Source organism: Amblyomma maculatum, chromosome 5 (genome assembly GCF_055883805.1).
Source record: "Amblyomma maculatum isolate TAMU_Amacu chromosome 5, ASM5588380v1, whole genome shotgun sequence".
Taxonomy (NCBI): Eukaryota; Metazoa; Arthropoda; class Arachnida; order Ixodida; family Ixodidae; genus Amblyomma; species Amblyomma maculatum.
In genome coordinates, this window is record NC_139348.1 from 134,266,390 (window position 1) to 134,410,238 (window position 143,849).

The 143,849-nt window shown below is 45.5% G+C and overlaps 6 protein-coding genes and 1 non-coding gene across 17 annotated transcripts in view; 4 read left to right on the forward strand and 3 right to left on the reverse strand.

The window, feature by feature from the left end:
* LOC146189617 (RNA binding protein fox-1 homolog 2-like) overlaps window positions 1-10,023 on the forward strand; it is a 384,063-nt gene extending 374,040 nt beyond the window's left edge. For all 6 annotated transcript variants that reach the window (XM_084604382.1, XM_084604383.1, XM_084604384.1 and 3 more), the window contains 5 exons: window positions 808-949; window positions 1,454-1,508; window positions 2,916-3,022; window positions 5,090-5,174; window positions 8,673-10,023. In XM_084604382.1, the coding sequence (XP_084460508.1) occupies window positions 808-949; window positions 1,454-1,508; window positions 2,916-3,022; window positions 5,090-5,174; window positions 8,673-8,717 (434 nt within the window). In that variant the 3' untranslated portion in view covers window positions 8,718-10,023. The remainder of the gene's footprint in view (window positions 1-807; window positions 950-1,453; window positions 1,509-2,915; window positions 3,023-5,089; window positions 5,175-8,672) is intronic.
* Window positions 10,024-15,183: 5,160 nt separating this feature from the next.
* On the reverse strand, window positions 15,184-27,591 carry LOC146189619 (uncharacterized). Its single transcript, XM_084605307.1, has 7 exons — window positions 27,426-27,591; window positions 26,411-26,491; window positions 24,608-24,669; window positions 21,572-21,691; window positions 20,214-20,328; window positions 16,062-16,195; window positions 15,184-15,234 (listed from the first exon to the last, which is right to left on the reverse strand). Exons 1-7 carry the CDS (start codon window positions 27,589-27,591, stop codon window positions 15,184-15,186), a joined length of 729 nt encoding a protein of 242 aa, XP_084461433.1.
* A 7,530-nt stretch (window positions 27,592-35,121) lies between these two features.
* LOC146189620 (nudC domain-containing protein 3) lies at window positions 35,122-45,240 on the forward strand. The gene is made up of 8 exons (XM_084604386.1): window positions 35,122-35,277; window positions 36,348-36,429; window positions 37,011-37,095; window positions 37,603-37,852; window positions 40,362-40,464; window positions 40,931-41,110; window positions 41,347-41,535; window positions 43,216-45,240. The coding sequence occupies exons 1-8, from the start codon at window positions 35,168-35,170 to the stop codon at window positions 43,324-43,326; spliced, it is 1,110 nt and encodes a 369-aa protein (XP_084460512.1). The 5' UTR covers window positions 35,122-35,167; the 3' UTR covers window positions 43,327-45,240.
* A 3,192-nt stretch (window positions 45,241-48,432) lies between these two features.
* Window positions 48,433-87,266, reverse strand: LOC146189621 (uncharacterized). 6 transcript variants are annotated; one of them, XM_084604388.1, is made up of 7 exons: window positions 87,128-87,148; window positions 61,913-61,998; window positions 58,992-59,367; window positions 58,051-58,124; window positions 53,175-53,289; window positions 51,547-51,599; window positions 48,433-51,174 (listed from the first exon to the last, which is right to left on the reverse strand). In XM_084604388.1, exons 2-7 carry the CDS (start codon window positions 61,968-61,970, stop codon window positions 50,921-50,923), a joined length of 930 nt encoding a protein of 309 aa, XP_084460514.1. In that variant the 5' UTR covers window positions 61,971-61,998; window positions 87,128-87,148; the 3' UTR covers window positions 48,433-50,920. The 6 variants fall into 6 exon arrangements, with proteins under 6 accessions (XP_084460514.1, XP_084460517.1, XP_084460513.1 ...); XM_084604391.1 differs by lacking the exon at window positions 87,128-87,148 and adding an exon at window positions 71,541-71,738 and having other exon boundaries at window positions 48,433-51,108; XM_084604387.1 differs by lacking the exon at window positions 87,128-87,148 and adding an exon at window positions 71,541-71,738.
* A 5,953-nt stretch (window positions 87,267-93,219) lies between these two features.
* TRNAM-CAU (transfer RNA methionine (anticodon CAU)) lies at window positions 93,220-93,292 on the forward strand. The gene has a single exon. It is a non-coding gene; the product is annotated as a tRNA-Met (tRNA).
* Window positions 93,293-94,489: 1,197 nt separating this feature from the next.
* LOC146189623 (uncharacterized) lies at window positions 94,490-101,815 on the forward strand. Its single transcript, XM_084603300.1, has 5 exons — window positions 94,490-94,662; window positions 95,390-95,425; window positions 96,359-96,499; window positions 100,275-100,417; window positions 101,424-101,815. The coding sequence occupies exons 1-5, from the start codon at window positions 94,527-94,529 to the stop codon at window positions 101,532-101,534; spliced, it is 567 nt and encodes a 188-aa protein (XP_084459426.1). The 5' UTR covers window positions 94,490-94,526; the 3' UTR covers window positions 101,535-101,815.
* Window positions 101,816-109,440: 7,625 nt separating this feature from the next.
* Ggamma30A (guanine nucleotide-binding protein subunit gamma-e) lies at window positions 109,441-118,618 on the reverse strand. Its single transcript, XM_084604393.1, has 2 exons — window positions 118,137-118,618; window positions 109,441-112,486 (listed from the first exon to the last, which is right to left on the reverse strand). The coding sequence occupies exons 1-2, from the start codon at window positions 118,223-118,225 to the stop codon at window positions 112,381-112,383; spliced, it is 195 nt and encodes a 64-aa protein (XP_084460519.1). The 5' UTR covers window positions 118,226-118,618; the 3' UTR covers window positions 109,441-112,380.
* Window positions 118,619-143,849: the final 25,231 nt, after the last annotated feature.

Genomic DNA, 143,849 nt, shown 5'->3' on the forward strand with positions numbered 1-143,849 from the left:
TTAGCTAGAGTTCTACCACTGATAACACCATTTTGGTCTACATTTGAGGTCTCTTGATTGGAGAGGTAGTTAGTGCATTGACTCTATCCTTTTTCAAAATGTCATCTAGCTTCCTGGAGGATAGTTAATGGCTGTTGTTTTCCAGTATAAAACTGACCTTTCTTGTTTATAATGAACTCTGAGCAATACCTGGAGGAAGTGCCAGCTGCTTGCATGTTATATTGTCACTTTCAGGAATTTTGGCATTTTAGTTTGTTACTGCCATCATTTTTGGCCAGTCCTCCTGTGTCTCTTTGCAAAATGCAGAGTCTTTGCACAGCATTTGCGGGCATGTGGCAACATTTACTAACAGCACAAGTGCCAACATTCTTGTATGGAATGTTGTCTGTCAAGTAGTCAGTCTTTCCACTAATTAAAGTCTAGCCTCTGACTCGCAGATTTCACACGCCGAACACCTGTAGAGAGGTGTGATACAGGTGGAAAAATAGCCCACAGTGTCATTGGAGTGGTGCCCTCAAAACAAGGGTTGTAGTCATCAGGGCGAGCGGTGTGAGCCACGTGTTTGTAGCTGCAAGTTAAAAAAAAAAAAAAAGAAAGAAAGAAAAAAAAATCTTCCTTGTTCGATGTGAGCTTTTAGCCTGTTTCTTGGGGGTCGGTAGTATTGAAACTACGGCAAATAACACTGTGGGAATAATTGTGGGAATCCTATTGACCAGTGCGACTGGGCAGTTGTGAAGGGAGGCTGGCTTTTCTTTGTGTGCGTCCCTCGCTTCCCCTTAATCTGTGTGCATGTACGCGTGTGTGCAGTGGCCGCTCTGCGGGGCGTAGCGATCCAGCGGGGCCGAGCGCGAGGCGCGGCCGCGGCCCCCTTCGCCGCCGCCTTTGCCCGCCACCCGTCTCCACTCACAGCAGCCGCTGCGGCTGCCTCGGCACTGCATGGGTACACCCCGTAAGTAGTCCTTCCCCGTGGCGTCTTGTTATTCGCTCTGCCCTAGGCTTGCTGGACGTTTTCATGGTGGCGCACTCCTGTGTTCTTCCATTGTCATGTCATCAGACCAGGTGCATCCACTGCAAAATAACGGCCTCTCATAATATTTGTCCAGTTAAGAGGGAACGTGGCAGTAATTTTCTAGGATTAGAAATTGTCAATTGCATCTTAATCACGATGTGCCAAGCTTGAAAACGTATATGTTCCAACTTCTTTGGGACAGCAGATATTCGTAAAATGAAGATGAGCTTCTTCGTGAACAGCTTGCTGATCTGGTTACAGACAGCATAAACTCCCCATAATCCATGCCGTAGACAGTGGGCACAAATTTTATTTGTTCAGCGAAGTAACAAAAAAGCCTAGCACATCGCACCAGTTGACAGACAATGAAATTGGAGGTGGGAAGTTTTTACTTTTCATGCAGGCGCTTTGTTGTAACTGGGGCTCCCCTCTCCTTCTTTTCAGAGTGTACCAGGATCCCTTCCTTGCGTATGCAGGCGCCGAGAGGTACCAGCTTCCGGTAAGCAATGGAATTTGCATAAAGGCGTTGAGACATTGCAGTGGCGTCCGGTTTCAGTTTATGGACCATTTAGGCAGAGGTCTCTTTCTGCTTCCCTCTTTAGCAAGGGCAGACCGCTGAGCATTACTGCCCGACACCAAGAGTGGCTGCACTCAATTTTCGCTCTCAATTGAAATCTTGTCCATTCTGGCTGTAGCGACGTTTCCTTGGCAGGAGAAGGCTCATTTATTGCTCAGCGAATCGAACTTCTCTTGCGCTCAATTCACACGTGGGGCGCCAAGGCCGAAAACGAATCACCATCAGTAAGTTCATTGCAATGCAGCCACGTCGGCGGAAATCCGCCTGCAAAAACCTCGTTGCAAACCACAGTACTTGTACTCCTGACCTCTTCTAGCTTAACGAAATGTTTATTTTCAATGTAACCGCTCTCGTTGCCACCAGAAAGCAGCAGCCTTATTCTTAATGCAGATCGATTTCAATCTTTCTTCAGCTGTCTGTCTCTCGGATCCAAACTGTGTATGGATCTCGGAAGGTAGCAGAGTGGCACTGCGTCAGTCGCTGCCGTCGGGCTGCTGCAGCCCGCTATAGGAAATTGATCTGAGCACTAGTGTGGTGGGTCGTGATTGCTGAAGCGGTCAGTTTGGGCCGAAAGAACTCGCAGGCAACTGCCATGTTTGTCGCTTGCTCATTGCTGCCTGTTAAAACCGAACAGATTGAAATGGATCAATCAACCCAGTGCTGCTGGACAGGCAAGTGTGCGCGTTTTAGAGGCCAGACATGCATACGCATCCACATTTCCAATAGCGGCAATGTCTTGTCTTATCAAGCTGTGTCATGTCTGTTTCCTGCTTACTCGAGACGTTTGTTGTGATGTGCTGTCTGCTGTCGAATTTTGATGGGCTGTTTATTCAAGGGACAGATCATTGACCGAAATATATAATTCGATTGTGGCGGAAATAAAAAGGCAGGTCTTTCCTCGTGAAGTAAGATTAAGCGCTACAGTATCCGAGCGACGGCGATTTATAATCTTGATTTGGCACTGAAAATCGCATAAAAATGAGCGAGGCGCAGCTAAAGTGGACGCCACTCTGTATTAAAAAGTGTCTTAATTACTGTCTGGCAGGTGATATATATATATTAGGGTTTGGTACATCACTTTTGTCAACGCAATTGTCATCGCGGTCGCTGCCCACGGTTTCCAACATTGGACTACAGAAAAACGGGTGCATGCACTGATCGAAATATTCTCGGTAAGACATTTCTGCAGCATTTTTGACCAAACCGGTACGGAGCTGACAACTCTCGACAGGAAGCTTTCCATTGCGTAGAAAAGAAAGTGCACTGTTCTGTCCTTTTGACATTGCATGCCTCAGATGAAACCCTTAATGCTGTCATTTGAAAACGCAGGCCACGTATGCAGCGAGCGCAGCCTACACAGCAGCGGCAGCACGAAGTTATGCGGCCGCAGCCGCAGCTGCACAGCCGGCCGTGGCTTCCTACACTGCTGTGGCTGGGTAAGCTAAATTGACCCACCTTCGAGGGCTGTCTGCTTCATCGGGAGTAAGTGAATGTGTCTGGCACTTGTTTATTTGAGCCCAGGAGGTCGGGTTTGTCACTGTGCCACGATATTTGGGCTTTTACACAAACTGCACAAGCAAGTCAAGCCAGACGACATACCACGAAGTAGGGATGGGAGGGAATGTTAGAGTTGTCCATTGACATCGGGAATTACAGCAAATGTGAACTTTGTGCTGGTAAGAAGTTTCAAGAAAACAGCTTTCTTAAAAGCAAACCTTCTAGAGACAAAGCAAATCTTTGTGCATGCTTAGTTCAGGCATGTGCTTCAGTGAGTTTATTCGGAGGCTGACTGTGATGGTGCATTGTTAAAATAAGTTAAATTGGCTTCTAATTATTATTGTTATAAATTATCTGCAACCTATGCATGCAAAGAGAGCATGGTAAGAGTACACCTTTCATCAAGGCTAACCTTCAGTTGGTGTTTGCAGTGTCTTTGGCAGAAAGGCGAGCGAAGCAAGTCTAATGAGAGCTGCTCATAGCCATCATTCAGCTAGGATAGCTCTAACCATAGTGGCCTATCGCCACTGTGTAGACCACAACTGGTTTTCACTGCATTGTCAAACTGTCAGGATTGCAGCCACCCACTTTTGGCTGGCGGTCGTGCATGCAACTGTCATGCTTGTTATGTGTGCTTGTTTGCTGACCGGTGCACGCGGTGCATATTTTTAAGCCCTCCAATAACAGGTCTAGTTGGCATAAATCCTGCACAGTGTAGTCAAGTCCTTGCGTCTTTTGACACCTGTGCACTTCATAATGTACCACAGAACGCTCTTAGCGTGTGGAGCCATGCCGGTATTTTACGTAGTTTGGCAACCAGGGGTGCGTAATGCTCTGTGAGGTGTCAGCTTTAGTCAAAACTGACGTTCAGAATCTTGCGCTTAACATTTTTTTTTTTTTTTTTCGTCTGCCGGGATGATTGCCGATAACCACCAGTGGACATGAATCGACCGTGGTGCTTGCCCAGTCTCTGCGTGCAGTTGTATCATCTGGCTGCTCTTGACACGGCATGGTCCACCCACTAGATTGCGCCGTTTGCTTAATTTTTTTGTAATTGCGAGCACAGTGTCTTGTTTTTGTGCCCAGTGGTACAGCCCCCACCCACTTCTAGCTATAACAAGGTCCCTGCTTTCAAATCGTAATTGCGTCCGACCCAGCTGCGCAATAGCGCTAAGTGGCAGGATATGTGAAGCAGCACGTCCAGCTCCCTCTGTGCTTGCATTGTTTTGCATCGATATGCATCTGCGTGCGACGCAAGGTTGCTTTGAAAGCAGTGACCCTCTTATAGCTAGAAATGGATGACCCTGTACAGTACTGGCGTATGTGCAAACAATGCACTTCCAAGCGCTCAGCAGGCATTTGGCAACAAGTAGCAGAACTGTTGTTGAATGAATAAGAGCTCAATTAAAGCCCGCCGTTCCCATCGCTTCTGTGGCGCAGTGGATAAACGCTACATATTTGAGCTTCTGAACACCAGTTTAAATCTTTGTATGCCTTTTTTTTTTCCTTTGTTCTCTCTTTTTGCAATTTGCAAAAACTAAATAAATTACATATTCCCTGGGATGTTCCTCTTTACGCTGCACTATGTATATTTTTTTTTTAATCTAAATAGTCGTACAACCCACTGTGAACGCAGCGGTGGCGACCTCAAATGTTGGGGTGTGGCAACGCTCACCATTACCTTCACCTTAATCATTTCCCACGTGTGTTACCTTTAGGTTGCGTTCAGAGACATTCCTGAGCCCCAATCGCAGTTTAACTCTGTGACAGACAAGTTGTGGGACCCTGCTGTTGAGAGATTAGAATTACGCATCTTAGTGGATTAGAATGCAAAGCAGTGAGGTTGTATATGGTGCTTGCAGTTTTGCTAGCTTTGGCATGCATTGCACATCCTCAGTGGTAATAATAATAATAATAATAATAGCTGCATCAGCAGTAATGCCTGCATGAGTGTGCTGTGCGTGTCCCAACCGTGTGGCTTTTGTTTGCTCACCATGCGCGTACAGCTCTCCGTCACTCTACTACAGCTACGGGCGGGAGTATGCTGACCCCTACCTGGGCCACAGCATAGGACCCGTGGCCGGCTACGGGGTGAGTACCGCTTCTTCTGGGAAACTGGCGTTCGTTTGCCTCAAGGGTAAATGCTAATAACACTTATTGGCCACGTGACAGCGATATTGCTTGCTAAATGAGTGTGATACCAAAGTCTGCCTCTCAGATGCCCTGTGTGTTCATGTTGTGGCACGGTTTTACTGTACGCAGTTTTAACCGGGTATACGAAAAAGGATTGCAGAAATTTTGTTAAAAGTGGAGTTTCCAGGGAGACGGTGTGTCAACCAATCCAGTTCAACCTCAATATAATAAAATCTTTTTAAAAGGAAGTCCTCACATTTTTGTTACATGCCATGACAGCGGACACATCACTTCGCGCTGCCGGAACACTTTGCCATCCTCACTCTTCGTAAACATTAGCTGCTAGCTTCTAAATGATATGTGCTGCGCACATTCCAAGGCAAAACACAACTAAAATTAGGTGTTTGTACTCCTTTCATTTCGGCGAGCCACTCTGTTTATAGTTTACTGGAAACAGGATGATGGGATGGGGATAGTTTCGAAGCAGCGTTCACATCAGTTCTAATGCGAAGCAGTTTAACCCTGGCACATTGCTGCAAGAATTTCATCACAAGAGTGGTTTACCGATAAACTTACTTTTTCCCCTTTTTAATATCGCATTGTCACTATATCGACTATTAATAGGCGCATATGGGTTCGATCTCAGTTGCATGAGTCCTGTGTGGGTGGAGGTGAAACGCAAGACACCTGTGTGATGTGCAATGCAAGTGCACAGTGAAGAACTGCAGGTGGTCAGAAGTATCCTCCGCGATGACGTCCCTCATGGTCTCTGTGATCCAATCCCGTGATCAACTCGTGATCCCGCTTGAGTTTGATATACAGTGAAATCTCGTTACTGCGAACACCACATTAACGGATTTTGCAAATTAACGAATTTTTTCACGAATCCCCATCAAATTTTTTTGTTTTCAATGTAAAACTATTTCAGAATTACAAATTTCAAAATAATGTATTTTTCAGGATAACGTAAGTATTTAATTTTTTTCTTCTATAATCTAGGAACATCAGTATTACGAATTCGGCTAAAATTAATAGTGCCACAGCTCTCAACTCCTGCGTGAAGTAGAGATATCGGCGTTTCTGTGTGTATGGTCCGTGGACTGTAGTGGTCATCATCGGCGTATCTCGTATCAGCTCCTAGCGCCACCACAACGCTGTCGTTCGTTACGCAGTAGCCAGCAGGCCTAGTCTCCTGCCTTTTCTTTTTTGTGTTGTGTTGGTTGTATGCCGTTCGCAGATTGGTCGTTCGTGCCATTCGCACATGCAAACGTTTTTTTTTTGTGTGTGTGTGTGTGTGTGTGTTTTTTTTTTTTCGAAGTTCGTGCAGGTTTTGCGCAAAGTGGAAGGTGTATGTGCTGTAGTAGTGTAGTTAATGTAGCGAGGTCGTGTTCGCTGCACGCGGCAGAAGGAAATAAATCAGCTTTGGAGTTAGTGCAACATTTATATTTGAGATTTTGCTTGTCAACACACATGCCTACTGCCAGGGTACGTCATTTTCGTACCTAGGTTTGACCACTGGCTTATAATTGCAGATTTTTCATTACATCAATATTTCAAAATAACAAATATTTTTGCGGTCCTGCAGGATTCGTTATATCGAGATTTGACTGTAGCTGGTTATGGCTGTATATTGAATACCCATATGAACACAATATGAGTAAGCGCAAACACTACTGTTTTACTTTGAATTTTCAAGGAAATGTTCAGTTTGATGGATGTGCACAATAAATTTATGTGCCTGAGTTCAACATATCTGGTATCCCCTGTATGCCAGAACGAGACCTTTTTCCTTCTTGCTGCTTAATCTTCGAGGGCCGTGGCTGCTCTGGGTAGCTGGAGCTTGAATTTCCACCATAATTGCGAGCGAGACTAGCCTTGGTGAAAGGCACCGGCAGCCTTCATTCGGCTAGGTCAGATTCATCGCCTGGCCTGCTGTGTGAAAAATTCTGGCTTGCCCACGCAACAGCAGTGCCACCAGGGAAATGGAACCACCGCACTGTAGGCTGCTGCCAATCACATTCCTCACAGCGCACAATTTTGTGACACCTTCAGCTGGCTAACACTGCCGGTAGGTTCCCAAGGTCGTGCCCTATAGTGTTCAGTGAGCAAAAATGACCACAAACTCACCATTAGGAGCAATGCCACTTGTCGGGCCGCGTCAAGCCATTTGATGTATCATGTTTCGAGGGGATCCTTTAGCTGTTCAGTATAGGCAGTAATTTGGTATAGCTTGGATCTGCCGTACTGTACAGTGTTGGCGTGCTTCCCAGCTCTCAAAATTCTGCCATGCCTAATTCACTACATCCAGAAGAGATCCATAATCTCCAGTGCGCAGCGCACTTGCATACCTGCCATCTCTTCCTATTCGCCAGGAGGCTCCCAATTTTTTTACTGAACTTTCCGATTGTATGACCACTGCTGTGAATTCCCCGATAAGCTGCCTCTTCCCTCACAGTCGTGCTGCATCTCACACGCAAGCAGCACCTTCGGCATCATCTGCTAAGTACCCAATCAAAGCTAAATCAAGCAATAGTTGCTGTGGCTCGTTTCATTTCATGTTTGCTGTTGCAGTTGCTTGTGTGTATTTTTAGGGTTAGAATTGTCCTTCCTCGCGTTTTTGCTTTCTCCATACCCCTCCCATCCCCCCCCATCCCCTCTCTGTTGTCAAAAACTTGTAAATGCATAATTTTTTCAAACGTGCGCAGCAATGCACTTTTGTCAGTGAAAGGACAGTAACTTAGGCGCGTTTTGCAAAGGAGTGGGGAGGCCTTTATTGGCGTTCTAGCTCCAGTTAGAAGGTGCTCGCGGCAATTCTATAGGCTGGGGAAACCGAGCGCTCCAGTTTAGGTTGCCATTCCTGCACGGCCCCAATGTTGTATAACAACGATGGGTCAAAACGTCAGCTAGTGTGGTTTCCCCACATTACAGCTTTGTAGCGTGGAAAAATGGCATGTTTTAGAGTGAAATTCAGCACCGTTTCAGTCACCTGGATGACAGCTGACACGACAAGATCAGCGTACTTAGTTTGCGAAAATATGATAGTTACTTTTTCTGGTAATTTATAATGCAGTTTACATTTTCAATGAACTTCCCTGCTGCGATATTTTTGCAAAAGTAAATCTTACCTTTAAAGTGGGCAAAACATTCTGGCTCAGACTTGTAAAGACCAGTTTGCTTGTGTGGAATAGTGTATACACTGCGTAACGTGAAGGATGTGGGCTCTGTGACCAGCGTACCAACTTCCTTGTGTCAAAACATTTTTTTGCTAAAAGTTAAATCTCATTAGACTTCAGAAGGGATTAAAAGGTAGTTCTACTATTCCTTATGGTGGTTGCATTTGTATATGTTTTGGGAATAAGAAATTTAATTGCATTCCTGAAGTATTTTTGCAACATGCCAATGTTTGTGCGCTGGGCCTCTGCTGACGGCCGTGATTGGTTTGTTCGATCTGTGCAGACGGCGGTCTACAGGAGTGGCTACAATCGCTTCACTCCCTACTGAAGGTGTCGCCCCAAGGAGCAGCTACGTCGGGTGGGGAGAGAGACGACTGCGAGAGAAAGGAGGGGGCAAGAGGAGGAGAAGGAATGGCCTCATCGTTGCCGGCGACGACCAGCGTGATGTCGAGCTCCGCCGCCACCTTCGTCACTCCTCCCCCTGTCTCATTTTTCATTCGCTTTCTTTCTGTTCTCCCCTATGTTCGCGTCTTGTTCTTACTCGCTGCAAAGGGAAGAAAGCACGGATGAGGGAGGGGAGGGGAACTACGTGGGAACTCTCGTTTTTCACTGCCGTGCTTCTCAGTCAGATTTTCTTTTCTTTTCCTCTCTCTATTGAAGAAGAGAGAAGATTGAACTGGAATGGGCTTTTTCACTGGCCTTGGAACCGCATCTCTTCATTTTCATCTTCGGGGGACGTTTTTGGGACCTCTCTCTCTCACTGTCAGCTGCCTTTGTGAGCTCCCGTTACTCTTGGCATCGAGTTTTCTTCATGCTTAGCGTCAGCACTTTTCATGTGCAAGAGGAGGTTTCTCGTTTGTTTCCCACCAGTCTCCTTCACTGCTTTTTTTCTTTTTTCCTTAATTTTTCCCTTTTTTTGTATGTGCTTTGGCAGTCGCCACTAGGCGGCCTCCTAGTTGGTACGCGCAGATAGCATATTTGTTGGCCGTGCGTATCCTCTTGTTGGCATTTGTGGCTTGCGTGCATGTGCGCGCATACACCTCCCTTGCCCTCCCAACACTGTGTCACTCTCTTCCCTGCCAGCCTCAGCATCGTTAATGGACAGTCTCGGGTTATTTTTATTTTCCTGTCACACTTTGGTGTCTGGCTGCATGTTCTCACACGTGCATATTCTCATCACTGTTGAGCAGCAACTACAGCAGTGGTGTGTAATTTAAATTTTTCTTTCAAGCAAGCAAGAGTCAGCGTTTTCGTCATTTTTCTTTTTTTTTTAACAATTTGCATCGTCATTTGCATACTCTCTGTATGTATCTTGGTTAGATCCCCCTTTCTCTTAGCTGCGTCGGCCTTTCGTTTATCAACTTTTTTTTTTTTCCCTTTTATGTTTGCGTTGTTGCCAAGGGGCGTTTTTAGCATTTGTGTTTTGTGCAGTCTTTTTTTTTTTTTTCGCGTTGCAATTCAGGTCACCACCACTTCTGCGTGCAGCATCTTACGGCGCATTGCCGAAATGCAAAACGTGAAGAAGCGGATGCCCAGAATAGACTGTTTGTATGATTAGTTGCCCAGCATGTGCCCACTTGACCTTCTGTTCTTGCTGCACAATGTGCGCATATCTTCCTGTACGAGCCTCCCTCCTTTCACCTTGTAGAGGTGTCAAAGCAATCGTTAAACCCCACCAACCAACCTTTCACCTTGTTTGGAGCAAGTCGGTGCATCCTGTTTTGCTTCTGTGAAAGAAGTCGTTCTTTGCTGTCATTGTTTGTCTTTGGTCGCTTGACATGTAGAGTTGACGAAAACCTTTTTGTGTTCTTGAAAATTGTGCTCTAGGAAAGTGAGCACGCCACCAACGCTGTAGGGAGGGAGTACAAATAAAAACAGTGATGAAGAAAAAAGCGATGTTTGCCATCTAATGCATTATCTTGTTATGGATATTAAGCATTGTAAGCATTGCTTGTTCATCCTGAAAAATGCTGAAAGCTGTTTGTAGACTAGCTGAAATTCGTGATGGTACTGGTTCAGTGTTATTTGTTCTGGTATGAGAGCACAGATGGCTCTACTGAACTTGCGAGGCATTGATTTGACACGCGCAAACTACACGGGACAGAGCTCCAAACTGCTGCTGAACGATTGCAGGTAATCGTCTGTTTACATACCAGATCTCACTGCTTCTGTTGCCAACTGCACGGAAGTGACAGGAGCGTCGTCAGCTTTCTTTAAGCAGGTCTTGAATTGAGCCTTGGTAGTTATGTGGGGGAGGGTCGTCTTTGTGGCTTTGAAGAGTGTGCTGTCGCAAATAGTCTACAAAGCACAGCCTGTGAACGTACTCTGCAAACGGGGGGACTGCCTACTGAACTCTACCAAGTCGCACTTCCACTCGCTAATAGATAGTGCAAGTTTGTTTCCGAGATGGGTGCTTGGGGCAGTCAGTCATGTCGCCAAAGAAAAAAAAAAATACTCTAAGGTCGTCGCACGGCAACGGGCAGCCATAGGCTTTTTTTTTTTTTCTCCCTTGCTTTTCTTTTTTCTTTTTTGCCCTGTTGTACATATTTATTGTCCCGCACTGTCCTAGTGACTCGGCCAATCCTTTCTCTAATTCAGAAACCTGTTGAACCCTAACTCTGCAGTGGAGTGTATATGTGGGCTGATTGAATTAAAGTGCACACCTTTATACGACGTATGTAAATTTGCTTACATTTTCCTTGTTTCTGAAGGGGGAGTTCTAATGGGCGTCATTTGTCTATGGAGAAAGACTGGGTGTATTTGCTGCTTTTTTTTGGGGGGGGGGGGGGGGATCCTAACAGCATGCACAATGGAATTGCATATTAATTAGCTCTTTTCGGCTTCATGCTGAACTAGTTATATGAGCAGCAAACGTTTTTGTTTAATGCAGCATCAGTCGGCCGTGTCATGGCGTAAGTGGCCATGGCATTTCTTTGAGACGGCCCCCTTCTCTCTCAAATCGCACTCCACTCTCTCTCTCTCTCCCTGTCCAAGCTCTGCTTACCTGGAGCATCTATTATAACTCTGCGCATCACCTGTGTTTTTTGATAATGCCACTCTTTGAGAAAGGAGGTGGGATCAATCGTACTGGGTCCACCTGCCTGACACAATAGCGTTTGCTAGTTCTTCCTGTCCACCTCCCTTCAACCCGCTTCAGTCTGATGCTAGCCGTGCCTGCTCCCCCAGTTCGTGCATGCTCCTCGGCTTGTACATTCGCATTTTGACGACAGCTGTACGTGTCGTTACCGTTTCATTCCTACCGTTAACGCTGCTCTTCAGTCCCGGCTTTGTGCTGCGTGGCTTTCATCTGCTCTCCATTAAATGTTCATGCCGGAAGATTCTTCAAAGCAGCTGGTGGGGCGTGAAGTGTCGAGATTTTGTGGCCCCGTGAACATAATTTCGGCCTCTCTGGCATAGTGGGCACAAACTTTCCTTGGGAAACACATGACAACCTTTCTTCTGTAGCAATTTACCGGCTTTGTTTCTTTTATTTTCAAACTTTATAATGCCTCAAGCAGCATGGCTTGTAATGCTGAACATTTTCTTGCTAGCGTGCTTTTGGTGGACTCCCGTCACTCTCAAGTCTAGTAACTGCAAAATTTGTCTTGGTCGTGTGTTTTTGTGTACCTTAAAAAACAGTAGTGAAATGGACAGTTCTGTAATGCAGCTTTCACTTGCTGCAAATCTTTCATGCTTGCGTTGGCCATGTTTGTCTCACTTCGGGCTTCTCTTTTGCGCACCCCTGTTTACTGTGGAAGTGAACGGCAGCTGAATTTTTTTTCTTATGCCCTTTGCCGTAGTTGCATGTTTGTAGAAGAGTCTTCATGTTCAGCTTTCACGTGTTTCTTATTCGCATTTGTGTTCCTTCTCCTGTCGGCAAGGCCTAATGCCACGGCTTCTTGTTAGCCCTTGCAGCTGTTCTGTGTTTCCAAGAACACCAAGATTTCGGAAGTTAAGGAAAAGTGGTTTCAGGTTGAAAGTTTGGCTGTTCCCTCGCCACATTTCTGTTGAGCTTTTTGTTTTGTTCAAAAGCGTCCTAGTTTGTCTACCTCAAGAGTGTCTGTTGCAGTCTTTCTTCTATTAATTGAGATTATGCTAGAAAGTTCTCCCACTTGATTTTGTTTTTACATCGAGGGTTTGCATTTTTCATGGGCACAGCCTTTCTAATTATTCTCCTGTAATTTTAGTCATACTTTACACAGCTATTAGATTTTAGTTTCAGAAGTTTGCGTGTGCCTCTGCATTTAGTTAGAATACGGGCGGTAACAATGTGGTGTTTGGTGAAGTACAAAATTGCTTGTATTGCATTGCTTGCCTGTCGTGTAGTATTGCTCCCAAGTGCTTCATGTTTATTTTTTTTTTTAATAGATTGGTTGCGAGCATCTTGGTAACAAGAGCACTTGCTAGTTTTCCCTAATGTGAACTTCAGATCAGCAGAGATCTGACCAAAAGTATTAAGGTTCGGTGAGAATCTTGTGGAAAATATGAAACCTTTAGTTCTATTCGGCCGCAGGCTTCCGAAGCCCACCTGCTACCACCTTGCGAAGTGTGTGGAGCTGAAAAACCCTTGCCATCGCGAGTGGTGTGTGCGTGTTGAGCTTTGATTTAGCCTCTTTTAACTGTTTCCCCAGATGTCACGTGGACAATACACAATGAATCTCTTGTTACGAAACAGAAACAAGTGAAGCGAGATGTGGAGAAGCAGTCGTTTCTTTTTCTATCTTCTGTGTGTCCTCAACATATGTATACTGGTTGAATAAACGAAGCGGCCGATGTACACCAGTTCAAGCCTCGTTGCTTTTTCCCACAGCACGTAATGTGCTTGCTAGGGAGTCCAGAAAAATGGCTCCAAACAAATGTCCATTAGCAACACATGCATTTGGAGGAGTTTTTGCAGCAGCTTCCCCCTAGAAAAGGTACCTGGGCAGTAGCGAAAATCTAGGAAGAAAGTTTCTTGCAGTGGATTGGTTTGCAGTGCCAATGAAAGCTTGCTGCTTTCCCAGGTTTTGCTCCGGCAAGGAACTGCTAAAATGGCAGAAACAAGCAAGTTTATTACTGAAGCTGCATTAAGAGATGCATTGATATAGCAGGGGCTCAAAGCAATGGGCACAAACAGCGGCTATAATGGATGATGATGGATTGGGCACAGCATTTACCTCAAAGCTTTTATGAAGAATGAAAAGTAGCTAATAGTAAATTTGGTGTGCATCAATTGCTTTCTATGGGTCCCTAAAGCTGTTTTATCGCAAGTTAATTTCAAAATATTGGCCACAAGTGGAGAAGTTTTCAGCCTCCCAACATTCTTGGCGATGGCATAAAACGGTCAACATAGCCCGAAATTGAATCAGTATTTGCCAGGAACCAAGGTTGACTGGAGATGTTAATGTTGTTAGACACTAAATCTTGGTGGCAAACCGAAGGAGGGCCTGCTGGCAGCACTCCAGCAATGCGGCTGGCAGGCCGCATTGCTCAATTCTGACTTAGGCTGGCAGCACTCCATCACAACTTGAGCTAAGGATCAAGCGCCCTTTCACGAATGGTCTATTTCTCGGTTTCTTCCTCGTCCACCCTATTGTTTTACGGCACAGCTGTAAAAAATCGCGAAAGTTTACCATCACTAGTTAGGGGTAGTTTAATCTGGGTAGATGTAAATGAATGACTTCTGTCATCTCGTCACCGGCCAGTGGCATGCTTGTGAGGAGGGCTGTAATGTATGTGTCGAAAAGTTTCCAGGATTGAAAACAGTTGTAATGCCCCGTTTTAAAACCATACCGTACGAACATTGAGTGACCTATAGACAGTGTCTAGAGATCCGAGGGACCTGCAAGGCTGCACTCAATCACCCTCCCATATCTTAGTAGCGGAGCCCGCGGTAGTAGCATTCCGCCACCGTGACCCTCTACCGCTCGTGGGCGGGGCGCTCACGCTGATTGGTTCCGATGCGGCAGGTCTATGTGGCGCCATCTATCGGCGCCAAAGGGATCTGGGCATGCGCGTTGGCGGACCACGGTAGCGGATCGCGGATCACGGTGTGCTAAATCTCTCTAGTAATTGATTTAGCTTACCGTGACCCTCTACCGCGCGTGGGCGGGGCGCGCACAAGCTGATTAGTACCGACGCGGCAGGGCTATGTGGCGCCATCTGGTGGCATCAAGGAGATCTGGGCATGCGCAGTGGAACGCGTCTCTAGACCTCAGGCCATCCTGATAAATAAAGGTTTATGAATGAATGAACGCGTGGTGGCGTATCGCGGTAGGCTAAAACTCTTAGCTTTAGTTTACTGTGATCCGGCACCGCGCGGACACCCAATGATCATACTCAAAGAAGAAAATCGAAGAATAGAAGTCTGCTATTAGGATTCTTGCTCGCGTCAGGCTTTGATCCGCCGGGGCGTTGCAGGAGCGCGGTGCACTGGCACTGCGAACCCGCCCCGGGCGGAGCGAATCCAGATTGCATGAGCCCCTTGGCTGGCATAACGCCTGCTCCCCAAACAAAAACCTCCCCACCCCTGTGGTGCAGGGGGGCCTTACGGTGGGTTGCCGTAGGATGATGGTTGTTGGCTGAGGTCTGTACCCTCACAGGAGGGCTGCACGCAGTGCACCCTCCCCTCCATCTGACAAGGCAAAGCAGAGAAGTTGGATTGTTCAATTCGCCGAGGGACCTGCGAGTGAGCTGCAGTGTATTCGTACATACTACCAGTGTCAATGCACAGTGAGTGACGGAAAAAGTCATTCTGCCGAATTTTTAGTGCCACGGAGGATGTGTTGAACAGGATGCGCTTTGCAGGCACGTCATTAGGGCCTAAGATCTACTCCACCCAGGTGGGCCCCTTGAAGGTCACAAACCTGAAAAAGATAAAAGTTGTATTGTCGCTTCATTTCTGACCATTCATCTGAGCGCTCTTGAAAGCCAGTTCCTATATTCGGTTTCTCCAGCCAGTGAAGAACATTTCTACTTGTACAACCTTTGCTGTGGATTTGAGCCGGGCTAAATACCAGTTAAAGGAATGCTTGAGGTCAGGTTAGGTTTAAGATTTTCTCGCCTGATCATATTGGGGTCAAACGCTAAAAGAACGCGCGGATGCCTTTATAAAGGGAGCTATTGCATATATCGTAGAATACTAGTTACCATCCAGAACAAGAGTTCCGAGACAAAACATTAGATGAGAGGAAATAGCATACTACCGATACACTTGTAGGTTTAACTGTCGCACTGGCAAACTAATGTGTCAGCAAAAGGGATATATTTACCCAAGGACTGCGCGTTCCGGTGGAGGCGAAATCGAGTGGTGTCCGTGTGCTGTGCGATGTTGTACGATATACGTAAAAAACCCCAGGTAGTCGAATAATAATAATAATAATAATTGGTCCACAGAAAAGGAAAGGCGCTGTGTCTGTCACAATAATAATAATAATAATAACAATTGGTTCACAGGAAAGGAAAGGCGCAGTATCTGTCACACTTGTTCTGCGGACACCCGAACCGCGCCGGAAGTGAAGGAAGGTGGTAGTAAAAGCGGAAAAAAAGAATGAGGTGCCGTAGTGGAGGCCTTCGGAGTAATTTCAACCACCTGGAGATCTTTTACGTGCACTGACATATCATACAGCACGCGGACGTTAAACCTCATAAACTAAACTGCAGAATGAAGGAAAAGCAAATGAGCTTCACGCACCGTGATATCTGTGCCTCCGAGAGCTGCGCGGCGAAGGTCGCATCGCCTCAGACTTGCATTCTGGAGTTTCGCATCGCGTAGATTGACGCCATATAAGACGCTGTTGTCCAGCTTGGCTTCCTTAAGGTTCGCCCCTGCAGCGACCAATAACGACGTACATGTATGAGGAACAGGCAGCCTGGCTCACTTATTGAGATACTCTTGCTAGCGGCAATGCTCATTTGTTGGGCGTTTCGCATAGCATATGCCAAACAAGCGAATCGCAACTCCATTTGCGTCATTCTAAGGTATGTAATGAGTACACAGTGACGCACACTGAGAACACAGGGGTGTTAAGGACGCCAGGCGACAAAGCCCTAAATGTAGGCCAACCACAGTTTCTCACTTCCTCAGTTTTCGCAAGCATCTGAGCAACGCCACACTCTCCTATATACTGCTCATATTCAGTAAAACAATATTCTTACTGCTTAACTGCCTTTAATGGGGTCAAAACCTGCAGAGACATCCCGCAACCTTCCTCGTTCACCGGTTGCCTTACTTCAGTATGCCACCTTATTATAACTAAAAGACATATCCAAGTTTTCATGACAGTCCCCAAATAACAGAATCGCCGATAAGCACCCGGGCCGCTTAATGTGCCGACCAAGCAGCTATCTTGTTTAAAACACGTTAAGGCCTTGTTGAGGCTATGTAGTGGCCGGAGCTTTCCTCGCGGTGTTACTGGCTTGAAATGGCAACTGGCTTATCATAATTCTTTATAGACTAATGATGATAACTGACCATGAATATGTTGGGGTTACTGCAGCTATGCATGGCTTTCAAATATAAATGGTATATATCGGCGGGGTTGGTCTAATAGCCGTTTTCCTCAATGAAGAAAAAATGCTGTTTTTTTTTTTTTTTTGCCGGTACCACGTTTCCTTTTTACTCCATTTTGCAGTCACTCTAAGCAAGCTCATCACCATTATTATTAGCTATCTTGGGCTATCTGCGCGAATAAAGAACGTACTACAGTGATCTTCGATTATCCATGCGCAAGGTTCAGCCCATCTGCCACAATATTAAATGACCCTCGGCTGGCCTCTGCTACGCTTTCCTTCCCTTCCCATCCGCTCTGTGCAATGAGACCACCGATTGCAAGTTGATCCCCAAACCTCATATCTTCAACAGAACATATTTTCCATTTGATTTCGCAATCACGTCCACGATGTTTTCTCTTTCTCCCGTGATGATCCGCGGACCATGGCAGCGGAAGGGGAGGGGGAAGAGGCTGGTTCTTTTCGCCGTGCGAACACTTACTCCAATGTCCATCGATCGAGCGGGAAGCATACGTCGCTGTTGCACAGGCAGCATACTCGTCCGAGGAACTTGCCAGCAAAAAAAAAATGACGACGAAGCGAGAAAGGAGAACTAGTTCAGCCGTTTATAGAAAAGGCGGTTACGGGGATAATTTAACAAACCTTTTTGCTCAGAGGACTAAAAATTCTAAGGGGCACTTTGGACCACCAAAGTGCGATGCAGCGAAAGCTTGAAACACCGCTGATTCCTGCTTTACTGCGTCTGCTTCTGTTTGCTGTGTGGTGCAGCGTTCGAGGAAGCGCCAAATGAATGGCGCAGCACGGACGCCGGACGTGACGTCATGCATGATGACGTCACAACCGGCCATGGCGTCACATCCGGTCATGACCGATAACGTCATTCGATGGCGTCACTATCTCGCGGTGCCCCGCGGAATCTCGCGATGAATTGAACACTTCTCGCGGATGCATGCACGGACGGACACTGCGGACACGCTGTGGGATCATGAGCCATTAAAGGCTTTCGCCTTGATACGAGGGAATGATATGTGTCCCGGCAAAGATTAAGGCATGGAGGAAGGCAAGCTTAGGAGAGGCCCTGACGTCATTTTTTTGAAGCCGGCGCGGCCGCGCCGCGACCGGACGCTGCAACGTCTCTCCTCCTCCTTTACCCTTTCTCCGCAACGCTCACGTACCTAGGGCCCTTAGCAACGCTGTTGCTAGTGGCCCGAGTTTTCATAGCAACACGTCGCCGTTGCTAATGGCCCGACTTGGCTAACCCTAAATTTTGACGTCACTTCCGCCACACTTTCTCCAATGCATTGGGAATGGCAAGGGCCTCTCCCAAGTTGTTTCCTTCCTCCATGGATTAAGGGCAGCTTCGATGTTTTTTCAACCTCTTCGGATTTCACCGAAACTCTCACGGGACGTTCTCCTGAATTTTCTGGTCACTTGTACGAAACTTCGTAGCGCTGCAACGTTATGTTGTAGTGCAAATGAATGTTAAAATTTACAGTTCGGGGCATCAGTCGGGGAGATTTTTACGAGTAACCTTGGACGCGTGACGTAACTGGATGCACGTGACTGTCTATAATTTGCTGCAGGATTTGCCTTGCTTTCGGTATTTTCAGAAGAATACTGAGCCCAGCTTTCACTTACGATCGTCAGTTTGGCTAATTAAAGTGCGCATGGTTGTTTTTGCGGCCATACTAGTGACTTCATAGCTTTGTATGGCGCGACGTCAAAGGTTGGCCGAAACCTACTTTTCTCATCATTTTTTTCTCTTTTAAAGTACTTATACTTCGTACTGGAAAAACGGCTTTGGTACAGTAGGGAGGGTGATATAAAATATATATGTGATGGCATTACGAACGCACAATGGTAAAAAAAATCATAGCTGCCTTTTTTAAGACTATACTGATACTAGTTGAAGGGAAATAAATCGAACGGGGTAAGCAGGTGCCCGGGTGCAGTGACGACGACAATTCTGCAGGGACGTAGCACCAGAACCTTGCGCACCGATATTAATGTAATGAAATCGGCTGTGGATGAATGATAATAATTGGTTCGCAGGAAGAGAAAGGCGCAGTATCTATCACACGTACGTCTCTGTGGATACCTGAACCGCGCCGTAAGGGAAGGGAGGAAGACGGGGTTAAAGTAGCAAGAGGGAAAGGGGAGCCATAGTGGAGGTCTACGGAGTAATTCGACCACCTGGGGATCTTTAACGTGCGCTGACATTGAGCGAGGTGGTTAAATAAATTGGTTCACAGGAAGGGAAAGGCGCAGTAACTGTCACACTTGCTCTGTGGACACCCGAACCGCGCCGTAAGGGAAGGGAGGAGGGTGGGAATGAAAGTGGAAAGAGAGAAAGAGGAGCCGTAGTGGAGGGCTACGGAGTAATTTCGACCACCTGGGGATCTTTAACGTGCGCTGACATCGCACAACACACGGACGCCTCTTCGTTTCGCCTCCATCGAAACGCAGCCGCCGAGGTCGGGTTCGAACCCGGGAACTCCGGCACAGTAGTCGGGCGTCTTACCACTGCACCACCCCGGCGGGGCACGCGAGGTGGTGAAGGGTAAGAAAACGCACGGGCCTGCTACTGGCTCTGTAGCTGAGCCACCTCCGCTGCCTCGTGCGGACAGAAGAAAACATAGACAAGAAAGGAAAAAGAAGAGAGAGAGAGAGAGAGAGAAAGACGCTCGCCGCAACAGCCGTCGTCCACCACCGAAGCAGTGGCGGGTGCAATGACGGCCTACAAAAGATAAAATTCGGTGGCTGGCTAGCCCCCGCCGCAATCGGCGTTGACATACCGTCCCATCCCCGCGAGGTGGTGAAGGGTGGCAGTTTCTGGCCCTACGGGGATGGGACGGTATGTCAACGCCGATTGCGGCGGGGGCTAGCCAGCCACCGAATTTTATCTTTTGTAGGCCGTCATTGCACCCGCCACTGCTTCGGTGGTGGACGACGGCTGTTGCGGCGAGCGTCTTTCTCTCTCTCTCTCTTCTTTTTCCTTTCTTGTCTATGTTTTCTTCTGTCCGCACGAGGCAGCGGAGGTGGCTCAGCTACAGAGCCAGTAGCAGGCCCGTGCGTTTTCTTTTCCTTCTTCCTACAGCCACAACAACAACAGCGCTGACATCGCACAGCACACGGACGCCACTTCGTTTCACCTCCATCGAAACGCAGCCGCCGCGGTCGGGTTCGAACCCGGGATCTCCGACACAGTAGTCGGGCGTCTTACCCCTGCACCACCCCGGCGGGGCCGGCTGTGGATGACGATAAAAGATCTGGCAAATCTCGCGTCGAGTAAAGCAACTGCGAAGCTGTGCTATTCAATTGAGGATGGAGTCACCTCGGAGGTCGGCGCTGTCCTCGGCGGTGCCGTCTGGGTCTCCCATTCTGCACCAGCTGAGGTCGGCACCCTCAAGGTTGGCTCGCGCCATCTTTGCTCCAAGCAAACAAGCACCCTGGCGGTTAACGAAAGGGATTTCAATAAAGGACGTTCAATCAATCAATCAATCAATCATCTACTGCGTTGATTTTGTTGGTTGGTTTTCTTTTAAATTATTTTCATAGCACCGTCTATGTACTTTTCCATCCGTCGTGCGCGACAAAAAGCACTTCGCTCTCAAGCTCAATGTCGGACGTCTCATGTGCCCTTTGCTTCTTGCAATGACTAAGTAAAACACCTTTCATCCTTCTATATAAACTAGCAGCATTGCATTAAATATTTTTATAAAATGTTTAGACTAACCCGTCTTATAACCTCATTCTAATGCCATATTTTATCACTATCATTTCAATTGTTTTCCGCGACAGCAATCTGCCTAATGAGTAATCATTAATGTAGTCGATTTTTCATATAAATGCCGCCTCGTATATTTGTGCACCAGTAATGCTTATTGTTATGCTATCTTTCTGGCTTTGTTATCTTTATGTTCTTAGCGTATAGGCTGCTGTTTTAGACATATTCGTACGCTCCATGGCCATGAGCCTTCCTACTCAATAATGGACGTTCAATTCAGCAATCATCTACTGCGTTGATTTTGTTAGTTAGTTTCCTTTTAAATTATTTTCATAGCACCGTCTATGTACTTTTCCATCCGTCGTGCGCGACAAAAAGCACTTTCCTCTCAAGCTCAATGTCGGACGTCTCCTGTGCCCTTTGCTTCTTGTAATGACTAAGCAAAACACATTTCATCCTTCTATATTAAACTAGCAGCATTGCATTAAATATTTTTAGAAAATGTTTAGACACTGTTAAATACCAGCCCGTCTTATACCCTCATTCTAATGCCATATTTTATCACTATCATTTCAATTATTTTCGACAGCAATCTGTTCAATGAGTAATCAATCGATGTAGTCGATTTTTCATATGAATGCCGCCTCGTATATTTGTGCACCAGTAATGCTTATTGATGCTATCTTTCTGACTGTTATCTTTATGTTCTTAGCGTACGCTTACTGCATTGGCCGGCATGCTGATGTTGAGCTAGTTCATCTTGCTTCTCTCTATGTTTACTGCCAAACGCCATTCCAGTTAATATTTTAGTGGACTGACTGTACGTACAAAAAGCAAGCGTTAAATATAGCTGCCATAATGCAGATAAATGAGTGCGAGTGCCTTTGTCTTCATAAGCGCAGAGAGACAGCAGAGATCAGACATGCCAAATGGCCAGCTTCCCACCGCATGTATCCGGCGCTCACCTCGAGGTCAGCATGGGACAGATCGGAGAACTCGAAGCGGCAGTGGCGCAGGTCGGCCCGCTTGAAGTCGACACGCCGCAGGTTCAGTCGGGATAAGTCGACACCCACCAAGTATTCGCCCTAGGACAAAATCAGGCGCAGGTTTAGCATCTTTTTCCAGGCACTTCATTGGCATTAATAATTGATTTATTGACAGCGTTGAAAACTAAATTAGGGGGACACACAAGCTATGCCGTTAAGGCTATGACGCGATAGCGTTTCGCAGACATGGATGACGTTTTCTGATTTTTATTTTTATATAATATTTTGCAGCCTGCCGTGCAATGACGTCATCGATAAGCTCGAACGACACGTACGGACGATGTTTTTCATTAGCAAACAGCCTTTCCATTCTGAAAATTGACACCTTTTTATGCTCCTTTTCCCAATGTTTCATTTTTCAATTAGTTCAACTATATGATCAATTAAACACTACATTTCTTAATTAGCACTATCAAGCATCGCTCCTCATTCTGAGCCTTTTGTCAACTTTGAACCTCCTTTTCAATCTTTCTTTATTTCGATCAATTATTTCTTCAATTATTTTTTATTTGTTTCAGTTAGTTAGTTGATAAGTTATGCACTCTACGTTTTCTTAATTGGCATCAGGAATATTTCTTTTTATTGTGAGCATTCTCACACGTTTGAAACCTAATAATAATAAGAAATGGTTTGGTTTGGTTTGGTTTGGTTTGGTTTGGTTTGTGGGATTTAACGTCCCAAAGCGACTAAGGCTATGAGAGACGCCGCAGTGGAGGTCTCCGGAAATTTCGACCACCTGGGGTTCTTTAACGTGCACTGACATCGCACAGCACACGGCCGCCACTCCGTTTCGCCTCCATCGAAACGCAGCCGCCGAGGTCGGGTTCGAACCCGGGTACTCCGGCATAGTAAATTGGTTTAGAGGAAAGGAAAGGCGCAGTATATCCCTTTTTTTGTGCACACCTAAACAGCACCTTAAGGGAAGGGAGGCGTAGACTAAAGGGAGATTGCACCTCAAGGGAATAATAATTCCTATCCATGGCCATGAGCCTTCCCATTCAATAAAGGACATTCGATCAATCAATCAATTAATAATTGGTTCACATGAAGGGAAAGGCGCAGTATCTGTCACAATTGTTTCTGTGGACACCTGAACCGCGCCGTAAGGGAAGGGAGAAGGCAACACCATCTAGGTGGTGTTGGAGGAGGGTGGGAGTTAGAGTGGACAGAGAGAAAGAGCAGTCGTAGTGGAGGGCTACAGAGTAATTGGGGATTAACGTGCGCTGACGTCGCGGAGGTGGTGAAGGGTGGCAGTTCCTGGCCCTACGGGGCTGGGGCGGTAGGTCAACGCCGCTTGCGGCGGGGGCTAGCCAGCCACCGAATTTTATCTGTTGTAGGCCGTCATTGCACCCGCCACTGCTTCGGTGGCGGACGACGGCTGTTGTTGCGGCGCGCGTCTTTCCCTTTCTCTTCTTTTTCCTTTCGTTAATTAATAAGTTAATCAATTAATTATAGGGATTTTATAAACTCGTCATCGTCTACCACGCACCAATCAATCATAAATCACTAGAACCACAAATCCTCATGATACGACTTTTTACGCAGCCCCCGATTATCTCCAACACGCACTACAACTGCTACTATACTACGAAGCCGACGGCATTCGGTTCAACAGCCGAACGAAATCGCAAATTATATGACGCTTAGCTTGCCATTTAGTCGGCCGTTGTCCTCCGATCATTGTTGCCATAAGTATGCATATATATTATGGTGAGGCTACGAGGCAGCGGAGGTGGCTCAGCTACAGAGCCAGTAGCAGGCCCGTGCGTTTTCTTTTCCTTCTTCCTACAGCCACAACAACAACTACCAAATATATATATGTGAAATAATATGCCTCTGTCCATGCCACTAGGTATAACAGGCTGCCATAAGTATACATATATTATGGTGAGGCTACCAAAAAAAAAAATATATAAAATAATATGCCTCTGCCCGTGCCACTAGATACAACTCAAGTCAGCAGTAACTGCCACACACAATTCCTCTAATAAGAGAGTAATTACTCATTGACATCCACCCGACCGCAGCCATACGGCTACAAAGGAAAGCTGTACAGCTTTCTCAGAAACTTCGTAGTTGAAGAAAAATTCGTCCTGATCCGGGATCGAACCTGGCACCATCGCCTTTCCGGGGCAGTGGCTCTACCGACTCCCCTACATATTTGAGCAACATAATTCCTTTGTGGCAGGAAGCAGTCCGCTGTTTACGGTTTTCTGGTTGCCTAAATAAAACGCTAACCATCATAAAAAAAATCTGATTCTGGTTACTGTTCTACGGAGTATCACACATGCCGCGTACCACTGTCCATAGTTAGCAACTGCTGTTTTTTTTTTAACTTATTTCTATTATGGCGCCGACGCATAGTTTCGGTATGAAAGAGCTATATTGCCCCCATTTAGTAAATAACTACTCCGTAAGCGCGAATGAAGAGACGCTTTTTCCTTTGTTCTAAACAGCTTTTCTCTTGACTAGATATCTATGTCTACAATACATTTTCACCATTAGTAATAACACAGCCAGTTCGTTATTGCGCGCCGACGGCTCTTCCCCTTCATACTGGAGCTAGCACATGCACAAGAAGCCGTTATATACTGAGTGAACAAAGCACGAAGCCCTGCCACGCCGAGTGCTGACGGCGTAAATGAAATGAGCCACAGTCGGCAGTTCAGCCAACTGACATGCACATGTACGGGAATTTCTGTAACCGAATCTGTGCTGTCACACTTTTGTGTTATTTATTATGTCATATTTGCTCGAACTTACTTCCGGTTTCCTATACTTTAGGCTGCCTTATAGTTGTTTGTCTCGCTATTCTGAAGAGCTACTTCCGTAACACACACGCACGCACGCACGCACAAGTGTGCGCTAGTCAAGTCATCATCCGCACGCAGTAACGTACACTTTAGGAATACGATTAACTGACAGAAAAACAAATGTACGATGCCTTGGGCGTACCTGAAAGCAGATCTCAGACACTTGCGTCTTGATCAAGACTCGGACAATGTCCTGTCGGGTCAGATGGACACGGCCCCTTACACCAAGCTTTTCTTGCTGTTGGAGACATAGATTGCAACAATTCAGTGGAAGGCACCCTGTAGAGTATCGCAATTGTTTTTTATATATACTATTGCAGAGTGCATTCTGAAAGAGATCTTGGGTGAGAACTGCTGCTAAAGTGCCCTTCTACGTTGTTGTCGGAGGAGACAAACCCAATTTCCTGGTATCTTTTCGGGCTTGTACCTCACAAAAAAAAATAATAATAATAAAAATTATATAAACCCGTACGCTCTTTCCGCGCTATATTTTGTCTCGTTACACTCGCGGTTCAGTGCACCCACCTTTATTTTTGTGACTGCAAACGAGTGCGATTTCATTAGTCTGTACAACTCACGTACACACGAGGTGCTGCGGAAGTTTTACCGGTTTACAGCAGCGTATTCAAAATGAGTTGACGTCGCCTGTCGCATGTTAAGATTCTCAGTGTGCATGTATGCATATAGGGTAAGGAGAACCTTTGCCCTCACTTTTCAAGGCCTTATTTTGTTATGAGGGTTTCACGACAAGCGAAACCTGATGCTTTGTTACTTTTGGCAAAGTCGGCACATTCAAACTACTGAAGACAACGGCGAAACATGCAAACATATATGCAGAACACACATTTTGTTGCTGTGAACACTCTTATGATAGGGAATCTTTTTTCCCTGTTCTTGTTCACTCTCTGCGCTCAGACGTTCATCATCCGACCTCGTAATAAGTTGACTGGAGGCCATGGAGGAAGGAAAGAACTTAGGAGAGGCCCTGACGTCATGGTTTTTTTTTTTTTTTTTGAAGCTGGCGAGGCCGCCCCGCGACCGGGCGCTGCAACGTCTCTCCTCCTCCATCACCCTCCGCATTTTCTCTCTCCGCGACGCTCACGTACCTAGGGCCCTTAGCAACGCTGTTGCTAGTGGCTCGAGTTTTCATAGCAACAGCGTCGCCGTTGCTAATGGCCCGATTTGGCTAACCCTAAATTTTGACGTCACTTCCGCCACACTTTCTCCAATGCATTGGGAATGGCAAGGGCCTCTCCTAAGTTGTTTCCTACCTCCATGCCGGAGGCAGTCTTGGGGTAGGCGGCCGTTGTGATCGCTGTGGTAGCCGAAGCACTCTAGGCAATGCGGGAGTTAATTTTCCCACTCGTTGAACGACCCGTCTTCGGTAGAACTGATGCTTGGGCGAGTTGGTATGCCATTTTCAAGGAGGAGACGTGACTTAGACAAGGACCGTGAAGGAAGAAACACAAACACAGGTGCGGACTTACGAGGACAGCGCAACTTACGGACAGGTCCTGATTTACGTAATTTACGTAAATCAGGGCCTGTCCGTGTGTGTCTTAATCCGTCCTTGTCTATAAGTTGCGTTGTTCTTCTGAAAACACGAGGCGAACTAATGTGCCGGTATAAATTTTTTACCAAACCTCATCACACTCCACCCACATTCTCACCACATCGCTACACACCACGACTCTCTTCTCCTCTCCCTCTTGATCGGCGCAGAGTAGCATTTTCAAGCCGACCTCTCTACCTTTCCGATCAGTAAACTCATCTGTCTAGTCGTTAGGAAAAGCCAGTATTGTGATGCAGCAGATTTTGCCAAGTCGAACGCGTTTTGCAGCAAAGAATGAGCACTTAAACCCTTTTTTATAACTCTATAATAACTTCATTCTCTATGACCTCGTGGCACCAGTGTGGTGCGTGGCGCATATATAGCTCTGATTTATTGTATGCCGTACCTTGCACATTTCTTCCAGTTCTGGTATCAGCCAGTCCGCACCAAAAAATTTTGCCTCCTGTAGAACGCCTGAAAAGTGGAGCAAAGTATTTCCCTTGAGCTCATACAGGGTAAGAACGAAACAACCGGAAGTAACATTCGACGTTCGTTTTACAGCGATTGTCATTGGTTTCTTGGAGTTTGTGTAACCGCTATTGCCGAGAACTCGTTACAAGACACGCTGACTGGGTCGAATGTATTGAGGTCACTCACGCTCGGTGACAATGCGGGATTCTGGGACACATCAGTTGTGAGGCAGGTGTAGGATATAATAAGATAAAAACATAGTGTTACGTGCATGTTGATCGGTATAGTGGAAAAGTTTGCTTCTAATATTTTTCCTGGCATCGCAGCAAGAATAGCGACTTGACGCATGACGTTATGCGGGGTGTTCTCATGCTTTGGGGTATGCGGTCGCTGAAATGACTACTGTGAGATTAAAAAAAAAAGAAAGTGACAAGAAAGTAAAAGTCGTATAGTTTTGCCCTTTTTTTATTATTTACACCAGAAGAAAAAATGAAGTGGTGCAATGCAATGAAGTCACCCGAGTGGGAGCTCCATTTACCCAGCGCCGACTACGTGACCATATATACTACAGTGGCTTAGCCACTGTAGTCTGACAACGCAGACAGAGCCTTATGATGTAGAGTCCTCTTAACCGCCCGTGTGACACCCGCGCTGTGACGTTACCTCGAACAGAAGACGATGAGGAGCAATCGAAAAAGCAAAATATATATCTAGCCCGAGTGAAGTTACTAATTACACGTATTTCTATCTGTTTAGTCTGTTCGCAGCTTATTGAACGACAAGGTGGCGTAGAGACTGAAACGTCTATTTCTCGCGCAGCAGCCCGATGACTGTCCAGACGATATCGTCTGGAAATATTTCTAGGGTGTCAACCTCCATCTGTTTCTTACGGTAAAAGCAACCTCAGAAGTAGGACTTCGAATAGACTGGTACTTGCCAAGCGGTGAAATACTTTCGTCGACTCGGAGCTCTCCACCGTGCAGGCATTCGAGGAGCGGCGCGAAGTACGTCGGACAGCGGTCGACCAGGTAGGCTCCGCAGGCATCTCTCTCCTTCAGGCACAGGCCCCCGTCCGCATTCTGACTGTACAGGCAGCCGAGCATCGAACGAGGCTGTTGGCGAAACAGAGCTCCCCTTTGCGGACAGAGAAAGAAAAAGAAATGCGGTGCAGATCTCCAAGATGGAAAACAAGAGTGAAGAGTCGAGTCAAGCTTTGAGAGCGCGAGGCCATGATGCTTGCAGAAGGAATTCATAGCAGCAACAACTTAGCAGACACAGTCGTACCCTCCTGTAGAAAACATCCAAGCCCTAATGGTCATTTCATTGCAGAGAAGAAGAAGAAGAAGAAGAAAAAAAGATCTGAGATAGTTTTTAAGGAAAGGTGACCGTAGCATGGGTTTAGCTAATTTTGATGTTTTCTGAATGTGCAAAGAGGATAAAACTAGGGATAACTACTCAGATGCATGCATGCATTGTGAAGTTAATTTGATTTTTTTTTTTTTTTTGCGGCATAGTCAGCTGTAAACTGAACAGTGAGGGAACCCAGTATGAACATGAAAAACAGTATACGCTGCATAGCACTCTCTCTGCTCCAGGGGATATAAACTGCAGTATGCCGAGAGCAAATTTCAAAATTTGGCACGCCAGTGTTAACGACTCCCTTCCGCGGCTCCTGTTGCGGACCTTTGTTCGCGTACATGTTATTTTTAAACTTTATTATCTCACAAATAATCACAAAACTGACCGTGCACGTGGACAGTTTGAGCCCTCAACTGCGCACGACACGCCATTAACGCTTTCTATTCATCGCTTATTGCGCATGTATATTCCTTGGCTGAAATGCGAAGTACAACTATTCTGCTGGATATCACGATGGTATTCGTCTAGCAATGGACATACAAGAGAACCGTGTCTTTTTTCAGTGTATAGTATAAATATATATAAGTGGATACATTGTGAATAGGGGTGTGCCTCGCCTAATTAAAAGAGTACACGGGGCGGAGGAAGCAACTGCGTCAAGTAACACAGGGAGTATGCACTTATGTCACAGCGACAGCCATTTTGTGGTGCGCGGAGCACGGCGAAAGGCCGCGGCATAACACGAACGCTCGAGCGCATATGGGAAAACATTATTTCCTCTCAGCTAATGCACTGTACCACAAAATGGCGCCCGTGGCGTCACTTCAATACCTCCTATAATGGACCAGCCATGCTTCTTGTCCTCAATAGGTGAGTCGAAGGGGAGTTAAATACTAAAACGAAACGGCCACAAAATTAGACAACCGATTCTTCATCATGAGGCAAACAGAGCGATAAATTGGACAGAGGTACTTATAGGAGACACGTGCAAACCAAACACAGCGATGGCTATTCCGGCTCATTTATTTAAAATGAGACCTTGTATGTATGTATGTATGTATGTATGTATGTATGTATGTATGTATGTATGTATGTATGTATGTATGTATGTATGTATGTATGTATGTATGTATGTATGTATGTATGTATGTATGTATGTATGTATGTATGTATGTATGTATGTATGTATGTATGTATGTATGTATGTATGTATGTATGTATGTATGCATGCATGCATGCATGCATGCATGCATGCATGCATGCATGTATAACTTTATTAGGGAGCCGGCAAACGACGGGTTAAAGCGTTGTGACAGCGTCTACCCGGGGTTAAGCCCTACTCTGCGCTACCTCATTTGGCCCGTTTCTGGTGGGTTGTGAGGCTTGTGCTTTTCGAGCGCACCCCGGGCCTGCTGGACGGCCCATAGTTGAATGTCCTTGTCTGTATGATTAACAAGAATGTTCGAGCGCACGGAAAAACATTATTTCCTCTCAGCACTTGCCGCTGCGTCCGAGACCATGGTGCGTGGTGTGTTTGGGGCCGGTGGTGATAGCGGGTGCTCTGTAGCCGCCGTACATGGTCTCGTACCCAGGCGCAAGCACTGAGAGGCACCAATTCCCGCCCAGGAGCTCCGACGTTCTTGAGCGTGCAGGGGATTGTACAAAATGTTCATCTTACAAATTTCAATAATTGTGCTAGTTGGGCAGCGTGTGCGCGCTGATGCCTCAGGTGAGTTACCCGGTACGATGGTGAGCAGTGCTTTCAGCATTTATCCACATCCGCATGTAAGATGCATCGGCAAAGAATACTTACTTTGTTGTTTCAAAACGCTGCCCGCCGACATTGATCAGAAGCGCATCCTTGTCTCCGGGGCACAGGGGCGGCCTCGACGGTGGAGCTGCGGTTTTGGAAATACTTATTGAAGCTACTCCGAGGACAAACTGAAACTGGTCTTTAACGATAGATTTCCGTAGACTAACGACAAGTGGGCTACTTTCTTTCAAAGTAAAACGTAAGAAAAAATTAACTGACAATTACGAATTCGGCAATGCGAAATTTGAGCCCATACAACTCTCCAGTTAATTTTGTCTTGCAATGAGGTTAGGTAAAAATTTTAGAGGCATGTTTCTATGTATGTACAGTTTGAGCGCACTGTATATATCAGCCCCGAAACCAGCCTTCATATGGGACTTAATCATCCACTAGCTCTTGCGCGTGTCGGCGCGGCCGCTGACGACTTCGCCTCGAGCGACGTGTGGGCGGCGCGGCGCGGCGCGTTAATCTTCAGGTCTGGTCTGGTCTGGTTTAGTTTATGGTGTTTAACATCCGAAAGCGATTAAGGCTATGAGAGACGCCGTAGTGGAGGACTCCGGAAATTTATACCACTTGGGGTTCTTTAACGTGCTCTGACATCGTACAGCACACTTGCATCCCTCGGCCACGGCGGGGCACAGCAGTCGAGCGCCCTATATAACTACTGCATGCCATCGCGACGGGATGCGTTACTCTTCTTCACAAACATATTTTAAAGCTGATATTTTGCGCGAGTCCTTGATCTCTGTCTATAATGATGCGACCGTGTTAATAACGCCCGTCAGCAGCTTCCCTTTCCGATTTACATTCTCGTTTGTGCACTCTGTTAATCGCTAAATCACTACGCTCTTAATTTGTGTCTCTTATATCGCACGTCATCTCAAGCACACATGTACCGTACAGTCGTAAGGTGCTACGTTATTTATGTGAAAGACACCATCCGACACAGTTATAAAGCTTTGTTTTACCAATCCTTCCGAACGTCCCTGCGTGGCAATAGAGGTTGCATTTCTAACTCGGGAATAAATGGTCCTGGGTTCGATTCCGATGCCACTTTCCCATTTGACAGCTGCACACTATCTATACGACAAACATGTCTGCAATCCACGTCCTGCAAACTTCCCCCATGCCAGTGACATGCTGGTGATTTTTCGCTCACAACGCCCATCGCTACCGCCTTCCGCCGCATTCCACTTTACACTTCCACCTTCCCCTTTTCCACCGCTATCCGCCTCACTCTCTAGGCGCCACATCAACACATCAATACAGTTCCCAATGCTTGCCATATATCTAGCAATGCTTACAACAGGGTGGACGCCCGGGGCATCCTATCGCGGGTATACACTTAAGCTTAGCGCTATAAGGAGTCCCACTGGCTGGTCAAGTTGTCCGTGTTCCAGATGACCATGGCAGTCCGCGGCAGGCCGAGAATATCATAGGTCGGCCTAGGGGGAAGTGCACCTTATATAGGTGACCACTGCCTGGTTACGGCGGCGCCGCTCAAGCCAGGAACAGAGCTGCGCTCTAAAGATGCAGCTATAGGTACCTCCACCACCAAATGTTTTCGCCATAGCACACTTCGGTGCGTCAACAAATTTTTTTTTTTTTGTACGGGAATTCGTGTAATAAATGGCACTGGCTTCGATAAACGTCACTGGTGCGCAATTTTATTCCGGGTGGACTGCACCAATTCCAAATGAACTTGGATAAATGCAGCGTGCCGTCTCGGGGCAGTTTTCAGTTAGCCATGACCGGGCTGGACTGGCGGCGGTGGGGCGCCCTTTCGAGCGCACTGACAGAACAGGCGGCGCAGCGGTACGACGGGGTGCTTTTCCAGTAGCCCCTGACAGCCTAACGACTGATGGCATGTACACGGAGACCAGCGAGGGTTGCCGCAATCGGTGATGGCCTGAGTTATTCTGACAAATAGGATAGCGAGATGCCAGATGTGAAGGAAAACGAAGGTTATGAACTTTGTGGAGGGTTTGGCGAGACACCCTACTACTGCTGCTACTGGCACCGATGTAGCTTCCACATTTATTTCTCCATCTACGAGAGGGGTTGATCACACCAGCACTTATTTCTGAAAGTTATTTCTGAAAGTATCCCTTATTTTGATGCATTAACATGGACGTGTGTGGATTTTTTTTTTTTTTTTTTTCTGCGCTGTAAATTTCGAAATACAGGCAGAAGGCGGCACTTTTTGAAATTCGCGCCCACATATGCCACCCGTGCACGTACGAAATGCAGCGCTCGCTACGGACACCAACGTAGAGCAGTTCGTCTTCGGCACTGCCCTGACATAGGCCTCGATTGCCACTCTTCTCACCGTTCTTGTCTGAGGGTATCCAGACAGTAAGTTTATCGAAAAGTGATGCATATAGTCTACATCCGTCGTCATTCCCTCAATTTTCTCTGCGATCGCGGATTCCTTTTTGGTGATGGCACGACAAGTTTGAATTGACTGTCGAGAAGACTTTATAATCCAATTTCTAGGCAATAAATACGTCTTCTACTCCCGTGGACAAACATTAGCGTGGCCAGAGAATACTTTTTTTTTTCTTCCTTTTACTGAGGACAGCAATAGGAGATATAACCGTGTATCGTCATACGTTTCTAGCTGTGAGCCGGTCCCCGCGACAAAGACGGTGAAAGGGATCGGGTCAGCGAAGCTACAGAGAAAACAAAAGCTGTCTTATAATTATTCCCGCTGACATATAGATACCGATTTCCCCAGTCTCGATAAATTCTGATACAGATGAAAACTTTGCCCACAACAGCCCAGCATCAACGGAGCGCAGCTCACCTCTGAAATGTTCGCCCGACGAAACCAGTAGCACGTCTTCATCCCTGCGAAGCACTTGAATGAAGACTGGTGGGAGTCTCAGCCTATAGAGTGACTCACTCGATCGTGTCTAGGCTGAAGATTTCGGTGCCCTCGTGAGTGAAAATCCTTGTTGCCACCATACTAAAGTCCTTGCCGATGTCCGCGAGGAGTTTGCCGAATGAACCTGGCACCACGAACACCTGATACACGGGGCATGCGCACGAATTAGTGTCAATTGTTTTTATGCTTGAATGTGAGAGTGATATATAGTTTACAGCGTCACCGCGTGTATGCAAACAGCTAAGTTAGCTCAAAGCGGTACAACAGACCCTTCAGCGCCCCTCGATCCGACAGTGAGTTCGACAAAGTAATAATAATAATAATAATAATAATAATAATAATAATAATAATAATAATAATAATAATAATAATAATAATAATAATAATAATCGCAGCGGCCGTTTTACGATGGAGGCAAAAAGCAAGGAGCCTGTGTGCTGTGCGATGTCAGTGCATTTTAAAGAACCTCAAGGGGTCGAAATTCCGGCAGCCTTCCCTTTGGTCGTCTTTTCTCTCATAACCTGCGTCGCTTTGGCACGTTAAAGCCCATAATATAAGAATACTTAAAAGACCATCTCTACAGATATGTTGGGTTAAAATATGGCCATGAATATCTTCTCAGGGTCCCTGTAGGTCCCTGTGGGCGCCTGACGACCTGGTCGCTGTATATAGCTGACGAATCTATTGAACAGCTGTAATACCGCTCCGAAATCCTATACCTACGCTAGCACACCGAGCTATTCCCGTCCTTATACGAACATGCCATGGTGGCGATGTCAGTGGACGCACCTTGCCATCCCGGTCTTCTCCATTCTTGAACACGACGACTCTGATGACGGTGCTGTCTGCTGCCGTCGACTTCCGCCGGCGCTTTGCGGGCCGCATGGTCCAAAGGGGCCACGCTTGACGCCCGACCCTGCAGAGACGACACGCCCTATACCTGTTTCCTATGATGGGGATGATGATGTCCTCAGCCATAATGACAGATACCCACGGCGGGGGATTGACCTGGGTACATTGTAGATACTAAAGATATGTGGACAGGGAGTGGAGCACACAATTATGAGTGTTAAACTAGAATTTGATCAAAAAATCAAAAGGGAAGAAAATATAATGAAGTCTCATCTAGCAAAGAAATCTCCCCGATGAATTAAGCTATATAATCTTGAACAGAATCGCACACTGGTTTCAATAAGGCATATCCCCTGGCCCCGAAGGAGAGGAGAACCGGAATAGTTATAGGAAACCCTAAACTAGCAAGGGGAGTCCAGTAATTTTTACACATAGAAACGAACAACTGGCAGAAGACGCACCAACAGGAGATCTGCGTCCACCGCCTCCTTTTCCTCTTCTTCCGCGCCCTTGTCTTCACCGTGCTCAAAAGGCGCCTTTGCGCTTTGCAACGTACGTTAGTGTATACGCCTTAAAAATTTCCAGGTTGATAATAATTATGGAGCTCTGATGTTTGGGTTCATCTCATCTTTCTACGCAATACTAAAGGTCTAGCCGAGAAGATCCTGACGTTATAGAGCGAAAAGTTCACCCGAAACATATCAAACACATCAAAACTCAGGAAGCGAAAACTGCACGTACAAAGTCGGATCGCAAGGCTTGGAATCCCAGAGAGAGAGAGAGAGAGAGAGAGAGAGAGAGAGAGAGAGAGAGAGAGAGAGAGAGAGAGCAGTTTTATCCCCAATATTCTACAATGTATGGTCAAAGGTAGCCATATATGGCTGCTGTAGAAACTGGATCAAATTGCCAAAGTGAAACATGCCTCTTTCGTGGATAATATAGCCGTATGGATTAATAAAGGACCGAAATGCTACATATAGAAGCAGCTACAGCAAGCCACTGCGGTAGTGCAGAAATGCGCAGAAGTATGTGGACTTAATGCTTGGCAAAAGAATCCAAACTTCTCATTGCGCAGAAAAATCTCTGCAGAAAACCCCAACAGGTGCCAATAAGACGGTCCCCAGGACTAGAATTCATTTTAGTGCGCAGGGGCAAGAGACATTTCTTGTGAGATAAGCGTCCAAGGCAAGCAAGACTGGCCTTTCCCGAAACTAGAGTGTACACTCTACCGAAATGCAACGCAAGGCGCGCAGGGTGCGCAGTTTTTTTTACGAATATTTTATTCGTATCGAACGTGAGCGCGGGTTCGACCCGACCGCCGGCGGCTGCGTTTAGATGGACGAGAAACGAAGATGTGTCTGTGTGCTATGCGATGTCGGGGCACGTTCAAGACCCCAGGTAGTCGAATTTATTAGGTAGCCCTCCACTTCGGCACCTCTTTCTCTCTCTGCACATTCACTCCCATCTTTCTCCCATCCCTTACGGTGCGGTTCAGGTACCCGCAAAAACAGCGTGACAGATACTGCGCCTTTCTTTTCCTATGAACCAACTGAACCAAGAAGCGTGCCATGAGAGCTCAGACAGTGCAAAATTTTTGTTCGGCTGCAATGAAGGTATCTGTCGAAGAAGTGAAATTACGAAAAAACCAAAACCGAAATACAATACGCGCCACTGTCGGAAATGCGGACAGTAGACTTAACACCCTATTTCCGGTCTTAATGGCGTTCGCTTGAAAGAAGCAGACGAGCTGGACGAGCGGCCGCCAGCGATGGATGCCTCAAACCGGGGTATTTACGACTCTGCCCTGATGGGCATTCTGACCAAAGAAGGTCAGGTATACCCGTTTCTGGATGCCATTTTCGATTTCCTGTACCGCCGGTAAGTATCGGCGCAATGACATGTCCGGGCTAGCGTGAATTTCATAACAGCGCGCGGTCAGGACCACCCACGATTCCGCGGCCCTGGCGAAAACTGGTGCTTTTCTTTAAGACGTTGGTTTTGAAGAATTATTTTCCGCCCTTCTAACGTACAAAACACTGAATGATGATTCATGCCACCTTCATCATTATTGCTATGAAGGTGCGCGGTACTATTTTGACCGTTATTAACGGCCCCTGCTGCAAGCCCTGTCTTTTCGGTGAACATTAGCACCATGGTTGTGCATCGCCTAAAACTCGGTATTAGCTCTGAGCAGCAGGACAAAAACTCGCGTTTTCGTGCTGCGAGTTGGGCTTATTTACAACGAATCATTAGTGGACTTGGCGATATGACAGATGCTTCCCGCGCTTTGAATTGTGTTTACTTTTAACGCACTGTATTGTCTAGTATTGTTTCGGTTGTGGACACGGTTTGAAACCTCATCATTTGCGCGTTAAGGCAACAAACGCAAATGTGTGCGCTCCTACTGACGTGCTAGATAGGCCTGTCGTGTCTATTACAGTGCAGACGGTTTTCACGCGATTGGCGCCAAGCTGCTCGCGCGGTCGAGCTCGTGCAACGTATATCGTATTTCGTTCATGAGTTCAAAATTTTGTCATGCGCTTCATTTGCGCCGAAGCAGATATTGAACCCAATGGGCGGTTTTGTGTACTGCTTTGTGGAATTTCAGAAAGGTGTGATTCTCGATGCAAAAAAAGGGCCGATTCGCCGTGTTTGTTGCAGGTTAACTGCAACTGAGCGGCAATATGCGGGCTGGGTGGAAATTTGGGAAGCAATTTTCGTTAATTTGCTAACATATATCTCAGTGCCTATGAACCTGATAAACTTAACTATATCAGCTTAAACTTCCATTTAAGATTCCTGCGTAGTGAAAATATCTATTTAAGGTATGCTGTGTACAGCGAAATAAATATGCAAGTTGTCATTCACGTGTAAGGGTTGGATGATATTTTGATTGTTCGACATTTTTAACATATTTTAAAATCTTGTCAACTGCTACTTATATACAGGACTGACTTTTACCGAATTAAGTCCTCGCCGTCTGACAAGCTCGGATTTCCCCCTGGAGTCGCTAGGCGTATAGTGAGAGCTGTGAGTACCTCACATTTGTGTGCATGCCTGGAAATGAAACGAACGTACACTTTCCTTTTGCCACCGCTATTACGCATTTAAGGATTGACCTTCCATACGTACGTCATTATTTGCTGACTACTGCTCCAACTAAACTCAGAATACCATATAACTCAATTTTGCTTTGGCTTCTTGATCTCAAGCATTTCATCCTTTCACATTCCCAGCAGCGGTGGCTTAGCCAAACTGCAATCTTGGCTCTATGACTGCACATACTCCCATGCTAACATAAAACAACTCGCCACAAATGATACATTGCCAGGAGTGTCATTAATGTGGGCTTGGAACCTAGGCTTAGCCAACTTTTAGCAGCGTGGCCTGGTTAGTTGCTCATACTGACTGTAACGACAGCTTAGCTGGACACTTATTATGATTTCTGAGATTTTAGCTCAAAACCATCAGAAACCATTTAGGAGCAGCCCTTCAATACTTTCTGCGTTAAACAAGGTAAACAATGCATGACAAACAGTCCACTTGTTTTAAGTGCATTGACGACTGTCGTGCTTCGTGGTAATGTTTCCGTGCTTCATTTATTGTTGCAGGCTTTTGAGACATACAACAACCTGTCCAATCCAAAGCCAGAGAATAAAGGAAGTGCAGCCAAACCACCAGTGATCCAACCTGAAGGTCTGTGGAGCCCTTCAGAAATTAGCTAGCATGTTTGCTTCAGGTGCAGCATCCACATTTGTGGACACCACCTGAATACCATCAAATCCCACCTATACAGAGCACAAAGCTTAAACAATTTCGTGAAGAAAAATATTTAGTCAGGCTTGTGAAATGAACACAAATTTGTTTTTCTTTTGATGGATGTTTAGCATTTTATAGTAGTTCTGGTAAGTGTTAGTTTTTGTTCACTTTTTTTGCAAGCGAGCATGAATGTCTGAAACTGCCCGAAGTGTGTTGATGTGTTTGCATAACTCATTCTACTTTCGTTACCTTTGGTGGGCACCTTTTCAGAGCTGCATTAACAATAACAATAAAAAATGGCCATATTTTCCAGCACTGCATAGCATAGTATGATAAACTAGCGCATACTAGATTTGCTGGTGCAAAGCATTGGTATTTTTACAATGACTACCATTTATATTCGTGGGCAACCAACATTTGTGCTTTCTTTTTTTTCTGATGCAGACTGTGTACCTGTCGCAACTGAGGTTGAAGTTGAGACCACCAGCTCGGATGACACTGTGGAGTCAACAACCACTGAAAGTATTGCCGCAGAGCCTGTGGAGGCAGTCAAAAGTGCAACCAAGTCAAAGTCCCAGTGCTCGCAGAAAGGAGATGCAGACACTGTCGAACCTGTCAATGACAGGAAAGCAGACACGGCAGGTGCGAGCGCAAACAAGGCGGGAGATGAGAATGATGACCCTGATTACGATCCGTAAGTTATCCTGGTGTGTACGGTGCAGGATTGTGTCTTAGAATTCATGGTAATGCAGAAAAATGGGAAAAAAAAAGTCTTCACAAAATTATGAATTTGAAATTGTGTTTATTAATGTGATCATACAAAGAAACATACTGATATCCTGATGCAGATAAGATATCCTGAAGTCGAACTTTTAATGGTGCCTCCTGTGCAAAGAATGACAGAATACAGTGCATTGTTGAGGCAACAGCTTAAGCAGTAGAAGGTAATTAGTCAAAAGTAACGAATACTACTTGATTATTACAGTTGGCATCATCATCATTGTTACAAAATGTACAAAGAATAGTAAAAGAAGATAACTCCCATGACAGTTATTATTAAAGAAAATGCATAGTCAGGAATAGAAGATAAATAAACACAGGTGAAGCAAATGCATTGTTAACAATTCAAGAAATTAGATATTAATAGTGAAAATAGGCACAATAGTGAAAGGGAGCACTAAGCTTTAACGATGTAATATCCAGTGCATATAGTGCCATTGCTTGAGGTTGTTTCTTTAGGTACAAGAAACAGTTGTGTACTTTCAAAACTCAGCCCCACTTTGCAAATACTCGTTGATTTTCAGTATTTTCTGACAAGTCACTCAGCTGTGAGCCTACAGCAAGTACAAAAAGGTTTTTGGGACGAAGAAAAAAGATTTGAAAATAATTCCTCCCGGCCACGAAGAATAAGGGAATTCAAGGCATGTACAGTGCTGTGTAAAAGTGGAGAGACCACTTGATCTGCTATGATTGCCGTTTTTCTGTAGTATAAAAATATACTCCTGACAAAGGTACTCGGGCAAGCAGGCAAGCATATCATGGAGGGTACCTGTATGCAGATTTTGAAAACAGCCGCCGTACTGTCAGGAAACACTGGCATGTAGCTATGTTATTTTATGTTATATTATGTTACGTTATGTTATGTTATGTGTGAGAACCTGCTTGTATTCAGGTCCTGGTGTCCTTCACACCCTGCACATTGCCAACAGAAAACCACCCGGGTGTTTGTGCTTGTTGTTCTGATGTGACTGAAATTACAACTGCAACGCAGCTCTTTCTTGTTTGATGCTTTTTTTTATTCCTTTCGGTTTTGTTTAGTATGGTTTAACATCCCAAAGCAGCGTTAATTATGATGAACACTGTAGTTGAGGGCTCTGCAAAATTCGACCACCTGGTTTGTTTTCTTTTCTTGCTACTGTATTTTTAACAACCAGTTGTCCTGATGGTGAACATGGCACATTAAGAGCTGTTTACTGTTAACAATATATAATATAAATTCACTTATTTTTTGTTATGTTAGTGATGTGGACATTCAGTGAAGGTGAGCACATTTTTAGCACAAGTGAGTAACATGAAAGCTGGCAAATATTTAGCATTGGTGTATTCAGCAGGCTTAATTAGTTGTCAATAAATTGGATGCACCTAAGTGGTGTTTGTGCTTAGTTGTGCCACTTTTATGTCTGTTTTTCTCTGAGACAACCTGTTTTCTTTTTCTTTATATAATGTCTCACATGGCAACAGACTGTTATGTTGGTATGTTGAGAGCTGTTTAACTTTAAAACAATAGTCATAGTGAAGTCAGTGCTGCTAATGAAGAACACTGAAACATCTATGTTTGTACATGATGGCTGTTATATCTCAATCACATGCACCTCTCCTAATGCAAATAAATGCATGAAGTTGGCAGTCTTAAATTAATGCTTAATTTACTGTGGGTTTTGCCAGAGGCCAAATTTAGAAGTTTTTTCACTCAAAACCTGTTATTTGTACTAGTTACAGTTCTTTGTGGGTGCAAGCGCATATTTGTAAAGATTAGATTTATTTACTGATATAATTCAATCTATTTGGAAGCAAGAATTCATTTCAAATTAAATGTGGTAGTTCTACTGAAGAAAATAGAGCTGGTGTCTTTTATCTCGTTGGCAAGAAGAAAGCCTACCTAAGCTCCGTGGAATGACTTTTCCAACTCGCGACAGCTCAAAATTTTTGCCCCTGTTTGTTTGCCACGAAAGGCAACAATAGGCAGAACCTGCCATTATGAGTAATTTATTTATGGGGCTAAGTTTGCCGCAGGGCATAAAAGGTGGTACTGAGGGTTCCATTATGAGTTACAGTGGGGTTTGACTCCAGGTTGACCCACCACAGTGGCTCAATGGTTAGCACGGTCAACTGCCAATCCCGAGGATGCAGGTTCAGTACTGCAATGACAGCTGCGTTTCAGTCGAAGCGACATGCAAGGAACCCGTATGCAGTGTGAAAGGATCAAGGTGGTAGAAATTCGCAGAGCCCTCCACGTTGGCATCCTCCTGATAGTTATGTCGCTCTGGGACGTTAAGCCCTATAAACTAAAGTAGACACAAGGTTGCCTATGCAGTGTATTTCTCCAGTGGTAACGTGCTCAGTTGCCTTTGATACACAGTTTATCACTGAACTGTATTGTCCAACCACTGTCTAGTAAGGCCGCTGTGATGCATCTGATTCAGCGTGCAGGCCAAGTTCCAGAGCCATCCCGAGAGCTACAATGGTGCGATGCGGGACAACTACTGCTGGAGCCAGAGTGTCCACGACCTCGACGTCCGAATCAAGGTGCATGGCCGACTGCGAAAAAAGTGCCCGTTTTAACTTGGGAGATGCATACGTGATGTGCAAGTAGCATAAGCTTTGTCCGATGTGGGCATATTTGAATGCTTAGGCTGTGCAATATAAGGCACAACTGAAGTGTTATGTATATGATGCATTATGTGCACATTATTATGCACCTGTGGAACACATAAGTGTTGCTGCATTCAAGGTTATGTTCACTGTGTATGCTGTTTCAGTATGAATGCATGTCTTGCAGCTTGGTTGAGCAAATAGAGGCAGTGTATGTGAGATCGTTTGCAGCTTCTGTCTGCTGTTGGAAATAAAACAGGGGCCCTTAAGAGGTTGGCATCAGATGTGGTACAGGCATTACAGCAATGCTAACATATTACTGCCTTATAAGTTCAGTCTCTCTCTGCGTTCATTCTGGCTGGTGTACTCAGAGTGTCATTTCCGTGACCTGCTACTGCAGGTGGGCCCCGATGTGTCAACGCGAAATCAGGTGCGAGTGAACATCACGTCGGGCCACCTCAAGGTGGAGCTGCTGGACGTCAAGACTAAGACATGGTCGGTGCCAATCGACGATGACCTGCACGCCCGCGTCAAGCTTGACGAGTCCATCTGGACCCTGGTGCCTGGAGACCATGTTCTGGTGAGAGTGTGCTAACCTTTTAGAACACCAGATTTAATTGTTATGATCAATAATTTGCGATGATAGCATTGTTGTGAGCGGTTTATTTTACCATAGAAAGCATGGTAAATGCGGTGGCGCTACGGTAGTCTATTGTTGTATATCTGACAGATTGCTTTTATCAGTATTGTTATAAGTCGGTTTTTCTGTAACTACACATGCTGTGTGTATGAGCTGAGCTTTCTCTTTCTACTCAGGTGAACCTTGAGAAGGCGCAGGAACTCTGGTGGGACCGGCTGCTTGTGAGCGAGCCGCAGATCAACATTCGTGCCATCGACCCCACCAAGCCCTTTGAGGAGCTGGACGAGGAAGCCCAGGCAAAGATCCAGCAGCTTACGTACAACAACCTACTCAAGCAGGCTGGAAAGAAAACACCTCAGGAAGAGGTCGGTGGTACCACAGTTCTCCCTTCTCAGCTCTTGTTTCGCTTCGAAACTTGGTCAGCATAACTTTGCTTTATTGCTGAGACAAAACGCTACAGTAGAAAGTTGTTGAGTAGACGTGGGACTGAACCTATGTGGATGTATCACGGAACACTCCTGTGGTGGCAAAACAGCACAGTGTCATAGCATTAGCCTGAGAGTGAAGAAATAGCACTTCACACGAACTGATCACTATGCCATCGTAACTGATGCTCTTGCATCCTGTGCAGATGGTCTTGTAGTCTACCGCATTCTTATGCTGTCTTGACAGAAACTGGCATTATGCTAGGATGAAACGTAGGGATGGTCGCTATAGGTCAAGGGTGGCCAACTGCAGCTCGCGAGTTGCATGCGGTCCATGTCCTTGTGGGTCCATGTCCTCGTGGGTCCGCATGCGGCTTGTGACTCTGGCAACTGCACCCCCTCCCCGATATTTCTGACCCTTGCGGACGGACATCCAATTGAGCTGCTCTGGACTGCTAACCACATCATTCGAGCCAAATTTGCTTGCTTTGTGAATGGGGCAGTATAATGTAGAGATACAATGACAAATCGCTTCGTAAATGGCATTCACTGTTGCCACAAGCTTTGTTGGACAAAAAATTACTTCGCCACTCCTGATTTTTACAGAGGTTTTTCAGTAAAAAGTTTTTTTTTTTAATGGCTCTTTGCATATGCCTGACCAGCAACCCCTGCTATAGGGCACGTTGTGTAGATATTAGGACCACTCACCCCTTTTAATTAACGAAACTGAACTAGAAACAAAGAAGGATATTGGCAGGATCTTAATTCATGAGCTGAAGTCTAATTCTCTAGATCAGCATGGCAGTGGCTACTTATTTACATTAACGACCCTGTCCACGTCACGCACTGGTAACAAAAATGTGCATATGTACTTTAGATACAAGAAGGGCTGTGCGATATAGGAAAAGAATGGTGTGCAGAAAAAGGGAATGCCATATTATACTGCAATGTGTGCTAACAACAGTAGGCTAATATATGCAGTTTTCTTCAGATGGCATTTGGGGGTGGCAAGAACAGGCCAAGGGATATTAAACTGAACAATAGCTGCTTGGTCTATTAGGTGAAGCACAGTTTGAAAGAAATGATGGATGGTAACAAGGAATGCAAGGTTGCGTTCCTCGTTCTCATGAGTCATTTCTCGCGCTGTGCACCTTTTAAAGGAACACTGAGCACAAATTAAAGCTGGCCTCTCTCCACAGGTTTCTGGTGGTTTTGTGTTAAAAAAGCGTGTCATTATTGAAAATGGAGCTTTCGCAAAATAGAAGAAATTTAAAAAGAAAACAAGGTTATTGCCACCACTGGCTGTTCCCGCAAGCAAACTGTGGTTATTTCGGGCTTGTTTATCGGTCCTTTTTACCCTTGAGTGGCTGGAAAATTTTAAAATCCATTGTTCTCTGCGGTAATTAGACATCTTCTGCTGCTGAAGCAAACATTGAAGGGCCGTAGAAAGCATCTTTGTATGCCAAGAAAGAAAATGTGGTGTTGTACAGTCATGCGCACGAGGAGAGAGACTATGTGAACCGTTACTATTACTGTCTTTATGCATAAAAAGGTGCATTGGTTCCCGTTTTGCACATCTCCCCTAATATCGATTTCTGGGGAAACTCCCGCGCATTGCAGAAGGTAGAGAACCTGCTTCGCGAGGCCTGGGACAAAGACGGGTCGCCCTTCAAGGGACAGCCATTCGACCCCAGCACCGTGAACATCAGTGGCTGCGACGGCAGTCTCTGAGACAACCCCCTCGCAATTCCTTGTTCGGTGGTTCTGTGCTTGCTGCCGTGCACCCATTGAGCCACCGACTAGAATGCGTGTTTGTGCGTGCGCTCTATGCTGGGACAGTAGTGCTCAATGTTGGAATGGAAGCTCACAGTGACAATGAGCGGTGAGTTTGCTAGGGCACACTCGCTTTAGGATTACATCCGCCATACATCTGGACGATATCTGGCATGCATCCGGACGATATACTGCCGGGCTCTCCAACGTTTGATGCCCCGTCGCAAGTGATTTCACTGTGCTTCAATAGACTATGACTCAGCAGATAGCAAGCAGTTTTAGAAGCGGCTCTGCTTAGCTGTCTGCTTTCAGGATACGTGGCTCGTAAGCTAAGAGCAATCCTGTCTCGCCTCTGCGGCTTATCCTATTGGCAAGTCACACATGCTCCGTGCAGCGTGAAAGTAAAATTGTCTGCAGCTTCTACTGGCTGTATTGAATGGGTATGCACCGTCTGGAACAGGTCGGTTCCTTTGAGAAGTGCTCATTTGGTACGTGTCTAATTATTCTAATACCTGAGGTCAGAGGTTCAGCAAGGGGGGATGTTTCGGTGTCAGAACACCCCCGAAATTTTCTGATTGCTGCATCTTTCCTCCGTTCATCCTTTTTTCGCCAATTGTTTTCGACCAGAGGCCTATAACACCCCCCAAAATATGTTTCTACAGACCAGGTGTAAGGGAATCCAACAGGTGTAGTCTGCAGTGCCTATCAGCGTCAGGCACTTGATTCGGTCAATGTGGTGTGCCAAGATGAATATTTCCAAACTGTCTATGGTACAGTGCACAGAGTCCACTGCGCCTAACGGTTATAATAGAATATATTTGCTGAAGAAGGTAAGTACAAAATTAATGCCGATAATTATGGTCTGGTATCGTTGCTTCTGTGGCACAATGGATTAGCATGCTGCTTTTGAAGACTTATGACTTCAGTTTCCATTAGAAACTAAATACTATGCATCTTAGGCCACTGACAAGAAAAATAAACATGTATGACCGATGTGTCGGGCTCAAAGGCAGTCCGTGCAACCACACCGCACATAGTGAAGCGCGCATGCTGGAGCACATGATGGCATGGTTTCACTTTCACTTTCACTTTCACGCCTTCACAGTTCACAACAAACATTTAGGTGGTTGACGCCCGGCGAAATTGATACATGGGGGCTGAGTGGGCTAGGTGTCATCGTTAGCACTGTGTTTCAGACAGCATTCCACAACCAGGTGCTTTGTTTGCAGCACTCCTTCAGTGAAGCCTGGGGTATCCCTCGTATAATGCTTCTGACAGCATTATTTAAACTCCCTTTTTCGTGAAAGCACCAAGTCATGAGATGTTTTCTCACTGATAGCATTGGTTATTAAATGACTGTAAACAAAGTTTTACTACGGGATTCCTGCTTTTTTATTTAATCCCTCATAGGCCTTAGATAAAATTTTTTTTTTGCTTTTCATTATTTTCAACTGTATCTGTACTAGTTTTCTAAATTACCGGAAAATATGCTATTTATGACCAATTTTAGTTATTCATATTTCCTCTGCACCCAAAACTTTGTTATTTACAAACCTCATAAATTTGCTTTTTTATGGTCTTGCTCTGCAGACTTCATCTGCAATTTAATTTTACAGAATTAAGAAAAATATATTCGATTCGTACTGCATTCAGTTTTTAATATTCAAATTCCATTTGAACCCCGAAATTTGTTCTTCGCACGCTTTTAGTAAGTTCCTTTTTTTTGGCCACAGTTTACAGAATATTGTCGCCGAACTTGGTAGTATTTGGAAAATATTCAATTTGATTGGCATGCTGTTTTTAATATCCAAATTCACATTGTTTGTAACAACTTGTTACACACACCTCTAATAAATTTGCTTTTTGTCTGGCCGTGGTTCGCAGAGATTTCATCTGTAATATAACTTAGTGTTAAAAAAATATTTGCAAAATTTGCACTTCAGTTTTAGTACTCAAATTCATTTCGCGCTCAAAGTTTTGCACCCCGCCGTGGTAGTGCAGTGGTTAGTGCACTCGACTGCTGTGCCCAAGGATGCGGAATCGAATCCTGCACGTGGCGGCCGGTTTTGCGATGGAGGCGGAAAGCTAGGCGCCCATCTGCTTTGCAATGTCAGTGCATGTTAAAGAACCCTATTTAGTCAAAATTTCTGGACCCGTTCACTACGCCGTCTCTCATACCCAGAGCTGCTTTAAGACGTTATACCCTGTAAGCCAAACCAAGCCAAATAAAAATTTTGCTGTTTGCACAGCTCTACTTACGACACTAGTTCAAAACCTATTTATGCCACACCAATCACGAAAACCTTTACATAGCTGTATGTGGCCTTTAACCTTTTAGGTTGTACCCTGAGATGGTTTTGAACTAAGATCATTGTTTAACCCCATCAATAAAATCAACTTGTCTCGCCCTCCTCTCTTTCTTGAGATTTATCACCGTGCAAATAGTTTGCTGTTTTCTCTTAGGATGTGCAGGACAAAAATTTTCACTTAAAAAATTTTCGGGTTGACTGGGAGACCAAACCAGAGGTTGATGTGCTATATTGACAAAATGGAAACACGCACACTAGGACTGCACAGGGTGCACATACTTATCAGGTTCTCCCTGACTTTTTATGTCATGATTTTCACATTAATAAGGGCGATTTGCAACAGTGTAGGGTTCATCCTACTTTAAAATCACCAAGTACTGGAGACGAAACACCAGACATACAAAAACTGCGATAAGTTCTCAAGAAAGGTTACAAAGAATCGAATTGTACTGCAGTTAGTGCTCAACTGGATTTTTTGTGCAGGCCGAGTGACAGATAATTTGCAGTCTTGATTTTTGCAGTACTAGTGGGTGCGTATTCGAAATATTAAATACGACTTATCGACCGAATACAGCCAACTGCAATACCTGGGCAAATTGGCCACAAATCGAGTGTGAAGTGTCAAGGAAAACGAGCATAAAGGCATACTCTTCTGTTCATTCACCATCATTTATTGCGTATACTAGCCACATTTAAATGTTGCCAGGCCTCGTGCAAAATTCCCCAAGTAGGTTTTCTCACCTACCACACTTGAAAACAAGATGACTGTCCTCCATTTAGATTAGTCAAAGCGGATTTTTTGCTTGGTGACCTTTTATAATGCAATACGTGCCTGATGTCTATACACCTGGCACTTATACTGTCAGCTTCGCAACTCCTCTGCCGTGAGCTCTACTATTTTGCTGTTGTCACCTATGGTATGCAGGAGAGCTCATTCGTCAAAGTTGTGTTCAATTTTAACCATGGAATGTTTAGTCAGTGTCCATCGGGTGCGATGTACGATTTTAATGAAGCCAAAGCAAACTTCTGAATCTAAAGCTCTATTTATATTTATCCTTCTTCTGCCATCGAAGTTGCATCAACAGCTAGGTTCTCACATGCTTTGTGCATAAGTTTGTGTGTGTGTGTGTGTGTGTGTGTGTGCGTGCGTGCGTGTGTGTGTGTCGGGCACGAATTGAAGCCAAGCCCATTTTAACGTTAATATATTTTTGGTTGGCATAACTTCCCTGTAGGCACTATGGTGTATGGTGTATTTGGATGCATGATACAAAAAAAAAGTATTTTTCTTTATAAAGATTTGAAGCAAGATGGCCTAATATAAAACTATTGCATAACCTCCATGAGTGAAACCATAAGCTTCAACCATAGCGAAACAAGGCCTAGCCATAGCAAAACGGCAAGCGTAACCATGCAGATGCTTTTGCAATCCTCCAGGTTTAACTAGGGCTAAACTGAAGCCAAATTTTTTCTGGTTCTACGGTAACACTATCTATTGCTTTCAGTCAGTTTTTATGTATGCAGTGCTGGTTTAGAAATTGCTAAACACTTGCTTTTGCCCTATAATAGGATACAACTTAGTGAAACAGCAGTTGCAAACTATGGGCAGCAGTGTGTGGTGTGCGTCACTTTGCTTAACAGGAAACAATGTTTTTGATATTTGGCTGCACCAAATAACCTTGACTCAAATTCTTGAGGTTACCTTTTAACTAATTACAAAAGGCCTAACTGCGGACTACTTTCTGTCGGGAAGAAATAGTGTGTTGCGGTTACTGCAGACGACTTGTATCTGACTGTAAATATTTTACCAGAAATCTTGTTTACAACTTTGGATAACTTTATCTTATGTAGAGAAGGATCCGACATTCTCTTCAATATTTTGGATAGTTGTTTTCTATATCTTTACTGCCAACCGAACTATGAGTTTTGTACAGTGTTTTAAAACTTGTACAAGGAGCCTTTGGATGTGGCCTCCTCTTAGACACCGTCTAAGGAGCAAATAAAGCAAAAAAAAATTAAAACATGACACCAGAAAAGGCCTGAAAAATATTTATGTACAAAGCGAGTTCATAAAGTCAGCGACATTGTAATTTCTCTAACAAAATAAAAACATGGCATTACAAACTAGCATTGTTATGCAACATGTTCAATGAGCAATGACTGCGATGCCATAAAAGCACAAATACAGCTCAAACAATGCAGCTAGTCACACCCCATGAAGTACGGGCTTCCAGTGACATGGCATTAAAATGTGAATTGTGTCAAAGTCCTGCATAAAACAGGTGCACAGTGTGGTTTCATAATGATGACAAGAAGCTTTCAACTTCACGACAGCTTAAATACGCCCAAATGACTATGACCGAGATGGGTATGCTACTGAGGAAGGCGACATTGTTCAGAAAACCTTGTTCTATGGCTAGGAAGAAGCGAAAGCAATTTGGGCATTGTTTAATATATGCTTAAAAAAGGTCTGAAATGGTAAACCAGATGAAATTTCATTACTAGTGTCCAAGAATTCACATCAACGATTAGATGTACCTTTGCTGTCCAAATGCTGTCTTTAATGAAGTGTAGAAGGCACACGTGCTGCTAACAAAACTGTGATGCTAGCATAAGTGCAGAATATAACACTGAGAGATAGGGACATAGCGAGTTAAACCAGGTTGAAATTACACAAGAATGCTGTGGGTTCTGAGAAAGAAAAGAAAAATGTATCATCTGATGTGTTCTGTGCTTGATAATAAGCATTAGCTGCTACTTTGAGAATCTTTAGCAACTTGACTCTTCTTTCCGCAATCAGCAAGGCATTTCAGTGTTAGTTGTCACTAAAAGCATATGTTTTGAAATTCAGCGCAGTGTTTCATATTTAAAATTTGAAGGTTTACACTCTGTCTCATCGCTTGTGGCAAAAAAAGAAAAAGGAGCTGCTCAGGACTGCTCAGAAGCTGTAGGTAGCTATTAATATAGCTAATAGCTGGCTTAGCTTTCTTGGTACACCTTTGTATGCTTAACTCTTAAAGCAGGTGACGGAAAATGGCTTGATTTCAAAATGACTCTTCTGTAACTACACTTTTAAAGGAAATTTGCACATAAGTGCCTGCAATATACTCTTGTATTATCACCAGAAAAGACAGGTGCAGTTTCTCATTTTGCATAAACCTATTCTTAGCTTGTACTCTATATAAGAATGCGTTTGGTAGAGGACCCTCGAGTACCATGTTTAGAACATTTGTCATCAAAACTGCAACAGTAATTGGTCAGATTAATACATGTCATTGCCCTTAAGCTGCATTTGATATATAAAGCTACCTTGTTCTCAAAATATGCATATATTTGGATTCCGCTTTCTTGCATATATCTCTTATATCTAATTTGTGTTATGAGGCAAGGTGGTGTTGTGAATGCTACTGCCAGACTGCAGCATATTCAGGTATTAACCTATATACTGGGCCAGACTTTAGCTGCTCTCGTAATTTGTGGTCATAATGCTGAACACCATTAGGGTAGATCGCCACACCATTTGCAAAAATCAAACTGTCAGACTTCTTTGCTGTGTGACAACTCCTCGCAGGCACTGCAGCGGTGAACATGTATAACAGCTCTGCCAAATTACACAATAATTTGATTTCTAGGGAACGGCTGTTTAGAAGTCTAAGGACACATTTGTTGAGCTGACTAAAACAAGCTTTAGTAATGCTTCATACGCAGCTGTACCTGCAGCCATACTTTGTATAAAATAGCTACACACACGTACACACATCTGGCCTTTTGGTGCCTTTTGCCAAGGAGCTAGTAACCAAAACGGATTCCTTGTAGATCTTGTACAGTTGCCAGAAAAAGTTCATCTTGAGAAAGAATTTAAGCAGCACAGTTTCAAAATCCTTTTTCTGTGCATCCGCATCCTGCAAGCTTTTAATGCCAACTGTAGACACATGGCAACATCTGGTCGTCATGTGATCAGCACTAACAGGTGCACAGACTAGACTGAGCTGTAAAATCAACATGTTAAATATGATTAGTTCTACTGAACCAAATGTACAACACATCATGCAAATTCTCACAGAGTGCAACAAATATGGGAACAGGGGAACATTGTGCAGGTACACTAATGACTAGCCGCAAAAAGAAAATTGCAACTCCATTTTCATCAACCAATGTATCCAGGCACAGTTTGAAGAAAACTTACTCATACATCATATAAATAGGCCTAGAGGGTGAGCATGTGTTAAAAAAAGGAGTTCTCAAAACATTTTTGCCTCACGGAACCCCAAAATCTTAACATGAGCCAAGAAACTCCCACCGCTGCCCTCACAATTAGGCGATGTTGCTCATGCAGCCATGCCTTCAGTCGCCACGCACGCGAGCTCCAACTCATCAACATCATCATCATTTATTGACCCTTAAAGACCCCTACTAGGGGTATTAAATAAGGGGGGGTAGACCTTGTGCACCATGCCCCTTTTACACCTCTTTGCTGGCGTCATAGACGTATCATCACGTACTGCATCTTGGTGCAATGCCAAGGTTTGATCTGCAGACTGCGGCTATGTTGACGGCCCGAAACTTACAAATGAGCTAGGATAACAAAAGCTAGCACTTCAAAATGGGGTTTAACGTATCGGGCACTGTGCCTAATACGTATGCATAGCAAAAAGTGTGACAGGGGAAGAGGAGGCAAGGGGAGCAGTCTAGTTGGAGCTCATGGAACCTCTGTATTCCGCACAACACAGTTTAGCAACCCCCCTGTGTTAGGACATTAAGGTGCTTCTCGTCACTCTTAGCAATTATGCTCCACATTCTAGGAAATTTCACCGTGCAGGCAAAACTGAGTCCACCTCGTAGACAGCCCTTGTGGTGCACCATAAAAAATAGACCATAAACCTTTTGCTCACAGACAAGAGCAGATGGCACAGTGGTTAGGCAGGAAGGCAAAAGGCAGTGTGCAAAAGCCTTAACTGGCTCTACATATTCTGCTGCCAAGGTAACTTTCAACAAGAGAACATTACAAGCACGAGTGCATAGCACAAACAGTGCCACAATTTCATGGCCTGCAACCGAAGCCCAATCTGCAGCCTCTGCTGCCGACATTTCATACATAATTTATTCTAGTAAACAGATGGCGCTTACAAAAACCAAGTTGGTGCCGGGTAAGTAATCTTGCCACAGTTCCCTTTATGTGCCATCACACATGCACGCACATATCGCACTAAAACGAACACAAAAATGAGCACATGGAATCACCAACATCACAGTTTTGCTGCACACAGCTCAGTGCTAGTCGTCGGAGCCGACCGCTTGCCCTTCTTCTTCGACGCCACCTTGCCGACAGTCTTGGCCACGCGCCTCTTGAAGGTGCGGAATGGGCTGAACGTCGTCTTGCTTGCTGACTTCTTTACACTGGTCACCGTCACTGGACCGGTAGACCGCGCCCACTCTGGAAAAGGGGTGCCAAGATCGTCGGTTTCCGTCGTGAACTCCGGGGGATCCTCATCGCCTAAGTCTATTTACAGCAGTGTGCAGGGGCGAGAAAACGGGGATGGGGCAGAGAAACAAAGATGGACAAGACCAGCTGTTCAGGCAGATTCATACACAAGTCTAAAAGAGACAGGCACAAACTAAAATAGGCCCGAGTACACAGGTTGCCACTTCTTAACGACAGAGGGCTACCTTTGCTCAAAAATGGAGCTTTTTTAAGGGTTACAAACAGGCAAAAAATGAAATATGGCTTAGATTGCCACACCTGCCATTTTTAAAAGCAAACTGTAGTGAAAATCTCGGAAATCCCTTTCTTTCACCTATGGTCCCGTTTTGCAACTGATCAAACAGTAGGCCACAATGGTTATGATAATTTGCAAGGAATGCTGCTACTCACCTCTTCGCCACCTCTGGTACTCCTTCTCCATCTGACGCAGCTCGTTTGCAGCCCTGCAAGCACAACAAGGATTAGGTGACACTCCTTGCCATGGCAGCTGATACTGCAAGAGTTCATTAAACAATGTGACATGGTGATGCAGTGTTAAGCAAATGCGTCTATCTGATCCTTTTAGTTAGCCCGATGCACAAATATTCTAATCTTTGCAGCACCTTCATTTCTATTTGTGCCGCCCTTAACTGCAGCAGCACCAAACTCTATAATTACTGCAGTGGTACATCCTTTGTGAATCAGCTGATGGTGAATTTGTAGTGGGGGAAAAAAGACTAAACATCTGTGCGGCATACACTGTTACATCCAGTGTGCCTTTGACATCAAGAATGACAATATTTTGGGGGCATGTTTAATTGCTGCTGCACCTGAGTTCACTTTCATAGAAGTGGCAATCTGAGCCATTTGCCTATTTCACTGTTTACGCCAGGCACGACTGTTAAGTCATCGCCACGTGAAAGCAGATATGCCATTTTCACTGAAAGCAAAAGGTTTCATAAGCCAGAAAATTGTGTAAAAGTGAAGTGCATAATGCGGAACCATTTGCAGATTCGTACAACAGCAGTTGGTGACGTATTTGAGCATTCTTGAGCAGCGCCATTTCACTATCAATGGGAAGTCACTGTTAAAATATGAAGAGGGTAGCACTGCAAGCGTAGCCAACAATGCAGAGAGTCTCATAATCAAAATGGCGCAAAACAGAAGTCTAGATACATCAACATGTGCGGAATCTTTCAGCGTGCATTCTGCACACGCAGGAAGATGTAAGCTGTAAGGAGGACGTAAGCTGTTTGACTGCAAAACAGATCATTGAACCGTCAACGCCACCAACTTTTGTTGCCTGGTTATCTGGCCCTGTTATCGGTCTTTGAAAATGCCACCTCTGATTGGTCGGAGACTTCCATAGCAAGCATGTCAAACAAACAATCTAACAGTGAGAACTCTTTGCAAGTAGCTTGAATGCAAAAGGGTTTTGGGAGCTGCATTTGCAGTTTTCTCAGCAACGCAGCCTCTTCTCCACCTAGAAAAAATGCGGGTAGTGTTCCATCATCTGGTGCATATCTGTGGAATGATTACATCACTTTAATCCGGCAGGCGCGAGTTACACTTGGTGAATTTAGGTCCTAGTGCAAGCAACACTTTCTGCACTCAATATTGGTAAAGCAGTGAAGAAACTCATCAAATTATCCATTCATTCCCCCCTCTTAACTCAACTTCAAAGGTGAAAGAGTCATTCCATAAATAGGCACTTCATAGTGTATATCGGTACCAGTTAAGCGAAACCTGCTTGTTTTGGGTTCCTGATGCTGCATATGACATATATTTCTAATTAATTTTGATCAAATTAGGTAACTGCATTATCCAAAAGGTAATGAAAAACTGTGACAAATTTCAGCGTAAGTATGCGAGTGTTTGGCTGAGAGAAGAATTTTACAGTTCACATATAGCATTGCAACAGCCAGTATACACAGAGTACATGAAGAATGCAAATTGGTAATGCTATATAATTACGATCTACTCCAAGGCATGTCAGGAAGGTGTATGTGAAGCTATGACAGAGGGTAATTGGCAGATACCTGCGTTGTTCGACATGGTGTTCGGCCAGGATGGCATCCCTCTTGTTCACTATGCGTACTATCCTCACTATCAGGTCGTGTTCCCGATCCCGAACTTGCGACGTCTGTTTCTCGGCTAGAAGGAAGCAAAAAACAAAAAAATTGGAGTTCACAAGAAGGAACGCATGTGAAAACGGTAGAAATGAAAAGGAGACTGCCATTAGAGGACAACAAGTTCACTTTCAGTAACATCTTCACTTCTGACAGCTCAACTGGTTTAGTTTGGTCGGTTTATGGGGTTTAATGTCCCAAAGTGACTCGGGGAATGAGAAACGCCGTAGTGGAAGATTCCCGAGATTTCGACCATCTGGGTTTTTTTAACGTGCACTGACATCGCACAGCACACGGGCGCCTTGCTTTTTGCCTCCATCAAAAAGTGGCCGCCGTGGTCAGAATTCGATCCCCCATCCCTGGGCACAGTAGTCAACCGCTTTAACCACTGCACCACCAAGGCAGGGCAACAGCTCAACTGTATAGTTGATACTTGCATGGACAAGCAACACCAGTAGGCCCTGTGGGGGCAACAAATAACTCAACCTTTAATGTAAGACACAATGTAATATTTCTGACAACTACGTTGTGCAGACATTGCCAAACTATATTACCACTGTGGAAAACCTTTTCAAATACTTAGCAAGCCATCCATTAGCAAATCTTTACCTAACACCTAAGTTTTGCGAACGTTCTGCGAGCGCAGTATTACACATTAACGAAGGCATAGAGAATAACAGAAACACTTAGATGAAAGGACGGACACAGGCGCTGGCTAACAGATTGTTGCCATCAGGTAATGCCAATGCTAATACTGACACGATAGCCATTTGAAAAGTCATTTGAGTGCTCCTAAGTTCTGACAACAAACAAAAATAGATCCAGTTTACTGTATATTGATGGCATGAGGACTGGAAATCACGGGCTACTGAAGAAAACAAAAAAATTACGAGTTTAACGCTGCTGAACCAAATATTGAGCAAAAGCCCCGCTTTAACCAAGCCGTATGAACGTACGTGCCATAGTGGCCTATAGGGGTAACATGAATGCCAGGGTCCTAGCAGGCTGATTCTGACATAACCGTCCCATGTAAAATGAGAAACCCAAGTTGGCAGCTCCTGCCAACTGAGCCGCGGCTCCGACCGCGCCACGCCAACCGCTTGAGTTGGGAACACATCCCTCGCTTTTGTGTCACGTGGGGTGTGACGTCACAGCGTCACGTGTGTAAGACGTGGCTACCGCCGCGCTACGTCGACAGCTTGAGTTGGTAGCCCAGCTCTCGCCCTAGTGGTACGTGGGGTGTGACGTCACAACGTCACGTGGGTAAGACTGGTGGCTACCGCCGCGCTACACTGAAGGCTCGAAACCTAGAGTAGTATTGCTTTCGCAATAAAAAAAAGCAAACGAACGACCGGCAGGAGGTGCAAGCAATTAATGCTCAACACTCATGAGTGAGCTTCTGTCAAACGTACTCGTAATCGCACAGTAGGCGAAGCCATGTCACATTCACCAATTTACTTCTACCGAGCCTACGTAAAGTCTCTGCAGCTCCCTGAAACCACACATGCCGATTCACCAATATCGCAAGATAGGCACATATGATGAATGGGAGATACAATGAAGTGCTCGCTTCTCATCTTACGCAAGAATGGAGCGCCTGTTTCTCAACGGTCTGCGCCGTACGAGCCTGCGTCTCTGGGCGCCATCGTGAGTCGCTTCTTCGTCAGAGCTGCTGGTACTGCTGCTGATACTGCTACTGCTCATGCTGCTGCTGCTACTACCGCTGCTGGTGCCTTGGTCTGGCTGGGCGCTTTGCATAAGCCTGATACACATGAGATCTGAGATCTGACGGGTCGTCATAATGGACATGAGCACAGGTTCTGCCAGGATGTCGTTCACGCTCATCGTGGGACGCCAGCCCTGTGGCCGCCCGGGGCTCGAGGAGTCATTTCCCGACTCGTTGTCGTCACTGCTCACCGCCTCCTCACGTGCCATCAGGAGCAACATCAACTCGTCGATCTGGTCGAGCGTCAGCAGGCCGAGCAACAGCTTACTCGACATCAAGTCCTGCAGGTTCATGGCTGACGCTTCGAAAGCTTCGGACTTCGCGGCACGCGCACACGTTCTAGCCTGGCCAGCATTGAGCACGCGGCGAAGAGAAATGCACGCGGAAGGTCGGAAAACAAGAACACGAAAACAACTACGGAGAAGAGATTGTTTGGATTTTTATTGGCGCATTGGCTCGGAAACTGGATTGCGTCTATCACGTGACAAACAGTTATAAGTTTCGGTTTCGGTTACTCTTTTGGAGCGCGTAGGATACTCGGTTGTCATGCGATTGCCTTTCCTGCGACTTGTTCTTTTTGTACAAAATGTAAAGTATGTTAAGATCGAAATCTGAAGTAGGCTTACAATTACAGGTCCTTGTAAGAAACTGCCGAAAAGCGCACATTTTTTGTTACATTCTCACGAACCTTTCGTTTCGCAACAAAACCAGATCATTGTACTGCACCTTTTAGAGCGTGTAAATCAGACAATGCGTTTTAGCAAGTTATTTTATTCAAAACCATCATGAAACGAACTTTCTTCGGGACGTGGTAGTACAGGGCTCCTGATAATTTTGGCAACCTGGTGTTCAGTTTGCACTGATATTGCAGAGTACAGGTGTAGCCACCATAGTACAGGGGTAACTGCATTTCGCCTCTACCGAAGAGCGACCGCCGTGGCCGGGATCGAAGCCGGGATTCTCGGTTCAATAATCTAGCGCCCTAAGAAATGAGCCACCTCATCGGTGGAGCAGGATGAAGAATCAGCGCAGTGTTCTGCAGCATCTTGTTCCTGTTTCCTCGTCCACATAACGCATGCTGCGCAGTTGTATGCATCCCGTAGAATGCTTTTCCCAGCCAAACCACTCAATCCTTAGAGCTAAAATAGCTCCCAGAGATGGCATTTGACCGTCAGTAATTTTTATACAAAATTTGTGCAGGATGCTTGCCTGATTCAATGAGAAGTCGGATATTCGCATCGTCTGCGGCGACGACGAAGCAAAACAAACCGCTACCCAAGCGATGGCACCGATGGCGCCATCTCGTTGCGTTCCAAGATCAAATATATTTATTGCGATAATCAAACAAAACTTTATAAATTTAGAGCCGTTTTTGGCCAAACTAAGTCCTGGCAGTTTTTAATATTGAAGCAGTTGCTAAAGCTTTGCAAACCTTTTACAAAAGCATTCCATCCGCGTAATTTCTTTCAACGAATCTCCGTGACCACCGTGTCCGTGACAGCTGCTACAAACAAAACGAGATGGCGCCACCAGCGCCATTGCGAAACAGCAGCATGCTTTTTTCTTCACCGTCGCCACAGACGACGCGAATATCCAACTTCTGATCGAATTGGGCAAGTACCTAATCATATCTGGTACATTGAAATACTATCGACCAAATATCATTCCTGCGCAAAATTGTAGCCCTAAGGACAGCGGTTTAGCTGCGAGAAACATTCTATGGGATGCGTATAACTATGCAACGTGCGGTATATGCGTCAAGGGGATATGCAAGTCTCGTGCATTTAACGTAATTGATGCGTTGACGAAGTGTAAAATGTCTTTCCGGTTTGCACGGTGACCTGTAGACGGATTATTGCCATGTTTGTTTTGATTCTCATTTGTCTCGACGAACCGACGACTAGGAATGGCCACGATATTCACGTGCACGAAGGGCCACAGACTTCGAAAATCAAATGGGGAGGGAGGTCATTCAGTGGTATTGAAGATGAGACTTCTCTTTTATAAGCAGCTAGTGCGCATGTATTACGTGTATGCTAAATGTATTCAAGAGAGCAAAGGCTAGCTGGCATTTAACCTTGGAAACACCGTTGACGGCATAAAGGGACCAAGAACAACAACAAAAAAAAATACCCACCCACAGGACTCTGCCCTGGTTGTTAAACTAGCTTGCACACAGAAACTATACTTCATATTGCAAAGAAATTAGCCATATCAAGTGGTGACAATTGCTAAGTTGTGCTCTGAAGTGATATGAAATGTGTAAGCTTTTTGGCTTTCCACAGTTTACAACTTTCAAACTCTCATCAGTAAAATGATTTTTTTCGTTATAGTCGGGTCCGGATGTACTGCATCATCCCCCAGAGAATCTCGTGCAAAAGTATATAACAGACCCACATCGATCAGTGATGTAAGAAAGATGTAGTGGTGACGTCGCCAGCTGGGTCAAATGGAGGTGTGAAGTAGGGTTAGCGCCCATAGAAATACATATATACAGAAGTTTTCAAAGCAGTTTTCTGATTTAACAGTGCGCCTATATGACGTCTCTTCGTGAAGCATAACCAAGTAATTCCTACACTCGCGCACGACTTCTTGTTGTTATGGAGCCTAAGCTACAGAGCCGGCCAAATGGAAATTTTGCTGATTGTCCTATGAAAGATTATACAATACGGAATTATACTCGTTATTATAATATAAATATCATACAATACAAGCATGTTCGACACTAGTGTAGATAACTATAACATCAGTACAATAACGCCCTCAATTTCGATGGCTGCGCCATCTACCGGGAATCCCACGAAGCATAGGTGGACTGCCACGGCCTGTCTCGAGGAAGCGAGCGCGCGGCTGTGGGGCTGCGGCTATGGGACTGGTCCATTCGGTTGCCTATAGCCTATCTGGGTTACTTAGGTACTGCCAAGGCGAAACTAGTGTTCGAGTTGAAGCTTCCCTTATCTCTGTCACCCTAGACAGAACCATTAGTAGAAATTCAGACCGGAGTTTGCTTTAGGAAAATATGCGATCCAGTTCACATGTCACCTGGAAACGTGTACTTACGCGGTAATGATGTGACCCAATGCATCTGCTTTCTTAGTCTGTTGGACTCCTCCTGAAGCAGTACATCTTGCAACCTGCGTAAGACGAGTTTAAAAAACAAAAGCGCGTGAGTGGCGCCGTCTCGCTTGTCAGATGTCACAGCGCAAATAACGATACGACTGTATAAGCGTTATTCTTTTTCTTTCTTTTTTTTTTACTCGAGGGCACTAATATCGCAATGACCGCGATACCATGGTCATCTCGTACAGGATACTTAATCAAGTCGCTCATTGAATTTGGAAGAGCAAAAGACTCGCCGCGAAGGATTTTATTTATGCAGTATGGCGTACATAGGAAGACGTCTCAAGTGAATCAAAAGCAAGAAATTTATAAAACATATTTCATATCGACTTTAAGAAGGCTGTCATGAGTGGCGCCAGCGTGATATAGAAGGGAAGTTTCCTAAAAGACTTTTTCCGGCCTACGTCACTGGCGCCTTAGTTGGAGGGATGTCAGACCTCTCATGGCGATGTAGAAGGCGCGATGCCTGCGGAGGGTCCCCTGATCGCGTCAGGAAAGGGGACCGATAAGTTCATGAGGAGTATTGATGGGAGACCTGTATCACTTGTCTCAACTAAACAGCTCACGTTGAACTGAGAGAATCGGTAGTGGCAAGTGGGATTGAACGTCCCAAAGCTGTACTAATGGAGGCGGCGAAGGGATATGTGACGTTTGCTGACAGCGCACGGCACACTGGCGTCCCTTGCGCTTGGCCTCCTTCGAAGTGCGGCTGCCGGGATTCGATCCCGCATCCTTGGGCTCAGCGACAGCACGTGACGGCCATAGCTTCGGGTCAGGAAATTTCAGAGAAGGCTTAATTGTGAGCAATCTACAGCTATTTGACAAATATATCTCCCTTATATGAAGCATATCCGATTACTAGGTAACAGAGAGTGACCCACCTGTAGACGAGGTGGTTTGCCCTGGCCACCAGGTGGCTGTGCATCCTTTGAACCTGGAACAGGCCCTCTTCTACTTCCTCGACTGCCTTGCGGCCGGGCGTCGAGAATTGGCGCAAGGCGCCCATGTCGGCCAGTGCGGCACGCCGAACGTTGCGCACCTGGCGCGCGTACGCTACGCCCATCTCGGTAAGGAGATCCATCTCTCGGAAGCGGAAGGGATCGCTCGATGAGGACGACGACGAAGGACGGCTCTGCTGGTGCAGCAGCGGTGGAGACCTGGGCGGGATACCGTGGTCGATCACAGCAACAATGGCGGCAGGCGGCGGCTCTGTCGAGGGGCGGCGTCGGCGAACTGGCCTTTCAGGAGGTCCAGCGGCTGTCGACAGGAAGAAAAAGAAGAACGTGGTCACATAGACAAATCAGCGGAAACGCCGAGGTAGCTTTGCTGATTTTGACTGCCCAATTGCGCATCGTGTTGATTCAATGCCGTTTTTCCAATAATCTGTACATAGTTCATGTCCTAGTACCCCCGAAATCATGGATCACGGACCTGTGGAAAAATTGCTAGTTCGTCAGGGCTGCTACGAGGCGAATACCATTAGTGTCAAGCTGAACATCCTGGTGTTCTGTATAGCATCTGTATAGCTTGGGTAAGCTATATGCGCATCCACTTACAGGACAGCACCGTGAAACAAAATATTATTCGTTCGTGTACTCCGTTTTATTTTGGGGGCACATATAGAACATTGCTTCAATGAAATAAATACCATATTGAAGAAAATGCCGTCTTGCTTTGAACCCGAGCGGTTAAAATCCGTTCCGATGTTGTTGTTCTTTTTTTTTTTTTAATGTGAGTTTGAATTACCCGCGCGAAAAAACGTGGTTGCGACCTCACGAAACAGCTTAGCCAATCAGAGCGACGGAAAAAGATCATACAAGACCCTTGGTCTGTAGCGATGAGCGTATGAGTATAATTGTGCACTAAAACTAATCAGTGGGGTAACCTCTCAGATTTGCGGGGTCCAAGAGACCGAAAATTCAGAACCCGTATACACTAACAATTTCTATCATAGAGCTCCAAGAGCGCAGATGAGAGGTGAACTGAGAATATAAGCTAGGTGGTCTAGTTATTTTCGAAGAGCAGTGCATGCGTTTTTCGTAAGCGATATGTAGCCAAGTGCGCTCGGCTAAAGCTCGAGCTTAGCTTCGAGCTAATAAAAATAAAAAATTAGCTTAAATAGCACTCGGTATTTGATTCCTAGATCTTAGGCTTAACAGATAGCCGAGGGCCTCGAGCCACAGAGTCTCTCTGCGAGTTCTGCGAAAGAACGCTGCATGACCGGGCGTAGAACGAGCACTGGTCAATGATAATCATGGCTATCACATCGTTGGGATAGTAACATACAGCATGAGGCTGTTTCCAAAAGAACGCCGCTTCAGGCGGCACCACTGCTATCCACGGTATTCATCAGGAACAGATACCATGACTACTACTACTTATCATTGATATCATTACTACTACTGCGAAATTTACAGAAAAGGATGAACCCACCGTGATCTGTTTGCATCAGCAGAAGAGAACTCGGCAACAACAACAATAACATTCCTTAGCTGATGGCTCACAAAGACGGCATTGTTCGGGAGAAAAGGCTACTTTACCTTATACTACCGTATCTAGTACGTAGCAATATATATAATATTAGACTGGAGAGAAAAAACTACGCACCGTGCAACGCAGTGCAGTCACTACTGCAGTATGGCACACACAGAACCTTTAGACGAAAACAACCCCGCTGCATAACGAACCTGGAAGTGATATCATTGGAGCCGCGCTGGGTAGAGCGCTAGCTATGCGCATGCGCAGAAGGACAGGCGCGGCCGTGGGCAGCGCAAACAACGATAGGTCCACTCGACGGCAACAGATCAGTCTCACCCGTACCTTTAGGTCTCACTAGGCGAAGGGCAGCTATCCACTAAATTGCTTTATTTCCTTTTCTCCGAATCCACGTCGGCTTTTCAAGGTTGATTGACGCGAGCGGAAAAATGATGTCCCCAGGGTTTTGCAAACATAACATTTTTTTTTTCTTTTTTCTTTTCGTTGAAATACCTTGTGTGCCGCGCTCTTGCTGCGTAGGTACTGTCGGCATATGCGTGTCATTACGACGCGGAACAAAACAAAGAGGGTGGACAAGTTAATCTAGCAACAGGTGGCTAAATGTCGTTTTTTTTTCTCATCGGGACCTCGGAGAGACGTCCACACTGTGACGTCACTAACGCGCCAAAGTCATTAACGACGTCAGATCCTAGACCACGTCATAGTTCATAACCATCTACGCACAACTATCCAATATGCGCTATTCCTTGGTTCAAGAAAAAAAAAAGAGAGAGAGACTACCAAAGCACGGAGATTGTTTAGGAGCCTTATAGCTCGCACTGCCTTGGTGAAGATCGCTCAAACACTGCAAGACTCCGCAAGTATAGTTGATTCCAGAACACGCGCAAGCAATGTGCGCGCACTGCAGATCTTTATAATAGATTTCTCCTGGGCGTCGCCATATTGCTCGCTTGGCTGGAGAGTACACGTGACATCATAAGGTGGATGACCGAATTATGGCGCCTAGTTTCAGAGCCGAGGTGGGTGAAGATCCATATCTTGTTCGCAACAAGAGGGACATTCCGTTGAAGGCAAGAAAATCGAAAATTAGAAACAAATTCAATGTACAAACGACGGTGCAGAGCAGGCTACTAGAATGTGAGCTTGAAAAGTAAAGTAGTGCCCGTTGGTGCGTCGAGAAGGCCCGATCGAATACGGTGCACATTAAGGCATGCAGGAGATGAGTGCACAGAAGACCGTGAGCAATCCCGACTGCATGCACATACGCGCTCCCAGTGATGCTGCATGTGTGCAAGAAACTACGTACATTCCTTGCGTTTCCGCGGAGAGAATAAATTGAGGAGGAATCCTTTGACTCTGCGCATTACTCGTCTGCACACACAGTACGCATATCTGTAAAAAGAAAACATTGAGATTAAGTGCTTCTGCAGGTGTTCAGGCGCGCGATGCGAGCTGAAATGTCACATCGTATGCTGTATAGTTATAGATGCAAAGTTCTAGGAGTGTTGCGAATTTTGCTCGATGGCGAAGGACCGTTTTCAAACAGCTCAAAGTACCGGATACCAATCATCAAGACAGTGCAGATTCTGTTTTACCGCTCGATTGCTTCCGACCCCTTTTAATAGAGAGTTTTAGCTTACCGTGATCCGCGATCCGCTACCGTGATCCGCCACCGCGTGTTCCACTGCGCATGCCCAGATCCCTTGACGCCGATAGATGGCGCCACATACTGGATGTCGGCACATATACCTGCCGCGTCGGGACCAATCAGCTTGTGCGCCCCGCCCACGCACGGTAGCGGGTCACGGTGGCGGATCGCGGATCACGGTAAGCCAAATCTCTCTAATATTCTACACTTGTGCTCCGTTTCTTCTCATCGTGCTGCGTGTAACAATACAGTTGTGTAAGCATGGAAAAGTTCTGAGCTTATTGCGATAATATTGTGCCTTTAGTGTAACTGGTCAGGATATGCATAAAACAGAATCGCTGTGATGCACATATATTTAATGTGGTGTATACATAAGCATCGTGCGTTCGACGCAGACTTTTCACATATAGCATTTCAGGTCTCAGTGTACGCCCTATAGTAAAGGCTGTGTACTATTTTTTATTCGTGGAATAATGCTGCATTAAATATCAGTCAAAATCGGCATATCATTAAAGGAAATACAAAACAGTAATGACGGTGAAGGTTGGGAAACATACAACTTTCCTAGCAAGCGAAACTTCATAAATAGTGTGAGAATTGGAACTCATTTCGTTTTTAGACTGCAGTATACAGCCATTGGTGTCTTAACTGATGGAAGTCTTGAGCCTTGCGCTTTCGACAGTTGGTAACTGAAATGGCTATGCTATATATGAAATATATACGAATATATACGAAATGGCTATGATATATGCTACATGTTGAACCACTTTCGCGAAATCACTCGAGTGAGCTGCTTTCATAATCCTCTCTATATCGTGGGTATCTTCCATATCCCGGTCATTATTGTTTCTCCAGCTGTCTGCCTTTAAGTCAGCACAAAAATAGTTCGAGATAAATAAATAAATAAATAAATAAATAAATAAATAAATAAATAAATAAATAAATAAATAAATAACATGTGTAATTCTGGGTTGTATTAAGCCGCGTTATGAGTATCTTAACAGAAGTCTAACCGCGCAGCGTATGAAGTCAGTTTACTTCGAAAAAATATAAAGAGGAAAGGCTGTTTAAGGCGTACATCCGGTACTTTCGGTGAATAAAAAACTGCTGTCTATATTCAAACTATTTGTAATGTCGAAAGATATAAATATAATAATAAGATTGAGCCACGTAACAATGACAATATAGTGAATCATATCGTGTGATTCCCGCCGTTTCTGCAATGCGAGTGCGATAGCTGTGAGCAGACGCAGCTAGAACATGAAAAAAGGATAACAGGAAAACGGCGACTCGACCGCACTGCTGCAAAATAGTTTGATGCATTCGGATTATGCGTGTTACCCTGAATGAAATATTGAACAGCTCAAGGAACGACAGCAGGCAAACATGAACCATGGAGGTGAAAAGTTGATCGCCGCAAGTAGGTAATTAGTGATTACTAACTAACTATAGTTAGGAAAAGAGAGCGGAATGTCAAAGCGGCGAGGTGCTGATTTTTTTTTTTAACCATGTGAATTTCCGCAACGACCATTAGAATTTAAACACACTTTAGTGATGTTACGCCACAATAAAAAGGCAAGTTATCCGCCTGTGTAAATTGCACATATCTGTTTTTATGAGGGCGGGGGGGGGGGGGGGGGGGGGGGGGGGGGGGGGGGGGGGGGGGGTAGCAGGAACGGTTCCTCTAGTTCGTAAGCAGATCATTGTTCAATGTTTATAAACAAGAGCACCTACGCACATGTTGCGCGTCAAATTTCTTCTAACCATCGGGTCCCAACGTTATCCCTTTGCATTGGTATGCGCGGAGAAAAAAAAAAGAAACAAGAATGAGCCAAGTATTGCAACTCCGCTTAAACCGTCTAAGACGGTGAAAGCACTGTTTGACACGGTTTTTCTTGGCTGTTTAGCATTGAGAAACTTGCACAGCGATGTCAATGCACGTAAAAATCCCTAGGTGGTGTAATTCATTCCTCAGTCCTCCACCATACGGTACCTCCTTCTCTCTTTTACTCCCACCTTCCTTCCTTCCAAAATGGCTCGGCTGAGGTGCCCGAGCGATAAGTGCGAAAGATACTGCGCCTAACCGGTCGAAATAACAATACGCCAATTCGTTACTCAAGCAGAGTTTCTAAGGTCACGGCCGGTCTCAATGCGCGCGCTCCCTCAGGGAGCGCGCGCATTGAGACCGGCCGTGCTGAGGTACGTGTACTGTGCGATGCCAGTGCACGATAAAGAACCCCAGGCGGTCTAAATTTCCCGAGAACTCCACTATGGCGTCGCTCATAAACCGAGTCTCTTTGGGAAGCCAAACCCTATAAACTAGACTAACTGATCAAAACTAAATGTTTTCCGTTCGCTTGATTTTAGGGAAAGAAAAACAGTATCTGCCTCACTCCTTGGTGGTCACCTACACGAAACGAACATACAAACGTCAGCCAATTTTGGTAGGCTTTGAATGTCCGGATTAGTGCTTTCACAACAAAAGCGAAGTGTGCCGCGCGAACAAGCGCAGGCCTGCGCCCGATAGGGGCCGCGTCGACGGCACCCAGCGCACGTATACGCAGACGCAGGTGATCGCGCATGTCTCATCAGCCTTGATCTCGACACTGGGACACTGCTCAGCCGCACATCGCATGCCCGATAGCGCTATCCAGCTGCTGGCGAATCGAGACACCAAGCACACGCAGAAATATATGGCGTCGGGCATGCCGCCCGCTCAAAGGGCGTGTTCATGTATCGCGACAACGTTGTCGCCTGTGAGTGCTTTGGTGCGAATAAATACGGTCGCGAACTCACCAGCCGAAGTATAGATCGTGCTTAAGAGTGCTTTTTATAATGTGCAACCAGAGAACGGCCGGGACGGGTCAAACTAGAGAGTTGGCTGACTGACAGACTTAGGAGATGACTCTACTTCCGACGTCGCTCGCTCGCTCGCTCGCTCACTCACTCACTCGCTCGCTCGCTCACTCACTCACTCACTCACTCACTCACTCACTCACTCACTCACTCACTCACTCACTCACTCACTCACTCACTCACTCACTCACTCACTCACTCACTCACTCACTCACTCACTCACTCGCACCAGTGCACATTTCAGTCACTCAGCTGTTCGCTCGCTCACTCTCTGGTATAGAGTGCAATAAACTTTTGAGGTAGTGGTCAAATGGAGCTTTTAGCGGCGGCATCCGCATTTGTGATATTCTTTCTCTCGAAATAGCAGAATTGGATTGGTAAAACGTTTCTTCGGGGCCTGCAGTAGAACGCGCGCTCCGGACGGGGCCTACGTCGTCCTCTGGGCACCGGCCGCGCGGCCTGGGTCCCCGCTCGCCGTGGCCGGCTCGCTGGTTCCCTGCCGGGCCAGCGCCTTGATGACCTGCTGGACGGCCCAGAGTTGCTCCTCTTGATTGTCGCTCTCTGCGGCTGCTTCCAGTCGCGGCGGGATCCTCCCAGACTTAGCTTCTAAATATTCAAGGGTGTACTTAGGTACTCTTACGTGCGGTAAGGCGAAAGCCTTACGATTCTATTGCGGTGCTCCGTCCTAACTTCGATTCGAGCACATGGACATAGGGGCTTCACGTCGTGCACGCATATACGCTACATGCTTGGCTGCCTTAGTGTCGGGCGACTCTTTTGTAGGGCGCTCTAGTTGGGCCTCTCGTTTTGCTTGACGTCGTGCACGCGTATATATCAAAATAACAGCTTGAGGGGCTAGTTGGTTTGTTGCGATTGTGATTGTGTTTGTTGCGCCACATTTCTGGGTATTACGCGTATATATGCTGCATGCTCGGCCCTCTTAATTGATGTTTGGCGACTGTGGCTTTCACCGCCACTCCTTGGCTTGACTGTCTGAGCATACCCCAACTCCACTTGTACCATGGTGACTAGGACATCGCGGTGCGGCCTGACGTCTGCAGGGAGCGAGCTCTGCTTTTTTTCAGGCGACGTGACGTCATGTTTCGAGCTAAACATGGTCGTTCCCTAGAGACAATCTGTCCCTGCATCTGCTGGTTTCCTCTGCATTTAGGAAAACTTCTTCGTAGAATCATGCACTTATCCTTTTAGACCTAGGGAACTTTGTCCTTAGGTATGACGGCACATAAGGTATGACGCCCAATGCCTTCACACCTTCTGCTCACAGGATCCCGTCCCGGCGCTCATGATGCAAGAAATGATTTCACCTTAAATATAGCATGACTAACAGGGTGAAAACCAAGGTAAAGAGCACAGTCAGCCACGAGTCACTGGCAGAAATGTGCATCAGAAACCGATACCAGTTTCAGGGTCGAACGCTGCTCGCATTCAATGATCTGCTTGCTTGGTATCATCACTCGCATGGGGAAGGCGCAAAGGTTTCAAGTGTAGAGGCTATCACATGCCATCGATGAGAACACCTGAGTGAAGGACATATGAGCGATTCCAGAACAGTAATGCACCTCTATAGTCAGGTGTGTGAACCGCAGACAGAGACACCAGCTCGACACTTAATTAGCCGTCACGGACAGAGACTGCGTAACATCATTATCGCAGCTAACACCAGCTTGCAAACTGGAAATAAGGGAAAATGTATTTTTACATCGCTGTGGAGTTGTAAATATTTCCACGAATAACGCGAACCTCTTTTCGGGCCGGCATTCCGATATCCAGTCAATGGCCTATGCGCTGTATCCGGACTTATGAAACAGGTGCGGCTGCTGTGATGACTGCTTTGTATGAGGAGGTGAACGACACCACAGGATTGGTAAGTAAAAAACAGTACCCGCTCTCGCGGCTGTTCTGTGCGCTCAGATACACATGCAAGGTATTCGTTCGTCGCACATGGCTTGTGGGAAAACAAAGGAAAGGTGAAATTAGCCGTCCCAGTCAAGATGTGGCTGATTGGTTTTCGTCCTGTTTATGCTTGTATCGTTTGCAGCAGTGTCTTTTTTAACTATTCGCGTAGGTTGCACAACTGACCAACTAAGTGCCGAGCAGCGCGTCCTCGCCTTACCTTGCATTTGTAGCGACACACATTCCAAGCAATTCATTTTTCCAGCCTAAAGTTAACGCTGTACTAGACTAACTTTAGGCTACTGAGTGGAAAGGAAAAAAAAAATGTCAATGTCGAAAATAAATAACCGTGGCTCAGATCAGAGCTATTCAATCATGCCAGTTCCGAAAATCTCGAAGGGGATTATGAATTGAAACCTGTCACTGTGACCACATAGAACCCAATCCTGAATATGCAAAAACACGAAGGACCACCTGACCGTCGCGCCACGTGTGGCATCCGCACGTGCTGCTCAGCGCTGCTCCAAATATGGCTTCCGCGTAGGAGAGGCTACAGGGTGTTATTAATAATTACTCGTTCAGTCCACAAGCAGATCCATTCTCTGCTAACGTGCAGAAACTGGCTGCGGGTCATAGCGGCATTTTATTTTAGAGATGACTGTGACGTCACTGTGCACGCGTGTGGTTGGCGGCCTTTTCTGTAGAGCATGATGTGACGTCACATTCCCTTGATATCAGTAGCTTTTTTCAATCTACGCCACCAACGGCTGGGAGCCCCTTTGATCGCCGTGGAAACTTTGCGATGAAGAGTTTGAATGCGTTAAGAGAGCACAGCTGGGCCGGCTGGGTAAACATCCCCCAAGGTTTTCAACGTGCATTTCGGCACCACATCTGAACGGGCTACATAAAGCAGGCTAGCGACGGCGATGCCACATTGAAATGAAATTGAAATGTCGAAGAATAAAGACGAACACTAGATTGGAGATGAAGGGGAGAACAAGTGATAGACTGTGGTTTGTGTACTGAATGATACATGAGGAACAAGCGAATAACAAAATCTCCTGGCGCTGAAAAGTTTGTACCCACACTTCAAGGTCGACTTTGAACTTGCTCCGTGACTTTGAATGAATGAACGAATGAAGATTGAAGTGGGCTTTGGGGCAATTTCCGTCGACTGACCACAAACCTCGTAATTGCGTGCACTTTTTCACAGGAAAAATCACGGTGTATATACCCTGCTTTTTGCATCCAGGGCAGGTGATCTGAGGATATAATATTAATGAAAATTGACACGAAAGCGAGTGCGTTTTCTTACGTGAGAGTAAGGGCGCTTGTCTGGGGAAGAAATTGATTTTGGACAGAAATGGCGGCGCACAGCAGTGTGTCTGTGCGCCGCCATACGCGTTCGGTAGGAAGCGATTTGATTTGATTGATTTATAGGAAAAGAAAGGCGCGTAAGATTGCTCCTACACTTTACAAGAGAGAGAGAGAGAGGAGAAAGTTTAAGAACGAATCCTTTTTTTTTTTTTTTTTCTACCAACATCAACTTCCCCACCAACAATTATAGCTTCTGCTCTGTTCGCAGAAGACATGACCCTTCTGAGTTAATGTGGAGAGGCACATTAGGTAGCATCATATGGCGGGTAACGAGCGTAGTCAGGATTCTATATTTTTACATTCTATATTTAGCCTGTTATTTCCGCCCTCAGTACTTTTTTTAAGCGGCAATACCGCAACAGCCCTGAGCTGGCAATTGACGCGACATGGAACTGAATCACGAAAAATAAAACGTTACAATGTGCACTTGTAGATATTTAAGATAATAATGTATATAGAATTACACAGTGCATGGATGAAGGGCGGAGGAAGACGGTACATATAGTATATATAAGAACGCCTTTATAGTTTTTCAGAACCCCTAACCGCGTCTCCATCGTTCAGTATAGAAACTTCTGTTTTGTAAAAAATAATAATAATAATAATTCGGAGGCAATAATATCAGGCGATGCGCATTTCTGCATAAGGGATACCACTGATTTCTTCAGCGTGAAGACTGAACTCCATGTATACGCGAAAATGCACGGGTATACGCTACGCTGGCACGCGTCGCGCGACAGGAAATGCACTCTGTGTCGCTTGTCTTGTCACTCGCACCTGCCGAAATAGAAAATTTTGCTCTTCACCCGGAAGTGCACGTGCGATTAGCCAATCATATAATCTTGCTGGCCATTTCCGGCTTGTCACATAGAACCCCGCGAGATTTCCGTGTTCGCCTCAACAAGCGAGTCGTCTTGACCATCGCCGATGCTGCTGCACCACTGCCGTAGGAATTTCGCATTAGCTGCGAAGTAGCCGCAAAACTGAAACAAAGGGAACAATCTGCGCTCCAGTAGCGGAAGGGTCGACATTTGGAGCGCGGGCTACGAGCGAGCGACCACGGCGATATGCGAGTCCAGGCGGTACGGGTGCTCGATTCCCAGAGTCACTGCACTCCAGCTGTAGGTGCGATATACCACTCGCGGCACATACGATCATTTGCATAGTTTGCTTTCTCACAACATGATCAACGAACAGCTCACAGGTGTGTTTACTATGCTGGAGTGCTCTGACACAGAACGACATTGTAAGTACCTCCCCCGTGATCCGTGTCTTCGCCGCCATACCTACACCGCTGCCGTAGGGAAAATATTTATTTTGCCCTGGCTAACAGGCAGGCCTGTAAACTTTTTTAAAGAGAGAACAGAGAGCAAGTGTTTGCGAAACCGCGGAGGGGCACCTGCATTGAAACCACATGTGCACTTCGTTATCGCCTTCGCATGCATGGGAAGTTGCCGACTAGGCGACGTAGCGAACGACGGTCGCTTTCGCCGCACCGCCTTGTCGCTCTCTTTTCTGCGCTCATGGAGCTCACTCTTGGACCTATATCGTGCCAAAGAAGTCTGCCATCGATTACGCTGTACTCAGGAGTCAGGTCGTCTCTTTCATTCAGCGGCCTCTTCTCGAGCCGTTCGAAGAGGCGGACATTGTCGCCTTTTCTGCTGCGCATCGACACGAGTGGCAAGCCTGACTGCCAAGGCATCGCCGATCGGACCGGGAGTCTCCACCGCATATTCTAGAACACGACTGAGGACGAAAGCTGGAGTAAGCAGCAGTGTTTAGCGCTCCAGCTAGGCGCGCAGTAATAGAGCGACCTTTATTTCGCACTCCTTCGCTCGAACTGACGGCTGCAGTCAGTAATATGTCTTTATTCACAAGGATGGCCTGAGGCCTAAGGAGGAATTGGTGGGTTAATTGGTGAGGACGCTGGACTCTGAGAACAAGTCTAGCGGGGCACTATAGCTAGCGCTTGGCGTTGGTACTGGGGGACCTCCAGTCTTCGTATGTCCCAGGATGTGGTGGGCTGCAGCTCCGATACGAGATCTATAGTCCCTCTCGGTACCGATAGGGGCGCTATTGATGCACGCCTCTTCCTTTCTCATCTCCCTTTGGCCTTTTGCTCTCGCGATTTTTTTTACTCTTGTCACGACGGATACAGAGGTCCGCTTTCGCGGCAACGGGATCGAACTGTGCTATATTGACTCAAAACTGGATGTAAATAAAGCTTATTAATACCATGTTGTGCTCGGATGACCTGTGGCGTGGCAAGTATGGTTTTGCCTTAGTGTACAGTGATGAGAATGCCGACGTAATTTGCACTCTGGGAACTGTTTATAAAGAATACAAAGAAAACCTTTCAAAAATTTCATTTTCGGGGTGCGCGAAGTAGACGCATGGACACGTGCATACATTCTAATTACAAGGTGGTATACTTCGCCTCACCAGTAATATTTAGTTTCTCCTGGGGAGTTAGTCAACAATAATCGCCAGTTTAGAGCACTAATCTCAAAAGGATCAGCAACATATGAAAGAAACTCCGCTTGATACATTGCGAATAAGCGACAAAGCTACTGCAATCCCCAAACATAATGGTTCGCAAAGTTCCAGGCTAACGCACATGCAATTTAATAAATTTTGTTTAATCGGTGTGCCAGTTTGATTAAAATACTTTCTGGAAGCGCGCGTGCATGCGTGTGTGCTTGCCGCGAAAAGGGGGCGTGGTCCTTTAAATCACTGACAAGACAACTTTTACATGTACAGGTGAGATCAAAGAACGGAAGAGAATGTGGGCTTGCTCCTTGACTTACACCCCACACTGCTGTATAGTTTGCTACAGCGGCTAGCTTCGCGCACATCATTTCCTTCATTTATCTGTGCACTTTGTAGAAAATGCCGGGACAGACCATACGGGGGTTGGAACATAGCATGTGCCACATTCGCATTCGCGCTTCGGAACTTAATGCGAGAAAATTCACTTCTAGTTCACAAATTAAAGAAAACAACAAACTTGAAATAATTTCTTAACGTATGAAATAAAGAATAAAAAAAGCATCTCCCCTCCCTCCCCACCTCACCCACCCGTCCTCCGTTTCGCTTTTTTGGCAAAATTAAAAATCTAGGGGAGCTAGGAGCAACTCACCCATAGAAGCAGGCTGAATGAAAGAAAAGCCTCCGTCGGAAATCGGCAGGCCGCTAGTCCCGATCTAGCGGCGACTCCGCTCTGTGATCAACAGACTCGCGCGCGTATGCTGTCCTTGCAGCGGCACCAATTAACTCTAGGTACGCACGGATCCGAACGAAAGTCGGGAAGCACGCGTGCGGCGGCTGCGTTCCATGCGCGACTGCGAGAGCACACAGCAGTCAGTGCGGCGGCGGACACGGACACGCGCGGGCTGATTTTCACCGTCACGGGGCGCGGCAGTCGCGAGCGCTGATATTGCCGGCGAAAGGCGGTGGTTTCCGCATCGTGCTGCGCTACGGCTGCTGCAAAAAACTTCGCACAGCTGCTGCCGGCGTCGAGCAGCGTGTGCAGCAGTGTTGTCGACACAGGTGCCCGTTATAGCTGATAAAACCCCTGCGGGCCGAAGGGGTTGGTTGCCTATGGATGGAAACGACTTGCACCGAGGACTGCGGCGCGCTTTGCCTCAGCACAGTTCATGTACGCCTAGAATAGAGAAACAAATGGCGGACACTTAAGCTCCTCATATAGGGGATGACGCAACATCCTTAATGGTTCCCGTCTGCGGCTCACCTAGTGGATCGTCGTTAGCGTACATGCATGCACTGTGCTACTCGCCTTATCACTAATCCATTACCTCAACCACACGTATTAGCGTATATTAGCAAGATATCACACTATATGAAAGATCACTTGCCTAAGATATATAAAGCTGCGCTTGAACTAAGCCTTTACCTACATGGCAAAGGAATGGCGTGTTTGATGTTTGATTCGGGCTCCAAAGGTCTGAGCTGAAAGGTTGATTTCCCATCCTATTCTACCATCTCAGTTGAGCAGCCCCGAGTTGGCAACTCCTGCAGCTCTGTGATGTCACGTGGTCCCGTTACGTCACACACCGCGTCGACCAATCAGTGCCCAGCCATGTCTGCCAGCTATCAACCGCCAGAGGCATCTTCAGTCACAATTCCAATCCAGTGCGCTAGCGTTCATGTTCACTTCCCAGCCATTAAGGTTTCTACATCCGTAATGACGCAATCCAGGCCTATCGACCCATGATCCTCGAAGTGTGCCTTCTGTGAGCACCTAATAACCAAAGCAGCAGGTTCTGGCCAGTCACAGACCCTCCTTTACGTGCTAGATGATTTGTGAACGCGGTCCCTGACGTGGCTGCCGATAGCTCTGGTTCACGAGAGGTTGCATGCACGCTTTTACCGAGGTTAACTGTCTATAAAAGCTGGTGGCATGGTCCCGTGTTGTGCGTTGCATCTGTATGGAAGAATTTTCCTGTACGCACTTATTGTTTTGTAATGCCACAGAGTTAGACAGCCCTTTCTCTAGCAAATTTAGCGTCGGCATTGTCAGTGTTAAAGTTAAATAAGTTAAACTGGTTCACAGGAAGGGAAAGACGCAGTAACTGTCACACTTGCTCTGTGGACACCCGAACCGCGCCGTAAGGGAAGGGAGGAAGGTGGGAGTGAAAGTGGAAAGAGAGAAAGAGGAGCCGTAGTGGAGGGCTACGGAGTAATTTCGACCACCTGGGGATCTTTAACGTGCGCTGACATCGCACAGCACACGGACGCCACTTCGTTTCGCCTCCATCGAAACGCAGCCGCCGCGGTCGGGTTCGAACCCGGGAGCTCCGGCACAGTAGTCGGGCGTCTTACCACTGCACCACCCCGGCGGGGCCATTGTCAGTGTCTGTCGGCGTTGTTTAAGTGCCTCCTCCCTCCCCCTCCCCAACACACGCCCGGTCTTTAGTGCCGACACACGCATGGTGATTGCACAGATATGCCTTGGAAAGAAATGCGCGACCGCGTCAGACAGTTCTAAGAACGGCGGATTAGATAGCAGTTCGACTTTATGCCGCTATTCTTAACCATTTGGAGAATGCAGGATGACTAAAGCTGATAGCAGTCAAACCCTCACTCACTCGGTTGTTTTAACAAGTACAAAAAAGAACATTACACACCTACTGCGCACGTACCCAGTCAGTGACATTAGCAGATCGTTGTGGCATACGCTATTATTACAAGGTGCCTAAAATGTGATGACAGACGGGCGTTGAAAGCTAGTGATTCCTGTCAAGGCATTAATCCCTCCGCACGCGACTCGCCTTCAAAGCGCAGCTATACATCAGCGAAAACATAACTAAACATGGGGTGCACATTCCGGAGAGTATGACACACAGCGTGGGAGCAAGCGCAGAGGTTGATGAATCGTGCGACACTATATAGTGAGAATGCTTTTCGCTACTGCATTCTTGTATTTGCTGAGCTGCTACACGAACCAGCGTTAATAGTCGTAGGGGCAGAAAGAACAGAATAAGAAGGGTGCAAGGACTCGTGACTGCATCCTCCATGCAAGCGAGCAGCACACGACGCCAGTTGGGAAATTGTGCTAATAAATCGCGCGAACAAAGAATGACTTAGCGAATAAAAGGTCGCCACTGGCTGGCATCCAATGGCTTTCCTCCACTTCAACATCCTTTCAGTGCATCGCAAAAACGTACATGCGACAGATCTGAGGAAATAGTCGTGGAGGTCACGTGAAGTGAGGCGATATTTGACGTCTCGGGGTGGAGGGGACCTGCAGAAGATTCTATTCGTATTCTCAAGACTACGCTTAATTAAGCTCCATGTGAAGTCACAAAAAGTCTGGGACGATTTTAAGATCTGGGATTCATTCATCAAAAGTCAAGGAGTAGCGGCTCGGTTTTCAAGATGTCTGTGAATATGGTAAACCGCTTACACTGAGAGCTATTTTACAAGGCTGAGAAGCAATCCTTGGAGCCTGGTTATACTATTGCCAAAGATGGTATCGGCAGGCAATAAAACTAGGAACTGCGCATGACTTCCAATCTGCACACTTCGCAAGCCATTTTCGTTGAAGACGTTGCCCCTTTCGCACTTTTGTCACAATCGCCGCAAGATGGCGCCCAGCACGTGATTGAGCTTTCCCGACACATATCGCGCATCCCTCTGCACACGGAAGTAGACAATAAATATATGGCCGTTTAAGTTAGCTTGATACACCACTTCCTTCAACCACTATGCGAATGTAAGCGTTTTCTTGCAATCAAATCCACAGTTAAATGAAACGAAGGTAAGTTTTTCAAGCTAACTGTCGATTTCTTAACTTAATTAAGCTACGAAGTTAGTGACATCACACAGAGACAAAAACAACACAGATGCTTTTTACGATGGCATACTACACGAAAAAAAGAAAGAAAACTGTGCTGACATCAACCTGGTTAACGGCGCAAATAATTAATCAATGTAGTGAAACGAGGAGAAGGATATAAAACGATTACATTCAAAATATGTTTAAAATTGGATAAAGAACAATGCTGAGAAAAAATGTGACATATTGACAGAGAAATTTACGACCATGTAGCGGAGAAACACATCTAAGTATACATGTGCATCGATGGAACCCATTCTCGAACAACATATTCAAACAAAAGAAGCCAGATGCATCAAAGATAGCTTATTTTTCGGCTATGAAAATATTTAAACAATTTGCTCAGGCGCTCATCTGATATGTATACATTTGAATGGAATACGTGTGTGTTGACAGACACACATCCGGGACTGAATAATCTGGCTGAACATTCGAATGCTTCCCTTCGGAAAAACACGTTTCCAGTTTGCACAAGGACTTTCGATGAAACAGCAGCAAACGCGGTGACGATTCCAGATTCTTCCCAGAGCCAAGACGCCGGATGTACCACGTCAGTCGCGAGCACACCTGCCGTTTCCACACGGAAGGGAAAGATATAGGAGCCAGAACCACGCGCAGTCTTCGCGGCCACAGCTGAGATCACACTCTACCTGTTATCTCTCTTGCTGGCTAAGGAAAAGGCAGGGTGTATTCTGAGTCACTCGTTCCCACACAGGCGTAGAGAGCTGAGAAATGGGTGCGAGGTCGTCACAAGGTTGGAGGTCAATGACGCGCTCGAGGTCTATCACTGGAATGCACATTAGTTGGCAGGCCGGCTAGGCGTTACAGCCGAGGAACTGAGCATTTCGTGAGTTTTCTCTGAGCATTATTCCTAAGCCATCGCTCTCAGTTAACAAAAGATGACCGCTATGTGCACGAGATAACTCTATTTTTAACGGGCTTAAACAATGAAGCGGTTCTTGTAGACTTTACCGCCGAGAGAAGACCGAATATTTCGTCTCTTTAGAGTTGAGGCTGTAGAACTGATGAGGACAAACTACGAAGTACCTGCGTTTTCTTTTTTTCCTCTTTGGTGAGTTTATTTATGGGGCCGCTATATACTGACGCGCAGCGGAACGTGCGCGCGAGTCTGCAGTTCATTGTGCACAGCGTAGACTGCTGCTACCATGCAGTGAATTAAATAAAAACTTATGTCACGAGAGAGAGAAGAGAGAGAGAGAAAGAAAAGAGTGAAGAGAGGAAATATTTTGAAAACATCGACACGCTATTACTCTGAGGGGAAGACAGAGGTCCGGGAGGTAGACAGGCAGGCGACAGCAAAGTAAATAAGTCGAAACAATAACATGGTGGCCATGAAATTGGGAAGTGATCTCTGTAAAGTCCCATGGTTAGCTCAGGTACTCGTAAGAGCAAGAAATGACCCATAACAATACTTGCTCTTACGGCAAGATACATCACTCCCCATTTTTTTTGTGTGTGTGTGTGCAACTTTGGCATATATCATTAGGATTTCGGTCCATGCCATTTGAGACAGCCGGCTCTCGCTTAAGTGCGAGAAAACTTCCAGCAAACGCCAGTCGCGAAGCCGGTGGGAGGCGCTTCCTGCGCGTATTGTGGACTGACGGCAGCACTTTCCTGTTTTTCCAACAGGCCCGCCGTATAATGCGGTGGGCCAACTGCGTTCGCGACACCCGCGCAGCCAAGTTGAACGTCGTCAGCTGCGCCGGCTGCCACAATGCAAAAATTCGCGTACACAAAGCCCAGAAAAAGCGCAGAGGTACTCCAAAAGACCAGTCGGCACCAAACGATTTTCACGTCTAGTGGGCGTCCTGAGGTGAACGACCGGAGAAGTTTTGTCTTGAACCGTATATTGCTAATCTTTTATGAGGTCTTAGCAAGTGTAAATCGCAGAGAGATATGCTCTGCATAACGGGTTTTGACGGAGAGTTTTGCTACGAACTGCAGGGTATAGTGAAAAGGCATGCAGTCCCACGAACCAATCTTATGATCAACGCACAAAAATGGATCGACCAAGTAAATTTTCAGTACGCTGTTTAGAATAAGGTCAGAGCGGTTAGCCGGACGCTAACCACACCTATAACCAACCCTTCGCCCTTTCATTGCAGCCTTCTGCGCATGTGTTCTTGCGCCCTGCTGTTCCCTCTCCTCCTAGCCGATATGTTTTGGCGGACTATAGCCCTTAAGGGAGCAATTACTAATTTGTCTTATCCCAATGCAGCCATACGGCCATAAAGGATTGCTGTACAGATTTTACAACGGCTTCGCAGTTAGGCATAGTTATTCCTGTCCGGCACAGTCACTCTATACTAACTGGGCTAACCAGGACGGCAAGAAGACGGCAGGGCAGGCACGACTTGACCAGACACTTGAAGCGGAAACAGAGTTAGTCCAGTTTGCTTTGTGTATTCAAGGTGGGGGCTGCGGGTATAGGTGGATGCGAAAGACCGCTTGTTCCCTTATTAATCCACTACAGTTTTGTAAACAACTCCGTCTTCGGGTACCGGGAGTCGGAACTGGCCATCCACAGTCGGATTCTGTCTCTCTAGGGGCTAAGAGGTCGGAGGAAGTATTTTAAGGCGAAATCATTTTTAACTCATGCTTTCTGAGGCCAGAAAGTGTGTCACACTGCATTTGTATCACACTGCAATCATGACTACGACTAATTATGACTATATCTATGACCAACCATTACTAGACTAATCAAACCATAACTATATCACGATTACTTATTCATAGTCCTAGTCGCAGTTATGCGCACTTACTCGTATAGTCATGGTTAGTCATAGTTGGTCATGCTTAGTCATAGTCATGGTTACAGTGTCTGACGCAATAACAGCTCAATGTAGATGGCGCCACTGACTGCGTCCACACCTATGTGAACACACCAAGTTTTGGCGGAACTCCGTGTACAGTGCACCCACCAAGTTTTGGCGGAACTCCGTGTACAGTGCACCGCGCCCGTAAAAAGACATTACCCCCCCCCCCCCCCCCCTCCCCCATATCAGAGGATGTTTTTCGGTCTAAATAGCCTCTAGAACTAAAACATAAAAGGAACTCGTTCTAGTGAGAAAAAAAAAGGTATAAAAAATATAACAATGCCAAGCCATCAGGATGCAGTAGCAGTGATAGTGGCACGGCAACCCATATAAATAGTGCGAAACGCCGTACGTTAGATAGAGACGCTTAAGCGACATTGCTGTGAGTGTTTTATAATGCGCTTGCGGCATTATGTGAAGCCGTGTCTACAACTCAAGCAGAGCTAGCGAGTAATTATAGAGTACATCGCTGTTAAATGCCGAAGTTTATCCGCTGTACCCCGACGCCGTTGCCTCAGCAACCGTCGTAAAACCTGACCCACCTCATTGTACCAAGGCGTCCTTTCCGAATGCCCACATTTTGAGGCAGTGATTATTACGCCGCTCCAATGCTTGGTAAATAAACACCAGCAAATAGGGTGGATGGCCGACCTATAGTTGATTCGTTGTTACAGAATACTGCAGCAGAGATGAACGGCAAATAAAATCAATAACAATCTGCCGTTGTTCGCTTCTGTTGTGGTATTCAACTAAAAGCGCCAGCGGGTTCACTACCGGAAAGCGAGGAAGCGGAGAAAGCTCAAACTGTTAGTTTTGCAGCATTGGGAATTAATGAAAAGGATGACAGTTTTTCGTGTGTCGAACTCCGGATTTACTAATACGTTTGGTTTTACACCTCACAGCTAATGTGGCATATACGGTATTACACAAGTCGCCAGTCGTCGGCCCACATACGTGTTCGTGGCAGACATGCTGTCTTTTCGTGCTGCTTCGTTGGATCCTGGATGCGACGCACCAGTTACAGATAAGTCCCGCTTCTGACGCACTTGCGAGTCGCGCCAGACGGATGAGGGGATCTCTTCCCCAGGGAGCACGTGTACATTCGGAAGAGGCGACATGTGCGCCTCAATAAGCGGACGTGCAGTGACGTCAATGCTGCTATTTATGTCTAGTTGCTTCTACTGAAATGACTTTCTTTTTTGTTTTTTGCTTTAGCAGGTAGCGGGTCGGACAGCTTTCTTTATCAGGAAGGCACCATGGGATCATTCAACTGGCCGTATTAGCTCGTAAGGAAATAGAGATTAGTCCTCTCAAATAGCTATCCAAAATCTCTACGACCATCTGAAAGCAATTTTATGTGGTCCACACGAGCGGGTTCATATATATATATATATATATATATATATATATATATATATATATATATATATATATATATATATATATTTATATACATGTGTGTGTGTGTGTGTGTGTGTGTGTGTGTGTGTGTGTGTGTGTGTGTGTGTGTGTGTGTGTGTGTGTGTGTGTGTGTGTGTGTGTGTGTGTGTGTGTGTGTGTGTGTGTGTGTGTGTGTGTGTGTGTGTGTGTGCAGGAGCTAGAACGCGGGCCGAGCGAAAGCGGCCTTGTCTTGTCTCTGAAGAGCCTTCGGTGCTAATAGAAGCAATGACTGTTAATCACTGCAAGCTTTCACTAAAACGTTCTAGATGACCGTGTTGTTGTCCATGACCATGAGAATTACATTGGGTCGCGCTGTACGTGTAACATACGGGCCCTCACCTCGTTAGCTTAGGTTATTCGCAGACCAGTGTTCGCTTACGTTATTGGGTTGCATTAGCAGTGTCCATGTGCCCGTCCTGTGCCGTTACTGTTTTTCTTTTTTTTTTTTTTTGTTGTTGTTGACATAGCGCTTTCAGCCAGTCTTGTTCGGTATACAACTTCTCAACGGCATGAGGAAGCTTTTTTTTTTTTTTTGTAGAAAAGAGGAATCACAGAGTGATGTCATCACCAACAAAGTCAGAAGTAACCTGAATACGTCAACTGCCAGACATCGGTCTCTTCTGCATATACCCACTCCAATGTTCGCTTGTACCGTTCACTACGATGAACACATCTGACGTCAGTCCCTGAAAACATGTGCTGAACGGAAGTGGCATGGTCTGATTGCACCACGGTGACGTCAAACACTGGAAACGAGTGTGTTGCTGCTTTACTCAACGCATACGTAACATTCATGTGTATGTCCGCATTGGCAGCCCTACATACGGTCTCTAAAAAACCGCAGCAAGCGTGGAAAGACAGACGATTCGTTTAGTCCACTTGGACATAGGATCACATATATTCCCCTGCCAAGATAGCCGGATGAAAGCCGCACCTATCGCCCTTTCATCGCAGCATCCCGCGCGTGCGCATTCTCGCCCCGCAATCACCCCATTTCCCTAATCAGTAGGTTCCCCTTATTCGGAAACTCGCTAGTGGCTCATTTCTGCTAAGATATGATACCAACATGGGGAGAGTATACCGTGGTCTATAGCCAACGTCTCCACCATGCCTGCTTACCGACGCTGCGAACTCTCGGAAAAACATATGCAAACTCCACCTTTGCGAGAAGAGAGCTGGGATGCTGCATGCGTGAGAGTGCTGGCATATCTCGCGTGCTCTTGTATCGTGTTACGTCGAGTGGCGGGACTTACGTAACCAACCTTCGCTCCACTTATCGCGCATCCGCCCTCACGAGAGCACATGTGTTCAGGAGGAAAAAAAGCGAAAGGAAGAAACCGACAGAGCCAGCGCCAATTCGGTGCATACGCGGCAGCGCTCGCCGAGTATTCAATACACATGGTGAGCGACCGCCAAAGTGCACATGCTGCGATCAGACCACGGGCGACCAAGCTTCTCGCGTACACATGTGTGCTCTATACACCCGCTTACCTGTGCTGCCTCAGTCCTTTGTACGTAACACACTCTGAGCGCATTACGTGTTTAGCGCTCGTCATGGCAACTCGCCCTGCGGTGGTTGCCTCGTGACAGGGTGTTCAGTGCAACCTTGTCGATGTCGGATTATAGCGAGTTGTGTCCCCACCTGCATGCGTTCTGTACGCGCTCTGCAGGAGCGCTTTAAAGTTTTTCGCACGAAATATGAAGAACAAAAAGGGGAAAAAAAGCGCGGGTACAAAGCGTACAGATATGAGGACGTGTACATGTGGCGTTTGAACCTTAAACCTAGCCCAATCTAACTATACCCTGAATTCACTCTTCAGTTTTCGTGTTTCGTGCTTTATAATCCAAGCAAACGTGAATAACCTGCCACCAAAATTTGAAGCGAAGCATGAAGTAATATGAAATTGTGATCAGCTTAATGTTGGCTTAGCCGCAAGGCTGAGCTTATATATAAATAGTTTTTTTTTTTTTTGGCACCGTGCAAGTAAAGGGATAAGGCTGTTAAAGCTAAGGTCACGTGCTTACGACAGCGCCCTCTGAGCCGTTCTGCGTACAGCGTTAGTCTAAAGTGAGGTCCAGATCGCCAGCACGGTGCAATAATTTCGTTAGAGCGCGGCGAAGTGCTTTGGCCAATAACGTGAGAACTGGTACTTAAATTAGTTTATGGCCGTAAACAGTTCTCGCGAGCGCCATGAATCTCTGTCCGTGGTTTAGAAAAGTTAACTTTATTCCACTTCCGTCCACACCGCGGTGCAGAAAAAGGCTGCAAAATGGGCTTCAAAGGCCCCTTTTGGTTTTATTTTTATTTCATTTTTTTTAGCGGTCGGCAATTGAGTTAGACAGTGTGCTGTTTGCTTCTCGTCGCTGATGTCAATCCATAATGGCTGGCAACATGTCCTTGATATCCTTGGAGAGCGCCATAAATACCGGTTACGGATCCCGAATTCGTGGAACAGTGTATGACGTCATTGATAGAGGAAAGGAAAAGCCGGCATCCACCGGGGGCATACACCGAAGTTTCACAGCCTCACGTGTAGCCTGTAAATTATAAAGCGAAAAAGTGCAGGCCCTGCTATAATTCTACAACAGTGGCTAAGAGTAGCAGTGATTGCACAGTGTGTCCGGTATGCCAGCGTAAGTGTCCGGTATGCAAGCGAACGTGTGTCCGGTATGCCAGCACAGGTGTCACGCTCTGCAATCAATGCTGCTCTCAGCTACTGTTGCAGGATTATAGCCACTGTCTCTCAATTTCGAGTCTTCATGAACCGCTAAGAAGCGATCAATATTTGACGCCTTCGCGGGAGCGGCCTTACTTAGAGTAGCAGTTCATTGTAGTCGACGAGGAAGCGAAACAGTTTGCTTCTCCAGAGTCAATCTTCGTAACTTGTGCTGAAAACATTAGGATTTCCGAAGGGAAAGCATGTAGAACGTTTGAAAACATATTTGCTAGTGCTTCTTTAACACAAAAGAAACATTAGAAAGAAAAAGGAACACAAATGAACAGGACTGACGCTAGAGTCCTGATTGACGTGCGCTGACTGACACGTCAGTCGTGTTCATATGTGTTCCTTTTTCTTTCTAATGTCCCTTGTGTGTTAAGCGCTAGCAAATATGATTTCAAATGCTTTCCGGCTCGCCCAAGTTTCCGCCTTATTATATGTAGAACGTGCCAGAAATCTCAGTTTGAAAGGACAGAGCGTACGACTCCTCCCAACCTTTGTTTTCCGTAAAAACCGATCACATCGCTCCTCAGGGTAAGTTGATACTTTTCCAGCACCGAAAGGCACATACCGTGATGAGAAAACTGCGCCCATAATTTTTTTTTCCGCCACTCGGTTCAAACTCGTGACGTTCACATTCAAAAGGAACGCGCCGGTAACAATTTGAAAGTGAATGGGGGTGCAGCCTAGCCTCTGGGATTCGGGCAAAAAAAAAAAAAAAAAGAAAAAGAAAAATCTTTGTTGACGCATCAGAGTGTAGTTGCAAATTTGCCCGATGATGGCGACACTAGTATTCAATTTTTTGTTTTGTTTTCTACCTTGAAAACTCATTTTTCAGTGAAAGTGAGGTCCCATTAATCAGAACGCGACAATCCACTGAGTGCTGCCAACTTATATGCGGCCTCAGAGACCCGTGAAAGATTCCAACAAATGTATAAATCTTGCTCTATGAATATGTATAAAACTTTCTTATATATGTGCAGATAAAAGTCCCGAATCAGGACAGACAACATGGAGGGTCGTTGGCAAGGGGCCCCTGATTTCTTTCTCTCGTTCGTCTCACTGCTGCAATCATGACAACTTATTTAGGTGACAGCGCAGACTTCCCAGTGCGGTTTAGCCATTTTAACGTCCTCCTTCCGAGACATGATTATGATTATGTGGTATGATATGCCGTTCGCCTCTATCAAGGTATGTGACCCAACTTGGAACGTGCGTGTATTTGTAACTTATCATAGCAAGAACAGACGTGTCACTTAATGACGATTGGAAACGCAACCTAACAACCCCAGTAGTGAGTTAGAGAAGTCATACCAGAGGCAATTGAATAGCTCACCGAAGTACATCTATCATCTCTGGCTTGGTTCACTGCTCAGCTTCACCCTTTACACGAGCCCATCAGTGCGGGGCGGAGAAAAATTAGCTCCGTTTCCAGATGACAAACAGAAAAGTGGTTGCCAGCTTTCCTCCGATGTGTCATACTACCGCCGTTTCGCCGAAAGGAGTGCTTCATAAGGACGACAATGTGAAGCCCTTGTGAAGCCTCACCGACTGGCTGAGCCACCTGTGCCGCGTACAGGGTGTGTAGCACAGCTTGCATGGTGCACATGTGTCGCGCATGCGGTGTTTGGTCTTACAATCGGCTGCTGTTGCCGAGGAAATACGAGTTTTTCTTTCTTTCTTTCTTTCTTTCTTTCTTTCTTTCTTTCTTTCTTTCTTTCTTTCTTTCTTTCTTTCTTTCTTTCTTTCTTTCTTTCTTTCTTTCTTTCTTTCTTTCTTTCTTTCTTTCTTTCTTTCTTTCTTTCTTTCTTTCTTTCTTTCTTTCTTTCTTTCTTTCTTTCTTTCTTTCTTTCTTTCTTTCTTTCTTTCTTTCTTTCTTTCTTTCTTTAAGGCATTCCTTATTTCCTAAGGCGTGACACCTCTGCTGACAACCTTCTGTCGGCCTTAAAAGCATCACGCGTTCCGTGGGGGCCGATGTTGCTGAAGTGATGGCCGACGTTCGCCGCAAGAACTTCGTTGTCGAGCTCGAAAACGAAATCTATATATATATATATATATATATATATATATATATATATATATATATATATATATATATATATATATATATATATATAAAACCTTCATTTCAGCTGCTGCTCGAGCGCACCACTCGTCATGCGCCAGCAAATATGTAGTCAGCCTTTACCTCATGATTTGTGTCACTTTACCCATCTACCTATTTGGGTAAAACAGTTTAAATCACTGCGACGGGCAGAAAAAAAAAATTCCTTTAACTTTGAATTAAAATACCGGTGCTTTTTTAGAAGGTCCAAAACTATTTTGAAAAGGCAACTGATTTTAGATTAATTTTAGCCCTGGAACTAAATTGGGGCTACGGCGTGCACGAAGGTTCGAAATGCTTCAACGTGCGCTGACATCGCACAGCACACGGACGCTACTTCGTTTCGCCTCCATCGAAACGAAGTGGCGTCCGTGTGCTGTGCGATGTCAGCGCACGTTAAAGATCCCCAGGTGGTCGAAATTGCTCCGGAGCCCTCAACCAACGTTACGACGGCTCCTCTTTCTCTCTCTCCCCTTTCATTCCCACCTTCCTTCCGTCCCTTACGGCGCGGTTCAGGCGTCCACAGAGCAAATGTGACAGATACTTCGCCTTTCCCTTCCTGTGAACCAATTATTATTCAGTTTAGTTCGCTAACTGACTAAATTCGTAGATTCACTTTTTAAATTTTCATTTTAGGGGGTATGTTGCATTTGTAGAACTGTAGCCCGTCCTCCAGATATAGTAAACGATTTTCATAGAAAAAAAAAAAAAAAGATGTAGCGGGCGTTACAAGGCCGATAAATGTCACCTTGATAGGCAGACTTGATACGATATGCTTTACTATTGGATTACGTTAACACAGCGATGACAGAGCTGTCGTCATTGTCACATTAAAGAAACGTCGAGGACACGCTATGACGACAGACTACGAAAAATGAAGAACATCAGAACCCCCCCCACCATTTATTCGCCGATCACTCACTCGCAAGTGGAGCAGGTGGGCGGTACTGCCAACAACTCTGAGCATATCTGCATCCGTTGTCTGCCGCTGTTACTGCAGCAACCAGAAAAACAGGAAGTACTCGTAAAATCGCACGCGATGCATCAAAACTCGGCATTGCCTGGTTATAAGTGAGGAAGAGAAAAGAACGACCATTTCTACAGCCGGACTCGCCATGGAAATTAAACACATCTCTGGTTCTTTTTCAGGCGACGAGGAGTTGGGACAAAAGCCACGCTTATTGGGCTTTTGTCGAATTTATACTAACCTCCAAATGGCTGTACACTCACAAAGGGGAGTTATACAGCTACTCACAAATACGTGGTCAAACGAGCAAGGAGCGAAACGAGGTAGGAAGGAAAAAAAAATGAGAACATTAAAAGGAGAATTAAGAACCAACTAAAAATAAATTGGACCTTCGAAAACGAAACCTTTTAGCTCAATAACAAATTTTTCATATCATCATCATTCCGACCTGAGAGGTGACTTCTCTTTGTGGCCTGGCTATTTGCATGAAGTGCGCAGCGAAGTTATATAATAAACGGCTCATGCGCGATGGAAAATTGAAAAAAAAAAAAAAAAAAAAACAGTTTAAACACATGCCCAGGAACAGGGCTCTGACAAGTGTGCAGTGCTGACTCTTGCGTATTATTTGTAAATGCGTACCCGTCCGTAGACTGAGGGGAAACATTTGCTTCTTGCTGCTAAACAAGAGGTTATGGGTTCGAATCCTGGTCTAGGCAGACACATTTTGACGATATGGCGAAATGCAATAGTGTCTGTGTACTGTCATTACGAAGTACATCGAAGAGATACCGAGAAGGACTTTACCCAAAGTTTGTCCTTAGTAAAAATAAACTCGTGAGTCTCATGCTTATACTTGTTCGGCAGCAAAGCTGAATGTACTGGAAAAAAAAAAAAAGGAAAATAAAAATGGAGAATTTCTTTCCCCTGTCACGGGATTGAAACTCGTTGAGGCTAGAATGTAAAGACTCCGAGATCGCCGCCTAGAAATTAATAGTGGTATAGCCTTGCATCATGGATCCGCGAGGGAAATACTGTATTTACGTTCGCGTAAGTAGGCCCGCGAAAACGGATAATGGTTTCGGTATATGCATTTCGTTTTTTTTTTCTTTTTTTTTTGTGTCCCTTTAAGACACATAAAAGCTCCACTTTCATGAACGTAGAGTCAATGTGATTCCGTAATCTACATATCGTTTCAGGTTAAACTAAATTTCTCCCCCAGTTTCTATAATCCAGAGGGTAACATTCACGTCGTGAAGCTATTCACTGAGGGAGTTCCTTATAACCTTAGCATGGATGATTGCAAGTAAAAGGAGTAATTTAAGCACATTTTGACACTGCACTTGCTGTACTACGTATTTATAGGTGATGATAATGCCCCCCGAAATTTAATGCATATGTATCTAAATTCGTTCTGCTCCCTTACCGATGGGGCCGCATATTTTAAGATAGCGAACCTAAACGCATAATAATCCGAAAGATATATAATGTAAGGCGCAGCTCCCTGAGCTAAGGTCTCTGACTCCATTGGGGTTTTGTTATCCTGTCAGAGTGAACGTTCTCATAACCATGAACACCGGCCCAAACCAAGAAGAAAACGCAACGTCAACGCGTGACAAAAAAATAAAAATAAAATAAATGCAGTCGTCTGCAGTGTGAATGGGCCCTTTTGTGCAATCACCCGAAGGGCGTCTCAAGCATTTCATGAGACGCCCGGAGAATATGCGTACCGCTATTGTCACGATGCATGCTGTACTGAGCAGGAACGCAGAGCGCGTTGGCGCAGTTATTACATACGTTGGGGCCATTTTTTTTTTTACCCTACACCAGCTACACTAGTGTACCTAAAAACAATTGGAGGCATAGGAGATTTTCTACTCTGGTGTAGCTGGTGTATGTTATTAGCATTTTACTAAACGTAGGCTGACGAGATTGTACGAAGTGTTAGGCAGAGAGAGAAAATGGAATTGTAAAGGGTATTTCGATACGCAGAAAAGCACGGGCCTGCTTTTTTTTTCTCTTTTCTTTTCTTTGTTTTTTCCTTTTCTTTCCTTTATTTTTGTATTTTTTTTAATTACAGGGTGGACATGAACAGCAGCTACGGCCGGAAAGGAGTCAGACGGGACGTAGCAATCAGAACGTTTGGTGGGACCGAATCGCTACGAGAGCTCAAGTCCGAGTCAATTGAATATCTACGATTTGCTGTTGTGCTTAGATGTAGCCGGCTGATTTGATGCGTTTATGAGACGACAGCTGAGAAGCTGTGCTCACAAAAAAGAAAAAAAAAAGTCAGCTATACTTACATGCTGTTGCGGTCACTGTCTTGGTCGCTGCCATAGTCGTGGTCCAGACAATCACGGTGGACGGAGATTCTTCGTGGGCGGTCTCAGATGATCACTTCACGCAGCTGGTTGTCAACAGTCGGCGAGCGAAAGTGTCATCACTGGGGCTTGTCGCACGAAACGAGCAGACGAGCACAGAAACACGCCACCACGGCGCTAGGCATGACGAGGAAATAAAAGCGATCGCTGTTAAAACTCCACTCTCTCTCCACACACAGCCGTGGCGTCGCAGAGTTCCAGTCCGCAAGCGATTTAAAGCGAAATACGCGCACACACTGCAGTAATCGGCCAGCAAAATCTCCCGGAACCGAATCGGAAACGTCGTTTCGCCAGGCGAAACAACGCCGTTCTGTCCCAAGAAAAGCGCCGAGGCGGGTGTTTACAGCACGACAACAAAGTTCGCTGTCGGCAGTAAAAACTCCGGCGACACTGAAAAACGGGCGCGGGCAAATAACAGACTAGCAGCGGGTGTAACAGAAACAAAGAGCTTGCTGAAACCACCGTCTGCTGCGCACAGCGTCGCTGTTGCAGACGACGCCCGACCAAACCGGCTGTACAAAGTGGAGGCTTGGTTGATGAGTGGCCTGCGTGATTCGAGCGGCGCAATTGGTCGGGAGGAGGTCACGTGATAGAAGCAGGTGGCAGATGACGTCACGCGACGGTTTTGCGTCATGGCGGAGGTAGCTAGCGAAGAGCAGTATGAGAACACGCGCAATCATCGCGGTGCAAAGCATGCGGGCGGAGGTCTGCCCCCTGTGCGTATTTCTCTCTTTAGAGATGTGAACGTGCGTATGCTAGCGACCTTAACGTAAAAACAACCTTGACTGCTCTGTCTCTGCGTGCAGGCTCCAAAGCACGAGCGGAATTATTCGCCCCAGTGACACCTCGGACGTCAGCGGGTGGCGGCGCGAACTTCCGCTTCCTATGCATCCGGATATCGGCTTCCTCTATTTTATTCTCTCTTGTCGATTTGCGTGGTTTATTTTTTTTAATGTGCCCTTGAGAGTGGTGCCGGTAGGCGTTTCGCGTTATACATAAGGCTGCACAGCGGAAGGCCAAATGGAATCCACTGACGTAAACGGACGCTGAAAGTTAAGCCCGCATTCCACAACGCATTCACCCACCCGTAGTCTTTTTTGTTTTGTGTTTTACATCATCATCAAGGCATTAGCATCAAGGACGAACTGAATGTTGCATGACCGCAATTAGCGACCAGAGACCTATACCTCCATGTGTTTGACATACTTTTCGTGCCAGAATTTAGGAAAAGCACATAGCCATGCAGAGCTCAGTGGCACTTCAAAAATCATCACGTTCACTCCATAGCTTGAGACGGCATCCAACGCACTACTGCGGGTTAACCGTAAGCCAGAAAGAGTAACCATAAATAAAGCTTGGCTTCATGGGAGGGAGGGAGAGGTGATCAGCAGGTCTCACTGTATGTGATTTTTGATGATGAAGTTGTGAATAATTAAATGTAAAATAAATTGCGGTGTTTATGACGTCCCGAAACGGCCCATATGGGTCACGAGGAGCGCCGTAGTGGAGGCATCTAGATCAATTTAGACCACTATCGTGGAATGCACGGGCGTCTTTTGTACTTCGCAAAATCAATTTTGTTGCACCATTTGGTACACAGAAGGACTCAATGCGGAGCAACATATATCGGACTTTTTAGGAGATATGATAATCTGAACATTCATGAGATCGAGGCTTCGTTTGTTCTTGGCGGCTCTCCATGGATCGTGATTGGCTCATTGAAAGTTTGCGACTTCCCTGATCAGAAAGCGACATCACCTAAACACCCCACTGCATCGCGACTCGGCGTTGTGCAGAGAAGTCGGAAGTGGTCGTATCAATGACCCAGAGGTTTTTCTAGACCCATCCTATTCGAAAGTAAACGCGGTGGCAGCTTTAAAGCAAAGAAGAAAGTTAAAACCAAAGTGATTTTTCCGCTTACTCTGTTAAGGTTATTTTCTTTTTTTTTTTTTTCCCGGGCACTCTGCGTTGGGAGCGACTGTCAGTACAACAGTGTTCGTAGGTTTCACAGCCTATTTCTCTTCGTGAGACTCCGACCCGATGCTCCAGTTGTCTCATATGCAGAACACCTCCTTGCGGTTTTAAGTAAATGAACGTTGATTTCTGACTGCCACTGCGGTACGCCCTTAATGACACGTGTTTCTCGTGTAAGAATAGGGTAACCGAACATAGACCTTTATGTCACCACTCTGAGAGCACAGCAAAAGAATGTAAGCCTGCTCTTTGTTAGAGCATTTATGCAGATAAAGAGCCACCACCTGCATGGTGAATCGGCTGCGTATAGGAGCTGATCCTAGCAGAGACTGAATAACCGCGATGAGCTTGATATGTTTTCGGTCTTTTAAATCTGGGCGTACCTATCACCGAGATCTCGACTGCTCTGTTTTCGGTGGCTCACTGTATGTTAGAAGCCCTCGTTGTCCATGTCGGCTACTAACTCGTCCCCACCCACAATCATTGATTCATCTCCACTGAGCAATGATGCCTCGCTGGGTGGGTGAGCCGGCCCGCGCGTGAAGCCATGGTCGACCGTTTCCTCCACGCTGCAGATGGCCTCCTTCGGTTGACGCGGTCCATTTAGAAATTCTGGCGCCGGAGAAGACATGCTCTTCTCATGGAGACAGTAGCACTTGGAAGATGCGGCCGCCTTCGAGGAATGTAACTATACGTTATTGGGAGGACGCTAAAGCTTCGCCTTTAAGAGTAGACGCGATAGCGCATTTGCACCGCCACTTATTTCCACGAGGAACAGCAAAGGGAGCCGGCAAATAGGAGTCATTAACGCTGTTTAAAGACAGAGCATAAGTGTCCACCCTATTTTCTAGACCACCGTCTAAGGCGGCGGTAACTTTCCAGCGGAGCGAGCTGTATACACTACTACGTAAAACTGCGTAAAGAGACCGAGCTAAAATGATACACCAGATCGAACAACGTCTTTTTTCTTTTTTTTTTTTTTTTTTTGTAAAGAGTAGGAGTTGTTTGTACCATGAAACCTCGTATTATAGTTACCCCCTATCACGATACTTTATCTTTTAGTGCGAAATAACTCATCCAGCCGTACCTTTCTCCTCGTTCAGGCGTTCGCTGTCTGTCCAGTTAATCTTCAGGCAGTTAAAAAGACACTAGAGCTTCGAGCTAGAGCATCTACGGAGCGCCTGCTCCAACTTGCAATCCACAACGCTGTACAGGAGCTGACTGAGGCTCACATAACAAATCAAATTGATGTAGGCTGTCGGTGACCAGCGCCGACAAGGAAGTCCCACACACCTCAAGCTCACGCTTCTCCCCACCGTCGAAAGCAGAGTGGACATCCCGGTGGCGCGGGAAAATACTTTTATAGTTTAGCCGCTCCCCAAAAACATGTATTGGGAGTATATATATATATATATATATATATATATATATATATATATATATATATATATATATATATATATATATATATATATATATATATATATATATATATATATATATATATATATATATAATCAGGGAAGGCGTGAAGCCAGGTCAAGTTTTATACAAAACTATTGATGCGAAAATATTTCCTGCCTTATGAGTGGCGTTTTACACGAGTTGTCACACCATGGCGTGTCCTCACAGGCTGTCAATCACCAATAATTATGACTAATTAAGTAATTAAACATTCGAAAAACAAGTTAGTCCACCCCACGCATCAAACCACCACCCATGTATTCCCCAGACGAGGGCGTTAACCAATTACGATACGTCGACTTTCTGAGCGCGAAACCATAATTATCCTTGTCTAGCGTAAAGACGCCGGAAGACTGAGGGAAAGGACAAATCAGTGCCAGTAAGTAAAGAAAAAAAAAGAAGAAAAAATAATATAAATTAAGTGCAGTAAAGAGAATGCATAACAAGTAGATAAGTAAAGATGAAATACTAAAGATAAATGGAAATTTGTAAAGGAAAATACTGATAAAAAAGTAAAGTGGAAGAAAAGTAAAGTTGTACACGTCGGAAAAACAATAAAGCGCAGGACGAGCTCGTAATGGAACTGCCGTAAATTTCCGAGAAAGCACCCCCCCTCAGCTCAAGAGAGAAATCAAACACAATTTGAGGGGGAATTTTCTTGGTTGAACACAGGTATTCAAAATGGCGACTGAAGAAGACGGCAGCCACAGAAAGTATGCAGTGCAGTCGGCACTGCTTTAGCAAAACATATTTTACGAAGACTGTTTGTTGCGACCTTTTACTGTCAAAACTATCGAGATGTCTTTCCGAATCCGACTCAAAAACGAGGTAACGCTTTCGTTCCTCAGCTTTTCACTAAAGAGATTTAGCTTACCGTGATCCGCGATCCGCCACCGTGACTCTCTACAGCGCGTGGGCGGGGCGCTCAAGCTGAAAGCTGATTGGTCCCGACGCGGCAGATCTGTGTGCCGACATCCAGTATGTGGCGCCATCTATCGGCGTCAAGGGGGGTCTGGGCATGCGCAGTGGTACGCGCGGTGGCGGATCACGGTAGAAGATCGCAGATCACGGTAAGCTAAAACTCTCTACTGTCTTCGAGACCACGGTACCAATCTCGCCCAGCCCCTCGTGCAGCTCGTCAGCCTGGCGTTGTACATTTGGTCTTATTTACAGACTTTTTGAGATCTAGCTCGAAATCCCGATACGTTAAGTCACGCTCTTGCCACTGCAACCTGTGCCACTGTAAGGCTTCTGTTTTCTTTTTTTTTCTTTTTGCACGACGTACAAACCCACAGTGCACGCAAAACTTCGACTGTCCTCATTGAGCAGTAAATGGCAGACGGGTAAAATGGACAAGAAATGGCTTGGATACGTGCGTGCAATCAACGACGAAAAAAAATCGATTTCTTTTTTTTTTTTTCACAGCCTGCAGCGGGAAAGTGGGGGAAGTGAGATCCGCAGAAAGGGGAGGGGAGGGGTGCGCATCATACAGATTCAAATTTCGCCTTCATCGAAACGCCGAAACGGCTGCATCGGCGCTGTGAGCGAAAAATCACAAGCATGCCTTTGGCAGGTGGTAGTTGGCAGGCGGCATAGCCGACCGCTGATTGGTTGGCGGGTCTTATGATGTCACTAGTCGCGCGGGATTGGTTTCTTCCTGCCACCCGTTCGGTTGCATTGGTTGTTCTTGTTGTTTTTTTTTCTTCTGTCAATATAGTTACCCGCGATACATTAGTGGTGCAGGAGGAGTCTGTCTTTGGACTCCATTTTACCTTATGTCAATGCAGTTATTGCAGCAGGGTTACTACCTCGCTTTATAAATAGTCTGTCTATCGCGTTCCTACACCTAAGCAAGTGTAATAAAAGAAATTACCGCCTCTTTCATAATCGAGACTGTTTCTCGCTACGGCGTGTAGCTCGCAAAGCGATCGCTTTATGTGAGGAGACTTAATTCCTACCTATCCTTGCATCAGGCTCCATTGCTGCCACGCGCGGAGAATGCGTACAAGCATGGCAAAATTTGGGGCTGGCCAACCTAAATTTGGACGTCAGCACGGGGTTGATCATAGTCGAATTAGGCTGGGTATCAATTTTTGCCAAATTTAGACGCAGTTAAATTTTCGGGGGTGGGCCACCAAATTTTGGGGGGGAGCCACTTAATTTTGGAGGAGACCGCTGAATGAGGTCGAATTTCGGGAGCCCAGAGGGTGAAATTTTGGGAGTATCCCATCTAAATCTGGAGGTCACCACTGAATCGGCCATACTCAATTCAGGTTGGACATAAATTTTATCAAATTCGGACGAGGTCAAATTTCGTGGGCCATGCTGGGGGCCAAATTTTGAGATGTGAACAGATACTCTCTGGGACATGTCGTTTCGTTCAATGTCGTTAAATCTCGTTAAATGCCCGGATAAGTCCATTTCAGTGCTCTGGTGTTGGCTCTCGGCTCAAGGTCATCCCAAGGTCACTGACAGCAGGATCTAAAGGAATTTCATAGAAAAACAATCTGAGAAAAAAAGAAAAAAACTGACGTTCCCACCCTATGTTCAGGCCTGTTGCACAACCGGCGACATCCGCCTCGGTAGCGCAGTAGGCAGCGCGTCAGTCTCATAATCTGAAGGTCGTGAGTTCGATCCTCACCCGGGGCAAGGCGGTTAGTTCTTTTTTTTTTCCTGCATTCAGCTCGCGTTCAATTACGCGATCGGTAAGGTGCGAGTATTTTTCCGTGTAGAAAGCTGTTTCGAAAAATTTTGCCTTGTTTTCTTGGTCACCACCCGCTTCAACAACACAACAGACTTTCATTTGCGCTAGTGTACAAACAAGTGTACACTGGGCTAGTAATCGCCAAACCCATCTGAGCTACGGCATTTAAGACAATGATTCAATGAACAGTAAGGTAATAGCCAGTAATTGCAGAAACCGCCATCGGGTCAAAATTCTTCCATACATTGCCAAGAGGTATGACGGGAAACTTTCGAAAATGAATTCCAAGAGGAGAAACAAATTAGCAAGGTTTAAACTAAGGTTAAACCGAATTAGACGTGCGAAAGCACGTTTTAATTTGGTTAGTTGTTAGTCTTTTTTTTTTTTTTTTGCTCTAAGTTTCCTTTTGGTTCTAGGATACACACATTAGGCAACGTGTTCACGTTTACGGCATCTTCTAGATGAGAAATTCCACCAATGCTTTCTGGAAAACACACTTCGCACGCTAGCGGCCCTAGTGGTTGGCGTTAGTAGTGTTGCCCTTTAGCGTGTTGCGTTCGATACACCTCTCACTGCTTTCACTCCTCAACCGCGCCTGTCTGTCGATGAAAGCAGCATTGCGCTTCAAAGATCGGCTGTGGGAGCGCTTAACAAAAGCTGCTTTATCTAATCGGTGCTCACACAGAACCCCCCCCCCCCCCCCCCCCCCCCCCTTCCTATCTGGCTTCTCTCTAACGACCTTTCCGTTTCAATCTTATCAAAGGCAAAAACAATGGACGAGAGAAGAAGAAAAAAAAAAAAGGCGTTGTGCGCCTGTGGAAGTTCCGTACAGTACTACGGAGGCCAAGACCATTCTCTATGCATATAGGTGGTGAGCTAGTCTTTTCCTTCTCCATTTCTGCGTTTCTTCTGTCTCACAGCGAATGACCATGCATTTGCCTCTTACTTGACAAGCAGGGACGCGAAATAGACTCGTCCAGTCATGGCCTCTCCTTCACGCAGGCATGCTGTATTTTATCTCGGAACAGCGAGGGTGACATTTTTAGCGTCCGCAGTAATCGCCTCTACTGCACGTTATTTAAAGGAGGCGGAGCGTAAGCTTTGCTTAGGCCACGTTGCATTCAAGAGGAGTACGCCGGGCAACACCTGACTACAGAAAGTGTAGCGCGCACGGAGAGCATGTGCCTGCGACTACAAGTCATGGCATCGTCGGTGATTTGTTCCTCCGCTGTGCGAGGATTTATTTCGGGGTTTATTTTCGTCGTCACCTGTCTACTGTGTGTCACGGATGCCGCAGAAAAGCCACCAAGCCAAGGTGAGATTACGGGGACATGCGTAGACGAGAACAATACTGTAGCTTGCTTTGGTGGAATCTGACCTACCTGAGCAACGTTCCTGGCCACGTGGCGCGCTGCGCGGGAGTGCTTTCGGCCACAGAGAGCTTTAATGCAAGAGCGTAAAGGCCCCGTTCGCTAAAAAAAAAAATGCGGTGTCAGCGTTGTCGTGACGTTGGAACGAAAAATCGCGAGGGCGCCTCAGGCAGGTGATATGACCGTCACTGATTGGTCGGCAGGTTGTATGACGTCATGATATGACTGAGTAGGAGTACGAAAGCAGTAGCGGTATTAAAAAGAACAGCGAGTAGCAAAGTGTGTGCATTCTAACGAAGATCAGCAAAGGAGCCACAGACTGCATACATTTTGGCGCTGTCATGTATACTTTTAAAGACGAAGCTTAAGTGTCCACCCATTTTATTTAGATGTCAACCAAGATGTCAACGCACGACACTTTTGCATTACATCTCCATCGAAATGCGGTTGCCGCAACCACGATCAGATCCGCCACCTCGGGTCAAGTTCAGCAGCAGGAGATCGTAGATACTGCGCCACTTCGGTGCACTGCACAGAAAAAAAGGTAGCAGTTTGTTGTGAACAGTGTGGCCATTGACGACCTGCCTAGGTGCCTCTCCTTCGCAGCCATTGCAAGTTGCTGAAATTGTGTCTGTGCCACTTCTCCTTCCTAATACGAATTCTCGATTGCAGGCCTCCAGTGCGATGGGTGTGTGGCTATCCTGCAAGGTAAGTCAAGCAGTGTCTTGAAAATGTACGAAACGCGCCAATTTCAATAAATGTACTTACTAAATAACGTGTTGTTGCCCGCTAACCTTATGCAAACACAGAATACCCACCGCATGCTAGCGCGAGTTCGGAGCGCCGTATTTAACAAGCAAATGCTAACGTCTTTGCCAAGGCTATGATTGACGAAAGCGAAAAGACGCTGAAAACATGTTGGAGGTCAAAAACCTGGCTCTCAGACGAGTCCAGCGTAATGAGAAGCATGTTTCAACGTTTAAACCATTTCCCCATATCAAGCGGGGGAAGTTCGGGCGTTCGTTCTGTTTACATGTGACCTCATTGCTTATAGGAAAACTGATTTAGAAAGTAATGGATAGCCTGCCAAAGTTTCGTAATGAAAGTCAAACACCAACAACCGTCGCTGACCGTGGCAGTGATACATAATGGTTTAGTCGGCGCCTCAGTGGCTGCTGTATGGTGAACATCATAACGAAAAAAAAAAAATAAAGAAAAATGACGGAGCACATTCTGCTGCCGGTTCATAGCTTGACACGTATCCTGCTCACATGAGTTGTTGTGGCACAGTTTAGCTAACCGTTATTGTGTTACAGTAGTAGGCAGCTAACGCCAGAGGGTATATGGTATGTCTTAACAGCAGCACGTAGTACATATCGGTATGCGAAAACGCTTTGGCGGAGGGCTTGAGCATAAAGCGATATGCGATTCGCTGCCGTGACCACTTCCACCATAGACGTTAACTGCCCATGAGACGCATGCGTATGCACAGTTAGTGGTTCACGTGCGCAGTTGGCCCCTCTCGCGCGCATGCGCAGACAACGTCTTGCAAAAGCGGATCGGAGATCGCGCTGTGTGGAAATGTTCGCTGTACCAATCGGCTCATATACTTTCACCTTTGCTTCGTTGCCTCCTGGGCAGAGCTGCACCCGAAGCTGTCTCAAAGCCAAGGACGTAAGCGACTCATCGAGGGCGTACTCAAGGGAATATGCAACTCCGAAAACTTCGTCGTGTACAGGCACAGCCCTCCGAAGATGCTCAAGGCCTGTAACTACATTCTAGGTGAGCGAAGCTGTGTCCACATAGTATGATATATCGATTGATATTGGGGTTATGGTCGCAGGGCTGATATTAGAGTTATAGTCGATGACGTTTCGGATAGAGGGAAATTGCCAGACCGGCTGAATTTCGTGCATATTGTGTATTGCTATTATGCCTTGGATAATACGGACCTGAGTACCTCCAACCGCACGGCACAAGACCGAACCTGACACGGCTAAATTAATGTTGAAAATTTGATTTTACGAACGCTATGCACCCCTTCTGTTTGATAACCCCTTCGGCTGACACAATTTGAATGCTTTTAGCTGTCTCAATAAATAAATAAATAAATAAATAAATAAATAAATAAATAAATAAATAAATAAATAACCCCCCGTCCATTAATTCATCTACGGAATAATTGAAGATGTCGCACACAAATGTAGGATATATATCTACGAGTTAAAATTCCCTTGCCTCTCGGAAGCAAAAGAATAAGGTAAGGAAGCAAAAAAGCGAGGAAGAAAGGACTAGGGATCGAAGGTTAGAGTTAAGTCATGCCAAGTTACTCTAGCATCTCTATAGCAGCTCTAGCAGCGGCATATGTGACAATTTTGGGGCTATTGCAACCACACCAAACTAAGCACAACGGGTAAAGACAATTGCCATATAGGGTCTAGTTCTCAACACAAAATGTCATACGGGTTTTTGTTGTTTTTTTCCACCGCAGCTACTTAAGATCGAGGTAAAAGAAAATAAAGATCGAGCTTAGTTCTGATAAGGTGGAGAGAGAAGAGAATAAAAATTGTAGTTTAGGGGCTAAACTTTAGTACATACACGGCCATGAGTGGCTATAGTGAAAACTGAGGAAGGCGAAGCGATCGCCGGTTTTACTGAACTATATGTAAAACACTGCAGTTGCCTCATCAGCAGCAACGGCAAATTGAAACGTCGCAAGAAATGTATTGGCAGTCGCGTAAAATGCGAGACGTGGAAACTATTGCTGTGCCAGTTCTTCGTGTATGTTACGGAGCGAAAGCTTTCTGGTGCAAAAAGCTCGCGCTTGGTGTGCGATCCGAGAGGCTCATAACCTAGCAACAATTCATTCCTTCGGCCTGAACGGTTCGTGAGATAGCGAAAAATAGTACGCTCATCTGAAGAGGAGCCTTTCTGACAGAAAGAGCGGCACAGAGTACGTACTTGTACAAAGTTATCTTGCTGAGGCCCGTACAAACACATGGCACGGGGAATGTCAATTTCCGCCTATGCTCACTCCGCACGATAAGCTGGTATGAAATGAAGATACGTGGAAGCATTGCAGCTCATTAGCCCGAAGAGAGGCACAATATTTCCTTGAGGTGCTTTGGAATATCCCACCTACAATCTATTTTTATTTTTTTTTCTTTGGAAAGGCAGTGGCGTATGTGGGATTTAAATGGTCGAGAGATGGGCTAGTTGGTGGGCAGTGAAGCCCAGTAAAATCCATTTAATTCTTGTCACAGGACCAATTAACAGAAAGAAAAGTATGCAGGTATATGTAATGCATGCATGACAGTCTGGACTCTGAAGTTGCCTTGGTTGTTTGCAGGCAGAGGCAAGTACATGAGCAAAGAGACATACGGGGAAGACCTTGTGTGATTGATAGCCATGTGTGGGTCGACACGACCATTGCTTTCTCCCATGACATGTAGCGGACTTTGTCTATTTTTATCATGAGCTGTTTCTTGCAACCTATACACATCGTTATGTGCTCTCTTTGATAGACCAATCAATTAATAGAATTTCAGCTCTTGGGCTCGGCATAAGCTATGAAAGCTTGGGCTGAAATGCATTACACATTAACCGAGCCGATGAAAGTAAGCATAGTATGCATAGGCACTATTGACTTTTAGCCTAGCTGGGATTGCATTCGGCAGAAATATGATACAAACAACATGGACAAACTTGTATGTTCGTTTGATCGATTCAGGTCGAATACGTTTGAGCTGATTGCGTATACGACGTGTGATATGTTCGACCCTTAACTACGTGTCTCAAGAGAGTGCTCGTTATTTTTAATGTCCGCCAGCTTAATTGTCTTAAACAGAAGCTGGAAAGACTGGTTTGGACTTTTACTTGATCGTAACCGAACGCAACACAGATGGCATCACGGGCACGAGGGCACTGACACTCAAATCATTAATTTTTAATCTAAGCAAACAAGCTTAGATGCTACGGGAAACATGCGCACGCAGTCGCAAACGTGATTGAAGCACACTTTTGCAGGGATCGGTAGATTAGGAAAAAGTGTGAACAAGCTTCCCTTTTTTTTTTATAACTCACAACCCGTTGAGTACAACCCGTTGATCAATCACATATTCGGCGGCTACTATAAGAGAAAGAGAGGAGAGCTATAACCTATCGGTGTCCGGAGATGTCAGCTGGAAACAATATAGGTATACTGTATGGCAGAGGCATGCTCGTATCTCCTCGAGGCTGGCAGGCTTCAAACGGGGCGCAAGTGTCTGGTCGTAGGCCATCTGCCAACTACCACTGCTTGTGTATTTTTTGAGGCTGCGGGGCTTCAAACGGTCGACGCCGATATCGCCGGACAATTTTTGCCGACATGGGATTACTAACGCTCTCGCGTTACAATATTCCACCAAGAAAAATTTTGCATCACAACATATTGTCACAACTCAAGCCCCAAGGAGCCGTGAAAGCATGCGCAGGCAAGAACCCGAGAATCAGGTCGGCTTCCAGCACTGATATGAGTCCAGCCCCATAGCGCTTGCCGAGCCAACAGCCGTTTCGTCGTCGTTATCCCCAACAAACTGGATTCCAAGGGAAGGAAAGCGTAGCAGGGGGCGGCAGAAAGTTAGGTGGGCGGAGGAGGTTAAGAAGTTCGCGAGGGTCAAGTGGATGCAGCTAGCACATGACCGGGTTAAGTGAAGAAATATGGGAGAGGCCTTCGCCCTGCAGTGGGTATAGTCAGGCTGATGATGATGATGATGATGATCCCCAAGCGCAGTGACCGCGTGGTGCTAGGCACGTGGCAATATTTACTTCGTGAGAGCCGTGGTTCGTTTTCCTGCTCTCAAGATAAAAAGTGCGCGGCAACGCTGATTTTTCGCACTTCCATCGAATGCTTCACTGCTCATACACCGTAGGTAATGTTGCACAGAACTGATCCACAATAGTAAGGGCCTTCATGGCGCCCTTTGTGGTACGACGCACTATCAGTGAAACATCATAAGTGGCGCTGTCGCATGCGAGGATTCACTGCATGAACTACGAAGTGAGCAATACGCAGTTTCGCCGATGTAGATGAAATGAACTGAGGTGAACGCGTGGGCACTGGAATAGCGAGGCTATAAGGCAAGCCGCTTTCGAGAAAGAAATGAAAAAGATAACTACGCGCCAATCAGAGTCTGAAGCAGCGTGCAGCTATGCCTGTGCCCGGCTCGTTCGACGATGCATGGGCCGATCACCGCCGTCAAAGCATGCTGTCGCAAAACTCTGGTAAATGAAACCGAAACTATGCTGTCCGAATATATTTAGGCGACGGAGCTACCGGAAGTTTCCATCCAGGCGATTGCGCGAGATGGTGTGCTGAAAAGCCCGAGGAATATTTTGCCCGATATCTTGTTGGGTCAGACGCCATTCGGAAGCCCTTACGAACTAAACGGTGCGAACGGCACCGAAAGAATTCAATCTAACAAGCGCCCTGCTCCATGCACTAGTACTGTCGTCGGCCGCGACCACGCCAGCAGCCGAATTAGCAACGGCCGATTTAACGATGCTTTCTTCATCGCAGACAACTACAAGGATGAACTGTCCTCCAGCTTACATAACTTCTACAAGAAGTACAAGGTGAAAGACAACCTCAAGCTCCAGGCGGAGTTCTGTGACGAGACCATCAAGGTGTGCCTGCCGGGGCAGCGGGACACGGACATCACGGTAAGGAGAGTGATGTGGGCAAGGATTAAGTTACAACGTGCACTTGGAAGGAACCCCGCCAGGATAAATATGTTGACAACCGGACATTTTATGAGCATAACACTGAATTTTGACCACGTTTCGATGCTGTATGTTAAAGAACCAGGGTCAAAGTTTTGATAAATGGGGAAGGTTGGAGCAGGCTACCCAGCTATTGATGATGACAATGATGGTCTGTTACACCTTCTTTTGCAAGCATGTGGCTTTTAAAAGGATAGTAAGTACACAGATACATGCATAATACAGAACGTTAAGTGCAAGTTTATTGTGGTTCTCACGAACTGTATAGTTGTAAAACTTTTTTGCCCTTGCTTTATGCCGGATGTCAAAAGAGTCAGCGCGTGAAACAGGCATGCATTTTGGAACACATTTCATTGCAGGAGACCGAAATAAAGAAGAACTGTCTGAATATGTGCGACTAAAAAAAAAACCATGCAGACATGATGTCTTTGCCGCTTTGTCGAGCGTCAGGGATCCTGTTATCATCGTGGACATACATGCACTGTTCATATACGTCGTTCCAACGTTTCAACTGCAGGTGACACCAACAATGTCGTTTTTCCGTTCTGCAACCTGTTATTCGGAGCAGTGTCTTCCACTGAAGTTTTATTTCCCTGCACTTGGAGGAGACCGAGCTAGCAAACAAACGAACTTTGAAACATTCCCGTGTCCCCCTCTATTCGTCGTGCACTTAACTTTGCTTGGACCATCTGCAGGACAATAAACTTCATTAACATTGCAACCTTCTTGCATCCCATTCGACTTGTATTCACCCAATTTTTGTGACCTCATATGTTTCCTTCTCTTTAATTTTTTAAAAGTCAACTGCCTTCTGCACACTTCTCTCACAACCCTTCTCTCCCAAAAGCCTTTGTAAGCGCCGAGTAGAATCATAGCGCTTTTTAAACGCTGCCTAAATCATTTCTTCCCGTAATTGATGAGCTTCTCTCTCCATACGTCATTTCAGATGAACCCAGTTGGCATGAGCGTCGACGAAGCCAACAAGAAGCTGGCCGATGACTTCAACTTCAAGCAGGAGATTATCTCTGAGCCTGACATTGACCGGGACGAGCTGTGACGTCCGAGTTGACAGCTACGTCTCAAACGGGAGCAGACATTCATGACGATATAGGCGGCAATGCTGGGATGTAACCTGTGCACAAGACAGGGTCCCACATATGCACACGTCTGCCGCAGGTGCACTGCGAAGATCCGAGTGTGCGGCACAAAATTGCTCTTGATTGGATATGCTCATATGGCTGGTTAGAGAATTCATGGAGTTTTACACAAGCGCAAATGTGCTTATGAAACAAACAAAACTCCAATAAACGCATTTTACGACACTGCCAAGTGCATGCACTTCTGATGTCACTTTAGTGCTTTCTTGACAAGGGCCTTCAAAGCAGCGTTGTTACTAGATGCCACAGCGGATCGAAGTGCTTATTGTTGCTGTGCTACTGTGTTGTGTATTACTTCAATGGCGGCATACTTAATTGGTAATTACTTTATGAGTTGCTTTTGTGGAGCTTTTTCGCCTGTAGAAGCCTGCACTCCCCGCGGGTATAGAGACACTTGTAGTACGTTGTGGACCAGGAACGTAGGATTCTTTTTTTTTTATTTTTTTTTTTCGGGGTAAGGTTCCTTGCGGTGAATGTGGTACTTCACTTGTTCTTTGTATTCGTTTGTACTCTTCTTATCAAGGGCCCCTAGGTAACTTCTTGCACCAACGGGAAAAGGAAGGGGGGGAGGGGGGGTATATGAAAAACTAAGTGCGTTGCGCGTGTTATAGTACTAGTACGATTACTATTCGACCAAACATTACAGGCCGAACATGTCGTCGACAGCTTGGATGACAAGTCGATGCTGCTCTTCCTCAATTGCTATGCCAGTCGAGACAGGTGGGGATGGAAGGTGAGGGATAGGAACCAAACTGCTGAGCAGCCGCCCAGTAAACGAGTCAATGGGCTAGGTTCGCATAGGCGGTAGGTCAGTTGACACAGTAGGGGTCGAATCGACAGTGATACAGGAAGGAGCGGGAGGGTAACCGTGCTCATTCATTTCGGTGTGTCGGAGAACGTAACTTTTTTCTTTCCGATTTGGTTCTTGAACTCTTATTATTTTTTTTTTACTTCTTATTAGCATCCCGCTTTAATGATCCGCATATTTCCTCCCCTTTGCTCTCAGTGAAGTGCATGCTCAAACTAATGAGTCACCACCGCGGGGCACTTCTGATAGAAACTTCAATCACTCTCCAAAATCCACGATTCGATCCCGACCACGGCTACGCCTAGGCGCGCTTCGAATTTCTTGCCGTGGCGCCTGTACCTGAGGAGTTACAAAAACAAGCTGCAGTCGTACGTTGTTAAAAATTTTGCATATATAGCCGTACAGCTGCCACGCGCCGTGAGCGCACACGTGCTTATATTAGCCCCCACGCGGGGATGCCGGCAACTCGGGGGCACGTGGCGCCCTCAAGGTGATCTGGGCATGCGAGCTGTGCTAAATGTCTCCATCATAACTATAGTGAACTAGAATACTTAATCATAACATATACGGCTGCGCGTCCACGTGCGAACACATGTGAGCCTGTGTGAATACATCGAACAGGAGGGCTTTTGATGTCCCGCCTGTTTCACATCGCCATGCGCTGTGACCGACTCCGCGTATGCTGTTCCGGACGAGTAACGGCCGATCGCCTCAAGTCGCCGGTTAGTTTTATACATTGTGCCGCGTGCGTGGTTAACAGTGACATGGACACAGGACGCGCGCGGCTCGTACCTCAGTATTTGGACCTTTGTGCCTCTGTACTTGGAGCTATTGCGGAGGCCCGCTCGATGTGCCGAGTGCTCAGTGACGTAAGACATTTGTGGGCGGGCCTCAAGCAAACTACTGTATATTGTGCCATGCTGTATATACGAGTATTTATTTTTACCTACCCTGTCCTTTCTCCCTATCACTTACCTCTGATTTCCTCTACCGCTTCCTCACTATCCCTTTATTTCCGCCACCCCAGTTCAGGTGCTTCAGATATCAGAAACCAAGGCTGGCAAACATCTTTTCCCTCCTTTTGGATATATAATAAATAACCACGTTTCTTCTACACACAGCTACAAGCGCGTGGCGGAGGGGCTTGCGAAACTCGATGAAGTCGTGAGCTCTGCTGTGTAGGGCCACCCAAGATAGACAGGTCACGGCAGAGAGTTCTGACAAAATGTGATTCACTGGAGAAGGTAATGGCAACCCACTCCAGTATTTCCTGCCAAGAAAACCCTATGGCCAGTCACAATACCATTATCGATATGGCGCCGGAAGATGAGCCCCCCAGGTTGGAAGGCGTCCCACATGTTACTGGGGATGAACAAAGGGCGATTCCTAGTAGCTCCAGGACGAATGAAGCGGCTGGGCTAAAGCCAAAAGGACGCTCAGTTGTGGATGTGTCGGGAAGCGACCGGAAAGTCCGATGTTGCAAGGAGATATATCACATAGCAACATGGAATGTAAGATCTATGACGCAAGGTAAACTGGATTTCGTCAAGCGAGAAATGGACAGATTGAACATTGATATCTTGGGTATCAGTGAGCTCAAGTGGACCGGAATGGGAGAATTTAACTCCGGCGACCATTATGTCTTTTATTGTGGGCACGAATCCAAGAGAAGAAATGGGGTCGCTCTCATAGTAAACAAAAGAATGGGCAAAGCAGTGCTAGGGTACAACCCCAAAAACGACCGAATGATTTCACTTCGGATCCAAGGTCACCCTTTCAACATAACAGTTATCCAAGTCTATGCACCGACCACTGCTGCTGAAGAAGCTGACGTTGAGAGATTTTATGCGGACCTACAATGCCTTTTAGACCGCACCCCATCATCAGACGTCGTTTTTCTCATAGGAGACTGGAATGCTAAGGTCGGGAGTGAAGAAATATCCGGAATTACAGGCAAGTTCGGTCTTGGTGAGCCAAATGAAGCTGGGCAGAGGCTAGTAGAGTTCTGTCAAGAAAACAACCTGACCATAGCGAATACTCATTTTCAACAGCACAAGAGGCGCCTGTACACATGGATTTCACCGGACGGTCTGTACAGGAATCAGATCGATTATATTATTTGCCGGCAGAGATGGAGAAGCGCTATACAAGCAGTAAAAACAAGGCCTGGGGCCGATTGTGGCACCGATCATCAGCTTCTTGTTGCCAAAATTAAGCTTCGATTGAGGAAAACGCAGAAAACTAGAAGGCCTTTCAGGTATGATCTGGATCAGATTCCATTAGAATATGCTGTGGAAGTGAGGAATCGATTTCAAGAATTAGATCTAGAAGACAAAGAGCCCGAAGAGATGTGGACTGATGTTCGTGATATAATACAAGAAGTTGCTACTAAGATAGTTCCAAAGCAAAAGAAATGCAAAAAAGCAAACTGGTTATCTGAAGAGGCTTTGCAAATAGCTGAGGAAAGGAGGATGGCAAAAGGTATGGGGGAAAGAGAAAGATACAAGGCTCTCAATGCGGATTTTCAGAAAATAGCAAGGAGAGATAAGAATGCCTTCCTGAACATACAGTGTCAAGCAGTTGAGGACAACAGCCAATTAAGGAACACAAGAGCTCTGTATAAGAAAATCAAAGATATCAAAGGAAGCTTCTGTGCTAAGCTGGGCGTGATAAAGGACAAACGAGGCAAGGACCTCACTGAAGCCTCAGAGATAAAGAAGAGGTGGCAGGAATACACAGAAGAACTGTACAAGAAGGACCCGGATGTGCAAACCCAACATAGGACGGTTGTGATTACTGATCTCGAGCCGGGCATCCTGAAGAGTGAAGTTGAATGGGCCTTAGCCAGCCTTGCTAAGAACAAAGCTAGCGGAATTGATGGTATTCCAGCTGAGTTGCTTCAAAACCTCAGCCACGACGCTGTTAACACACTGCATACATTATGTCAAAAGATTTGGACAACCCTGCAGTGGCCACAGGATTGGAGGAGGTCAGTTTACATCCCCATTCCAAAGAAAGGCAGTGCCAAAGATTGTTCCAACTACCGCACGATCGCGCTTATTTCGCATGCTAGCAAGGTGATGTTAAAAATCCTGCAAGGTAGGCTGCAGCAGTATGTGGATCGGGAGCTTCCGGACGTGCAAGCTGGGTTTCGCAAGGGCAGAGGAACTAGAGACCAAATTGCCAACCTTCGCTGGATCATGGAAAAAGCAAGAGAGTTCCAGAAACCCATTTACTTCTGCTTTATTGATTATGCGAAAGCGTTTGACTGCGTAGATCACAGCAGATTGTGGCAAGCTCTCCAAGAGATGGGAGTTCCAATTCACCTCATCTGTCTCCTCAGGAACCTTTATGAAGGGCAAGAGGCCACAGTCAGAACTGGGCATGGTCTTACTGATTGGTTTCCGATTGAGAAAGGGGTGAGGCAAGGCTGCATACTGTCGCCCTGCCTATTTAACCTATATGCAGAGTGCATCATGAGGAAGGCCGGTCTGGACGAGTCTTCAGCTGGAGTGAAGATTGCTGGAAAACGTATCAACAACCTTAGATATGCGGATGATACCACTTTAATGGCAGAAAGTGAAGTGGAACTCAAGAGACTTCTGATGCGCGTACAAGAAGAGAGTGAGAAGTTTGGTCTTAAACTGAACATTAAAAAGACGAAGATCATGGCGTCTTGCCCTATCAAGTCTTGGAGCATCAATGGACAAGAAGTGGAAGCTGTGACAGATTTTCTGTTCTTGGGCGCCAAGATTACCTCGGAAGGAGACTGCAGCCATGAAATTAGGAGACGCCTGCTTCTGGGAAAGAGAGCAATGGTTAGCCTTGACCGCCTAGTAAAGAGCAGAGACATTAGTCTGCCAACCAAGATCCGTATAACCCGTGCTATGGTCTTTCCAGTTGTGATGTATGGATGCGAGAGTTGGACTGTGAAAAAGGCTGACCGCCGAAGAATCGACGCGTTTGAATTGTGGTGCTGGCGAAGACTCTTAAGAGTTCCTTGGACTGCCAGAAGATCAAATCAGTCGATATTGTCGACCATAAACCCTGACTGCTCATTGGAGGGTCAAATTCTAAAGTTAAAGCTCAGCTACTTTGGTCATCTGATGAGAAGAGAGGAGTCGCTGGAGAAAGATTTGATGTTGGGAAAGGTTGAGGGTCGCCGGAGAAGGGGTAGGCAGCGAACGCGATGGTTAGACGGCATTCTCGAGGCATTGCAGATGAAGTTATGTGATGTTAAGAAGATAGTGAGAGACCGGAAAGCGTGGCGTGACATGGTCCATAGGGTCACGACTGAACGCCTGAACTGAACTGAACTGAATGCGTCATTGTTCGCATATGCGTACCTTATCGGCCTTGCAGGTGTGAGCTCGACGGGAAGGGGGGATGGGAGAAGGCGCACAACCGAATCCACCACGTGCACACATCTCAACCAGTTTAGAACACGTACGAGTTCAGTTCACTTCAAATACAACCGGAAATATTGGAATTACCGACCGCGGTTGGTAATGATCGATAAAAAAGCGCAATAAGTATCCGACTAATCTGTGAACACTGCAAACACCTGGCGAATAAATTAAAAAGGAGTTAAAAACTAAGGGACGAGGGAGTGATCACTTGAGCATCGCCTCAAACTGTATGAGAGTTTAAGTGTAGCGCGACCTTGAGCCGCCAGCACATTCCCAATCCCAGATCGCCTTGACATGCTGGGCGCCGGTATAGGGAACAATGTTCTCAGATCTAAAAAGAAACGTTGATAGGGCACCTCGATACCCACGCAAGTGGCGCTGAGATCGAGTAGGTGTTATAGGTGTCATCACGCCGCGTCGGGGCCAGAGCACACGCACCGGCCGCGCGCGGTATATGCTAAATCTCAAATGCCTTCCGCTTGCCTGCTCCCCTTGCGGATCCTTGTTCAATGCCGTTCACTTTGTTTGTCGCTTAATAAGCAATACCTTTTTTGTTTCTAGTTCCATTACACCACATAATTCATAAGATACCACATGTGAAAAACCACCCGACAAAGCCCCGCTTTAACCCAGCAGTACGAGAGTGTCCATGTGTGTCAGTTTTCAACAGCAGTCGATCCTGCAGCTAGGCCGTCGTGCGGTCTTGTGACGTCACATACTTCGACGACTAGCCATGCAGTGCACGGCCACGTCACCTACACTGCTACCAGATTAGCCATATGGCCCCTCACGCGCCTGCGGTTTCGACGTAGTCTAGCAAATTATAGATGCTCAAACTTCGTGGCCAAATATACCATTTGAGCTTTTGCGAGTATGTGCAATTTTCCCATTATTTTAACTTTACGAGTAGCTTCTTCCTTGTCTCTACTGCTGTGCTAGTTTTCCTTTTGCTATCATTAAAACCTTGATCTTGTAGAAGGCTTACCATGACTCCTCAATACCTGGATCAAAAAACAGCCAATGAATGTTTTCTACAATACTTCTACGGGCTAAACAAAACAGCCTACTACTAAAGGTAATGTGATCCGCTGTCCTCCCCCCCCCCCCCCATTTTCATCACGCCAGTACAAAAACAGTCAAAACATGTGCTTGCAGCACAGGCACCTTTTTCTATGAGCATGTTGCTCAGAACCTTGGCCCACACTGGGAGCTGGCCTGGGAAATTTTGTGCTATTATCCATAACAACACTCAGCAAGGACATCGCTGCCAAGATCAGGACACTAGGTTGGCCACAATATTCTGAAACTTCCAATACCAGTCACAAGCAGCTGGCGCCTGCTGCAGTCAACAATATCGCGATGAATAAAAATCTAACACTGACTTCTGCTTGTTTCTTGCTTGGCAGTCAGTTAAATATAGTGAACTGATGCTGCCTGGATCTGCAACACGGTAGGCATTTTTTGTTTCATTTCCATTACTCATAACCAGCGACATACATTGGTTTGGTAAGGTCTCGTGAGAACCCCAGACTCTGCAATAAGACTTGCAGAGAGCATGGCTGAAACCATTCCCTACAGCAAGACTAATTCTTTGGCTAGTTGGTAGGGTTTGCTTAGCCAATATGAACATTCCCTACAGGTTGGGTCCCTTTGTTGCACAACAATGCATGACAACAGAACTAGTTCCAAATTACTCTTGTCTATCTGCTTAGAAACTTGCCATACATGGCTTGACAGTCATTTCACCTTGCTGTGTAGATGCCTGCAATACAAAACTGGAAAATACTCACTCGCATGCAACATGCAGCACTAACATGCAACCTCCTGCAAACTATCAAGAAACCATGATAAAAAAAAAAAGCAAGGTTTATTCAGATACATTTGTGTCAGCCAATAACTGAAGAGGAAAACGTACCTTCATAAATACCCATACTTGCTCTTTTTCACAATGCCTTAATTTTGGGCTACAGGCAGTCTGTAGACATTAGTTGCCTAACTTAGACTGCTGCTTTAGCAGTGTTTACATTCATGTTGTTGCAAGGCGGTGACAACAATGATGCTGCAACAATAATAAATTGTGTGCTTGGTAATTGCATTCCTAACGTGATAAGAAAGACATGTTAATTTTTACACAGTCCAACGTCTTGTGCTGATGATATCTATGACTGTTCAGGAACAGCTTTTGTATCAACATGCAATAAAAGGAAAAAAAAACTGCAATATCAGCAATACTTGGAAACCTAACGTCTGCACAAGCAGTTGAACTGTTGCACATTCATATGAAATGTGACTGTTCCGGTTACTAATCACGTTGTGTAAAGCACTTAATGAAGTAGGTGCTTCCTGCTTGTATCGAAAATCTGAGATTTGAAAAGAATGTACCCAGATTGAAAACTAAGGCATCTCTTAAAGACAGCAGAAGAGATGAGTGATCGTAGAGCATGGTGTGGTAGATGCTAGAAAAAGCTGCAATTGTTGAATAGCTGCCGAAGTCCATCCAGTAACCTCATTTCGGTTTTCATGTCTGCGGAACAGCCAATTAATACAGAGACAGTATATGCACATGCTAAGAACACAATGCATGGGGAAAAAAAAAAAAAAGTATATAAGATTGAAAATCAGCCTAGCAGGTTAACATAAAAGTACCAAAAGAAGACTGTACTTTTGGCTATGTGACTGTTCAGGAAGTGACTAGCTCACAAAATTTCTAAATGCACGTACCATTATACGCTGAAGCAATAAATCTTATGTGGAAAAGCACACACACCCTACAAGCTTAAATATGTGTAAACACTGCTTAAATTCAAAGGGCAGTGAGTCTGTTTTCATGAGGAAATTGTAGAGCTTACAATGACAGCACATCATACATGGTTACTTGAAGAAAAGTTGAATAGTAATCTGTCATGTAGCAAGCAAAGTGGAAAGTGTTGGTGTCCTAGTGCTTCGCACTGCTAGAGAATACAAAAAATGTATTGTCTCAGATTTGAATAACATCTTCACTGTGATAATAAAAGCAGATTTAATGCGCACATTGCGATACCAGACTGTCTCGACAGTGCCTAGTGTAAATAGCATTATGTTTGCAACACTGACACTTCAATGAGAAGAAAACCAGCTGCTGATGGGTAAAAAAAAAAGCTGCAAGCACTACGAAGACAATGTATAAAAGTGTAGGCATCCAATGTCCACCCCCAAGAACTGCAAGGAAATGTGTGCCATATAAATTATGAAACTGAAAACCTAAGACTGCTACCATGTATCAGTGCCTGATTCTGAAATACTTTGAAGCACAATGGAACATGCTGAAATCATCAACAAGTATAAGAAAATAAGAGCTGAGCACCAACCAAAAAGCTGAGCGTTCATCTATTATGTCATAAATAATATAGAACACAAGCTTCCACTTAAGCGTAACCATTTTTTTCTCTGTGCTCTAAGTGGGGCACTGCCCTCTTGTCAAGAGCAGCTTGATGAGCTGCACAAAAAAAGTTTGGAGGTGGTTTCGAGCTTAAATACAAGTTACTGCACATAATTTCGAAGAACTAAGTGAACTGCCATACCTCAGCAACATTTTCCCTGATAATGACCTCGTTAATTAGTGGTAAACAGAACACTGGGCAGCCTAAAAGATCTGGTAGGCCAGAAGCACCATGGTGATTATTCACGCAAAAGCTTCAGCAAAAGGAATAAAATAAAGGGTCAATTGGTCTGCGATTGCAGCAGTGGCAGTGTCATGTTTAAAGGTGTTCAGCTTCTAGTGACCTGTGCAATTATTTCAAGCACTTTTTTTTTTTGCCTAAGCTTAGTGTCTCTACTTCCTGCCTCCTTACCTGTTTGGCTCCTAAGTTCAATGTTTGATAATGTGGAAGAGCTGAGAACTGGGCGAAGGAATGGGGAAGGGGTTCTAAAGATGTAATTTTGCATTCTTAAAAGACAAGGTTGCCTAAGAAGGCATGTAAAAAGCCTGCATGGCATGCTGTAAACTGAACATTATATTCATTCAAAGGAAAACAAAGTGCTAACACATTTTGTACTAAACGAGAAGGATTTTCAAGATTTTTAAAGAACCTCAAGGAATCTTTGTGAATATAAAACCCACAGTGAAGCAGATTAATTGACTAGCGTCTGTTGGAAGCACCAGCTTTAACACTAAGACAGGCTTTGAAATGAAATACAAGTCATTCACTTAAAGTAGAATAGTTGAGTGTTCACAAAATTTGCTTTGCAGATTAAGTGCTAATTGATTGGGCAGTCGTGCGCACTCGACACAAAACGGCAAATCTGACATAGCTATCAACGTTGCAAGCAATCATACAAAATGAGGTACTACAAAAAGTGTCCCATCCTCTGCGTAAACACATGTACATAAACTAATTTCAAAGCTACCCATAATATAACAAAGGCAATATTACAATAAATATACTAACACATATTAAATATCCAAACTCACAGCAGCACAATCTATACCAATGTGGCAAATACAAACAGATCATTCCTCCCACCATGGCCACTTAGGCACAATAGACTAGCTCACAAAGGGACAATACGCACAACACATGATGCAAATACTTTGTTCTCTCTTAATCGTAACACATTCAAATCAAATAGACAAAAATTCAGGGTTCCAATGCCAACCTTCAAAAGATAAATTCAATGACTGAAACCAATTGATGTTTTAAATCAGACTGCAACAGATGCTTTTGAAGACGACAGCATGGTAGCATATTTGCAACTGTCCTGGTGGCCTGTGTATAAACTACTGCACATTTCTGCTGAAAAAGATGCATAAAATTTGCAGCCCAGAGAAACAAAGCCATAGTGGCTTGCCTAAAATGACTTTTCTTCAGTTAATGTTTGCTCAATGACAGTAGTTCATGAGAACATTCAGAATTTACTATTTTCAACATGTAAAACTTCCCTTAAAGAACAAAGCAGCATGCTAAACACAAAAAGCCTGAAGTGAAATCAATTGGAAATATATCCAGTTTCTAAACTTTTTGGTGACACTGCGACGACAAGGCAAAATGGCTACAACTTAGCTCCTATGACTTTTCCAATCCTTGAAGACCACCTGAACACAAAGCGCGACCTTTTATATAAGAAGTAACTGTCACCCGTTTAAGACAGTGTGACTCAAATGCCACGAAAAAAATTGTGGTAAATATGTCGCCATATGACACATGTTGTAATGAAACAGCACTTAGGGGGCAGTGCTTTTCTGCAGCCGAAATTGTGGAAGCATGCCATGGGGGAAGAAGCTTCATCAGTTCAAGGACAGGCGGCATTTTCAAAATGTGCCCCAATCATGATACCATCCCAAGGGTTCAGCGTGTCTTACGAAAAAGTAAGACAGCCCGCTGCTCTGGTACGGGGAACAGTGCTGCTGCTGCAAATGTTGGGGGTTGTTCCATCCACGGGTCCTGCCCCTCTGCTGGTGTCTCAGGTGAAGTAGTAGTACGGCCAGAAGAGGACCAGCAAGAGAACCAGGAGGCCGGCAGGCGGAGTCAGGAGCGCACTGATGTCCTCGGTTCACATGATGAGACATTTGCCCTTCTCAGCCCAGGGGTTGCTCTTCTTATCCGGGGCATGGATTAGTGGGTCTGTCCGCTCGTTCTCCTCAATGTACTCCCGCAGCCTGCAGTAGACAAGTGAAAAAAAAAAAAAGAGGAAGACTGAGAAGCAAGAAGAAGAAAAAATGCCGACGATTATGTTCCTTCCAAATGCAAAATTTGACAGCAGCTCATCAGCTGTTACAGCTTTTCGATAGCTTGAGCCAAAGAATTTAAGCAAGACATCTATACACAATTTTAGACAACTTCTTATTTTCCCCACAAATTCCATACCAACTAGTTCCTCTTCCGAGAAAGACAGATACTGGGCCTTTCCTTTTCTGTACACCACTCAACTGGCACTAAGTTTTGATGGAGGCGCCTTTCCTTTTCTGTGAACCAATTATTATTGTTATTGGCTCTAATTAATCACCTAATTAAACCACATCAACCATTTTGTCACCAGCACGCCTTCCCTTGAGGCTCTATCCTATGGTATCATTCTTTTTCATCTATACCAACCAGGTCCTCTTTTACACCGCCAACAAATTCATGCCCAAGCGATATCCGCCTCGGCTATGGAGCTGTTTATGAGGGAAAACGACGACGTGGAATGCAGGAATGGGCGCCAAAGAGCTGCGCTCTAAAAAGGCAGCCTTTTTATTGGATGAGAAAAGTAGAACTGAGAACGGAACAGCTCTACAAACCCATGAAAAAAAAAACTTGGCTCACTGAAGAGCACTGGAAAGATAGTGGAGGGTGGTTCCTGGCAAAGCCATCTAGGGTGGTTGACCTCTTAATTTTACTTAATATTTAATATGTCAGTGCAGGATATGTAAAAGTGCTTTGTGGCCAGTTTTACCAGTCTGAATTTTTAAAGTACACAGCAAATTTCTTATCATGAATAGCAAAGCGCTGGGTGCTTTGCTATTTGTTTCGCTGTTTTGGCTAACTTCAACTCAGAATAAATTAAAATGTAACAACAGGTGCCTGACAGCTTTTAGGGTGAAACTATCATCACTTAAGTCTATGCACTTCTTATATTTGTGGGTCTCAAGAAGTTAGTATAGCAGAACCCCGCTGTTACGTTTCTTACTACTGCATTTTCTCGGCTCTTGCGTCGTCTTCATCCGGTACCGATATAGTTCCCACAGGATCTGATTTACTGGAAATCCCGCTGTCACGTTGTAGCCATGAAAACATTCTTGCATGTGTCTCAATCTGGTATCCCAAACCCGCCTGGTTAGCATGTGCCAACTGCCATTTTGATTTTTGACGAGCCTTAGCCAAACTTGCCTAAGGAACTGCTGCCTGCAAGAAGCTGCACGAGAGTTGCAGAGGCTTGACGCTATGGACTATGTCACCTCAGCGTGGGCTGCAGTGAGTGCATCAACTGCACAGCACTACTTCGCACAGTGTGGCTTTCACATGTACGGGCAAGTGGGAATTGCCACCTGAGGCTATGAATGTGCCAGGTGCCACGAGAGCCACACATGCCGTCGCCATGGGTGCTGCCGTCGTGACATCGGAGTGCTGAGGTCGTCCAAACTCTGTCACAAGTGAAGCCACTGACTGCAATGATGACGAGAAGCATGAGAAGTACGACTCCGGGAAGTTGGCAAATCCAAGCTTTGAAGCCGCCGTGGCTCTCGGCCTCCTTCGCAGGTATGTCGCGCCTCAAAGTGACGCAAGCTGGCAATGTTTACAGCAATGTGGCCTTCCAGGCTATTGAGAAATGGGTGGTCCTTTCCAGCGAATGAAAGAATGACAATCTACCATTCTCGATTATTTAAAGCCCTGAGCCCATTTTGTGGAAATAAAGTGTTTCAAGTCAAAGCTGCACTGTTTGCATTCATTTTCAGAACTTTCATCACTGTTCCGCTTTTCTTTTTTATCTTTCTCCCAAACCAGTGAAAAACGCATGGATGAGGTTCTACTGTATTTCATCTATAACTTCTTGAACTTTACCCAGGACTATTTTTGTCTACTTTAAAGGCCCTTTAAGTGTTCCGCCACTGCTATATATGCACTGAGCTCAGCACAATGCATGTCTACCAATCTAAAGAAGTCTACGTTAATATAATTCATCAATAGCAAGATATAGTCATGCAAAGCTTAAGAATGCAGAGGAATACAACATGCTGATGATGACTAAAACAAACCTAATTTTGATATTGATCAAGCTTTGTTCACCTATTCTTCTGTATATCAAAGTTGAGAGTCGTCAAAAATATGTGGCCTAAAGTTGAGATCATAGTTGATACAGCCCCTCCAACAAGACCGTTGCACAAGGTTGAGCTTGCCATGCCATTTGTGAAATGTGTACAAATTTCCTTTTTTTGTACGACGCGGTTTGCTTTGCTTAATGTCCTGCACATGGGCAATGAGGAACATCCAGTGGAGTACCTTGAAATAACTTTTACAGCTATGAGTTCTCTAACGTTCATTGACACTGCATTGACCACAGGTTTTGAATGCCTCCACTTGCATGCAGCTGAGATTCGATTCTGTGCCTTTGATTACACAAAAAAGATGCCAGAGTTAGATTATTAAGTGAGCAATTCCAACATATTCTGAGTGAAATAGAATAACTTAAAAGGCACATTAAAAGCTGCTACATTACAAACATTATGTTTCTGGGCTCCAATGGTTCATTACACTAATTGCACAAAGGACGACGCATTCTTTCCTGTGCATTTGAGAGTTTCTTCCATGCAGACCTGGCCGTGCACACTTAATATAGATCGGTATGTACAGTAGCTTTCACAGAGTTCTCAGATATCAGCACCTACCTCAGACTACTGATGTTTAGTTCAATAGCACTGCCTTGAAATGCCCTCCGTGCGCTTAAAAGATAACATGCACAAAATTTTCACTCAGAGTTGTGTTTTGCTGCCACGAGGTGCAGGTGAAGAGCGGGGTAAAAGCAAAATGCAACTATACTAGGGAGTTTCCGCTGCCTCATTCATCTGTGATGGAAATGAATGTCCATAACTGCTATATCCCAAATGAGAGAGAGAGAGAGAGAGAGAGAGAGAGAGAGAGAGAGAGAGAGAGAAAAGAAAAGCGTACTGCAATCAGGACTGCTAGAATTTAAGAGCGTTGATTTTTTGTAGTAGAATTTCTGACAAGACAAGAAGGTGGCTGCTGAGGGCAAAGAAAAACAAGCTTTGCAGGAACACGTTATTGTGCTGCAGCTGGACTCAAAAGTGGGCTACGTACACCCCTTTGCTGTGTCAGTCGCCCTTGCAGTGCCTTATGTCCCATCGAAACCAACTGGCAGTAGGGACAGCAACAGCCCTGAAGGGAGGTTTGCTGCATTTTTAGCATGGTGTGTTTGGTAGTGCTATAATAGTTAGTCTGCATGCATCATAAGAGTAGATTGGAATACGGGGCGAAGGCCTCTTCACTGCCACAATCATCACTTCACGAAGACTGGGCTCCCTGTTCCGCATACACGAAATGCATGAAAATGTTCCAGCCTGTCCTTGAGACCACACTGTCCTGCTCTTTGTGAAGTGACCTGCATGCATAAGACCAGCGGCTAAGAAGCAGATGTGCATGCAGCTGTTTTTAATGTCCCTTTTACGAATGCTGAAACAGAATTTTGAAGAATGACAACCTAGTAATAGAAAGTTTCCAAGATTTGCAATATCAATCGTACAATGCCGAATGTAACAAATTACACAAGCACCAGTAAAAGCCAACAATAAAAAAAGCTTCAGAAAATACTATCACGATTTTCAGTGGATGACAGTCTATGACATATTTAGTAGTGGCCTCAATAGCAAAGAAATGAAATCATTGACTTGCCCACACTCCTAAAAGGGTGTGGCAAGAAGATACCATCAAGATTGTCTATGTAAACAAATTACAAAGAAATAGAATGTGGTTGAGCTGGTAATGTTCCGTGCATAATTTGAAAGAATGCATGATTAAAGAAAATAGCACAAACACTTATCTTGACTAGGCACTGTGCTCTGAATAATGTTTATGTAAGAACACTGCTACAAAAAAGGTAAAATACAAGACTAAATAACATTGCCTAGATGACAGCAAATGTGAAATGCTTTAAGAGAATGATTATCATGGCTGTGATCATCTATGTGATGAACCAACAATAAATAATGACTACCTGAAAGGTGCCTCTCCATGAAATAACCCAATCACCAGCACGAAATGAACTGAACATGTAGTAAAACTGGTTAAAAAACCAATAATTTCAGAAATAGCCTCATTTAAAGATGGGTAGAGTACAGTTAATCAGCTGTTCCCACCACTTCCAGTATTTCCGAGGCAGATTCTAAGACACCGCTTTCTGCAAGGATGGGCTTTAGCACTCCAAGCCACGTTAAAGAAAAAAAAAAAAAAAAAAAAAAAAAAACAAAGAAAAAAAAAGCAATGTGTATATACACTTCTTCCTGCTTCAGTTATATGCTTTTCTAGAGGCCAAAGCTGATTAATAAAATGATTACTGCTACTTTTATTTCAAAGAGATTTTTTGCCATCCTTTAACTTGTTGTTTAAAGCAATTTTGCCACCTTGAAAAGGCAATACATATTAGCATGCATTGAAAAAGACCTGCAAATTTACAAGGGAACCTGTTAAGGCGGTCTTTTCTGCATAAAACGAAGGCAGCAACATTTTTAGATAAGTTCAAGATGGGAAGATGTGAACTGTGATTCTGAAGAAAAGGTGTAAATTTAAAAGTTTTCTCGAGATAAAGAAATGCATGGCATTTTTTTCTTGTCGCTTTGCAGCCACATTCCAGGTCTATCTCTAAGGAAAGTACGGTTCCATGCAAAGGGCTCAGCAAATGCTGTTCACCAACTGTGCATACGCGACAAAGCCAACGTTCGTTTGGCGCAAACGATAAATGCCAGAACTTGCGGAATAGAAGCCCCGCAACTTTAATAAAACGGCAGCCTAGGTCAGCCGTCCCACGAATTAGGACCCTGTGCTTCAAATCTAATTACGCCGAGCAAGTCGCTGAACTGTCCCCGGAATGTATGGCTTCACCGCACGATGCCAGAGCACGGCGACGGAGCCGCAAAAGGAAAACCTGGACGCCAGCAACAAGCGGGCAAGCTCGCGCTTTGTCGAGCGTGACTTACGTGATGCTGCTTGCCGCGAATTCATTATGTATGCTTCAAGACGAGCGCCATATCAGAAAGCATGACGGCGGCACGGGCGACAATCGCAAGCCATGACTTGACTTGCAAGGCTTGCTCAGTTTCGCAAACTGTTCGTTGGCCGGAACATTTTAAGCTACGTACACCACGTCCACACAGGTACAGCGACATCCTTGTGAAAACAAAAATACTAAAAACGAAGGCAGAGCAAGCATTCGCTGAAGCCCGAGTAGAAAATTACCACCGCGTGATAAAAAGCGGCAAAGAACCGGCGATCGAACAGTCATGAACTGCACAACCTGGGCGCTCATTCGTCGCTAAGCTATGCTTTTTACTATTTCACTACTGCACTTAGACTTAGTACAGTGAACTAGAATATTCTATTTCACTATAGACTTAGTAAAGGCCATCAAACTCCGCAAAAAATGGCGCTTCAAAGAGGTGCCCATGCAGGCACCACTTGCGTTCTCTGAAAGGCATCACTCCGCCGAGGAAACTCTTCCGTCGCTACATAGCCATCACGTAGCAAGCACGCTACACGTAGCAAGCACGCAATGCAGATTGTCCGATGACAGCAAAAACGCGGAAGAATAGTGGTACTCACGCCTGAATCGACTTGGACAGAGGCCATCGCTCCATTTGAGCCTGGTACCGGAGGTTCTCGATTTGCTTCTTGATGCTTTCTTTATCCATGGCGGCGGTCGACGCACTGCAATCGTTCGGATACGCCTCTAGTGCGCTTTGCTCTCAGGAGCGGAGGCCGGGATCGCGGCGAAACCAGCCGAGAATGCGGACACTACTTGCTACACGGGCGTGGCGCACGGGAACAGGTGCGACTGACGTTTTGCCGATGCCTGTGGCTGGAGCAACCTGCCACAGAAACAATAAATAACGACCCGGCCGGACGGACGGGATTCACAGATTGGGGGCAATGGCGCCGCTAATCCACTAAAAGATAGAAAGGTTACAGCAATGGTAGCGGAATGCTCACGAGGTCACTACTGGTGACGAACTGCGCAAAAACAAATACAATTTAAATGAAAATAAACTACTTTTGCGAAAAAATAATTGCGGTCCATTAAGCATAACGTTCTGAGAGCAGTACCAAATAAAAAGGGTAAAAATGTTCTTAAACGCGACTTCCGAAAGCGAAAACTACTAGCTTTAGAACACAACCACTAGGTGTCCGTTTTTATTTACGCGGCATCTAGTGGGACGCTTTATTACTAATTAAAAAAAGAAACGTTTGTGGGAACATAATTTTTGAATATGTTGTTGAAACAACGTCAAAACAACGCATACAGTTGGCGTCTTTGCCAACAGATAGCAGCACCAGTTAACAAAACCACGGCCGGTCTCGAGGGAGAGAGGAGAAACGCGCTCTCTCTCGAGACCGGCCGTGACAAAGCATTGGATAGTATTAGGGTTGATTGAAGACAGTTGAAGTAAAATAGACTTTGAACGCTCAAATTTAATCAAATAGAGGCTATCTGATTTTCGGATAGCAAAATGACAGAAGTCAGTGCAAAATATTGTTATGGTATAAATGCAGTATCGAGACTGAAGAGAAGTTCGGCTGGTCTCGGCTAGGCGACGTGCGCCGCCGCCGGCGCTCGATTCAAAAGTTTCTTAGTACCTGTATTCACGCAATGCAGGCTGATAGTCTCCGGCGCTACCAAAACGAGACCCTTGGGAACAGCAGAAGAGGCGACTATCGTCCTTGTTATTTTTAACACCGAAGCTACTACTATTGCTACTATATTCAGCGACTCTAAATTCGCTATACGCAATTAAACGTAGGCCAAAATTTCTCAGGCAGGAATGAATATGTTGGGGAAAACCAAACATTTCGACATACTTATTAAATTTGTATGAGTTCCGGCTGACTCGGGGTTCTCTGGTGACGAAGTGGCACACATAGAAGCTCGAGAATTAGTCCGCCGAGCAGGGGACGCGGTAGTTAACAGAGAGTTTCTCGAAGGACGGCCTAGCATCATTTCACGACTTTACTAATAATTTTAAGCTAGAAAAGAGGATATTCCTCCATCCAGACAAAACCTTAGATGAGGAGCAGGAGACCACTTGGAGGCGACTACAGACGCGATCCTTTATGACTCCTTACTTTTCAAAATTCTACCCCGATGATTGCGACCCAGAATGTAAGCTATGTGGTGATCACATATTGTGGAACTGAAAAGTGGAGCTGCCACCAGAATTTTCAATACAAGTTCCTACTCTCGAGTAATGGGGGGCTGTGTTGGTCAGCTCAGACCTGGGAGTTCAAACCTGGGTCATTTATGCTGGGTCACCTAGCATGGATCATCTGCATTTTGCCTTTTATGACGAAATACATGCTTTGAACACATTCATAGCGAAACAACAACAACAACAACAACAACAACAACAACAACAACAACAACAACAACAACAACAACAACAACAACAACAACAACAACAACAACAACAACAACAACAACAACAACAACAACAACAACAACAAAAACATCCGCTATATTTGAACAGGGGAGAAGTGGCATTATCAGAAAACCGAAATTAGATCAGAGTTTTTCGCCTTCAGATGCTTTACTTATATTTCCTTCACATATGTTTTCAGCCTCAATATGAATTTCAATTATATACGTTTCTGCGGCACATGATCAATGGTTCTTCATCCACTCATGCATCGAGTTATTGTGTACGTTATAATAAAAAAATATTTCAAATGCAATCAAGTGAACAGCCTGAAATGTAAACAAAATTTTGTTTCTTATGTTCAACATTGTAAACATTGAAAATATGAGGCGTTCAAACATGGGGCCACGCATTCAGTAAATAAAGAAAATTATCTACCATGGATCCCACCGGCGGAATATGTGGTATTTTTCTATTTATCAATTATCGCCATGATTATGCAACTATTTAACATTGATTACCATGAAAAAAAAAATAAAAGATCAACTATTCTTTCATCTGAATGATATAGCTCGAAACATGTGTGTATGGTTGTGACGGGAATATATAAAAAAACTGCGCAGATATAATTACCTGAGGTACCCTTGGAGAAGCTGAAGCACTCTGGACACAATTCTAAAACATACGTACTGTGTCAGCAGCGCTGCGACTGTGGTCGGCGCATCTTTGATTATACGAGGCCGATTCAGAAAGCAATGACTCCAAGCGCACTACATCGCCAATAGTACTGCATACATTTCTAACCCTTTATTATTCAATGTTCAAGCTATATAATGTCGTTTGCTTCACCCTCTCTTGTTCCTGAGTAATCGAGCAATCCATCCAGTGCTGACGTCCGGTTGAAACAGCAGGCTCTGAATTTCTCAATGCAGTGGTTGTGCGCCCCTCAGTATTCATCGCCGCGTGACAGCAGTTTACAGGAATGCCTGTGTTGATGTCAGCACTGAGCGGATGAGGACGAGGACGGTGAAAGACGAAGATCCAGCCGCATCAAGCATCCAGGATTATAGCACTGAAGTGGAGGGCCCGCAACGACCTATGATGAAGATCATCAACGTCAGTTGGACGAGTTGATCCGGAGCAATAGCAGGATCAAGAAACACGAGATTTAAGCAATACTCGCCATCGCCATGTCCATTGGTTCAGTGAACCACATTGTTAAGAATTTCCCGTGTTACAAGAAGATTTGCGCTCGTTGGCCGTACCGGCGACTGACATCTGATATGAAGGACTCGAGGAAAAGAATCGGTCAGCACCTGCTCCGGCGATATGAACATGAATTGACGCCTGTCTATACGCACAATTGTTACAAGCGACGAGTCGTGTACACACCATTACGATCCGGGAACGAGGCATCAGTCGATGGAGTATAACGCTACATGTACTTTCCTGTACTAAAAATTCAAAGTTGTCCCATTTGCTGGCAAAGTGTTGTTGACTCTTCTGGGATTGGGATGGTGTCGTGCATACAGCGATTTTCCAGGACACGGCGAGACAATAAACTCGGACGGGTATACGCTGGCACGCTATAGCGACTGCGGGTCGTATTGCAAATGACTCGCAAAGATAAGCGCAAACTGGCAATTCTGAACCACGACAATGCTCGTCCGTGCACAAACCGCAAAACACAGTAAGCACTACAGCGCCTGAGGCTCACGGACATTGTGCCTCATCCTGCCTGTAGTCTGGATCTTGCTCCCTGAGACTTTTGACTCATCCCCAAACTTAAAGGGATTCTACGGCCAAGTGTTTCATGCACTAAGTTTGGTTGTGCTATCTTCTAGTGCCCGTTGCCGCGTGCTCTTTCTGCAAGCTTGGTGACGCGGCCATTATATACCACCGATGCGTAATTGATATCGGATCTACGACTACCGACGTTTCGCCTCCCAGGATTCACAGCGACGCCCGTTCCTGTGGCTCCGGGTGGCAAGACCGCACTCGCCTACTTGAAGGCTGCCAAAACCAATGCGTGTTTCATGCATTGCTCTCAGTTGCTCTCTTCTAGGTGAGTAACTTTTTTTCCTGATACAAGCTTGAACTTTGCTGTAATTGGCCGCAGATCCCAGAGAAACTTGCTGTCGTGCATCGCTGTTATGGGTGTTGATTTGAACACGTACAGCGTTCGCATTGGCTTTTTCCTTCAACACTGCAGAAAACATGCCCAAAATAGTTGTGACTTGATGTGGCTGAAGGCTGGGCATTGGTGCCCCAGCATGAAAACAATGCTGCTTGCACTATGCATCTCAAAACTATTGCAATGTTCCGGTGATGTAGAACTGAATCCCGGTCCTGACCAACTAGAACTAATCTTGGAAACAATCAGCAACCTTGAGAAGGCTATCAGTTCTAATATTGAGCACCGGAAGAAAATTGAATTGCAATTTGAAACAATCCCTTCGGGGTGCTTGACGTCGACAACCGAGTATCAAGACTTGAAGGGAAAATGAGTGAATTTACTGGACTGACTGAGGAAGTGAATGCGATCAAATGTGATATAAGTGTCCTGAGATCAGACATGAACGTAAAACAAGCTATAGGTTTGGCTGGTGTGGTTGATGATCTGAACAACTGACTTCGCAGGAACAACTTAATAATTAAAGGTTTACCTGAGTCTGCATCAGAAACCTGGGATGATCGGCAGAAAATATTGTTTGAACTTTTTTTCGTGCCCACTTGAAGGTGGATGCTGGCGAAATTGAACGGGCCCGTCATATCGGGAAGTATAATTCTGTATCTCGCCGCCCTATCATTGTCAAGTTTCTGAACTACGAAAGCAAGAATGCTGTTTTAGGACATGCCCACAAACTGAAAGATGTATCTGCGCCAAAAGTATGGATCGATGAAGATTTTTCACCGAAAATTCAACTCGCACGGAAAAAATTGAGAGATTTCGCGAAGGCAAATAAAGATGAAGGAAAGTGCATTTTCTCTTACAACAAACTAAAACTAAACGGCAGCATCTACCGAAATGACTCGTCCTGTGACCGTGTCGTAGAACTTAAACAAAGCCAACGCTGTTCTAATGTTCATCAAGAAAAGTCATTTCAGAACCAACTCGGTTAGCAAACTCGGTCCGTTGTCATTCCTTCTCGCAAATTTCCGCAGCCGTCTACCAAAACAGGGTGACTTGCTGTCTCTAGTTGACACGTGCGATGCAAATGTTATTTTGGGGACAGAAACATGGCTTAACCCAAGCATCTCAGATTCGGAACTTTCTTTTTCTAATGCATTTACAATTTTTAGAAAAGATCGCATTGGCGCCAAAGGAGGCGGTGTTTATATGGTCGCAATGTCACATTCGGTACCATCTACTATGGTCGATGTAGATTCAGAGCTGAAAATTTTATGGGTGAATATGGTGCCTGCTACAGGTCGCCTAAGTCCCGTCCTGACTTCACGGATAGTCTTCATGATACTATTGCCAAAGTTCAGTCGTTGTTCCCAAATGCTGTGTTAGTTCTGGAAGGAGATTTTAATTATCCATGCATCAACGAGACTTCAAAACTGCCCTCAGTGAGTGTACAAATAATAATGAATGTATAAAATGCTTGATATAGCTCACCTTTTTTGATTACAACTTGTGACTTCGCCAACTCGTGACACTGCTGTTTGAGACCTGTTTTTCACGACCCCACCCTGTGCATTCGACAACAATGGTTACTGATAAAATAAGTGATCATTTTGCCGTTCACGTTAATCTCTCCCTCGAAGTCGAGAAATGCGACCGTGCAAAGAAAAAAAAATATATGATTACAGAAGGGCAGACGTTGAAAATATGACGTCAATGTAGGTCGATTTCTCGTCTTTTTATCTCGATGGATTCGAGAATCGGTCGATCAACGACTACTGGGTATTGCTTCGTGATAAACTTCTTGAATGACAGAACGCATGTGTACCGGTGTTAGAAATAGCCCCTTGTCATCGTAACCCATGATTCACGACAGTAATTAGGCGCAGTATACGCAAAAAGAAATGCCTACACCGACACGCAGCTGTATCGGACTCGGAGGAGCGTTGGGGGGCTTATCATACGCAATCTCTCCTCGTGAAGAAACAGATAAAAGAAGCTAAAGATGCTTTCTTTAATACTGAAATTTCTAACATGATGCGGAATGATCCGAAGAAAATTTGGAAGGTTGTAAAACCCAGTCCTTCTAACGCTATAAAACTTTGGTCGGGCCTTGTTGGTTCATGATTTTCTACGGAACTGAAGAGCTCAAACACAAGACAAACCACAGAACGCTCTCCCGAGTTGATATCGATGGCATGCCAATCGACGAAACTCTTTTGGCGAATCAATTCAATGTGTACTTCAGTACTGTTTTTACTGACGAAGAGTCTTTTTTCGACACGGGCATTCTGGAATCTGTTGGCCACTCCATGAATTGTATCAATGTTTTCTGTCGTAGGGTAGAGTGTGCCATTGGCCCTTTGCCTTCGAACTCTAGTCCCGGACCCGATGGAAGTTCCACAAGACTGTTAAAACCAACAAAGCACATCTCCGGACCGCTGCTGTGCAGGCTGTTCTAGTACTCCCCTGACACTGGCAAATTGCCTATAGGATTGAAAAATTGCTCATGTTATCCCTGTCTTTAAGTATGGAGGCAAAAATTCACTTCACAATTATAGGCCTATCTCGCTCACTTGCGTTTCATGTAAACTCCTTGAGCACATTATAGCATCTCAAATCATGCAGTACCTTGTGAATTCTAAGCTCATCTTTTCTAATCAACACGGGTTTCAACGTGGACGTTCCTGCGAATCGCAGCTGTTTGAGTTGGTCACTGATCTTCACCATTCTGTTCATTCGACTCATCCCATTGATGCCATCTTTATTGATTTCGCTAGAGCCTTCGATCGCGTTCCTCACTTCCGCTTAATACATAAGCTTAATGCTATGAATTTATCCCCTGGGGTCATTGACTGGATCAAGGATTTTTTAACTGATCGCTTTCGATCTGTTATCATTAGTAAAAACGCCTCCGCTTCTGTCTCAGTGAACCGCATTTCTTGTTTTTAGCGATGTTGGGATTAGAGACAGTGCCGCGACTGCAGGTCCCGATTTCCCTGTGGCTGCGTCAGTGTACGCCACGGAGTTCGGGTCAACTTGCTCATCTCCTTTTCGACGGTTTTGGCTCTGTATTTTTTTTCTATTTGTTGTGGATATTGCCGCAATGTTATCTTACTGACGCCGCCATGTGGCGAGCTCGGGAGACTGGCACGCGCTCGTCTTGTGCACAGGTGTCGTGCCCACGATGTGTAGATGGGCGTAGGGGGCAGCCAGAGGCTCTTCGTACATGTGATCTACCCGGAAGCTCCACCAAAAATGTCACAGAAGCAGTGGAACTGGTTAAGCAGATTTACTCACAACTAAGCAAAAGCACCGGCAAGATAAGGCACGGAACCGACTGGCGGGCGAGCACCGAGAGCGAAGAAGACGAGCGCGTGCCAGTCTCCCGAGCTCGCCACATGGCGGCGCCAGTAAGGTAACATTGCCGCCATGTGGCGAGCTCGGGAGAATGGCACGCGCTCGCCACATGGCGGCGCCAGTAAGATAAAATTGCGGCAATATGGGGCTCATGTTTCTTGGCATTGGTGGGGTGGTTGGTTCTATTGTTGGTTCTGTAGTTACGGCTCAGGTTGGTCTTGGGGTCCGTCCCTCTGTCGTGCTGGAGCCAGACCCATTCTAGAATATGTCTTCCCGTCACTGAATCCCTGCATTTGTGATATTCGTTTGGCTTCCATTATTTCCTCCCATGCGTTCTGTACCGCCATTCCCCGCAGTCTGGTCGTGGAAGTGCCGCTGGGAAGGCCGAGTGCGCTTTTGATGCTCTCCCTCATTACGACGTCTATTTACTCCCTTTCCCTTGATGAGGTTTAGATAGGGGGCTGCATACTCTACTGATGGTATAAGTCCGTACTAGTCTTAACAGGTTCTTTTTTTTGAGTTCCCTGTTTTTGAGAGAAACGCTTCTGATGAAACCCGTTACTTGTGCGGAGTAGTTTTGTAGTTTGGCTATTAGGGATGCGCTTCTGCTGTCTGCCTGGATGATGAGTCCGAGGATCCTAATCTGATAAACCGGGGGAAATTTTTGACTATCCACTGTGATATCGAAGCTTGGCTTGTTTTTGTTCGTGCAGGTTATTAGCTCCGATTCTTGCGATGAATACTTGAGGACTATATCTTTCCGTACACTGTGACCGTTCTAGCCGTTCCCTGGAGATTCTCCTGTATTTTTGCGTCCGAGCCTGTGTTCAGTCACATGTTGATATCGTCTGCTTAGAGACTAAACTTGATGCCTGGTATAGTTTTGAGCAGGGGCGGGGGGCTGATCATTGCTATGTTGAAGACCAACGGGGAGAGCACTGAACCTTGTGGTGTGCCCCTGTCTGTTGTCATAATGAGTGGGGATTCTGTCTCTAGGGGTTTCAGCTTGAATATACTGTCTGAGAGAAAGCTGATTACCTAAGCGAAGGTTCTTGCACCGATGTTTAGCTCTTCGAGGTTCTTGAGGATTGCATTGGGCCTTACATTGTCGAAGGCCTTAGTTAAGTCCATACCTAGCATAACCTTTGTGTCTGTGGTTTTTCTCTTGTACACGATGTCATGTTTTATTTTCAACATGACGTCTCGCATACCGAACAGCCTTCTGAAGCTCACCATTTCATGGGGCAATAGTCCTGCATCTATATAGTTGGCGAGTCTTGTTTGGACAGCTTTCTCCGCCAGCTTCCCTAGACCCGAGGTAAGAGAAATGGGTCTTATATTTTCTAACTTGTGCGGTTTTCCTGGCTTGGGTATGAAGATGAAGTCTGCTGATTTCCGTTGTGGGGGGAGCTCCCCCTTCTCTCATATTTCCTCCATGTGCTTGGTCAAATTGACAATGGAGTCGTCGTCTAAGTTCCTGATTAATTTGTTGGTTATAGCATCCGGACCGGGTGCGGAGTGCCTTTGAGGCTGGCTATCTCTGCCCTGACTTCAGATTCTGTTATGGGTTGGTCTAGTTCCGGGTTTTCGAGTACCTGGTATGTCGGGAGCTTTAGGTTGATGCAGTCTCCAACGTAGATGACTTTGAGCCAATTGAAGAAGTCCTCATCCGTTCCCTCAGAGACGTGAATTCATTATCTCCCGCTGGTTTATGCTCGAGTTTATTTTTGACTGCTCGGGCATAACAGGTAGCGGAAGATGTTCTACGTGTTGGGGAGACTAATTTGTTTCTCCATGTCGCCGCAATTGTTCAGCCAATTTTACTCGCATAATTTTAGGGTGTATTTTTCAATCTTTTTTTTTTGAGTCTGGATTCTTATTCTTAGGTTAGTATTCGCCTCTTCCCTTTATTCTATTTTCCATGCTTTTTTGGCCTCCCACATTTGTAGGAGGTGTGGATGCATGGTAGGGGGGCGTCATATTCTTCCACGATCTTTGTGTTGTTTTTGACGCCCGGGTAGATCTACTCAGTATATTTTCCTATGTTCTCGATTCTCCCGAACCATGTGTTCTGGGTTCTCTCTTCTCTAAATTTATCCCAGTTCGTGAGCCTTTTTGGGTTTCCTCTTTTTTTTTTTGTCCCAATTTCCTGACTTGAGGGATCGTGTGCTTTATGATAAAGTGGTCACTTCCAAGATTGTGGGCAGTCTGTGCCCATTTGAGATCCACTAGGTTTTTGGTGAAGGTGAGGTCTGGGGACGTGTTTGTTGAAACACTGTTGCCAGTTCTTGTGGGAGGAGGAGGACAAAACATCTTTATTTATTTAGTCAGCGGGGGATGGGGGGGGGGGGGGGGCTTAGTCCAGGGTACCGTTGGCCGTGGCTGCAGTAACAGCGCGGCGAGCCAGCCACTCCGGGCAGGGGGAGAACTTGGGTCTGTGTGGGCGCGTTACTTGCGCGTCCTTCCACAACTGCCTGCCTTTCTGGTCTTGTTTGTTTTGTTGCGAAAGCAACACTACGCTAGTCGCTGTGCCATTGCGCGGAGCTCTGGAAAGGCCAAGCTGCTCATGCGCGAGGAGCGGATGACGTCACATGGCGCACAGCTGACGCGCCGGGGCCGCAGCCACCGCTGTGCGCTCTCTATTGCCTCGCCGACAGTTCCCCCCCCCCCCCCCCCCTCCTCCTCCTTCTCTCCATCTCTGACGCCATCTGCGTGGTCTGTGGTGTATATATATGGCTAGCGGCGCGCCGCAGCCAGTAAGTAGTCAGCCATGGAGAAGAATAGTAAAGCGGCTGCTGAACGGCGTAGGAGAGCCGAAAAGCTTAACTCTTCAGATACTGAAGTGGTTACTCGGCAGGTTACTGTCTAGATATGATTCTCTGTCTAGATATGATTCTGCGTCTGCATACTTTAAACTAAGTAATATATTAAGTATTACAGCCCTTTACAAACAACGACTATCTGAATTTATATACCGACAATACAAAACTGACAGTAATGCGTTTTTAACTACGTTTATCAACACTGATCCACATTACGTCCTTAGAAATGTGAACTTTATAAAACCTCGCATAAGGACCGGGTATGGTATGCAGTTAATTCACTGGCAAATCCCTAACCTCTTGAACTGCTATCCTGACATATTTTATCTACTTGAAGAATCATCCTCCTTGTTAACATTAAAAAAAAAAATTAAGATGTACTTTTTGGAGCATACGTGATTATTTGTTTCCTATTTCCGTTGTGTAATACCAATTACTGTTGACACTGTTACCTTGATGTATGTTAAAGATTGAATTTTATGTGTTTTGCCCCTTGTTTGTGTTTGTATTACGTTCTCACATATGACTGACTATTTTGTGCTGCTCTGTGCCTGCTGCGTTGTGTTGCACATGTCAATTGTGGTGCCGAAGGCCCAGTCAGGTGACTTGTACGTCACCTTTAGCCTCGGTCCCACGGCAAAAAATTGTATTTTTTTGCTACAAACTGCAATAAATAAAAAATAAAATAAAAGGCGCGTTGGATTGTAGTTCTCCACTATGGCATATCTATCTCCCGCTCCTCTTTCACTCCAACCTTCCTCTCTTCCTTTACGGCGTGGTACATGTGTCCCTGGAGAATCGTGACAGATACTGCGCCTTTTCTATCCTGCAAATCAATTTCAAACGCCGCTGATGCCTGCTGTACTATAGCGCTTCCTAGGTCTGCTTCTGTTTGCAGAACGTTGTTGTTGTTGGGGCTGTAGGAAGAAGGAAAAGAAAATGCACGGGCCTGCTACTGGCTCCGTAGCTGAGCCACCTCCGCTGCCTGGTGCGGACTGAGGATAAAATAGAGAAGAAAGAAAAAGAAGAGGGAGAGAAAGACGCGCGCCGCAACAACAGACTTCGTCCACCACCGAAGCAGAGGCGGGTGCAATGACGGCCTACAACAGATACAATTCGGTGGCAGGCTAGCCCCCCTGCAAGCGGCGGTGACCTATTTGTCCCAGCCCTATCAGGGCCAGAATCGGCCACCCTTCACCACCTCCCTGTGCGGTGCGGCTTTCGAGGAAGCGGCAAATGAAAGGAGCCGCACAGACACCTGGATCAGACGCCCGGCGGGGTCAGCTTCGTATATGCATTGGTTGGTTGGACAACTTTTATTTCCATCGGAAATGGGCGTCCTCTTCCCCGCCCCAGGCACGCTTGCCGGGGAAGACGGTGAGTCGTGCGCCCGCGGATTAGAGGCTGGCAGGTAGCCCTTGGCTTGTTGCGGCCTCTTCCGCCAGATGGACGGTGCGTAGCTGGATCTCAGGGTCCGCGCGCTACGCAGCAGGACTCCCAGGCTTCCAGTATCCCACACTTGGGACACATCATTTACGTGGATGATATAGTTTGGGCCACATACGGCTCGGATGGAGACATAGAATCTACACTTCAAGAAGCGGCCACAGCTATATCTATCCACACGGAAAAAATTGGCCTTGAATGCTCCCCGACAAAGTCAGCACTCTTTCTACTCCGGCCGCGGCGTGTTCCTACCGCCCCCATAACAATTTATCTGCACGATACTCCCATACCACAAACCCCCAACCTCCGCATTCTTGGTCTGAACTTACAGGACACGGGGAAAGACGACCTTACGCTGAAGGCACTAAAACAGTCTGCTTACTCCGTCATCCATCTTTTGAGAAGGGTTTCACACCCACGAGCCGGCCTATATGAAGCTGACAATTTAAAGGTGCTACATGCCTTTGTGCTCAGTCGTATTCTTTACACCTCTCCTTACCTGAACCTCTCCTGTGCAGACAAAGATAAAATCAACGCCTTAATCTGCATGGCTACCAAAGCAGCGCTCAACCTCCCGAAGAGCGCTAGCACGGACAGGCTCTTAAAACTAGGAATGCACAACAATATACAAGAACTTATAGAGGCACATCGGTACACACAGTACCTTCGGTTGGCTGGCATGCAAACAGGACGACATATACTAGAAACTCTCGGCATTCGCATACCCGCAGATGCTGAAGAGTTAAACCCTCTCCCTCAGGCCGTGCATTCAGCGCTTATCCTCAAACCTCTTCCTAAGAACGTCCACCCAGAACACCATCAATCCCGCCGCGTCGCGCGAGCCAAAGCTTTGGGACGTTAAACCCCACAAACCAAACCAATTGGGAAAAGCTTCGTTTTTATGGCTGGCTTACTATAACGAGCATGATTGGACATATGGGACTCCAAGCTCAGACTTACTTTGCTGGTAATCTTTTTTCCTTTATTTCAAAAGCAAGGGGCACATAAAATCATGGCATACAAACGGGGTTAGCAACTGCCAGTGTGGGTGAAGGTATGAAGGCGTGAAATCTGCCAGAACACAGAATTTTCCGCAGCAATGCTATTGACGTTTGCTCCTTTTTTCAGCATTTGCAAACAGCGGCGAGGCCATGCGCACGCGCGAGTTACCTTATTAATGAGCTCCAAAGTCAGTAGAGTAAGTGTATGAAAAAGGAAACAAAAACAAACCAAGAATCAATTTATATGAGAAAATATGGCATTTATTCGACCGCCCCTCAAAAAACGAAAAGCAAAACAACAACAAGAAAAACAATACTAATAATTCCGAAAATTTAGAATCCCCCAACTTCTAGGTATTAATCATTTAGCTTTAGCCTTACCATCTCCTTGCCTTCTGTAAAGCAATGGTCCGGGGTAGCCGGTGTTCCTGAGTTAGAACCTCGGACCAAGACAAATTATTTAAGAGCGATGGGTTCGAAGCCCGGATTAAGTACGAGGTTCTTGATAACAGTGTATAACTTTTCTTTGTGGCCGTATGACTGCGCTTGGGTGGACGCCAAGAAATAATCACTCCCTTATTACAATAATGCGAAATACTATTGTGTGATGAATCACTTATTTAGGGGCCACGCTTTGTTATGGTAAGTGCATATCTCATATCTGACAGGGAAGGGCATTCGTGTTAAATGGCACTGGACAGTGAGGAAGCTAGGTACGTGTTGTTTAGGTGCTGCGTCATCCCGTTCACTTAAAATACCAACGTGACGACAATGACTAATTTCTCCTTTGTCAAAATGGCTCATGGCCCTCCACTCATTTTTGTTTTCGACGCTACAAAAAAGACGTAGTGCGCTCTGTGTGACACACATGGTCATAATGAAGTGCTACTAAAATTGGCGGGAAACAAGGTAAGAGCAATGCACTTTATTAAAATGTGTTGATTGTTATGCAGTCTTTGCTGAGCTTTCAAATAGAGCACAAAAATATTGAGAGCGGCGTAAGAAAGGCTCTTAGATTGCATTCAGTTTCGCATATATCTTGGATGTTTTCGCTGTGATATTGCTTGAGGATTGATTAGTACTGAATAAAAAACAAACAAACAAACGTTTTCATCTCAAAGCGCCTGAAAAGCGCTATCGTGTTTTCTGATATAAAATATTGATTTTCACGCCATTTCGCTTTGAGATTTTCAGCTGGGGAACAAAAATGTACATGAGCTGAACTAGGTCACAACAAACAATTTATTTACTTCGGCCTTAACATAACAGAGTCATTTCTTTACTTCATTGACGATATAATGCTATAGCGGTGAAAAATTCGAATGAGAATTTTGAATATAGCGATTCCTGGTTACTGACCCGGGCATTGTACACGTGTAAGAAGATAGATAGATGTATTCTGTGATTCCATTTAACGATTTAGGTGGGTAACAGTTGAGCTTCCCCTTGACGTTTCAATGTTGGAAAAACACTTGTTGATGAGGATATCGATGTTCTAGATAGTGATGGTTCGGACTCGCAAACATTCACATTTACTTGATGGCATGACAGAAAGGTGGACTATTTATTTAACATAGTGCCGGTGGCACTCGCTTCTTCTTTCTCTTCTTCTGCTGCTTGGCTTCTACTTCGCACACCTACAGCTTTGCTTCTTCTTCAGACATATGACAAACTTCATTCGTACTGGTATGTCATTTCCACAGATATACATTGCCTGGTACAATGCCACACAGCCTCCTAGTCCACTTCCTACCTTTTCTCTTTACTGCCACCACTGCCCATGTTGCTCCCCTCCTGTGTCCTCCCCCTTCAAAATGCCATCAACATTTTTGTGCTTAAGCAAGAGCTGTTGTCTGGCTAGTTGGTGAGTTTGTAAAAGCCATGGCAAATTGCGCTAAATACACAGCACACAAGAAAAGTTCTGTGCTGTGTGTCCACTTTTGCCATCAACACTTTTGTGTCCCCGCCGGGGTGGCGCAGTGGTTGCGGCGCTCGACTACTGTTCCCAAGGATGCGGGATCGAATCCCGGCCTTGGCGGCCGCTTTTCGATGGAGGCGAAAAGCAAGGCGCCCGTGTGCTGTGCGATGTCAGTGCACGTTAAAGAGCCCCAGGTGGTCGAAATTACCTCCACTACGGCGTCTCATGCCTGAGTCGCTTTGGGACGTCAAATCTCACAAACCAAACCCAATCAAACTTTTGTGTCGTTTAGGCCCGGCTGTGTTCTTTTAGAGACTAGCATACAGCCATGGCACAGTTAAACCATAGCAAATTGTGTCTGACCATTGTTTAATTGAGCTTCCGCTATGTAGACTAGGTTATCTGTGTGAGTGTAGCCTGTAACCAAGAATAACAAAACTTTCGCTTGCATAACTGACCTTAGCCGAGCTAAACCATATCAATTTTTTAAACGTGCATGATAAGAAACTTGGTGACGTTTTCATTATTGTGACACATACATAGTTGTTTGAAAACTCTTCAAAGTTCCTGCTGCCCGTATCAAGGTCATTTGAATCCCCCATGAGCCCCATATTAAGGCGAAGTGCACTTTTAATGATATACACATTACCACGTGGCAGTAGAGCTTTGTGCACTGCACCGACCTCGGAGGCAACGTCGGTAAGAAATGCCTAACACCCCATCATCCTCTTCCTTTGGTTGTGCCACGCTTCGACTATCTGCCAATCGAAGGGCATAACCTGGATATTTGTTTTTTTTAGAGGCTGGAAGCGACTCGAACTACATATCTGCTGACAGCTTTCTTAATCTCGTGGGACAGTCAGTTAACGTACGGCATGACGACAGTACTGCTGCGTTCATTCGTCTCCCTGCTAATGACTTTGCACTTAACCCCTAACAATCTTCGCATTTTCTCCTTTTATCACGTTATTGGATATCCACTTTGCTCTAGCTCACCACCACCAGATAGTGTTCACCATATAATTAACGTTTTCATTGATTACATGATTGAATACACCGGTTAGGCATGATACAGATATTCTGATGACCATGGAGGGCTAACGAAAATTTTAAGAACCTTCTCTTTGATACCCCGCCGTGATGGTGTAGTGGTTAGGGCGCTCTACTGCTGTGCCCAAGGAGGCGGGATCGAATCCCTACCGGGACGGCCGCTTTTCGATGGAGGCGAAAAGCAAGGTGGCAGCGTGCTTTGTGATGATAGTGCACGTTAAAAAGCTTTACAGGTGGTCGAAATTTTCGGAGCCCTCCACTACAGCGCCTCTCAGAGCCTGAGACAGTTTGGGATCAAACCGAATTTCTCTTATTATGCACGGTAACCCCTCCACTGTCATCCTCTGTGGGGAAATGATGACAGGCGTCACTTTGCTGCCAGTGTATCCCGTTACTGATAACGAAAAATTGAGACTATTATCGCTGACACTGTATAAAGGCGCACTATTGCCTCGCGCATCAAGGCTTCAGAAAATGAGTACTTCCTTGTTTCAAAATGTGATTTACAAACCGTTGTCCACAAAATTGAACTCCCCATTGCCACTAACCACCCCAAGCATGGTTTATAAAATATTTTGTTGCTCCTATTTCAAATTTCCATTCCTTTGTTTTTGAAATTTAAGTGTTCGCCTTTAATGTATGCCAAGTATGTAACTTATATCAGATTTAAACTGTTCACGCCTAGCATATTCTACCGGCTATCCTCTCGAAAGGGCCGTTATAAAGTGACACTCGAGTGGCAGGGAACAGCTTGTAGGAGTCAGACGGTGATGTTTATAGAAGCCGTGAACGTAGCTTTTTTAGCTCCCATAAAGTAGGGTTGAAGTCATGCAGCTTTCTTAATCCTAGCATCGCCATGAGCCTGTTTCTACTGACGCGAATAGTTAACAACAAAGAACAGTGCGAATGAACGAATAAGGGGCAGGATACAGAGGCGCTACACGTAGTAGGTGGTTTGCTCTCTTGCCCTTGGCCACTTTTTTCGCGACATTCATTTGTCCTAAAATTATGTAAGAAGCGGCGTCAACAGTCCAACTTGTCAAACAACATGAATAATCCTAAGAGCGTGATATACCGCAAAAGAACACGACCATTGTTCCTTCGTGCTGCATCGTGCGGCAGAGACATGAAAAACGAAATAGAAGTCATATTATTCTGTTGTTGCGCCTGCGAAGACCAGTTTTGTGGCTTTTATTTCGGCAGTAGAAAGGGACCTCTGTTCTGTGCCTTTGACGTGAGTTGTGACGCAGTACATAAGTTTCCAGGCCCATCAATATAAACAATGAATATGCATTAGAAAAAGCAATTTGTGCACCGATGAGGCTTCACCCTTCTTTTCACACTTAGCTCTGTCGATAGTGTCAAAGGAGTCCAGTGACCTATCTGCTAAAGACCACGGGCACTCTTATTATTCATTTTGTTTATTTCAATATACTACGGTCTCTTGGGGCTGTTGCACATGTGGAAGAAACAGACAAAACAAGCGTTATCTAGAGCAAACAAAAAAATTATGCAGCATAACAAGCAAAGGGCGTAATCCTAGATTTGGCATACTTAAAAATCGTTTAATGGTAGCGAGCATCCATCACAAGACATTCCAACATTTCTCAACACAAAAAAAAAGAAACTCCCCGCAGGGGGCACCTGTTAAAGCAGGTGTTTGTGTGTTTTGTGCGACACCACGGACCCCGAGCACCCACGCTTAGCCGTGCGTGGCATCGTCGTGTCTGGGGAAAAGGGGATCCTGGTGGTTGAGCCGATGCCGAGTGTTTGGACCTTTAAGGCCCCTCGGCGGAGGCAACACACCACTTTGGCCCACGCTTCCCATAGACGGCACCTCCGGGCTGACCCACCCGGGGGAAATCGGCAGTCGCCTTTTCCTGTTCTCCCCTCCATCTTTCACTTTCCTATTTTCTTTCTTAGAACTGTCCTGTCCTCTCTTACCTTCTTCATTTCTTCCTACTTCCAGGCGGCGAGGGTTAACCTTGTGTGGCTAGCTACCCTGAGTTACGCCATATTGGGTTATAGTTGCGGTGTACAGCTGGCGTGGGCAGGAATAGACAATTTCTGTCCCGTCCCCTCGTTGGGCTCCATGGTGGGTGGCTGGCACTGCAGCCGAAAAATACACTTTTTATGGCATCTAAACACCTTAACCCCGATCGTCCTCCTTCTAAAAGGGGGCGCACCGAGACCACCATGTTCTTCTCAAAGAACATAAACAACTTTCCTCGTTTCCACGTGGTCCACAGTGACCACGAGGAAATCACTGCACGACTTGTGTCCCCATTTGTTGTTTCTCGAACGTTGACTGAGGCCATTGGCCAGGGCTATAAGATAAAGAAACTTGGAAACGGTGACCTGCTACTAGAATTAATATACAACCATCAGTATCAGAAGCTAAGTGCAGTCGAATCATTTGGAGAAATACCGGTACAGATTAGCCCGCACCGATCACTAAACACTGCCCGAGGAGTCATCTCTGATGATGACCTTAGGTACGTCAGTGAACAAGAACTTCTTGAAGGCCTGAAGGAACAAAATGTCACAGATGTTTACCGGATAAAGATCAGACGAGATAACAAAGAGATAGAAACAAAGCACATTGTACTCACCTTTGCTGCAAGCACTCTCCCAGAATCAGTCGAAGTAGGCTACACAAAGATAAAACTGAGGCCCTACATCCCTAACCCACGCCGCTGCTTCAAATGTCAGAAATATGGCCATGGCTCTCAGAGTTGCCGTGGCCAACTCACATGTGCAAAGTGTGCCTCGCACGAACACCCTACAGACAACTGCGAAGAACAGCTGCTTCTCTGCTCAAACTGTGAAGGTAACCACCCAGCTTATTCACGCTCATGCCCATACTGAAAAAAAGAAAAAGAAATAATTACACTGAAAGTCACCGAAAACATATCTTACGGAGAGGCACGAAAGCGGCTTTCTCTTCCTCAAAAGCCACAATACTCCGTTGTGACGCAGCAGGGCGCGGCATCACAGCGGTCGTTGGCACCTGCCCAGGAAGCACACAGTTCTTCCAGGGCAGCGCCACCTGCGCCCTCGGTGGAGTCAGCTAGCGCTACTCCACCACCACCCGCAAAGCTGGCTGCGCGGACCCCCAGGTCAGCCGGCCCAAAGGCCTCGACCCATGAGTCGAGGCCTAAAACTGACAATCCTGTGCTTTCTGCACAGTCGTCCACCGCATCTGAAGATGCGATGGACACAACTTCTTCACCCCAGCTGCCTAGGCGGCAAAGCTCACTGGAGCGAAAAAGAAAGGGAAAAGTCCCAATAACAGGTCCCAAGGACCTACAAACCTAAATTTAAACTTGTCCCTTAAATAACTTTTAATTATGGCGCTCCTCATTTATTGGAACTGCCGAGGACTCTTTAAAAATTTAGATGATATATATGAAATTCTTGCGGACTATCAGCCAAACATACTTTGTCTGCAAGAAACCCATTTAAAACCAGCAGACTCAAATTTCCTTAAGCAATATAATGTATTCAGGAACGACAGGCAAGGCAGCTCTCACTCCTCTGGTGGCGTTGCCGTTGTAACACAAAAATCAATCCCCTCTCGAAACATCTCACTCAACACAGACTTAGAGGCAGTGGCAATCAGAAGCTTAGTTTATGGCAAAATAACAACCGTATGTTCCCTGTATATTGCTCCAACTTATAAGCTAAGTAGCGAAAGTTTTGAAAAATTGATTGATCAACTTCCGGAACCTTGGTTGCTGGTCGGAGACTTTAATGCTCACCACCCATTATGGGGATGTACAAGAACGGACTCCCGAGGTGTTCTAATCGAAAAATTCTTATTGTCCTCGGGATCATGCTTACTAAACACGAAACAGCCAACTTACTACAATATAGCTTATAACTCTTACACATCCATAGACCTAGCCATTGGCTCCTCGATGTTCCTGGCAGCTACAGAGTGGACTGTCATTAACAATCTATACGGAAATGACCATTTTCCGATCTTAATAAAATATACTGGGAACGGAAATGAAAATGTGTCGAATCCCAGAAAATTCAAAGAAAATGCAGCCAACTGGAAGATGTTCAGGGAACAGTCATCATTGGCCAGTTCATCAGTTACTGACTTAGGCGTTGATGAAACTCAACGCTTAATCACGCTGCACATCATAGAGGCAGCAGAAAAATACATTCCACAGACGTCAAGTAAGCCACGAAATAAACGAAGACCCTGGTGGAATGCAGAATGTAAGACTGCTCGTGAAACTCAAAACAGGGCATGGTCGAAACTACGCCGATACCCCACAGCCGAAAACCTAATAGCCTTCAAGCGTGCAAAGGCAAATGGCAGGCGTATTCGACGCATCTCCAAGCGAGAAAGCTGGTCATCATTCCTGTCTTCAGTGAACTCCTATTCTGACGCACACAAAGTTCACAACAGGATAAGAGCACTTAAAGGATATAGCACAGTCCCAACGCCCCTTGTCAGCACCAGTGGTGACTCTCTTGAACATCAAGCAGACACACTAGGGCAACACTTTGAATACATATTCAGCTCAGCACACTATACAGATTCCTTTTTGCGGCACAAGGCAAGAGAGGAGAGGAAGCACATACATGATAAAAGGCCATCCTCAGGAGGATACAATAGCCCATTCACCATGCAGGAGCTGAAGATTGCACTAGACACATGTGGTAACACAGCTCCAGGTCCTGACAGGATCACATATGGAATGCTCAGGCATCTGCATGTGAACACTGTTGAAACCCTACTCTACCTGTATAATAAAGTATGGGCCACAGGACGCTTTCCTAAAGCATGGAAGGAAGCGATCATCATCCCAATATTAAAACCAGGAAAAGAACCCACACTTGCTGCTAGTTATCGGCCTATCGCACTAACCAGCTGTCTTTGCAAGCTTTTTGAGAAAATGGTAAATCGTTGCCTTCTCCATTTCCTTGAATACAATGGTCTTCTTTATCAAAACCAAGCTGGTTTTAGAGCTGGGCGATCAACAGCTGATCAACTCATTGCCTTTGAGTCTTATGCAAGGGATGCTTTTGCACATAAACAACATTGTTTATCTGTCTTTTTCGATCTTGAAAAAGCATATGATACCACTTGGCGCTATGGTATCATCCGCGACCTCTTCTCTCTTGGCATCACAGGAAACATGTTGAGCACAATTCGAAGTTACTTGTCTGAACGGACCTTCAAAGTTCGTGTTGGCAATGCGTATTCAAAGCAGTACATTCAAGAAAATGGTGTCCCTCAAGGTGGTGTTCTCAGTTGCACACTTTTTGTAGTCAAAATGAACTCTTTAAAAAACGTGCTGCCAAAAACTATTTTTTGTTCTGTATATGTTGATGACGTCCAGATAAGCTTCAAATCTTGCAACTTGGCCATCTGTGAACGACAAATTCAGCTAGGTGTAAACAAATTGTCCAGGTGGGATGATGACAATGGGTTTAAATTTAACTCTGGAAAGAGTGTTTGTGTACTTTTCTCTAAGCAGCGTGGCATCAGGCCTGACCCCAACATTACACTGAATGGCCAGAGCCTTGCCTTTAAAAAAGAACATAAATTTCTTGGCGTAGTTGTTGACGAAAAACTTTCCTTCATTCCCCACATAAAACAGTTGCGACTGAAGTGTCTCAAAGCGATGAATTTGCTAAAAATTCTCTCTCACCGGTCATGGGGCACAGACCGCGACTGCCTTCTGAACCTTCTGAATAGTGTAGTTCTATCACGCATTGACTATTGCTCGATGGTTTATGGGTCAGCATCATCCTCTGCGCTAAAATTGCTCGATCCCGTGCACCACCTCGGCCTTCGCCTCGCTACAGGCGCTTTCCGAACTAGCCCAATTGCTAGCCTCTATGTCGAGGCGAACCGATGGTCACTGCAACGAAGGAGACAATTTACTTCTCTAACTTATGCTATGAAGGTACTATGCCAACTGGACCATCCATGTCGTCGGCTCCTGCTTGACAAAACTGGCACAGCACTTTTCTCAAAAAAACCATCTCTAACACCACCATATCCAATCAGAGTTGCCACGCACATTGAATACCTGAATGTTTCGGTTACCAGTCTTCATACAACTTCCATAAAAGACCTAATTGCTCCTTGGGAAATGCACGGTGTTAATTGCGACCTGTCGTTTCTTGAAGTGGGCAAACATGCATCCCCTATTGCCATACAGCAGCATTTCATGTCACTTCAGGAGAAGCACACTTGTGATGAATATTACACAGCTGCTTCGAAGTCTGCTCAAGTCTCCTGTGCAGCACATGGACCACAGTTTTCACAGTCAAAAACCCTGAACAGAAATACTAGTATATTTACCGCTGAATGCAATGGTATCCTTTTAGCTGTGAGACACATTATAGAAAATAAAATACAGACGTCGATCATCTACACAGACTCCCTCAGTGTTTTAAAGTCCCTATCCTTTTGGAAATGGCAAAATAAGAACCCAGTACTGAACTCTCTTTATAACACCCTTATGTTTGCCCATGAACAAGAAATTAAAATTACACTGTGTTGGGTGCCAGGCCACCGCTGTATACCTGGTAATGAGGCAGCTGATAGGCTAGCTGCTTCAGCTGCCCTTAGAAATGACACAGACATTGATAAGATAACTTATCATGACCTCAAACCACACATAAAAAACATGATTCGACAACAATGGCAAGAGGAATGGGACGCAGCATCAGAAAATAAACTACACAAAATAAAGGCAAAAATAGGCAGGTACACCACAGAAAAACAACACAGATTTAAAGAAGTAGCCCTGTGCAGGCTGAGAATTGGCCACACATACATAACCCATACATATCTTTTAACCAACTCTCCTGCACCACACTGCTCGAGATGTGGTGATCGACTCACTGTCATACATGTTTTAATCATATGTGCACAACTGGAGCCAGAAAGAAGACGTCATTTTCCCTCCTTGTTCACTCATCAAATACCTGCACACCCATCCATTTTTATTGGCGACAACCCAATGTTTCCTTTAAAACAGGTGCTTAAATTTTTATCACAAGTAGGCTTTTTACATGAAATTTTTTATCGACGTGGGTCTCAGCCCGTTCCTCCTTGAGAGGACGGATGAGATCTTTTAATACATCTACTTATACATTGCGCATCCATTATATATCACAAATGAATTTTAGGCCCTATACACCATTGTTTTTAGCGATATTACAGAGCGAATACATTTTTAGGCCCTATACACCAGTTTTTTATCCCTTCATGAAAAATCACAACTATTCCATCATATAAACTTGAGTGCACCATTAACCTTGAGTTTGGCGCTCTTTGGCCTGAGTCGCCCTTGCGCCATTAAAATCCATCATCATCATCATCATCATCATCAAAAAAAGAAACTCAAATTGAACACACAAACGCACGTGCTAATAGCCAGCATCTTTAAAATATGTCATTTTCTAGTAAGTAAGAGTTTTCGAAAATGCTAGTACTCCTACGATATAGCACAACAGGATAACAATCAAGTTACTGAAAATATTTATAATACTTAGTCGTACTGAGTATGAAAGTTCGAAAGTGATAAGGCAGAAATAGTCGATTAGAATAAAACGTTCCGTTCATGTGGTCGCCAAATTAATCTCACAGCTTTGCTTTGGACAGAAAAAGCGCATTTTCATCGTTTGGGTTAAAATAATTTCAGATTATTCAAACTTACTGCGAAATTGGGCGGATTGTAGATTTGTGAGTCAGTAATTTATTTCCTTGAGAGGGAACAAAGGACATTAGAGATACCCTAGACTTCCTCACAGCTAAATTAAATAATGCGTTGGTGTATGTTAATCAAAAAAGTTAAGATGAGAAAGAGGGCTTTAGTAACCGAATTTGACAATATGTATTTTGGGACTGTTATTGACTGAGTAGCAATAAAATGACAATGTTGTGCGATTACAGAATGATCTGCCGGCATATATGCGAAACGTTATAGCATTTGCTATGTTTCAAACCGAGAGAAAAATAATAACATTCGCATGCGTAGCGTTTGTGGTCTTCAGGGGTGTTTAGTCACCTATAAAATTCTTCATAATCTCTGCTAGTAGAGCTTGCGAAGTCCCCTGCTTATGTTGAACAAATCTCGCAGGCCCATTAAGCTGCTGAGGTTCTGTAATAGGCTCGCCAGAATCATCACAACAGACGATCGAAAAAGTTGCTTCCTCTCTAAACCACCAAATTTCTCTGGGCGTGTAGTTGCTGGCGCGGGAGGTGTATAAAAGTCTGGATTTATATTTTTATCACGAGCGAGTTCGACTTCAAGCTAGTCTGGGATTCTCACTTGCAGCTTTCTTTTTTTTTTTTTTTAGCATGTTTCCGGCTACTTAGTTCTAGCAGTCAGCAACGAGGGGATACGAGATGACTGCCCTGCGCCCTGGTTTTATGTACACTGTCGTCCCATTAACTTAACCAGATGGTAGAGCTCACTTCATGCGTATTGTGGAAAGCGGTTTTCTTTTTATCTTATGTGTCTGCACACACAGAAAGGTGTATCATGAACCAAGTGAGGCATTATTGAAAAACAGAACTGCGCTAAAATGACGGGACTTCTTCTCTTGTCCCGTCTTTTTAGCGCAGTTCTGTTTTTCGAAAATGCCTTACCAGCTAGCCCCTATCGCACTATATTAAACCAAGTGAGCATTACATCGTCATAAATTGAAATATAATAGTCTTGTGTCATGATCTTAGCGGAAAAGGACTTATTCACGCCCTCCTTCAACTGCTGCTCCAGAAGAGAATAGCTCTCGTACGCGGCCTTGTGCAACATGAAGGCTGCACTGTCGTCCACCTGTCAAAACCTGCCAAAGAGATTCAGCACCTCGCCAATAGAATAATCGTCACCTTTTTCCACGACATGGGTGGGCTACCTCATTTGTACGCCGTCAAGGCGAGTCCTAAAGCTAAGGCCAGATTGTGCCACACCCTTCAGAACGTTGTACACTATATACCAAGCGCCCCACCCCGGAAGCTTGTGGAGTGTGTCGGGAGCGCAATATTCCTGCGACAGTACGCTGCGTGCGCGCCGCTATGCATATTATCACGCGGTTGGGGGTGGCAAGTTGAAAGTAGAAGAAGCCGGAGAGACTGGTTTTGCACCTAAATTAACTCTCTATTGGGCTGGCTTACGTCCGGAATATAATAAAGAAAACGGTTGCAATCGGGCTCCTCGGTCGTCGATTTTTGAATACCAGCAGAATTCGGCAGGGCTAAATTTAAAGTCAACCAAGAAACATCTAGATAATCAGCCGAAGGAACCTGGAAAAGTTTGGAAATATATGGAAATGCTTTTGCTTCGCTGCAATCACGGAGGAAAAATCACTGAGCATCTCGCGCTACAAGGAAAGTGATAAAGCCACGTTCGCGACAACGACCATGAACAAGATTCGTTCCGTGCGCTAAACCACAGTGATAAGGCCACGGGCTGGCAGCTTTTGAAGAGCACAAATACAGCCTTCAATGGTTCGCGGCATTATTCCCCTATTGAATAAGAGACATCGCCTCGATATTTCAAAATAAACAGATAAGAGTGAGCGTAAACATTAGGAATTAAACTTCAAGGTCTAGCGCACGCAATTGGGCTTGAGGCGTACAACACACCCAATTTTTGGGTTGGCGCTGTTCTGCTGGGATGCTGTCGCGCCTTTACGAATGACCTTGTATAGCCCAATTGTCCGACTGGGCGAAGGATGTTGTACGGGCCGAAGAATCGGCGTAAAAGCTTTTTTTCGATCTGAGACCACGGCGGCGAATCGTATAGTCCAAACCAAGACTTGGTCTCCCGCCTTGTACTCAGCATCGCGTCGTCATAAGTTGTAACGTTGGGCGTCGGTTCGTTGGCGATCTTTAATGCTCTATCGGGTGAGTCGTCGGCCTTCCTCTGCGCGGTGAAGGTAGGCAGCCACGTCGACGTTGTTCTCTTGTGTCTCATGCGGCAGCATTGCATCGAGCGTGGTCCAGAGTTCGCTGTCATACACATGCTGGGACGGTGTCCCGCTTGTTGTCTCCTGAACGGTGTTGTTATTGGCGAAGATCACATATGGCAGCATGTCATCCTGTTTTATCTTCGACGTGTACGTAGATGGCCAGAATATCGGCAATAGCTTTGTTCAGACCCTCTACAAGGCCGTTTGTCTGTGGATGCCACGCAATCGT

Coding starts and splice junctions, on each gene's coding strand:
- LOC146189619 (XM_084605307.1), bottom strand. CDS start 27,591: ATGCTCGGCTGCCTGTACAGTCAGAATGCGGACGGGGGCCTGTGCCTG. Junction 21,692..24,607: donor TGTCTGAGATCTGCTTTCAG/GTACGCCCAAGG, acceptor ATTTTGTCCTAG/GGCGAATACTTGGTGGGTGT. Junction 15,235..16,061: donor TCGGAGGCACAGATATCACG/GTGCGTGAAGCT, acceptor TATCTTTTTCAG/GTTTGTGACCTTCAAGGGGC.
- LOC146189620 (XM_084604386.1), top strand. CDS start 35,168: ATGGATGCCTCAAACCGGGGTATTTACGACTCTGCCCTGATGGGCATT. Junction 37,096..37,602: donor ACCAGTGATCCAACCTGAAG/GTCTGTGGAGCC, acceptor TTTCTGATGCAG/ACTGTGTACCTGTCGCAACT. Junction 40,465..40,930: donor ACCTCGACGTCCGAATCAAG/GTGCATGGCCGA, acceptor CTGCTACTGCAG/GTGGGCCCCGATGTGTCAAC.
- LOC146189621 (XM_084604388.1), bottom strand. CDS start 61,970: ATGCGCAGAGTCAAAGGATTCCTCCTCAATTTATTCTCTCCGCGGAAA. Junction 58,125..58,991: donor GCAAACCACCTCGTCTACAG/GTGGGTCACTCT, acceptor CGTCTTACGCAG/GTTGCAAGATGTACTGCTTC. Junction 51,600..53,174: donor CACCATGTCGAACAACGCAG/GTATCTGCCAAT, acceptor TTGTGCTTGCAG/GGCTGCAAACGAGCTGCGTC.
- LOC146189623 (XM_084603300.1), top strand. CDS start 94,527: ATGTGCCTGCGACTACAAGTCATGGCATCGTCGGTGATTTGTTCCTCC. Junction 94,663..95,389: donor AGAAAAGCCACCAAGCCAAG/GTGAGATTACGG, acceptor TCTCGATTGCAG/GCCTCCAGTGCGATGGGTGT. Junction 96,500..100,274: donor GGCCTGTAACTACATTCTAG/GTGAGCGAAGCT, acceptor TCTTCATCGCAG/ACAACTACAAGGATGAACTG.
- Ggamma30A (XM_084604393.1), bottom strand. CDS start 118,225: ATGGATAAAGAAAGCATCAAGAAGCAAATCGAGAACCTCCGGTACCAG. Junction 112,487..118,136: donor CTGTCCAAGTCGATTCAGGC/GTGAGTACCACT, acceptor TGTCTACTGCAG/GCTGCGGGAGTACATTGAGG.